Genomic DNA, 112,867 nt, shown 5'->3' with positions numbered 1-112,867 from the left:
GTTCATACTGCTTCTGTTAATCCCATAATGGCACCTCTGTTTAATGTGGACACTCTAGTGGAGCTCCAAGAATTCCAGTCCTGTTGGTCTAATTAGATTCAGCTTCAAGCCCAAGCGGTGCGGTAAGGGTCTGGGCCTATTAACTTAATTGTAATCCATTTTATTCGGGTGTTGGGTGTTTCAGTTTGAATGCCGCACCTCAAATTCTTGGTTTGTTTCCGTGGCAGTTGGCAGAGTGTAGAATATGATCCCAGAACCTTGCTAAAGCACTGGTCCTCATACTAAAGAAAGTTGCTGCAGTAATATACATACCAGTAGGGAGAGACACCCCCACCCCCCTAGATTTTGTGAGTTGCTTCAAGCTATTCCTACATGGTCAATTCCTACCACTTTGCCCATATGGGAATGTGACAGGAATCATTGCAGGGCTCTTGCATTCAATTACACCATATGGCTGCACAGTACCATTGTAGACGTGAAACGCCAGTGCTATTTTGAGCGAGTTCCAGCTTTCCGTAGCATGGCTTTGAAGACAAATTGCTCCAGCGTGCCCTATTTGGCAGCTCACTGAATGGGTACCTGAATGTGGCGCTGTGTCTTTAAGAGCGGTGACCCAGTTCTGGCTGGGCGGCTCGGAGTTACACAGCTGCAGCTGACTGGGGACTTGGAGGGGAGAGTGACTGCTGAGTGACTGCTCCGATGGCCGCCCCCGGCGTGCCCCCCGCGGCTGCAGGGCTTCTGTATGCGGCGTCTCGCGTATCAAGCACAGGTGTGGGGAGGGGTAACTCCACTAACAGGCGTCATACATACCACAATGCAGCCTGGCAGTGGCGCTGAGTCACACTCTGAAGGCATGGAGACCAGTGGCACTTTGGCTATGAGGTGCATGCAAGTCAAGCTGACTTGTTTTGGGCTGTTGGTATGTTTATGTGAAATTAATTCAAAGAAATGATGCTTTATTTGCCGTTTGCACGTAGGTACGGTTGAGAGTGAAGTCTGGGGTCCAAACACAGATGCTTTGAAGTACCTCAAGGGGTTTTAAAGGCCCTGGTCAAGGGTTGAAAAGAGATGAGTTTCCTGTCAAGGCTGGAAATGGTGACCTTCTGATTACAGGCACAGAGACCTAACCCACTGAGTCACAGCCCACCCCCACATGTACGTGAAACTGGCCTCTGTGATTCCGGACTTTGGCGGTAGGTGAGCACTCGCTCCTGGCAGGACGCCTCGTCCTGCGGCACGTAGGCATCACTCGCTCCGAGCTGTCGCTCCACACCTCCAGCTCTCCCAGCACAGTGTCTCCATGCGTGACGTGGCCGCGAGAAGCCGGCGTGGGCCTTGTCACATTGCCACACTTAATGCTGACCTGCACACTGGGATATACAGAGTTGAGTCATGCGTTTCCTGCATTGACTTCTGCCTCCTATAGACAGGCTACAAAGCATTTACTGCTGGTAGTAGTGGAGAGTGATGTTTACCACTGGGCCCTTGAGTAAGGTCCTTATCCTATGATTGCTCCAGGAGCTGCTTGCCCCCACTTTCCTAAATGTCTGCCGCCTTGGATAAAAGTCTGATAATTAAATGTTGAATGATTATTAAATCATTTGTATCTTAATAGGCAAGTAAAGAGCTAGTGATGTAAACTAGGATAATTCGTCTTTTAATTTTGCCTGTATAGATGAAGATGAATCTGCTGATGAATAAAGCACAGGGCTCCTGCAGCCCTGTATTAACTGGAGCACTTTAAGCTGGTCCCATTGGCTTACTGTAGCATTCAGACAGCTCCCTGCAACGGGGGGGGGCGTAACGGCTGATCACATGACTGCCTGGGACTAGCCGTAAGAATGAATTCAACAGACAAATACACAGACATGCACACTATAGGATGGAAGCCATTACCTGCTAGGAGAGGGGTCATTTCGCGTTTGCTGACTTTGCTCTCACTGGAGATTAGAGCAAATGGGAATTTTAAAAATGTATTGCATGAGATTGAGAATTGTCTGCTTTATAACAAACAGAAAAAATAAAAAAAGATGTGCAGCACTTCAAGACACTAAGCTGAAATATATGCTCATATTCTGCCATTTTCTGAGTGACTTGCCTAGGTGTCATTTTTAAAACTGCAGAGGAAAGACTTTGAAGGCTTTGGGCAATTTGCTGTAAAGCCCTGTGTGGCGATACTAATGGTGAAGTGAATTCTGGGTAATCTGCTGTGGGGCCGTGATGCCAAGTGAGGACAGTTCCATATAATCTGTGGATCTGGGAGGAGAAGTACTGTGGCGTTCTCCTCAGCAGTGGGTGTGGTCTCTGTGACGATAGAGCTAATCTTCTCAGACAGCTTACTGTGTGCTGTAAGGTAGCAGCCAGTCTATTGTACTCTGCCATCTGTCTGTGTGTTTTTAATAAACAAACATGGGCCACATCACACGCCTCAAAACCTCATGCCACAGATTAGCTAACAAAGACCTCTCAAACTGGGTCCCAAATACAAAACCATCTGCACAACGTAAAATTACCCAACATATCAAACAAGTATTATAGCAATAAAATAAATTATTCTGAAATTGTGAGTAAAAAATAAACTGCCACTGTTAAACACTTGTGTTTTGTATTCTCAGTCATGTCTGTTCTCATCAACATGTTGGTATGTATTTGGTACAGTAGATGGACCTGAATTTAATTTCAAGAATGGTAAACGCAGCTCTGGGAAAAAATGAAGAGACCACCATATTTTTAAATATTGCGTATTTTAAATCCTGCTTTAATCAGGGTTCTGCTGGCAGAAGTGGCTTCCAAGCTAATAGTTTGTAGGACAGCAGCAACTTTCTAATGTCAGAGATGACCGTTAACATCCAGCAGTGCCTCATAAATCGGAGGATGACCTCAAGTGACCTTCAAAAAGAATTATTAAGTGATGTGCACTGCTAGGACAGTTCGCATCAGGCTCCTAGAAGCAGGACTGAAGTCCCATAAAGCAAGGAAGAAGCCCTTCATCAATGAGAAAGAGGGAAGAGCCAGATTCCCATAAAGTTTCATAAACTGAAAATTTTGCTGTGGTCTCTTAATTTCTTCCATAGCTATAAGTCAATAGTGGGGAAAATATTGTCTTGTGACAGCATGTTGCAACAAGAACACACCCAGGATAGTCATGCCACTGTCTGAATCAATGCAGATGTGTCTATAGCTAAACTTCACTGAAAACACAGTGACTCATCGCAGGTGAAGAACGGCACACAGCGTGTCCTCTCCTTTTGCAGCAATAAGGTCCGTAAAGTCCCCCAAAACATGGCCAGATGCCCATTTTTACCTCGCAGCTCTGTTTGACTCTAAATCAATGGGTGGCTCAGTGATGCATGATCAAAAAAATATTCCAGTCTCAGCACATGATGTTAATTGGAGTGGCACAGTGGGAGCACTGAGGCAAAACAACTCCAAGATTGTAGATCCAGTTCTAAGCTTGGCTCCTTGAGTTAGGATGAATATGCAATCATCTGGATTTCATTCCCAACACATGGACTGTGGGTTTATTCCATAGTTCATAGACACACAGCTTTGATGGATTGGTGTGTATGTGTGTGTACTCTGTGATGGACAGGCATCCCATCTAGGGTGTACTGTAGTGTGTGTGCTGTGCTTCTTAGAATCGGATCCAGGCAAAAAAGGTCCTGCAAAATGGATGGATGCAAAAATCAAGCATTCATGAGCCTTCGCAGTCTTCAGGTACTGTGATGTTGTGGGTTCTGCTCTCAAGGTTCTTTCAAAAGATTTGGAGGGAATCAAGATAAAGAAGCAGCAAGACTTTGTCCTGCGTTCCTGTGCATGTTTATATATGTCTCTGCATGTGTTTATTTGTATTTATTTGTGTTTGTATGTCCTATGATTATTTAAGAAAGTGTGAGTAATATGTGGTTTTGCACGTTTTAGTGTTTATGTGTGTGCATGTCTGTATACACAAGATGGTTTACTGCTAATGACCAAGTATTCATTTAGACATTTATTTTTTAATGTTTTTTAAAGAAGTACATACACACTAAAGGGGGAAAAGCACTAAGGCTGAGCTTGCTATCCTGGCGAAGAAAGAATAATGAATATTCCCTGTCACCGGCTGACCTACTCCCACAGTTATAAGGCTCATTCTTGTGTTTCTAGGTGAAAGAGAAAATCTCAGTGCTTCAGGCCAGAGTGTCTGACAGCATTAAATGATTACCCGGTGGGGCTGCTCAATCAGATGGTTTCCCTGGTAACCAGACTTTCAGCCACATTGCGGAGCAGCTATGGGCTAAGGGGTAACAGTGAATACGAGATTCATTTCCATATTTACTCTCCAGTACAGAATCCTGTTTGCAGTTTGGAATTCTCAAAGATGGCCTGGCCATTGTGAACATATGGTGTTCATATTTCCATGGAGGAGTTGGGTAAGGAGTGGCTTATTCTGATGGGATGACTGCTTCAGGATTTCTGGCTGTACTAGAATAGCCCCCAAGCTATTTTTCTACTAGGTATGAGGCTGTAGCCAATCACAGATCCACCACAGCTGAGGTAAGGAGCATGCAGTGATTACAGTGCATAAGGAGCATGCAGTGATTACAGTGCGTAAGGAGCATGCACTGATTACAGCTAGTGCATCGCCACACCCACCACATCACCTCAGGGATGAGAACCTGAGTGCAGCCATGTGGCGGGTGATACCTCAGCACCACACTAGCCCAAATGAACCAGTGTAATGTTTTTCAGGAGAGCCACTAACTCCCAAGTTATTCCTTGTAAGTTGGAGGACCTCTTTATAAGGCTGGATGTAGATTAACATCATACTCAGGATGAAGCAATTGCAGGTTAAGGACTTCGCTCAAGGGCCCAACAGAGTAGACTCACTCTGGGCATTCATGGGATTTGAACCAGCAACCTTCCCACACACAGATCCGTAGCCCCAGAGCCTCCACTACGTCCCAGCTAAGCTATGCTAATTTACCCACGACTCTCTCCTGCTATTACACTGCTATTAATTGTGTAATATCCAGCGGTCAAGTTGTAAAAATATTTCAAGGGGGATGGTGGGGGTCAAGTTTTTGTGGGAGGGTCCCTGCAATAAAATTTCCCAGGGGGGGGGTCCCAAACAGATTGCTGAGGATACTATTTGCGGAGCAATCATGCTGTCTAGATTACGTTGTGTTTTGCCCAGAGGTCAGCTTCCATGATTACACTGGACCTTCTGCATGTACACCTGGACTAAACACAATTTTACGTTATACTGTACATCTGGACTTTGTTATTCCTGACTTCCTCTGCTGGCCCCTGGAGGATGGGCTCCCCCTTTGAGTCTGGTTAGGGTGGAGATAATATGACGTGAAGATGTGCTTTACAAAAATGAATTGAATTGAATTGAGTTGAAGTAGAGTTTTGGATTGGAGTCCACCCTGATATATTTGGTAGATGTACCTTCACATGAGTGAAATTACACAGAACGGTTTAGGGGGCTGGGGGCTGGGGGCTGGAGGGGGGGGATGATATGTTCTCAGTGGGGGTGGTTTTCATTTTCTTCCACAGGGGGATGACATGCATGTGCATAACCATAACTGCAGCCCTGGTAATATCTAATTCTTATGTTTGTGCAAATGCATCAGTGGAAAGGAATGAGAGCATTTGGTGTTTTTTAGTTACATATATAACAAAAACAATTGAACATACAGAAACAAAATGTATTATATGATTTTACTCGAATGTCTTCTGCAATTTGTATTGTAATGCTTCCTATAACTCATTTATAATGAAGAATTATAGTGTAGAAAATGGATTGTTATTCATTTTTAAAAATCACAGCAGAAGATCAATTTGGGGGGAATTGAAGTTACTTCAGCTTTGGTTCTGGGTTTTGCACAGCTCTAGTTAAGTTTTTAAATGGTCGCTAAGAGTCACAGAACTAAATGAACAGAAGACGAAAACGCATTATATGCAGTCTAATCAATTATCCATTCATTTTCCAGCTGCTTATCCAGTAGCCAGAGGAAAACCACACAACACGGGGAGAAAAAGCAAATTCTCACATGAACCCCAAGTCCTAGAAGTGTGAGGCAATGAGCCTGTTCCCCCTCTGAGCTGTGATGCTGCCCACTTGTATAAATTTACATCAGATATCATTCCTTAGCACAAACTGTCTGAACATTTAAGTGAAAATGTCATTGTGTTGGAGACTCAATCAATAATACATTTTTATTTAATTTTTTTTTTAATTAAACTGTGGATGAAATTAAAGTATCCGAGATAAACTGAAATTACTACGTCGGGACCCCTCAGAAGATGGAGCTCTAAGCGGCCGCCTATGTCGCCACTATGGCGGCACTGGTCTTAACCACAAAATCGAAGTTATCGTTACAAGTAACGAGTTTATAGTGTAGCATAAAGCGTCAGAGTGGTGCCCCCTAGCGGAAAGCAGTATGTGACATGTATGAATCGAAAGATTTTGTTTACAATAGGCACTACAACCACAGTTAGGCCTAAATACAACATTATCAGTTATATTTGTGCATTGTATTTCACAATTTAGAATGTAACGAGTGATATTGGTTCATATTTGCTTTATGATTATTGGATTAAAACGCAGTACTGTGAATAAAACATCATAGGAAAACTTATGTTATAATTCATAACATGTTTATTCCTTGCCTAAAGATAATCAAAGGCTGATCAACCGTTTTTAAGTGCACGAATATTGAGGTCATTAATGTATTTCGAAAATATTTTGAAACAAAGCTCGTTTGATAATTAACTTGAAGAAGCAAACTGCCCTTGTAATCTGATTCTTTCAAGGTCCAATGAGGGCGTTTGCTTTAGAACTGGAAAGAGGTTCATCCCGCAGTACTTATCCCGATCAACATTATGGCGATCTTCTCCACGCTTACGCCTGTGTTTCTGGCTGTTTTATGCATTCTGATAGCGATTATTTTTAAAAACTTTAAGAAGAGCGAAAAGAAACCAAAGACAGATTCTAAGCCTCCAGTACCTTCTAGACCGTGGGTGGATGAAGACCTTGAAGACGACACTGAAATCAACCCAGGTGAAGGTAAGCAGATAGTCTACAAAAGCTGCAGGTTTAACTACCAAAAGTTGAAAATGAACAAGTAATGAACACACATACATACGCGCGCGCACACACACACAAATGTGCATCTATTTGTGACTATGGCGTGACTGTATGTCGTGTGAAATCAGTGTCTCGTTCTGCTCGGGAAGTCGTTGAATATGTGCTTGAAACTAAGGTTTTAATAAAACCTTAGCCCATCATCCTATGAGTACAGTTTACATTCAGGTCATACTGTCCAAATTGTCGGTACATTTCCCAGGTCTCTTGCACATTGTGCTTATATTGCACATCTCAATAAATACAGCTCTGATTACAACAGATACGAAAGTGTTCAAATGTTTAGATACTTAGAAAGCCTGACATTCCTCCCTTGTTTTTGGTATTTTCGCGTCAGAAAATTATATGTAAAGCGACATGTATTATGCAAAATAATTTTTTGTTTTTTGTTGTACTGATACTTGATGCATCACATTAAGTTGTGTGTGTCAGACAGTGGGCAGGCTATTACTCCTGTCTTACCAACTTCTCTACATTTTCTCTAAAGTGGAGGAGTTGAACTGGTCGGTCGTTTTGCACTGTTCATCTGGAAAGGGCTCTCAGCTGAAGGAATCACTTGCCTCTTACCTGTGCCAGGTCGCTGCTCTCTTTTGTGCCATAATGAGTCAGCAGATGCCAAGATAGGGCACCTGGGCTAGAATAGGCTGCCAGCCCTCCCCCTCCTGTGAGGGACTCTCAGTATGACGACACTGGGCATCTGTTGCATGCACTTGGGCTTGCAGATAGTCCCGCTTGTAGAGAGATTAATTCTCTGTGCCAAGCAGAATATGTTGCTAGTTCTGATGTTGGCAGACACTGTTGACTGTATCCCGTATGCCCGCTGTGTAGTGTGTCAGCTTGGTCCAACAGGGTGGGATATATCTCGTATAGATATACAGACTAGATTAATTTTCCATATCAAATGCATTACATTCAGTTAGAGATCCAGATATGATCTTACATTTTTTTCTGTATAAGTATTTTATGATATATTATTATTGTTGAATTGGAGCTTCATGTAGTTCATATTCTTTGCAAATGTAAAAGGGCACTTCTTGTCACTGGAGTGAGCTTATTTGCAAAAAGCTGTATACAGTATAATATTGACTTTGGCTGTAGTTGGGCCTGATGTTATTCATCTGATTATGGACTTTATATTAAATCAGGAAAGGTCTCAGTGCCCCTAGGTCTTCCACTGCACTCTACAGTGACTCTTCAGTCACTGTAACACTGACATCACACTGTGTATGAGTGCCCATCATCCTATGAGTACAGTTTACATTCAGGTCATACTGTCCAAATTGTCGGTACATTTCCCAGGTCTCTTGCACATTGTGCTTATATTGCACATCTCAATCACTTTAACCTTATCAGTTATGCATAGATTATGTACATGTGAACATATTTAATGTATTTTTTATTTTATATTGTTATTGATATATTTTTTACTATTCTCTTATCATGCACAGCTGCTCGGAGTGACCAGGGTCACATTTCACTACATGTTGTATGTGTACAACTGTGTACATGATGAATAAACCTCTTGAATCTTGGATAGTGTGATATTTCTTGTCCACCACCTTAGATTCCTAATCTGCATTCTGATGTTTGTCCCTCAATCACAGGGAGGTTGATGTCACTTAGGATCTTCTATGTCACGCTAAAATCACTAGCCTTTTCACGTAATTTCGTGAGCTGGCTTTTGTGTTGTTCTGTTTCATTTCTGTGTTGAGCACCACCCAGAAATTTGTGTTGTCATGGCACTGATGCGTCTGACTGCTTTCTTGTCACGGTAAGATGATGAGGAGCTGGCGGAAAGCGAGGGGGATGTCTCCCATGTGCCTTTCTCGCTGCCACGGTACAGCGAGGCCGAGATGCTCCATCGCTCTCAGGAGTTCTATGCGCTGATGAACGGCAGGAGGTCGGTGCGCTTCATCAGCCCCGAGCCCGTGCCCAGGGATATCATCGAAAATGTTATCCGTGCTGCAGGTGTGTGCCGGTCCGTCGGTCAGAAGGTACACCAGTCTGAAGATGATCCATGGCACTGCTCATGAGTGACCAATGCCAATCTTTCCCAACAGGTACTGCCCCCAGTGGAGCCCACACAGAACCCTGGACTTTTGTGGTGGTGGCAGATGCTCAGACAAAGAGTGAAATCCGGCGGATTGTGGAGGAAGAGGAGGAGATCAACTACAAACTGAGGATGGGGGAAAAGTGGGTCACTGACCTGAAGAGGCTAAGGTGAGAGGTGTTTCAGATACATGAAGACATTCCTGAGTACTGTGGCTGGTACCGGGGGACATTTCTGGGCACAGTGAAGAAGGTATGGGAGGACATTTCGGGGTACAACAAGGAAAGTGAAGAAGGACATTTCAGAGAACAATGAGGAAAGTGAAGAAGGACATTTCAGGATATAGTGAATAAGATACGGGAGGACATTTCAGGGTACAGTAAATAAGGTACGAAATGACATTTCAGGGTACAGTAAATAAGGTACGAAATGACATTTCAGGGTACAATAAATAAGGTACGAAATGACATTTCAGGGTACAGTAAATAAGGTACGAAATGACATTTCAGGGTACAGTAAATAAGGTACGAAATGACATTTCAGGGTACAGTGAGGAAGGTGAAGAAGGACATTTCAGAGAACAGTGAGGAAAGTGAGGAAGGACATTTCAGGATATAGTGAATAACATACGGGAGGACATTTCAGGGTACAGTAAATAAGGTACGAAATGACATTTCAGGGTACAGTGAGGAAGGTGAAGAAGGACATTTCAGAGAACAGTGAGGAAAGTGAGGAAGGACATTTCAGGATATAGTGAATAACATACGGGAGGACATTTCAGGGTACAGTAAATAAGGTACGAAATGACATTTCAGGGTACAGTAAATAAGGTACGAAATGACATTTCAGGGTACAGTAAATAAGGTACGAAATGACATTTCAGGGTACAGTGAGGAAGGTGAAGAAGAACATTTCAGGGCTACAGTGAGGAAGGTAAAAGAAGACATTTCACGGTACAATGAGGAAGGTAGGGGAGAACATTCCAGGGTACAGTGAGGAAGGTACAGGAGAACATTTCAGAGTACAGTGAGGAACATATGGGAGGACATTTCCAAGAGCAGTGGCTCATATCAGAGGCATGTTTCCAGGTATGGTAATTTGCTGATGTTTACTTCTATCTTTAGAGCCCAATTTGTTCTCGTCTATGAGTTATTTTCTTGTAAATGTTGCCAGAATCAGCAGGCTGCGTTTTTTGCCAAGGACAGATGAACATGTGATCAGAAAATGACGAAGATGAGCTTGTGGTTCGCTCTGTTTTCTGTCGACAGGACCAACTGGGTGAAGGAGTACCTGGATACCGCCCCCTACCTCATCCTGATCTTCAAGCAGACGTATGGGATGCACCCTAGCGGGAAGAAGAGGACTCACTACTACAACGAGATCAGCGTCTCCATCTCATGTGGTATCCTTCTGGCTGCACTGCAGGTACAGTATGTGTGTATACATGTGTGTACGTGTGGGTTGGGTGGGTTATGTATGTATTACACTGTGAGACCGAATGTCATACAGTGTGGAAAAAAAACCTGCTATTTTGATCTTTTGGGGACATTTTTTCAGTTCCCACAAGGGGAAACTCAATTTTATAAAAATCTGTGACTGCAATCAAAAAACGAAAAATACTACACGTCTTGTGTTTTGTTTAGTTACTTATGGTTTTGGTCGTCATTGTTGCGATTAGGGTTTTGCCCATAGAAATGAATGGAGAGTCCCCATAAAGATATGAATACAGATGTGTGTGTGTGTGTGTGAGGTATTTTCATAATTCTGACCCCCATGACTAACTGTCACCTTAGCCCCCCCCCCCCCCAATTATATAATTGTGTGATTTTTATATACTCAAGGGCCCCTGTAAAGTGCTTGACCCCCTCGATCTTCTGAGGTATCCATGCCCCTTGTTTGCCCCTGGTCCATGGGCTGAGACCGTTTGCACGCTCAGGCTGTGTGTGCATGTTTCTCTGCGTGTAGAACGCAGGCCTGGTGACAGTGACCACCACCCCGCTGAACTGTGGCCCCCAGCTGCGCCAGCTGCTCCAGAGGCCCCTGAACGAGAAGCTCCTGATGCTGCTTCCCGTGGGCTTCCCCTCCGAGGACGCCACCGTGCCCCAGCTGAGCCGCAAGCCCCTGGATGACATCATGGTGTTCGTGTGACCCGGGCCCAGCGGATGTGACGGCATAACATTCTCTAAGAAAAATCGCAGTCAGTTCAGGGAGCACAGTGGTGACCCTGTGAACTGGCAGCACTCTGCTTTGTGACTCATCACAGACAGTAGCTGTGACAGACATGACCCGTGACAGCAGGGAGGGGGCACCATTAACAGCCTGGCCCAGGAATGGCTAAAAGTACCTCCTGCATTACAATAGGAAGATGATGAAATTCTGCTCTTAAATCCTAGTTTTAGCCCAGTGTGTAAATTGCTTTTTGTGCCTTTGGATATGTGCATCAAAACTTTTTAGGTACCTGTAACTACGGGATAGGCTCCAGAACGCTGCACATGTATGTATGTGTGTATGTATGCTGCCTAGTATAACTTAGAAAAATATAATTTTTTATGCAATGCAACTTTTTAGTGGCGTTTTAATCCAAAGTGATTTACTGGACTAATTCTGGTCAGCAGGACTACTGCAGAGCTGAGATCATGAACTGGTAACCTTCTGGTTGCAATTCAGACTGCTTTACTTTCTCATGATCAGAATCAGAATCAGCTTTATTGTCATTCAAACCACTTAACAGTTTCTCAGGTCTCGGTGTGCACAGCGTGGCTACTAAACAGTAAACAGATAAAATAATAATAAAATACTACAATAAAATATCTAAACTAGGTATAAAACAAAATAAACCAAGATAAAACCTCCGAAATAAAAAGTAATGCACAATACTGCACAATTGTATGGCAGAAGAGCAGCGACTTAAAGTGATCAGTGCAAGTTGCAAGAGTAACGGCAGCAAAGAAACATCAGCAGCAACATTTCACTGTGACATGTTGCAGCATCAAGGAATGTTATTACAGTGCAAAATGTTCAGTATTTGGGTGGTGGAGCAGTTTAACAGTCTGACTGAGGTTGGATAGAAGCTGTTTTTCAGTCTGGATGTTTTTTGCTCGGATGCAGCGCAGCCTCCTTCCCGGCAGCAGGGGGGTGAACAGGTCATGTGCAGGGTGGGTTCATGGGGTCATGAAGGATGCAGGTGGCTTTTCCCCTGCATCTAGTGGTGTATACATGCCCGATGGGTGGGAAGCTGCACCCGATGGTCCTCTGGGCAGATTTTTTATCACCCTCTGTAATGCACCTGGACTTAAAAATACTTCTTTTTGTGTTTTTAATACCATCCTTTTCTGTGATGCAGTGAGGAAGTAAATATTATAACCTGCCTTTCTGTGTTCCAGGTGAAGTGAGGCTTGATATTTATGACGATGATTCTAAACCCAGGACGAGACATAAGAACATAAGAAATGTACAAATGAGAGGAGGCCATTCGGCCCATCAAGCTCGTTTGGGGAGAACTTAACTAATAGCTCAGAGTTGTTAAAATCTTATCTAGCTCTAATTTAAAAGAACCCAAGGTTTTAGCTTCCACTACACTAGCAGGAAGACTATTCCATACTCTAACTACACGCTGAGTAAAGAAGTGCTTCCTCAAATTCATTTTAAAATGTTCTCCTGCTAATTTCCACTTATGGCCACGAGTTCTAGTATTTAAACTAATATTGAAGTAGCCATTGTTGAATAGGACAGTGTACCTCACAGGATCTGTTCATATCAGAGTATAATCTGCTTCCACTTCACCTTCTTTCTTGCCCTGAAGGACAAGCATTTGGTGATGATGGTTGTTACCCACCCAGTTGTTAGCTGTAAACCACTTCAAGGAATGTGTTTGTTTGAAATGAGAATTGCTTTTATGGGTGGACAGAAGCTAGGAGCATATCTACATGCGACGGATTTTTACGTCTTAAGCAGCCATCACTCTTGACTGTAGCGTGATCCTTGTTGCTAAGTGGCCTTACCTTCTTGGTGACAGCACCTCTTGAACATCATCTGCACCCCAGCCTCTGCAACGTCACGCGTAGAAATTTTGCGCAGCGTTGCTCCAATAGGTGTATTTCCGCCTCTGTGCACTAGATGGCAGTAATGTGCAGGAATGTTGTGACCACTGGGACTGCTTGACTTAAATATCTTGTTTCAGAAGAGGCTTATCAAGACTGTTTCATAGATTTTAGCGTCCTGCAATAAATGTGTTTCCCATTAGATACACTTCTGTTGATTGGCACAGTGGCCCAGTTGATAGCAGTGTGACTGCATGCATCCAGGGCTGTGGATCCGATTTATGCACCTAGTTCTGGTTCAGTCCTTGCTCTGTTCTGTCAGGCTGGTTCTGCTTTTCCACTGACCTCTCCTCTTATCCTGCAGTGACTCAGTGTCTACACATCATCATTGTTTACCTACTTAACAAGGCCCCTATGGGTCCTATAATGTGGACTGAATGCTTCCAGTCATTTTAGATTCCCATGCATTTTACTTTCACTTTCGCTTGTCATTATCGTGGAATAATTATACGTGTGTGATTTTTTGAAAAACTGAAGTATTGTCTACATTTTAATGCAGCTGAGAAATTGTCCTAGTTTAAAAAAAAAAATAAATAAAAAAATTGGAAAAGGAAATAGAAAACATCATTAACTTTATGTCCCGTAGTTAATTTGGCATACGGGGTACTTAGGTTTCTCCCTTGTTCTAACATGCTCTATCTTGCAGTCTGGTTCCAATGGATACTTTCATTACACCAAAAAGTTCTGGCTTCCATTGTGACTTAGATTTGGGCTTGAAAGGTGTTATAAATCACTTGTGTTGACATTATGATGAATGTGCTGATGGTTGTGATGGTGAGATCAATACACGGTGTTCAATCCCTACATCATTTGACAATGAAATATGAGATATGGGTGTTGCATTTGAATTTTGAAATATTGTGTAGATATGGCACCTTCACATGTGTGTGTACACAGTCAAGTCAATTTCCTTATGCAAATCCATATATTTTATCATGCTTCCAAGTGCTTATCTCACATAGGGTTACAGGGAGACCTGGAACTTACGCCAGACAGCCTAGGGCACGAGGTAGGGGAGCGTCCTGGATACGTCCATCACAGGGGACCCTCACCCTCATGCACGCAATGACAGCTATTCAGCGATACCAGGTCACCTGACTTCATGTTTTTGGTCAAAAATATCCAGAGAAAACCCACATCACATGGGGGAAACATGCAAACTTCATGCATACTGAGTGGTGCAGCCCTGCAGGTATGTGCTACTGTCCCACCATTTTAAATTTTAAAAATATTTTCTGTCTTCCACTAGAGGGCAACATTTACATAAATCGCTTCAGACCAAGTACTGCACACATTGTGTGACAAATAGATGCCTGGAGGTATTATTAGAAACATTTGATTGAAAAGTTAACAAAAGCATAAAACACTTTCTTCTGCCTACACATCTTTTTAGTGTCGCCTTTGAACTATTGAAACAAGTTTAACAAGTTAAAAACCACTAAATGGAAAATAATGGCAGATACTATGTGTAAATGGACCATTATGTTTTTGAATGTTTAACACAGCTGGGGAGGGCTGGGAGAGGAGCTTGTGTGACAGAAGCTATCAAACACTGAAACAAGTCACTTTGTCTGTATTGCATGTAAATGTATAGTAGCACCAACATGCACACAGATACATTCATTCAATGAAAACCAGATAAAACCTTGTTTTACAGTAAATATGCAATGGAGCTGTCAGCAGTAAATCAGCCATGTCTCACTGCCAGAAGCATCACATGACAGCTGTCAACCTTCACCGTCGTATGAGGAATATTAGGTAGGGTGGCTATTGACTGGTGGTGATTGGTGTGGACCAGCATGTACTAATTAACAGGGGATGATTGGTATAGACTAGTGTGATTCAACCAAAGGTTCTGAGTATCATTGTGGTGTGCTATGGACTACCTAAAAGTGGTAATGATTGGTATGGGCTGGTATGGATTAGCTGAGAATTGAAGCAGTAAGCGCTGACTGTGATGAATTAGTCAATAATTCTGGGGATACATGTAGACTGGTTCGGGTCAGCCGGGAGCGGCAGCGATCATTTATTTGATCCGTGCTGCGGGTAATCCCACACAGATGCATACCATCTGGTTCTGCGATGCACACCCTGAGCCGTTACCAAGGTGATAGTGGACACACCCTGCCATTTTGGTGTTGGCATGGTGACACGCTCCCACGCCCTAAGCCCACATGCTCCAGCACAGCCTTGGGGACGGAGTACTCCGATGCAGAGTGGGGGTGTACCCATATGCTGTGCTGTAATTCCTGGGGTGGAGGGCAAAACTGATAGGGAAGAGTGTGGGGGTACATGGAGGGGGGGGGATTATCTGACCCATGGCGGAATTCAGGAAATCAAGCCATGCATGAACAAGAGAGAAGAAAGGGGACATTGTTGTTGTGTGCATGAATGACTCTCGGGTCACAGAATGGAATCACTCCAGAGACTTCAGGAGAAAATGAGTTCGATGCACAGTCTAATAACACCTGCTGCTGGGTGAGTGAGTGAGTGAGTGAGTGAGTGCTTCTCATGACATCACAGCTTGTTCTTTGCACAATAACCCCCTTGATAAAATATGTGTCCTTAGGTCATTCATGTTTTCTAGCAGCCTGTGTAAAGCTTCATTGTTGACCCGACAGATGACACTGAGACGACTGGTAGACTAGATCTCAACTTTGCTTGAGTTGCGGCGAATGTAATTAGCACTTCTGATTCCAATACTGCCGAACGCCACAGCCATCGCTACCCCGGGCACTGTTGTGGTGATTATGAACTCCTCCTCTTCCCAGTTGCCATCCAGTGTCTATTGAGTTTGCGTATTGACAGATAATTTGCATGGTGGACGCAGACTCTTTCATATGTTGCCAGGGATTTTTTGGTAGTGATGGCGTTCGGGTACATTTGAGTGTGATATGATAAGATGGGTTCCTTGTGAAGGCTGATTTTACAGTGGGGGAGCAGAGTGCATGAGATCGGGTTTCAGTAAAATATGTGCAACCCAACTCCACTTTCAGCAATCCTGCGCTTGGGCTGGAGGACCTTTAAACACCCCTAGATTCCTTCAGGCCTCTTAAATCCGAATCGCTTTATTTGGGCTTGTAATTCCATACATTGTGTTGCTTCATCAATAGAAAGTCACTCTATGTTACCTAAACCAGTGTTTCTTACACCGATCCTCGGGAACCCCCCAGACAGTCCACGTTTCTGCTCCTTCTCAGCTCCTGGAATGGGGTAAAAATATGGACTGTCTGGCAGGAAGCTGGGAGGGGGTCCCTGAGCACCATGTGGAGGAAGACTGACCTAAACAACAGCATCACCTAAAAAGATACCTGTTGTTCTGTTTGGTCCTACTATTCTTAATGCATCTTGAATGCTTTCTACTGACAAATTTTACCAGGAAATTGACACCAAAGTAAAGACATATTGTAGCCAAAATGTTTATTGTTGGGAGGAATCCACTGTATCCTGGAACTGATCCTGAAACCATCCAGTGCCAGCAGTCCAAAGCAAAAGGCTTGTTAATCTGATTCAACATGTTTAACGCAGTGAGATATGTGGAGGCGTGTTCCTCAGCACTGTCCTGCCTCCCGAGGCTCTCACATGCTCCTTGGCTTCAGCTGCAGTTTGCTTTTCTGTCGTTTTTTTCCCATTTCCACCCCACGTGTCCCGGAGGCTGCTGCTCCATCCTGAGGACCATACGCCCAATTAACACGCGGCCTAATTGCACTACTAAGTTTGGCATTTACAGCCACTGCAGCATCCCCTCACTCTCAGCCAATCAGCGCCGCTTCCTCACTCTGTGCTTGGGGGGGGATCCTTGGAGAAATACCGAGATGAAGCAAACAGCGCCAGATCTGAAGCTCGAGAAAAAGGTCCAATGAAGGATGTCTGTCATCTGGAGGCAGAGGGGCTCATGTGGTAGAGAAGTCTGGTGCCTACAGCATCCAATGTGTGCAGCATCAGAACCCAAACAAGGCGGGAGACACTTCATGGTCAGCCTGACCTTACGCTTTTGTAGACTACCCTCTTCCCAGCAGATCTGCAGATAATCAAATTACACAAACCAAGCCCAGACACAAATATGTGCTCTTGTCTGTGAGTCAGCCTCCCTTGAGTAAGAGTCAGACTTATATTTAGGCTTAAAAACAAACATCAGTGTTACATGCTTTTCACAGTAGCGGTCACATTAAATCAGCATTTTCCAAGTGTTATTGCGCATGGTCAATAGCTATAGGGGAAGCACCTACATTCCTGCTTATCCACAATTATCACAAGATTAAAAAATCTGTTGGAGTTTTGTTACGACTTGTTCTTATCTGGACACTGACTGGGACCCCCGTGACCTTCTGGGCTGACCTGGGAATACCTGATGAAAGGAACCCTCTCCGCTCGTCCTCTCAGAGAGCAAAGCAATTAGGAGAAGTGAGGCAGACAGGCTGGAGCTGTGCAGTTTGCAGTGTTTGATTGTTCGACCCGTAGCTGGAGGGGAAACACGGAAGGTGTCGCGTATCACAAGGCCGTGATCGGGCTCATTCACAAACACCGGGGGTGATGATGGAGGCGGGGGCAGGTAAGGAGAGTCAAAGCAGTGTATAACTGATCGGGGAAGGGCGGGGCCACTGCAGCACCAACACCCCACACAACCGAGCCAAACAAAGCACCTATACAGGCTTTGAAACACTCATTAGCTGCTGTTGTTATTGACAGACTGGGCTACCTAGTACCTATCAGATTCTTATATTTGCACAGCTTTCTAGACAATGAGTTTTATCTGGGAGTCTTCTATTGACACTGTATTAAAGAATCAGCTTATATCTGTGGAATATTACAACCTTAAAACTAATCTATTATCTCTGTTTCCCTGTCAACAATTTCCCTCTAAATATACTCAACACATCAAAATAATTCTGCAAACATTTATTGTAAATATTTACAATGAATTCCATGAAACTTTTCATGATTTTTCATACTACTGCACATTTTTATATAATGATCATTGAACATAGTTTATTACTTTTTTCACTTTTGTGAGCTGTAAGTAAAACATCGACTGATTCATTGTCCAAATGACATGTTTTGGACATTGGGATTAATGGGTTAAAACATATTTTTTATCTTATTAAAATGCAAGAATTCTGTATAGGAAAATATATTTCCATAAAAGATTTCTGTAGCCTGCCTTGTCGCGGTTTGCAGGATACATGCAGGAAGGTGAGTAATATAACATGCAAATTAGACAGGCTATATACAGTTTGCTGAAAATTAATTACTGTGGACTGTGGTTTCCTCTGCCAGCCCCAAGACCTGCAAACTTAGGTTGTGCTGGCTGTCAAGTCTGAAACAGATATTTCTAGACGTTCACACGTCATCTCAACCTAGTGAGCGTCGGTATCTCTGTACGGTGTCACGGATGAACGGCAGACGAATGGTTGTCGTGGAGACATGGGTAAAAATTAAAGCAGTGTTCCGAATTAGCAGCTCAAGGTTAATGCACTACTATGGATAGCAAGCCCATGTTAAACTAATTATGAAGAAGCTGAAGGGCAGCATGGTGGTTAAGTGGTTAGCACTGTTGCCTCACACCTCTGGGCCCTGGGTTTGAGTCTCTGCCTGGCTTACATGTGTGTGGAGTTTGCATGTTCTCCCTGTGTCATTGTGGGGTTTCCTCTGGGTACTCCAATTCCCAAGTCCAAAGACATGCTGAGGCTGATTGGAGTTACTAAATTACCCATAGGGGTGTGTGTGTGTGTGTGTGTGTGTGTGTGTGTGTGTGTGTGTGTGTGTGTGTGTGTGTGTGTGTGTGTGTGTGTGTGTGAGAATGAGCCCTGCAATGCACTGGCCCCTATCCTGGGTTGTTCCCCACCTCATGCCTGCAGCACCAGAGCCTCCACAACCCAAAAGGATAAGCAGGTTGGAAAATGGATGGATGGATGGGTGGATGAATAAGATGGTGAATGGGTTAGGGGGAGCCAAAAGATCCACTTCAATGATAGATGACTTTGCTGGTTTTAACAGAGATGAGAAGTCAGGCCATATGTATGGTTTTATATTCCCCTGAGTCCCAAGGCACATCCAGAGTACTGAGGTTATTATCTTTGTGTGGAATGTATAGGTCTGTCAACTTAAATAGACCTTTTACTCTCTGCTGGCTGTAGTTAATGGCTGCATCAGAAACTCATTAGGAGAAATCTGAATCCAGACTACCCAGAAACCCCTTCCAGGTTATGCAGTGCAAAAAATCCATTTTGTGGTCTCATTCTGGCAAGCGGTAGACGGCCATGTGTGCATGACAGTCCTGCTCGCACAACCCAAAAGTTATGTGGAAGTCATCTGGTGTACAGGAGTGCTATAGATGAGCTGCAGCAGATATGCAGTACAGAAAGCTGGCACGCTCCACGTCTGGCAATATTTATGTCTCTCCAGATTTAGAAGACACAGGTTCATCAGTAGATGGGTAGATGGAATGAAATAGTCATACTTCATTCACCCGCATAGGGAATTTGGGCTTTCACCTACATCATCTCGCTCTCCATGAGACACACACAAGGAAGAGCAAGCTTGGGGGTCACAGCACAAGGTCAGCCAGCATCCAGCATCTCTGGAGCTACAGGGGATAGAGGCCCTGCTCAAGGACCCAATGGTGACATCACCAGCAACCTTCCAATCACATATTCCTAGCCCACAGTCACACCCCACACTGTCAGAGAAAAGGGTACAGTCATGGTGAAGTTTTGTTACCTAAGGTACAAGCAACATTAACATACTCCAAATGGCATGAAACTTTCTTCAGAGTCCATTTCTGTACCTTAAAAGGTATACAGGTTGTTATTGACTTACGACTGACCAATCGATTTGGTCATAAGTTGGCCCTTTATTTTATAGGCAAAAATTATGATATGTATAGTATATTGTATAATAAAATTGTGTCATCTTTAGGTCATATTGTTTGTTGTGTTTTTAACCTTTTTCTCACCATTTTCTCGTGGGGATGCTGGCACCGCCGGCAGTTGGGGCAGAAACTGTCACACTCACACGGGGCGACACTCGTGCTGTCGAACACGGCGCAGTCGTGCCCACATATCTGCGGTCTTGGAACGGTTGTAAAGTCCATCAGTCGTAAGTCGCATAGGTTGTAAGTTGATAACGACCTATATACCTCTGCATCTAGGGTACAACTGGCAGACCTTCGAGGGTACAACCCCAGTGACGAGTAATTGTACCCTCAAAGGTACAAACTGGTACTTTTTTCTGACAGTGTTAAGCACCAGTCACACTGTGTCCCAGAGTGTGGAGAAAGAGAGTGTGACCCTCTCAGGAGGGATAGTTGGCTGATTGTGGCTGTTTGCTTTTTCTACCTGTCCCCTGGTCACACCTTAAAAGTATAGAATGACATCTTTTGGCCCTTGGCTCCTGGTAAATCCAACATGACCCTGATGCCTGCCCTGACTCCCAATTTAGTTTTGACACACTTGCCTAAATTCAGGGCTTGTAAAACTTCAAAAAGGGAAAACCCATTACTCAATTAACCCATTCTATAATCTCCCTGTATCATATGGTTCTCTGTCCCATTTGAATTATCCTTGTTATATACCCATTATATCAATTAAGATATATACAATAATAAACATACTATGGCCAGAAGGTATATAATTGATACAAAGAAGTTAATAGGTCATTGTGTGGGGTGCCATGCTGGACTCAATCTGGTGCTGCAACTGGTAATAATGGGCTGACTGTGATGGAAATGCTGATATTGAATGGCCACAATTACACTGGTTTCAGAAGATCCTCAGATACAGCTTTCTGGAGTGTTCTTGCATAACTGTGGTGTAGTTACAGTAATAAATCATTTTAATAGTACATTTATGCAATCAGAAAACATGCCCTGGCAATGAACTTCAGTTGTTACACTGAAGGCATTTCATTGTGGCTCCCCCATTAATGCCTGCATAATTGCTCTCCAAATTTCATATTTATTCAAATGCATCAACATGAATTCAAATTGTATTTGCATTGTTTGAAGGGAGAAAGGTAAATCAGAGAATTAGAATGAATCCAAGTACTAATTAGTAAAATCAGAGAAAAAATCTTTGCATGCAGCTATGATTTAAGCTTTGAATTTGTCCATAAGGTCATAGGTTCAAACCTCGGTGAGATATTCCCCTGAGTAACGAACATAAGTGCAGCTGCTCTAATAACCAGCCAAATACTCAGATGTATTCTGATATTTATAGGTTACTACCTGTCTTAATGTCATGTCATTAATCAACTTGTAACATTTAGGAGTATCTACCTCTCAAGTCCTTAAAGATTTATCAGCAAATAGGCTTTAAACCTTTTAGTCTTTACTCACTACTACAAATTTTGTTTAACATGCTTTCAAAATTAAGAATAGGGCAGTAGAAAGCATAGTCGTTAATAATAATGGCCTTGTTCTTGCTTTGACAAGCAAGCCTATGCTTTACTGCTTATTTAATTAAATGATTTTGTCCAATTTAGTTTTTGAGAACTTCCTTCTATTGTTACATCAATGATTTTGATTTTTCAAGACACATGGGAACTGACGGTCTCAATGGACCAAACTTAATCCAAACCTACACATATAGAACACCTAACCGTTTATAATGTGCCAGCACATGACATGATTAACACAACAGACTTGAGGTCAAACCCTTAAAATATTAGTCTACCGGAGAACACTTTGTTTGGCTAGTAACGTGACACAAAACTGTAAACTATGCAAAAGTGGTAATGAAGACATTGCAGCACAGGAGCACGCAAAAATTTTCGAAAATTGTGCAAATAAGCAAGAGATTACCCTTCCCACAGAATAAATTCGTTTTTAGGAATTAGACATCAATAAATCTTGTGGTTTGTGGACCTGCAGGCAGAATATCAGAATTCCATATGCCATAAGCATGCTTGGGCTCGTGTACACTGGCATGGGACAGCGTGCGCACACAAACTAATCATTTAATTATGGTTTGCATTTTGGCACACAATTTATCAATATTATGTCTGAACATACACTAAACAAGACTGCATGACTGCCTGAAATGTCCCATTGACCTCTATGGCACACAAACTCCCTATCAGCATGAGCAGGAAAATATTTATAAGTGTTGGTATGGCACGATCAGAGAGGCCTACCTGCTCTTAAAAAGCATATGTTCGCAACAAAGAACTCCAAAAGGCAGCATGATGCCTATCTTCATGAAGAAGGAGATTATGTCCAGCTAGCAGCAGAATTCTTTGAAATCTGCAGTGGAGTCCTTGGTGAAGTGATGCAGCACCTTGTGGACATCACAGAAAACAAACCTCACTGCCCAAGCTACCCTGGGACCAAAGACTGGAAACGCTGCCCAGCTCCTCCTCAGTGATGTCACCACAGAATGTTGTTTTGAACTGGTTTTTCCCTCCGTTTCCCACCAGCAGTTAAAATAAAATTGAAGGAATTACCAGGGGACAGCAGGCTTTGCATCCTTTTTGAACACATATGCTGGTGTAAAAGGGGTGGCACAGTAACAGTGAGTCTCTGCTCTGCCTTTACATCTGAGGAGTCTGCATGTCATATGCATTATACACACGAGATACTTTTACAATACTGGTAGGGGTATGTCTCTACCATCCATACCCAAATCTATGCCCTTCTTCTGTATTTTTTGGGACAGGCTTTGGACCCTTACAACCCCAAACAGAACAAGTGGGTACAGGAGATGGATGGATGGAATTAAAGTAGACGTACCTAGAACAGCTGCTATCAAAAAACATCCAATCATCAATCAAACCTCTACAGAACCCAGTCAGGTGAGAAAGCGACCATACATGTCATCACGATTTGCTTGAAATTCTTCATTATTTGTATGTATTAGGCTTGTGCCTTTTAAGTGTGCGAAAGTATCTTGGGCCCTCTGTGTACTAATTTGTTCAGTTGGCAGACTGATTGCCAGAGTGATTCATCTTTCAGTTCCTCCATGATTGAGGCACCCTCTCTTTTGCCACCCTCTGGGGTAATGATGCACAGAATAGGGGTGTTGGACAGGAATGGATATCCTAGCAGATTCAGGGCCCCCCCCCACACTTTACAGGGGTCCTTAAATACACAAAATTATACATGCATGTAAGAGGCAGGTGCCCAGAATGTGTGCCCCTGTTAAAGAGTCAGTATGGATAATATAATTTAATTTTAAGCATAATACTTAGTGGAATAAGAAACACACACACACTGCTCAAAAAATTAATGGAACACTTTGGAAACATCAGATCTCAAAGGGAAAAAAAGTCATGCTAGATATCTATACTGATATGGACTGGGTAATGTGTTACGAACAAAGAGATGCCACATTGTTTGATGGAAATGAAAATTATCAGCCTACAGAGGGCTGAATTCAAAGACACCCCGAAAATCTAAGTGAAAAAATGATGCAGCAGGCTAGTCCTTTTTGCTGAAAATTCATTGCAGCAACTCAAAATCGTACTCAGTAGTTTGTATGGCCCCCACGTGCTTGTATGCATGCCTAACAATGTCAGGGCATCCTCCTAATGAGATGATGGATGGTGTCCTGGGGGATCTCCACCCAGATCTGGACCAGGGCATCACTGAGCTCCTGGACAGTCTGAGGTGCAACCTGGTGGCGTCGGATGGACCGAAACATAATGTCCCAGAGGTGTTCTATTGGATGTAGGTCATGCAAACGTGGGGACCCGTCAATGGTATCAATTCCTTCACGTTCCAGGAACTGCCTGCATACTCTCGCCACATGAGGCTGGGCATTGTCGTGCACCAGGAGGAACCCAGGACCCACTGCACCAGCATAGGGTCTGACAATGGGTCCAAGGATTTCATCCTGATACCTAATGGCAATGAAGGTGCTGTTGTCTGGCCTGTAGAGGTCTATATGTCCCTCCATGGATATGCCTCCCCAGACCATCACTGACCCCCCACCAAACCGGTCATGCTGAACAATGTTACAGGCAGCATAATGTTCTCCGCAGCTTCTCCAGACCTTTTCACTTCTGTCACATGTGCTCAGGGTGAACCTGCTCTCATCTGTGAAAGGCACAGGGCGCCAGTGACGGACCTGCCAATTCTGGTATTCTATGGCAAATGCCCATCGAGCTCCACGGTGCCGGGCAGTGAGCACAGGGCCCACTATAGGATGTCGGGCCCTCAGGCCACCCTCATGAAGTCTTTCTGATTGTTTGGTCAGAGACATTCACACCAGTGGCCTGCTGGAGGTCATTTTGTAGGGCTCTGGAAGTGCTCATCCTGTTCCTCCTTGCACAAAGGAGCAGATACCAATCCTGCTGATGGGTTAAGGACCTTCTATGGCAATGGTTCTTAACTTTGTTGGAGGCACTGACCCCACCAGTTTCATATGCGCGTTCACCGAACCCTTCTTAATTGGAAAAATAAAATGTGGGAAAAAATAATAGCAATTTTGGAAAAAAATGTTCACCTTTATTTCGAATAACCTCAGAAAGACGCCGATAAATAGATTTTATCAGGTCTCTTATACATAGGTGCACAAAATGAACAAAACCATTAAAGAACAAATCCATTAAGAACAAAGAACAAATCCATTAAAACATGATTTTCACACAAAAACAAAAACATAATAATGAATATTTACTGCATGTTGCTTGATCACCTGCAGCCAATGATGGACAAGCGGGGCGTGTCATCACGAATCATATGAGTCGGGTGTGTGTTTTGACCTCCGCCGAACCCGCGAGACTGACTCACCCAATCCCTGGGGTTCGATCGAACCCAGGTTAAGAACCACTGTTCTATGGCCATCTCTCCTAGAGTAACTGCCTGTCTCAGGGAATCTCCTCCACGCCCTTGAGATTGTGCTGGGAGACACAGCAAAACTTTTGGCAATGACACATCAATATGCGCCATCCTGGAGGAGTCGGACTGCCTGTGCAACCTCTGTAGGGTCCAGGTATCACCTCATGCTAGCAGTAGTGACACTGAACGTAGCCAAATGCAATACTAGTGAAAAAACAGTCAGAAGAGATTAGGACGGAAAAATGTCAGTGGCCCCCAGCTGTTAAACCATTCCTGTTTTGGGGTCGTCTCATTGTTGCCCATCTAGTGCACCTGTTGTTAATTTCATTAACACCAAAGCAGATGAAACTCATTAACAACCCCCTCTGCTACTTAACTCACCAGATGAATATCCAAGAAGTTTAGTTTACTTGATGCTATACTCTGATTAATAAGCGTTCCTTTAATTTTTTTGAGCAGTGTATAAACATATTTACATATACATATATAATTAAATGTTACACACAAACAAAATTACATTCTGTACGTAGTGTTTTAAGTAAAATTTGCGATACAATCAGCGTACCATCATGAGTTAAAAAAGAGCCATTTCGGGGTTGATGAAACTAATGGCATCAAATAGCACCAACAAAAAACACGGCGTTTCCACCCTCGGCGTGCTTATTTCAAGGGACACCTGACCCCCAAAAGATACAAATTGATCACAGTGGGAAGGGAACTAATTTCTTGTTTTAACAAACTCAAAAGAACTGATTCACTGAAATGAATCATCCATCTCTACGTAGATATCCAAAGACATTTTATATAATTACCACAAGTATGACATTAAAGTCACACTTTTAACGTCAGATCAAACTCTTCCTTGTTCCCACTACAGAAATCTACAGCATTTCATACAAAGATTCAGAAAGTGTTATGCCATTCCACAATTAGGCTGCATTGTGGAGCTTCACATTCTGGTTTTTACAGCCAGAGGTTTTTTAAAAGGCTCTGAACATTACACAAAAGGGTGGACACCGCAGATAAAAACAGGGAGGCCCTGGGGAGACAAGAGTCTACCATTTTGCACATTAGTAACGCTCCTCTACATCTTCTTATCGCTTTAAAGCATCGTCTAAATAGCTTCCTGTCAACTTTGTACAAGTATGATCACAGAACGGGAAACGCCGTGTTTTTTGTTGGTGCTATTTGATGCCATTAGTTTCATCAACCCCGAAATGGGTCTTTTTTAACTCATGATGGTACGCTGATTGTATCGCAAATCTTACTTAAAACTACGTACAGAAGCGCAGTTTTCCTCTCCTATATCCCTTTTTTTTTTTTGCAAAATGCCGCCTACACATTCCCACCTAGATTCTGCATGTCTTTCCATAAAAATATACCAGATACAAAATTATCATTTACCCTATGTCAGGTTTTTGTAACAACTAAAGAGTTTTGTGAATTTTAATTGAACACGGCTTCCAAAAAGTAACAACAATTTCAACCCGTTTCGAGAACTGACCATCTTTATCTAGCCCGTTCTAGATTTATTGCAGAATGGCGCAATAATTGCTTTTATAGCCCTCTAGCCACCACGAACACCTGGAAATAATTTCGCTCACCTAATTGAACGTTAATGTTAGCCGAAAGGCCTCCAAAATTGTTAAATTACTATTTTACTTTGAAACACGTTTCAATGTTATTTTTGAAACAAGTCTGACCACAATTAGACAGCAAGTGAAACGCTCCTTTTTGTACGAAACATTTACAGCGACCCCTCCGAAACCCCCGACTGCGGGGTTGCGCATGTCGGTACGCCTGGGTTCCCAGTACAAGGAGTGTTTGAACACTAGCGGAAAATAAATGATACATTCATCATATGGCGGTAAAGTGACCGCTCACTCCTGGCTGTCGTCCAGGCAGATTGAAAAGAGCGCTTTAAAGGTTGTTAAGGGGTGGGGGAGTGGTGTTGCCGGACAGGCACAGCGTCGATCCCCGGCTAGCCAGATGAAGAACACCTTCAGTCCGGGGTCGCTTAATTCTTTGAGGAGGCGATCTGCTTCGGTGCATCGACGCAAAACGCCTGGGAAGACGCGAGGTAAGAGCAAACCGTCCCGGCCAGAGGCGTCTCAATGCAGGACGTTTCTCGTCGCCTCCATCGCAGCCAACTTGGATCTTCTAAAGTTTCCCGAAAGCGATCTGGCTCCAAACTCACCCCAGGAGAGAAACGTCTTTACTTTATAATTTGCGCTTTGTTTTGCACCACTCTGGAGAGCTCGCCTTTCTTTACGTTTAGGCGACAAATGTAGGCTAATTATTGGAAGAAGAATGATAATCGCTGCTTTTTTCCTCTGGTTAAGGAGCCAATCGTTTGATGGCTGTATAAAAGCCCTGTAAACGGAACAGCTACGCTCAGTGTCATTTCTGTAAATTAAGTCTTTTGGCAGTAGCCTGTATTTACAAAACGTTAACTGGTCTGTCGTTAATATTCATTTCACTTAATCAAATTTTATTTTATATAATATTCCTTTATGGGACGCGTCATTTTATTAAAACGTTAATTACCACGAAAATGAGAAACATTACCGCCGTCATTCTGTCTTTTCCCAGTAGTTACTGCTTGGCTATTTAACTGGTTGTATGAAACTATCACTTCGTCGTATTTATTGATTTGCAGCAGTCCTGCTTTGTTAGTTATCGTGGCTCACATCGAAACAGTCTCAGTACCTGTAGATAACAGAGTGATTGAAGCTCGACAACCGCGCGTTACAAACCTCACGCCAATATTGCATTAGAGACACAGAAGAAGCGGGCAGAGAGACATTGATGACGCACGTTACCAGGATGTGTTACGATAGACTTTCATGGCATCGAGAAGATGAGGGTGTTAGGGTTTTTTTTTTAGTACCTAGACTAAAGCCCCCTCGAACCATTTCCAGATTATTTTAGATAAGTGTTGCTTAGGCTGGCATTTCACTTAACACGTTACGCCACAAAAAAAAAGAAAAGCTTTTAAAGTACACCAATGACAGGCTATTGTGTGTTTCTGCTACTTGGCAAAATAGATTTGATAAACTTGTAGCTTCACTTGAACGTGGTTAATGCATGATGTAGATGCCGGTTGGCAGGCAACGGCATCGTGACGCCTAGTTCTGCACCTGCGCCTTGGTTACGTGTGGATGGTACCCAAGTGACACAGGTGACGCACACATGCGTGGCGATGACGCCACACCGGGTGGGTCTTCTCTTACTGTATCCTCTCCCTCACCTGGAATCTGCTGAAGCTGTAGTGCTGTAGTTGGTGTCAAAAAGAATTATAGGTTTCTGTGTGAGCCAAAACTTCTGGTTTTATCTAAAGCTATTAAGTTTTTTTTTTCTTTGCACACTGAGGGCTGCTTTACTGGAACAATTTTAATTGCATGTTTATCTAATCCTACTCTCACATAAAGAACCCAGCTTCAGCCTTGAAGCTAATTATACTGTAAACCCCTATGTTGTTTTTTGCCGTAGTTTTAGCTCACTGTCAGCCTTGTATTTCTGGTTTGCACTAAAGAGGTTTAAAACAATACTGAATGCGGTTTATATAATATTATAGCACTGACAGAATGCAAAAGGAAAAGGCAAACCAGTTGTAAAATTGTTCATAACATAAATAATAAAACAACAATGAGTCCTCGCATGTTTTCTCTTCAAAATTGCCATCTTTGAGTATGTGGCATTTTGTGAAATGTTGTTCAAAGGTAAAGATTGAGTTACTTTTGAGTATTAATGCCTTTCCACTTTACAATACATTTTGTAAAGTAATGGCCAAGTTAAATTTGACCATCTAATGAATATCAAATTTTGCTAATGTATTATCTAGGCTGAAAAATAGCTGTTCTGTTAACATTTTGTTAAAATCGATTTGATTTCTAAAATCCCAAATTCAGATACCATCTGTAATTTTACTCCTAAATTAACGTAAATGCCTCCCTCTTACAAACAGTCCTTCAAAGGGAAATAGCTCCTCCATTACAGATGAATAACAACGCCCATGTGACACAGCCAAACCTTGATTGGAGGACATCTGCTGTTTTGTGGCTGGTTTCCTGTTTCTTTATTTAAACGGACCTCTTTCAGCCTTCATGGATGAAGACCACACGCCAGCAGAAAAGCATCAGAGTTTCCTGAAGCGGCCAGGTGTGAGGTCACATGACTACATAGCAGGGCGGAGCCAAATGGCCGTCCAGGGGGTCCGGATGGCTTTGGCGGTGACAGGCACAGGCCCGTGAGCCACATGCATATTTTTAGCTTTTGTTTGTGCTGGAGAATTTCCTCCCCCATCGCCCACATATTACCATGTGACTTCCTTTTAAAGGCAGATGGTTTTTAGGGACGTCAATTTGGAATGTTTGCAAGGAAATTACACTTGTAAATAAATAAAGCCCTCTTGGGTCACTTGGCTGACCAGTCCGCTGGATGGCAAGTGCAGTCACACAGGGTTGACATGTCTAAGTGGTTACAGAGGGTATAGACCTTTGACAAGTCTCCCTCTCTTATTCCCAGTAAAGTCAGATGTTCAGAGAAAGTACAGTTTTCAGTCCCGGTTCTGTCTGGTTAGTTAGTATACGGTCTAACATTTTTATTGCAGAATATGCATTATGTTAATAGATTTTAATGGCCCTATTGTGGTAAATGCTGATATTAGGTTATGTATAAGATTTTTGACATTGTGAAGCCATAAGTTCAGCTAAATGATGCTAGAACTAAGAATTTGACTGTATAGGATTAGCTGGTAGCTACTTGTGGCTGCTGTATCATTTTAATGTTTTTGTCTTCCTTATTTCTGCAAAAAGGTGATTGTATGCTCAAGCAGTGCACGGGCCTGCTCCACCTCTAATGTGAGAACGTCAAATTGCTGTACTGTAATGTTTAATTTTCAATCCTTGGGCGGTGTTACAAACCCATTTGAATGTTATATTAGACTGTTTGCTCAAAAGCATCATCAAAAATCAATAGCTGAAAATCTCTAGATACTAGCCTACTGTAAGGAAAGCAAAAATCTTCATAGCTACAAGCTAGTTTGTATTTCGGCGTTTCACCTTATCAATTTAATGTTTATCAGCAAAGCTTGAAAAATACAGAAGCGCTTTGCAATTAAAATAAAATCACAAATAGCCTTTATATAACTGTGAATGGATTGTGGATTTTATGCTTTCAGATGATTTCTGAATACAGGTCTGAATTTTCTGTGAAATGTAAATTGTGGGCATTTTAGCTGTATAGACATGAGTCCCATTTAAACGAATATCCAAATTACTCAGGGTGTCCCTGGTGACCGGAGTCTGGAAGGTTGTCCTTACATTAGTGGGCCTACATTCTCTCACTGCTTTCATACGTGCCCAGTTCCTGCAGCACAGCTGGCCTGAATTTCGTGTCGGTATATGTGACTGCATCCAAACGGCTTGCTGTTGAAGTTATCCTCCGCATACCAAGTCTACACACCTGACATCTCTGCATTACATATCCCCTTAGCATCTGGTATGCTGCCCTGTGAGGCCGAAAGGTCCCTCGCCATCACATTCATGCCCAAGTGATCCTTCCTTCTGTGCTACAGAAATCTGCTGGCATTGTGTGACTTAAAGCCCTGTCACCAGTTTCACTGAAGTATCTGTCAGCTGCGATTGGAAAAACCTATAAACTGCTTGCCTATTTTTGCTTTCAAAGTTGAAATATAACAATATTTAACCTTAAAATAACACCATTGTTTTAATCTGAATTTTTACAAGTATATGGTTTGATAATGACTTCATCTAACTAAATATAACCTTGAGCTTGGCTTTACTGAGCAGAAAAACTGTGAAGAGGATCTGGATCAATTACAAGCCAAGTGCACTCTCTAAGGATTTTATCGTGTACTTCTATATCTGTGCATTCATTTCTAAGCTAGCTTAGTCTGTATAGAAACTGGTTTTGCTCAAAGTACCTGCTCTTTCATGGTACTTGACCCAGAAGGTGGGGCTGAATCTGATCTGCTGTCTGTAGTGTGGTTTCTTGACACCAAGAAGGTCTCCAACTCCCATATACTCTACACTGACTAAATCTTTTAGTACCTCTTAGGTCACTGTTAAACAACTGAACCCCTGATACTCAAACAAGAGACATTCCTTGCATTATAAATTAATTTTTGGTTTAATGTTGCAGTATAATGCAGTATAATAGCAAGTACATGCCCTGTACTGTTCCTTGTGCCTTTTTGTTTTTTGGCATAAACTCCAGGTTACTAGACGTACTAGCATTTGAGAGATGGATGGATGGATGTTTCAATATGCTGAGGCTTACTGCTTTATTGACCATTCTTTACATGTCTAACCCCAAAGAACTTGTGTAAATTAGGTTTCTGCCACAAAATTAGAGCTGGAAAGAATCCGCTTCATCTCTAACGATAATGGGCCTGGTCTCTCATGGCTTGGTAGGGGTCATGTTGCTCACCTTCGACATTACAGGAACTTTTTTTTTTTTTCTTCATGTTTAGATTCAATGAAAGCCTGAAGAGGCAACACAAGCTGCAGCCTGGTGCTTATTAACATTACAGCCTGTATTTAAAGCTGTAGATTATAGCGTCGCTGACTAACCTGCAATTTGTCTTTATAACACCCCTCTGTGTCATGTACACTCCGCCACCACTTTCTACGAGATTCATAAACGTTCAGCCAACCTGCCGTGGTATGGAGAAGAAATGTGAGCAGCGTCTCACTTAACCGAAGCGTTTGTTTGAGGGTCTTGGGTCTTAACCAGGCTAATTTGTATCCTGGCATATAAATACTGGGTGGGGACCGCAAGACAATGTCGGACTTGGTGATCCTGATTGCTGATAGCCGCTCCTGGCAATATGCTGGAATTTCCCTCCATTTGAATTCCGGGACAGGCTGCTGGGTTGCTGTATGTGACATATGTTATAAAGTTTATAATGATTGGATAAGAAAAAAACTCCCCCCTCTGACTTCAGAGGGCGCAACATTCCAAGCCATGATGCTTAATTGCCATTAAAATGGAAACCAAGGCTGAGATAATAGCCGCTTATTTATTTAATTTTTTTAAGGTCTTTGTGTGCGGAATAAAAGCTGCCTGACTGGAGTTTCCGCAGATTTTGAGGATTTCGGGTAATGATGCAGCGTCGGCGCTGACACGCTAAGGAGCGTGCGCTTATTTTGATAAGTGAGGCTTACAGGAGGGACGTAACGTCTGCCCGCCAGCGAGTGAAGTTCGGCTCCCCGGTCGCACTCAGCCGCCTTGGCCGCCCGCCAAGTGATGGGCTCTTGGCACGCTCGCCGGAGGCCCTCTGGCAGGCACGGACCCAGGTCTCCCAGGGCGCTGCGGCATTGTGGGGCTCCCGTCCTGTCCTTCGAGAGGAATTCGAGTGCCCTCCCCATCAGCCATCTGAGTAGTGCCACGGCGTGCTGCGACTAGCCCGCGAGAGCGTCGCTGTCGCTCTCAATGAATGATCCACCTCCATTCACCGTGTGCCATGTTTAGCAATTAACTCGGGAGGTTTAGTACAAGCAGCACGCGGCTTTATTCCAGCCGCTCAATGGCCAGACCCATGGAAACCACCTCCGGGCGTGGAGGACCCCCCCTGTCACCCACGGGGCCTCCCCTGAAATGGATCCGCAGACGGTAATCCTAGTCCCCGCTAAAAACTATAGTAGCTATTCATACATCGTTGAGTATTACTGGTAGCATCAAGCCTTGTGAGAATAGAATCTTGCGGTTTTGGGAGATCTTTCCATGGAAAGACATGGAGGCGATCCAAGTCGCCCAGTTGTACAGAATTACCAAAGTCCTTTATCTTCTCTTGCGTATTCCGAAATATTCACATGGACGCGTTCTCATTTAACGGAGATGTTTGTTCCAAGTCAACTGTGGAACAGCTGTGGGAATGCTTCCCTGGCCTAGTTATACGCATCTGGATTCATATGCTATGACTGGTCTACTTAAAATGGCACAGAAAGGGCGACTTGTGAACCAGAAACAAGTGATGGAAACTATGTGCCTGCAGGGACCCTTTAGTTTAGTAAAAATGGGAAATGTATTGTTCTGTTCTAAATTTATCATTCAGTCCTTTAAGGCAGAGATGATATGTGAGTTTTTGTCCAGATTATTCAGCGAGATGCACACATTTTGGAGCCAGAGGGAGTGTAGAGTGAGACACTCAGCCGTGTAGCGTAGCCTAAGCGGTACGTGTAGCATCGGGAGTGGCGGTGGATCATTGTGATGCATCCAGGGGGATACAGACAGCAGTGGGCATTAGGGGTGGTGTATGTGTATTACCATGTCCTTGGGATGCAGATGGTCAGACTGGCATCGTAATGAAGTCCATCCAGTTACAGACACTGTCAGCTTCTGCTCATTTTCTATTCTCTTCCCACACCCTGCTGTTAGTTTATGTCTGCACTTCACAAATATTTATGATGACATGCGAGTAATGCACACTCTGCTGTTTTCAGTAGGCTTTTTTTTTTTTTTTTTTGGCCTGGTTTGAGCAAAATCGTACACTTCTGCTTTTTTAAAAGTTATGTTGCAGATTGCCCGTAAGCTAACATTCCACTTTCTCAGGCTGTAATGATATTACAGCTGTCTGGGTGTGGAGTGCCTTCACTGATAATAGGTAGGTCTCGTAAAGTGTTCCTGTGAAATGCCTTTGCGATGCCTTTCGCATGTTTGATGGGGAAAAGAATGAACCTTGTTGTGAGAATTTATCAGTAAGGGCTACCAACAAAATGACTGAGACAGTGCTGTGCAAAGGTCTTAGGCAATCAGAGAAAGTGTATAAAACTGTTTATCTGCGTAGGAAATGTGTATTTGTTTAGGAAAAAACACAATTTAACATTAGAACATATGAAAATATTAACAGTAACTCAAAAACTAACAAGAATTTTTCTTGTAGTTCAAAGCCTTCCTGATATCCTAGTAAGGCTAGATGAACCCCGCTTCTGTTCTCAAAGCTCTCTTCTGAGGCACCTCAGCCATTCCATGTTTAAGTCCATCTCTAGCACAATTAATTGCAAACCCACTTAATAGACATAGTATTATAGTGTTCATGATCATTTAAACATTTTATCTGACTTCCTAAAAAATTTTTTAATAGTACTGCACATCGAAAAAAGTTATTTAAATAAAACAATTAGAATTGGTCTTTGTTCTCAAATATATTTGAATATTTCAAATGTCGAGTAATTTTCTTAACTCTGGGGCATACCTTGTTGTAATTTATGGGATATTACTGAGACTTGAATGAGGAAGGAAAATAAGGTCATTCAATTTAGATTTGTGTCAGTTCTGGGCCTTTATAAGATGAGCTTATTTGTTGTTTTGGTTTGTCCCTAGTCCTTAGGACTGCTGGTGGTTCAAATGGGCTTCTGTTGCAGTTCAGAAGGACATACATGGAGTACAAGCCTTTGGCTAAGCAGAAGTGAGGAAGGGAGGGAGTCTAAAGGGATGAATGTATGCAGAAGATTCTGCTGTGAGCAAGAACAAAGCCCCTCACTGAAAGAGCTGCATGTTTCTGCTTTATATATCTGTATAATGTCACCAAGGAGCTGTTTAAACGCTTTCATGGGAAGACGCCCCATCTCGCTTGTTAATCGCACAAAGAAACTGGTCCCCTGATCGTGTTTGCGATGCTTGCGTTCACTGAAACATGACCACGATAGCTGTCAGACGTATCATCTTTCTTATGCAATAAATTTCATCTCATAAAGATTAAAGAAACCCAACACTGCGCAAACAGTTGAAAGTGTTTGCTTTCATTATAAAACCTTAGTGATTTTCTGAAGCCCAACGGCATGGTGGTGTCTTGTGCAGTATACGGCAGTGTGCATGCTAGAGACTAGAACTTTACAGGACTGTCAACACATGCTTATGTAATGTATGTGAGTGTGTGGTTCGTACTGAGTGGCAGTGGCCCCAGAATGAAGAGGTTCCTGCACAAAATATCAAGGTCTCCTTCTTTCAGAGTTGCAAATAGCTCATTTAATTCCAAATGCTTTAAGACGTAGTCAGCGATTTCACAGCTTTCGCAGTGTGGTTCACCGTCGTTCAACAGCCGAAAAACACTGACGGTAAACTTGCATTGTTTACATGTTAGTTTATAGCATCTAAATATTTTATCACTTCGAGAACTGAATGGGTCCCAACATTGAAGCTGCACATCGTGCGCCTGATAACGTACAATGCTCACCCAGCACCTGTCGCGAGCGTGACGTCTGCTTGGAAATGTGCCCATCTGGCACGTTTGGTTAGATTAAAACGAAGGTCCACCCGTCTGCATTCTATGCACACATTCAGTGTAAATGTGAGACTTCACAGCTACAATACGAGAGCTGAGTGTCAATGAGGCTTTATCATTTTTTGTTTACTTGTTGGAGGGCTGTACCGAATCGGGCTGGTCCGCTGGCAGACGGGGCGTCTTCTGTACTGTGAGCACATACTCCAGCCCGCTCTGGTCCGATGCTGCATCATAGCAAGAACAGTCACACTAATGTTAGGGTTAGTGTTCAGTTTTCTTTTAAGAAATGAAAAGTTCCATTGATCAAAGAGCAGATTTCTATAAGACTGTGAGACTGTAAAGTCTGTGAGTTTCGGAAATTTTTACATAAAATTAATGTTAATGTTTAATTAAAGTTCTTCATTGGATTACATGAGGACGGAGTGAGCTTTGGTTCCCAGTACTGTAACATAATGAGGAAACCTAACTTTAGCTCATTGGTGGTATAATCTCAAAAACAACAAAATGGGCTGAGTTTTGGAAATTTTGCCCTTTGATTCAATTTGCTTAGCTATGTATGTATAGCTAATTTTGTTTTGTTTATACAGTGGCATGCAAAAGTCTGTGCAGCCTTGCTTAAGATGTCTGTTACTGTGAATAGTCAAGTGAGCAGAAGATTGAACTGATCACCAAAAGGTAAACCTTAAAGATGACACATTTCTTTAATATATTAAGCAAGATTACATTTTCATTTCAATCTTTCAATTCTTGAGGGATTTTCGCCCATTTGTCCTTGCAAAAGGCTTCTAATTCTGCAAGATTCTTGGGCTGTCTTGCATGCACTGCTGGTTCTGTAATGCTTGGCACAGTGATCCTCCCTTGGTGTGGTCTGCCTTGGGGGACCAGAACCTTCACGACGTGTGTGGGTGCCCTCACGTGCCCATTGGTTCCAACATTGGCTGACTGACATCTGCATGCCCCACATGCCAGACAATTGTGCAACATTACCACCCAGCTTCATGCAAACCCACAATGCGAACCCTATCAAACTCTGTCAAGTGCTGGTAATGCTGTCTAATGCATCTAGGAGGCATCCTCTGTGTCTGGCTCCTTGCAAATCAAATCATTTACAAACCCATTGTTGGTCTGCACATGTACCACATTACATCCAAATTGGACTATGATTTCTGGGTACTTAGCTTTTTTTGTCAGAGTATATTTTGACTTCATCAGTCCTCAGGTCTTGTTTCCAAAATGCATCTGCCTTGTTTAGATGTTGCAAACTTCAGATGCTGAATTTTCTGGCTAGGATGCAGGAAATGTTTTCTTCTGCTGACTCTACCATGAAGGTTATATTTATTCAGGTGTTGCTACACAGCAGATTGGTGTACCACCACTCCAGAGTCTGCTAAATCTTCTTGGAGGTCTTTTGCAGTCAAACTGAGGTCTTATTTGCCATTCTAGCAATCCAATGGGCAGTTCTTTCCGAAAGTGTTCATGGTCTTCCAGACCTCAACTTCAGTGCCACCGTTTTTGTTAATTGCCATTTCTTATTAATAATACGAACTGAGGAAACGGCTACCTGGAAACACTTTGCTATCTTCTTGTTACCTTCTCCTGCTTTGTGAGCATCAGTTATTTTATGTTTCAGAATGCTAGGCAGCTGCTTAGAGGAGCCCATGGCTTCTGATTGTCTGGACAAGGTTTGAGGAGTGAGAGAATTTATACTGCTGTGCAATTTCACCTGGGTTTTCCAACGATGACTGTGAACAAGTCTTAGTCCTAATGAGCTAATGAAGGACTGGGACCTTGATAAACCATATCTGAGACCTCATATGTTGGGGTGCCCAAAGTTTTGCTTCAGGCCTTTTTCATTTTTTTTTTCTTTTGATATTCTGTATCCGTGATTGATGGAAATAAAAATGAATTGTTGCTTTGAAATATTCAAGAAATGTGTCACCTTTAACTTTATGCCTTTTGATGATCAATTATGCTCACTTAACTATTCACATTAGCAGCCATTTTAAGCACGGGTGCCCAGACTTCTGCATGTCACTGTATGTGGCTGCGGTTTGGCTGCCTGTACATTAAAAGGCTGCTATGCCGTCCCTTGGATCCTCCTGTGCCAGTAAGCACTGCATTACAGCTGGGTCACTGCATTACAGCTAGGTCACTGGATTACAGGTGGGTCACTGCATTACCGCGGGGTCACTGCATCACAGTCCTAGGCATGGCAGTTCGGAAGCCTGTAATATAAACCTGTTTGAGCGGCTGCTGCAGGGGATCCCGGCTTCCAGCGTGCTTCCTAAGAGACGTCGTTTTGTGTGTGTGCCTTTTAAAACTTTTTTATTTTTGTGGAAGTGTCTGCTCAATAAATGTAAAAACATGTATATTAGCTGTAAAAAGTCGTGGCTGAATGGTCCTGTTGGTATCTCATCGCTTTATAGCATGCAGTCATATTAGAACAAAAGTGAAATGTGTGCAAATTATATGGAATACATATACTGAACAAAACCTCTTTCACGGCATCATTACCATTCCGGCGCAGTAAGGTCCGCTATGCCAACCTTTTCTTTTTCCTAGTCTGTCTGCTGCTGAATGTATGGGTGGGACTGGAAGCCTCGTGTGATCCTGTCTTTAGTCCTGTCCCAGTCACTGCTTGATTCTGTTGTACGCTTCTGTTTCCACAGTTCACTGGATTGGATTGGAATGGATTAACTTGAACAGAAACAGGTTGGCCATTTCTAGACCCTGTTAGCGTGACTAGGTTCTGATTAGCATTGGGCCGTTGAAGGACTGTGTCTTGTCATTGGGGCATTGTTGTACCCCCCCCACCCCACCATTAGGACATCAAGCTGGAAAATGAGAATGGAGATGCAGAGCTGTGGACTGATGTGAGACAAAGGAAGTGTGAGGATGGTCATTAAATTTCTTATACTTCATTTCCAAATTTGGAAATACGCTTGCTGTCATCGCGATAAGTTGGTTAGTTTTCTGGCTGTTAGGCTGTTTTTTTTTTTTTTTTTTATTGCACTGTCAGCTATCAATTTTCATAATCTTGCTTTTACTCTGATAAAATCCTCTTTAAAGCAGCATCCACACCTTGTGTAAAACAAGTCAGTGCTCTCTTCGCTTAGTACTAGGATTCCGATTTGGTCCCCACAACCATTCTGTGTATCCCTGTTAGTCACCTGTGGGCTTCTTAATGTAGATGTTTCTGCTGGTCTAATAGAATTATTGTAATTGCATTGTTTTCTGCATACGTTTCAAAGTCTTTGCTTGCAGTGTTGATGTACAGTGTTGATTGAATTCCTGTGGTTAAAATACTCCACCTTCTGATTTTGTAGTAAGGGAGGTCACCTGCATGTACTGATGGCTAATTGTGCAAACTCAACCTGTGTGTGTGTGTGTGTGTGTGTGTGTGTGTGTGTGTGTGTCCACCCACATGAACGTCTGAACATTACTCGGTTCCGGCCTTTGTGGTTCCGTGTCACACCCCATGTGCCCTGAATAAAAAGGCATGTAACTAACATGAAGAAAAGTGTGTGTGTGTGTGATTGTAGAATGTGCCGGTACACAGCTTTACACGCTGCTGTTCTACTACAGGCCGTGGGATCATCTGCAGTTTGATTCGAGACACTTTCCCACTTCACCACGCGATGCCTAGACCTTCTGGAAAAGCATCTGACTTTGATGACCTCCTGCCAATGGCAGTTATGAAGGATAATGGCAGCTGCTAGTGCTGCGGATATGCTTTTGGATTCAGGATTAAACCAGTAATTAATATGAGAGCAGATTTTAGTGTGCAGATGGGCAATGCGCAGATGGGCAATGCGCAGATGGGCAATGCGCAGATGGGCAATGCGCAGATGGGCAATGTGCATGTACACACTGTTCAGTGTGACTTTTATGAATGTGTGTTTTCGACAGTGTGATACTAGTAAAGGTTAATTGGTATGATTTCTTGGACCTGAGAATTTATTGGACTGCCAGTATATATATATTTTTATACGAGTAATTTGATGCTGCTGGTCTTAATTACCTTTCTCATGTCACAAAATGCTGAATGTCATCACCTTGCTTTCCATAATCAACATTCAGGTTCCTTATAAGTGAGGCCGATTTTTAAACACTAAACTCTTGGTACCAAGAGCATTTTGACAGTCAGGAAGACCTTTTTAGAATGGCTTCCAATCTGTCTTCACTTATTTAACGATTTAAAAAGATCTTGCTTGGGGGGTCTCTGATCTGTAGCTGCCCCGTTTCAGAGGTGAATATTCCAGCGTCGTCATTTATTCAGTAAGCAGGTTATCGTCAGTTCAAAACCTAGATGAAGCTCTTATAGAATTGAGGTCTAAGAATCCCACCCTTTAGAGCACATCTAAAAATAAAGCTCTTTTTTTGGGCCACCTTGGCACTGAATGTCCAGCAGGGATTGGTGCTTGGAGACCCAGAAGTAGGCCAGAACCAAGCTTCTGGTTTAGCTGGTAGAACTGTCTGTTGTGACCGTCATTCATCTCGTCACACTGCCTGTTAATACTGTACACAGTACTCATCTATCAGTGTTGGCCATTAATACCTCGTAGCATCCTTCTTGACCACATGATCAGTTAAAAAAAACACTGTACTAAACAAGGGCGCAATTCAGGCCACAGCTACTGTAGATCTTTCCTCTCTGTTTCCATCCTCTGTTTGTTTCTCAAAATAGTCTTTACATCACAAACGGTGGCTGAAAGCAGCCATGTTTAATGAGACCTAATTACAGCTGCTCCCTGCCTGAACAAATATCCTGTATCTTCAAGCCCCGGTTTCTCAAATCGCGTTACATAAAGGGGACAGGAATTTCTTTTAGGTTTCAGTTTGGAGGGGGGCGGGAGTGTGATTCTGTTGGTCCCTTTATTTTTCAGGTCGTTTGTTCCGCATTACTTTCTGCCTTTTTCTCGTTTTCTGTGCTATAATGTTAGAACTTATTGTGCAAATCGGTAGCGATTTCCATTATCTGACTGATGCATTTCCTTTGACTCAAGCAGTAGCCATAAAGGAAATGGATAATTAGATCACGGTGATGGCCGTCATGCAAATTATCCCAGACCATTAGCCAATGTCCGATAAAGCTGACAGACGCCGGAGCCGTAGTGCGTTTGACCCAGAATGCCGTTCCCAATATAAGTCTTCCTGCTTCCTACTTAAGACTTCTGCTGCAGACGTGCCCCAGTTCTTGTTCCTTTACTGCGCTTTTGGGACGGTGATGGTGCACCATTGCTGGCGTTGCAGCTCTCTGACTTGTCCTATATTAGTGGCACAGTTCCTTTTTGTTTAGAAACTTTTCTGTAAGCTGGCCCCGTGGGGGAGTCGGTGTAGGGCCCGAGGGGGGGTGAACTGACGTGGTGCACAATGTAGGGGTGCTTGTATGAGCACAACTATAGGATAACACCCCAACGAAACAGGATTATCAAGTGAGCAATGCTGCTTGATGTAATATGGTGATCTCTAGTGCTTTGTTTCTAGAACTTAAAGCAAATGTTCTGAATAGCTAGCTGTCTTCATTCAGATTCTTTGTGTCCGTCTGTCCAACACCATATCACAATATGTTGTGTTACTGCAAATGGGAGGAACACTGAGGAAAAGCTACATGTCGTGCCAGTTTCTGAGGGAGGCCTGTAGGTTTCGTTTGTATGTTTAGGAAGTGCTTGTTTGGAGTCTATGGGAAACGGTTCACAGGGAGCTCAATGCCCAGGCGCTCTGTGTACACTGGACGATGGAATTGAGTTTCCAACATCTGTATCTTATTAAGAAAGTGTGTAAAACTCTGAAAGTGGACTGTAAAGACTAGTTTTATGTCTGCAGATAACCTCTTATTAAAGAGGCATGTGCTCTCATGTTCTGAGGTTTGCTCATCCAGCCAAAGCAGTGAGCTTGTCTGGCAGAATATGGCATCATGTACATCCTAAGTGTGTGGCAGGTTCTTCTGATGAAGTTTTGTGCAAAAGCCAGATGCTCAGAATCTAGGGAGATTGTCTCCAAGAGTCGCTTTGATTGCAGTGCCACTGCCTCTGCAGTGTTCCCAGCATCCCGTGGTGTTGGCATGACTCAGAGGATCGTCTGGTCAACGCAGGATCAGCCCACCGCTGTAGGCTCTCGTCTGCCAGAGGGCCGCTCTGACCGGAGAGGCCCTCAGCTGCTCTGCTGAGCTCTGCTTTCTGCTGCTTCCTCTAAATAAGTCTTATTTGGTTTGGAAGCCCTTGAAAGCCCTTTTGTTGAACATCACATTGTTCCCATAAGACCTGGACAGAATAGCAAGTTTTGGACAGAAAGGCAAGGTCTTTTTGTATGGGAAAGTTCTCCTTATGAATTACATGTATTTTAAATGTTTTGAAAATGTTTTCAAAATGCCAAAGGAACTTCTTTGCAAGTCTTCTTCAGCTGCACACAACTTGAAAGATTTTCAGATACAACTTGAAAGATTTTCAGATACAGCTTTTATCTTGTGTTTCACTTACCACACCCATCTCATTGGACAGGAAAGTGGTCACTGCCTTCCCATGTTTCACGTGATTAACTAGTCACCTCCTGGTTCATTGATTTTGATCTTCAAACACTAGTCTGATTTGTTTTAGGTGTGGTATTTAAATGAATCATATGCTTAGAAATGATGTCATTTCTTGTTAATGTAATACTTACACAATTAAAGTGATTGCTTGTTTAGCGTGATGGTTTTGGCAATGATACTTTCACTTCGTACTATTCATATATATATATATATATATATATATATATATATATATATATATATATATATATATATATATATATATATATATATATATTTTTTTTTAGTAAACATAGCTGATCTGTTTTTAATGTAAAACAAATGTACACTAGTAACTTTCCACATTATATCAAATTCAAAGCACTTAATCTTTTACGGAAGTACTGTAGGATTTTGAATTTGGGAAGCATTGATTTGTGCAGCTTCAGAAATCGTCTGTGTTTTTCCCTCTTAGCAGTACAAATGTCCATAATTAGTCTGGAGACAACTGAATTATTCTCCATGTAAAGCCTCTTCAGTTTATGTGGTTTAGTTGACTTCTGTATGTCACTAGCTATGCTATTAGCTAGCCACATTAGCTCCGCTGATATTGATATTGTGAATATTAGCCTGGATTACCCGGCTCTGAAAGGCCTGCCATGTAAATGCCGGCTTTGACACTTGAACACTAACCTGCTACACGGTTTTTTCTCGTTATGGTGTACGGTCCTCACTTCAGCCGATGGTTAAACTTATGTATTCTGTTAAACATTAAATAAGAGCCATCGAATATGTAACTAGTCTCCCTGTACATGTACAGATGCAGAGGAAGAGATGCGCTCCACTGAAAATAATCTTGCCTGCCGATTTTTTTCAGTTTTGAAATGGTTTCACATTCTTGGGGCGTTTTGTTGAAATTTCCCTTTGTTACATGTAAAATATTCAAATACAGGAAGAGTTAGTCAGATGGTGGAACACATTTGGGACTTTCCTTTCGACTCTCGCTGATGTAATGCTGGTTTGCTCTTAAACAATGTGAGCAGGTCTGTAAACATTGTCTAATCTCGAACAAAGGAATCGCAGTGGATACGTTTCATACATTCATTCAGGGAACGGTTTCCTTGATTCCAGCCGCATTTGCCCAGTATGACCTTTTAAAAGAAAGATGAATCAATGTTTCCCATTTGATAGCTCGTATTATCTATGGGTGTCCCGTTGGGTCCGTCGCTCCAGACGTTTGGACTCGTCAGTTTGTCTCGTCAGTTTTGCTGAGGCTTCAGTGTGTCGATCTTGTAGAGTCTTGATCGATAGCTAAGTTTCCATCTATTATTAACCACCTCCCCCATGTTGAAAACGTGACCTAGTTGTATGAGCTGTAGAAGTAGCTCTGTGTCCTTGAGCTCGCACTTCTCCGCTAACCGCAGATAGCGATCCCATTGGTTCAAGTGGAGCAATGCAGCTTGCAGAAGTGTCTGTGGGGAGAGTTTATCTCTCAGCTTGTATCACAGCTTTCCATGTGTCCATGCTGCTGCCATTTTTATCCCTCCGGTTATGTTAGCAGGAAGTACGTAATTCACGCTGATTTGATTTTATTCAAAGTGATGTACGTTTGAGAAATTCAGGGTCAGGTGGTCCCTGGAACAGTTCGGGGTTAAGGGCCATGCTCAGGGACCCAATGGTAACATCGCTCTGCTGACCCTAGCATTTGAAACCGTGACCTTGAAATCATTAGCATAGCATCCTAACTCACTGAGCCACACTCCTACTATCGGCAGGCAAGACTATTTCCCTATTTTGTCTGCAGTGTGGTCTATGTTGCCTGCAGTGTTGGTGGATGTCCAGCTTTGCTGTGCTCATCACTGTATGAGCACTGAGCTCATCTCTGTGTCCTGATATCGACAGTCGCGGTGGAGGGTCTGTACTCCACATCCTGAGCATCCCGGGGCTTTTGGGGGAGTCTTACCCTTGGGGAAAGTTACAGAGCCCAGCTGATATGACTAGTCCTCACTTACAAATCCCATTCCTACTGTGCCCTTTCTGTGATATACCCAGAATTCCTTGCTGTCAGCAGTACCACTCTGAGTAAAGTACACGAAATGTAGGGCATCTAGTTTGGTTGATGCTGTTGCATTTAGTCCTTGATTGTAGACGCTGTCCCCAATTGCCGTGTTCTAAAATCAGGCTAGCAGGGAAAAAAAAAATCCAGTTTAGCAAGAGGTTAATCGCAGCCTTACTGTTCCGTATAATCAAGCAGAGAGCTGTTATTTCCAGCGCTTGAGCAACGTTTCTCTGGTATGGTCAACATGTGTGTCGTCATGTGCTAGCTGTGTGGAGGGAAAGATCTCGCACTTATGAAAACATGATGTGGCAGCTGTATGCTTTGGTTATGAGTAAGGTCTTGGAGAGAATCTTACCTGGGGGGTCAGATGAAGACGAGGCTTCTCTGGAATAGTTCTAAAGCTTAGAGTGATTATTATTTTTTTTTTTCTTCAAATTTATTTAATTTTTTTCCTAACTTCCTGTTTGATTTTCCTAACTAAGTCTTACAAATGGAGACAAAGTTAAAGCTACTACAGTCATGAAGAGTCCAGCCAAGCGCCTGCTTGACCTATGAAAGCCAGTGATTGGAGATGAATGTGTTTACACTCCATCAGACTGTCTCCCCCCCATTTTTATTCACTGGAGGGGGGGGGTCTACTTTTCACAGCGTGCCTTTATTTCTCTTCCTGTTGGCTGTCCATCCCGCATTTTAATCTGCGTCTAAACATGGCTTTCCTCCGCTGTCTGGCGGCCAGATTCTCCGGGTTCCGTCGCCAAGCTGCCGCTCTCGTTCCGCTCGCTTGGCAGCTCTCTCTGCCCGCATCTGAGCTCAGGCGCCCTGTCCGAGGCACCTGATTCTCCTAAATCAGACCTCGACAGCTCCGTCTTACGATGGCTTAGGAATGCGGGATGAGCCTCCGCCGGCACTTAGTCTGTGCTGGTTGAGAAAACAAGTCACTCCAGCCCATCAGAGCTGATTATGGCGCCTTCACATCAGGGCCCAGCTTCCAGCCGCACTGTCTGGGGCTTCTTGCAGCAGTTGGCAGGGATGGGCCGTGCATAGGTTTGGGGGCACAGAAAGGTGGACGTGTAGCCTTTGTGGGTGGGGTCAGGTAGTGCGTATCGCCGGGCCTGCTGGGCAAAGGACCTGCAGCTTGGGAATCAGTGTGCACACCTGTGTATCATGTGATGGGGACCATGAGGCTGGCTGTAGTAAAATGGGGATCACTGCAGCTGCATTGTTCCTCCACAACCGAATAGATGAAAGAATAAATGTTTTTTGTTTCTTTTTTACTCCAAAAATGTTTTGTCTCCCACTGCACTGGCCCTGTTAAAAACGCAGTGCACTGCACTGACTGGAGCTAGCTCCATGCACCATGTCTGGGTCAGCTGCCGAAGCGGGGCATATAACTGGGCACATCTTGGTTTTGTTGTCACAGGCTGCTACAATATGTGTTTCTACAGGTCCCCAAAAAAGCGGGGTACATCTTGATTGCCCGGGGGGGAGGGGGCAGCCAAAACAATCACTGTGTGTTTAGGAAACCAACTGTAATTATGGCCAGCCCTCTGCATGGTGACTGTGTCCCCCCTAGGAGGACCTCACATAATATGCCCTTCCGGTGATGATACACAGGGCAACTTTTTGAGCAGTGTTGCTGGGCAATGTTCCTGACGAATGTTGCTCTCCTGACAAATGTTGCTCAGTCACTTTCCTATTGATATTAGGCATCAAATTTCTATTTGGAAAAACTTTGATCAGCAATGGGCAACTTTATGTGATCATCCAGATCTGGGTGAGTTGCCCTTTGTCTCTCCTGGTTGGCAATTGCCCAGCAACATTGCTCAAAAAAGTTGCCCTGTGTCACCTTTAGGGTCTGTCCTGGAAGTCTAACTCTAATGGTCTGCATTTTCTGTACTCTGCATGATGGTATTTTGTAAAAATGTTTTTGTCTACTTTGTAAGAAATGTTTCGAGCTTGAGTTGAGTCAGTTGGTGAGGTTCTGCACTCCTAGGTGGTGAATATCCAGGAGCATGTTTGACTTGCAGAGCCGTGAGTCTGAGTTGGCAGCTTTCTTTTAAGCTTGCACTGAGCTATTGTTCATTTTCTTTCTCTGGCAGTGGGGGCTGTGAAGGGCCGTTGCTATAGTGACTGCAGTGCTACAGCCCTGGTCATTTTGGTGACCCACCCCCCATGCAAGCAATTGGAGGATCTCATTAGGGGTCTGTGTCAACCAAACATCTTCCATCATGCTCTCAAAATGGACCCCATAAAACCGCTCAAAGTGTCTCTCGCTGAGCCCCTACTAAACAATGTCCCTTACTAAACCCATAAAACATTCCCCGCTGACCACAGGTCAGCTGCAGTTGGGGAACACTGGGCCTCTTCCTGGATCCACATCTTGGTTAGTTTTCACTCAAAATGAAAACGCTGTCCATCCTAGTGTGGCGCTGGGCCGCTGGGTGCCTTTGATTTGGCCGAGGGTACAACCTCCATGGAGACGGAGCAGGCAGGACGTCCTGTGAACGGCGTTTCAGGAAGGACGAGGAGGGGCCTGGCTGAGACGTGTCGGATTTGAGAAGCGTGGGCTTTTCTTCCTTACGAGTGCAGTGTGACGGACAATCTCTGTGCGAAACGTGTGGAAATGAAGAATACCAGCGTTATGGATCTGAAATCCAGAGCTTTGAGGGAAGGCCGCTGGTGAGGTCAGGCCCAGTGTGGGGTTTACCTGAGGATCAGCATGATCAGAAGGGTTAAACACAAACTACCTCTCTGACCTGCTTCATGATCAGAGGCTCATATGGCGGGAGGAAATGGTTGTTGCTCTACTCTTCGTTTTGCTTTCTAGTCTTGTTTTTGTACCAGATTCTTCGAGGAGATGGTGTTTGTAGGAAATTAATACATATTTTGTCTGCCTCTGAAACACAATCCCGACCAGATTTTATAAATGTTGATTCCCACGTCCAGGCTGTTAAGTGTATCAGTTCTGAAGAGACGGCAGCTGGTTTGGCGTTAGCCGCACGTTATAGCTTTAGGGAACATAGATGTGATTCTGTTGATAATAACTTAGCCAGGACAGCCACAGAGAAAATTTTAAGGCTTCCCAGGTTTTTGCAATTACATAGAGGGAGGGGTGTGGCTTGGAGAGGGGGTGTGGTCTGTGGCAATGGGGCTGGACCAGTGAGTGATCAGTGGGCTGGATGTGGGCGGAGTCAGCAGACAGTCAGCCTGTCAGTGCCGCTCCAGAAGCTGCAGTGGAGCTGAGTGAGCATTCAAGCCCAGAGGGGGGAGTAGACACAGACACGGATCCCCCAGCGCCGTGTGTGTGAGAACAAGAGAGAGAGATTTGTGAACAGAAGAAATGGCCAAGCAGCACTGAATGTGAAGAGCTCGCCGGGCTTGCGGACACTTGCGCTTGGAATCCAGGTGCCCTGGGATATGTGACGATTTTGGAGTTTATCACCGGCTTCAGGAAGGGACAATGCCAACTGGTGAGCAGCTTTTTAAAATTCTTTTCTAAACTTTTTTTTACATCCCTCATTCAAGTCCGGTGGTAAGACGGTTATTGTTGTTCCCAGAAGTGTGCAGAATGTAACCAAGGGAAGTCAAACTTAAAGCCCAAAGCTGCTCTAAATAGTCATTGGGGGTATTTAGCGAAAGTACAGCCCACTGCAGGTGAGCGTAGCGTAAGGATGGGTTTGTGCAGAATGCGCTGTGTTGTTGCCGTCATCAGTTAAGCTGTTTTCGGTTTTGGTTTCAGGCAAAGTTTCATCGGATTTCGATGAGATCCGTCTAAGCTCTTGTATTAACAGGACTTTCTCTGCTTCTCCTTCTCTGTCAGATTCCTATTATGTTTTCCTGCTTCACTGGTCTGTGGGGGATGAATGTTAAAATGCCTTCTACGGCCTGTGACCCAAATTGCTGCCCCCGGGGTCCATAATTACGCTCCAGTGCCACTGAGACATTGTCTCTCTCTGGGACATCTGCTGTGTGTGTGTGTGTGTGTGTCGGGGTGTGGTAGGAGGTGCGGGGTTTGGAAGTGGGGGGTCAATCCGTTTTAAGAACTCCAGTTTCTTCCCCTGGCAGCGGCCGCCGTATCGGGTCAGGATCTCGTCCAGCCTGGCAAAACAGAGGAACTATTTCGGGAAGGGCTTGGATTTCGGTTCTCCGCTTTGGAAGGTGTAACCTAATCGCCGAGGGGTTCTGCCCCGTGAGTGGACGCCCGTGCGGCTCAGTACCTATGGCAGGCTCAATCTGCCCCCACACTGATGTGCTGGTGTGGGTCAATACCGTGCAACGGAAGGCAGATGTGAAGATCCCAAAGTAAACAGGAGGGTACTCCTAGGAGACGACCTCTGACCTCTGCCAGTCACTCAGATCGCTGTCAGCTGTCCCACTGCTTTCTCCATGAGACGGCATTTCATGTCAGTATAGGTTATGGAATTCAATAGTTTGGGATTTTTTTGCAAGACCGATATGATGGGTATTTACGTTCTGGACACGCTTCCCCTGGTAGAGTATCGCTTATCCATGGCTGGAGATAAAGAGCAAAGTTCCGTGCTCTTTATTTTTATCTCTTGTATCTGCAGCCTTGTTACACTTTTTGATTTATTATGAATTGAATGGAAACCTATTTGCAAACTCCACGGCTTGTGAGTCCTTTGTCAGGTTCCACACTGCTGTGGAATCCTGTTGACGGTGGCCGCCAGCTATCAGTGAAAGATAGCGTGAAACTACTTGATGTTGGTGTTTTCGCTTTAACCCCATGAGTTTTAATTGCTGCGCATGAAGCGTGCTATCGCAGCTTATCTGGATTCCCTGGAACTCAGGCACCAGATGGATCGAAAATAAGGCAAGTTCAGTGGTTTGTTTTACCTCTTAAATTAGACAACACTTAACGAAGAGGAAATCTCAAACGAGCTGAGATGGGAATTGGCATGAAAGTATGCTGATGCCCACTGAGGTCTGTCCTTCTCCTTGTCTGAGATTCGTCTCCTGCTGGCCCCACAGTTCATACAGTATGCTTTCACAGTCTTACATTCGGTCGCCTCGTATTTATTTACCCAGTTGGGGTCTGGCTGTATGATCTCCATACCTTTTCCACCCTGATGAGCTTGGATGACGTGGTGTCATCAGTTCAGGGGTCTAAGGCCTTGCTATGTATAACTCACACAGTGATGTGTTTGTTTGTGCTCTCTAGGACATTTTGTAGCTTGTAGTCTATGAGTCGGCTGAATCTCTTGAGGTACGTTATTTTGGAAAAGAACTGTTGACCGTGCATTCTGTTCCATTTTAAAAGTATTAAAAGTACACTAGTTTATGGTTCACTGCATTTTCCTTGCGTGCATATTCAGAGTGTATATCCCAAAGGCTATAATAGTTTTAATGAAGGGTGCGGTGACCTTTCCGTCACAGCGTCTGCAGCTAGCCCAATATCGTACAGCTGGCAGTAAACTTGTTGACCCCTACACGGCTCCTGTGACGACGGAGGCATATACCCCTTAACCAGTGCTGGGGAGGGGTTGAATCTGGGAGGGAATGTTGGAGTGGGGGGGTGGTGGTATCAGGCTCCTGGTGTAACAGTGTTTAAGGCCTGCGGTCTTTGGGGTGTTTGCTGTATAGGTCAGCTTCCCCGTTCTGACTGTCGCGTGCAGCCATTGGCTGGAGGTAGGTGGGGAGGCGGGGTTTCTGCTGTACCTCTGCTGAACTGCCCATTTGCTGTGTGCAGTGCCCTACTGCCGCTGCTGCTTTATGGCCCCACTGGCTGGTATGACACCAGGCCCTACCTTTTGTTGTGGTGACTCCTGCACTGTTACACTGCGACTGTTTCTGTGTACTTGTGCTTCTGCTGTTTTGTTCCTATATGGCACTTTGGCCCCTAAACACAACAGCCTACCTCCATTTCTGCTTCTGTACTTTTTAACTCTGTCTGGTACACTTCATGTTACTATAGTGTGTGTGTGTGTGTGTGTGTGTGTGTGTGTGTGTGTGTGTGTGTGTGTGTGTTAAACCTACCCACAGCTTGGGCTATTGTGCTGTGTGAATTGAATGATGTCATGACCGACTGTGGGTCTCTGTGGCAGCACTTGGATCCCCCCCCCCCCACACCGCACCCTGTTGGATGGGAGGGGGGGGGGGGTTAATACTGGCCAATCGGGTTGGCTTTCTTTGTATTTTCGGGGATTTGCTGGATAAAAGCTGACTCATGGAGCGGCAGCCGGTCCGTAGCCCATATGCCGGGGGGGGGGGGCTCTGCTGTCTCTCATATGTGCCCCCCCACCATGTACCTACACCATTCATGGCCCTCCTGTCTGATTTTTGCTGTCTCAGGTCCGTTTCGAGTGGGAATTTCTGTATGTTGGCATTAAGCAGAACTCTTGTTCTGTGTTTTTCGGTATTTGTCCCATTTGGTAGAATTTAGCTGTAATCCAGCCTGTTACACACTATAGAACTGTGGCTTTGTTCCAGCCTCAAATTGCATACTCTCGATGTTATTCTCCAGTTTTGAGAATGTAGCGTACGTGTATGTACACATGAATTTTCCACAGTGTAGTATGACCTGGATAGTATATACTAAATTCACCATGTCAAATCAAGTAAGCTTTTCCAGGAATTGTTTGCTAGTCAGCACGACATTTATGGTGCAGTGTACGTGGGATAAATATTAACGTGTAAAGTAAGCTAGCAAATGGTATAGACCTGTCTCTTTTTTTAGAAACTTGGAGATTTTTGGCTTGTATGTTTGGTGTGGCGTTACACTTCCTGCAAGTGCAAAACAGTTTAGTAAGGAAATTTATACATGTAAATTGTATTCGGATTTCAACAGTATGCATATGAGAGCTTGGTAATCAGCATATATTAATCACGAGTATGAAGTATACACTTTGACAGGGGTATGACTGGTCCTCTTGAAGAATTCAAAAATGACTAGATGATAAAGTATCTTTTCATTTTGTTTGTTCATCATGATGTTTGGAGGCTGGCTGTGTTTACAGAAATGCTTTGGATGCAACTCCATTGTTTAGTCTTGTTTTACCCCAGATGTTAACCTATTCAACGGTTATGTCATTTTCATATAAATGTACGCATTATGAATAAATAAGCCATTGTCTTTGTTTATAACAAGTGTAATAGTGATCCAAGAAATGGGGGGGGGGGTGACTGAAATGCTGCCTGTTTCTCTGCCAGAAAAGTAGGAGCAGCGGGGGTTTAACCCTCCTAAGCCGGTCCCATTCGCGTCTTCTGGTTTGGGGGGCTAGTGTGACGCTGGGGCAACTGGCTGGCTGAGTCATGTCCGACACCAGAGACTCAAAGCAGTGCAGTGCCGACTGGCATAATCCCAGCGCAAAGTGCAGTTAAACATGCTGGCTTATGTGTGTTATCAGGGGACATTAAAGAGATCAGGTTGAACATAATCTAGGCTAAAGGTAAACCTCCCCATTGTGGCGTCTACCATTACCTCAGCACTCCACAGTTCAGCTTCTCTTTTGATACCGAAGCCAGGATTCTGGGCTACAGGCCGCGAACCTGCCGAGGGAGTGTCCATGCCAGAGCCACGATCTTACCCACCTTTTGGCGTCGTCGCTTTACCTGCCACGGACCAGTAGAGCGTTTTCCCACCTAGCATGTAGGATCTGGCTTCCATTTTGGTGCATTTTGCAGTGAATGAAGAAAGCAACCGGATGAGAAACCTTCTGTATAATCCAGAATGAGCTTGTGTTTCTGAAAAAGGAATTACATACTCTGCCAATGTGTGCGCTTTCTTTTTGGTGGTTTTGTTGAACTTTGTCTGTTAGCATTTTAGCATTTGAACAAAGGAATTCACACATGCACGCTTGCCTCTTGTATGACCCCTGCTTTAAATCTTAAATCTTTTTCTTTTTTCTTTAGTATTTTGTGACTTGTGGGCTAAGCTCCCTGACCAGCATCGCATGTGCACTGCTGCTTTTACAGCTGGCTTTTTACAGCAGCAGGGCAGGCTAGGAGCACATCTCGAGCGTGTTGTCAATTTGTAACCTTGTCGTGAGTCCTGCGCCCTAACTGTACCCCCTGGTGCCAAGTATGCACCTCTGGTTCTCCCCTTGGGCTGTACTGTCACACTCGTTACTCAGTGGGGCCCCATGTAGCTCTTTATAGTGATGGCCTGGCTCCTTCATGGATCCGACCACCCAAAACAAACGGCTGAGCCGAGCAGTGTCATGTTGCTCTGTTGGTAGCGTAGCTGTGAATGTGTTGAGGGATCCTTGTCCACACCGGTCATGTGTGAACAGCACTCCCAGAAGGCTTCCTGCTGGGGGCGGGGCCCCACAGGACAGAGTTGGTGGTTTAAGATTTGGTCGTCTTGGATGTGACCATGGAGTCACCATGGAAATGATATCATCTTCTGGTACCCCGTTAGCCAAGGTGGGTACCCCTCGGAAATCAGCCCCTTCCTGTGGAAGCAGGCCATCAGACACCATGCCAGCTGGGATCCTGGTCCAAAGGGGCACAGCCTTCCTTCCTCTGTTTTGTGAAGTCATCAGTTGCTCAAGTGTCTGTTCTGCAGGAAGGACTCGCTGCGGAGCGTGTTCCTTGTGCTGTAAAATGGACACCATCTCTTCCTTTGTGAAAGTATGGAAATGGATGGGTGGGGGGGGTTTCATAAGTACTGAAATAGACCATCATTATCTTGCATATCTCTGGGGGAAGCAGGTGTCCAGGACTAGGAGTACAGTTGGATTCATTTGGGTTCCTTGTTTTATTGTGTCCTTCCTTACAGAGTTGCCCTGAAGTGCTTATCAGATGTAACACATTTTAGAATAACATGGAGCCATTGCTGTTAACATCCTTACTGTTGCAGCGCTTTACTTGACGTAATCGCAGTTGTTTTTTCCACTGACACCAATAGCTATCCAATTATGGGAATCACTTTGGATAGAAGCATTTAGTACGTATCTCCTCCCTATAAGTACATCAGTTAGATTTGAACCTACGTAGCTGTGAGCCAATTCCAAAAATACATTTGAATTAGGTTAAAAATGTGTTTGAAATATTTGCCCTCTACAAAAGTTCTATTATCTAAGTTGAACTGTTGGAAATACTTTTGGGAACAAGCACACTTGTCAGTGAAACAGGGACAAACCCCCCCCCCCCCCCCCCCCCACACAATGCCTTTGATAGAGTCTAAGCTGAAAATGCTCCTTTTCCTCTTTCCAGGACAGTGCCTCTTGGAATGTGGAACTCCATCCTTGTGTGGATAGATCTCGGAGACCACAGGGGTTTTCATGACTGCGTCGGTTTTGGGCAGGGAGGTCCGGGAGCCGCAAAAGCGGGCGTCTGTCTCTCAGACGACGTCTCGATGGCACCAGGCTGCCTGGAATAGAGGGCCTCTGTCGAGCTGGCCGGCGTTGGTGACGAGCTCGCCGCCGGGCACAAAACGCCCATTCATCCTTCCATATCTGAAAAAGCAAATACCCTTGTCATTACATAGTTAATGTGCTTATTGAAGCTTCCTTTTGTGCCCTTGGCGTGTCTCGCCGTGGTGGATGAAGCGCTTTTCCAAGGAGGGTGGGTCAGTCCAGGGCATCGCCGGCAACCTCTGCGGCAGCCCGGGCAATGATGCGTTGGTGTCTCATGTCGGACTTGAAGAGATCCTCTTTTGTAGGTGCAAACAAGTCTGCAGATGTTCCCAGATCCTCCCGTGGGGTTTCACCTTTCCACCAGTGAAGGTGTAGCTGTGTTTCTGTTCTTTGTTGTGGCTTGGCCGCTGCCTCTGGAGCCTCAGGCACTGTCATTTGACCGTAGGTTAAAGACCCTGGATCGGCGTTACCCTGTAGGTGGTTGGTGGTTTGCCCATTAGGCGAACCTTGTGTTTTAAGGTACGCTGAAGCCACCGTCACACTGAGCCTCCGCCCCCTCTCTCTCCCTCTTGTCTCCTCCCTACCAGACGACTCCGCCCTCCCCTTGGACACCCGTCCGTCCCTTCCAGAGACCCCCATGGAGACCCCTGACAGCGAGCGGCCTGTCAGCTATAGCTCCACCTCCTCCTCTGCCTCCTCCCGTGACAGCCACTGCTCCTCGCTGGCCCCAGCTTTCCGAGCCTCTTCGGAGGCCGATCCGCAGGCTGGCGCCATCCGGCTCGAGCTGGTGCCGGCTCGGCAGCTAGAATGTGTCGACCCGCAGCTGGAACGGAGTCAGGAGGCCATGCATGGGCACACGCAGGCCACCATGACACCAGTCACGTCGGAACCCATGGCGGAACCTGCAGCGGAACCCGCAGCGGAACCCACGGGGCCCAAACTGCAGTACGTGGACAGAGTGGTCCAGGAGATCTTGGACACAGAGCGAACTTACGTGCAGGATCTCCGAAGCATTGTGCAGGTGAGAGACCAGCTTGGTTTTTCACTTAACTTAACGCTTTTATCCAAACTGACATACATTCAAGAAAGCAGGGTCATCCAGTCCCTGGAGCAATTTGGAGTTAAGGGCCTTGATCAAGAGCCCAATAGTGACATCACTCTGCCAGGCATGGGAATGGAACTGGCGACCTTCCAATTAATCAGTCTTGACCCACAGCAATGTGTGTACCAGTATATATGAGCCACCTGCTCCCCCTGTTGCACTCTTTCACTGTAATCTTTAACCGCATAAATTACATACTCACATCAAATCTGTACATTCATCTGTTTTAGCCCATTGCATTAAAAACAATGATGCATTGGAATGCATGCACATCCCCCACATGTGAGAGCTGAGGAAATCGGGAGGATTAGCTTCTTGTAGCAGGAGCTACCCCTGACTGACCAGAGAGCACTCTGGGCAAAGTGCTCGCAATAACCATTCACATGCATGCAAACATGCACAGAAAAATGTGACAGGGGCTCTGTGGCCTTGGGATTAGCGGTTCGCATACTTGCCCATACAGTAGGAAGAAAATTTGTCATGTCTAATCGGGCTGCTTTTCTGGGACTGATTTTGTGAGTAAATACTGGCGTGGGGTTAAGGCATTGCCTGCTTCAGCTGGAGGTTGAATGCCTGCGGCTGCGAGGGCTGCGGGACACGCGGAATGGCTGCGAGGGCTGCGGCATATACTGCGAGGCTGAGAGGGGCACGGGACATACGGCACGGTGCAGCTGAGAGGGGTGGATAGACGTGAGTTTGGCTCTGTCCTCTTGTCTGCTCCCCCCGCCCCCCCTAGCAGGAAGCCCCTGGCTTCAGGGAAGCATGGGCCTCCAGTGTAGCAGGGAAATGTCCCGCTTCCTCATGGAAAGACCCTAAGGCCAGATAAATCGGGGAGGGGGAATGAAGCCAAAGTGAAGTGGAAGTGTGCTAGCGGGGGCAGCAGGATGTGGAGGATGACAGGGGTCAGCCGAGCGAGCGCTGGGGCTTCCACTAGGAGGAAGCGAGCCTCCTTACTGCTGCACTCCCCGTGGGCAGCGGCGCTCGGGGCCTTGAATGGCCGAGGCTCAGCGAGGTGTCCGGCTACAGCTCTTATAAAGAGGAGCTGTCGTGGGGGAGTGCACTGTGATTAGGTCATTCAACGTGAACCCAGTGTGCTTAAACATCAGGGGATTATGGGAATGTCTTCCAGGAAACATTTTTAAGGATTCAGGTTTGTTTTGAAGAGCGGTATTTTTTTCAGAAAAAAATTCAGCGCCACTTAACCTGATAGGAGTGTGTGTGTGTGTTTGTGTGAGCGGGTTTACCTATCCTTATGGGGACATAATGTCCCCATAACGTGATAAATATCCATTTTTTTTCCCTTATGGGGACCGGTTTCCTGGTCCTCATAAGGGAAAACTCTATTTTATAAAAATCGGTGACTGCTATGAAAAAACTAAAAATGCAAAAACTCTTGTATTTTTGTTAGGTTACTTATGGTTATGGTTAGGGCAGGGTAGGGGTTAAGGTTGTCATAGTTAGCGTTAGCATTTTTCCCATTGAAATGCATGAGTGGTCCCCCAAAAGGATATGTTTACCCTACGTGTGTGTGTGTGTGTGTGTGTGTGTGTGTGTGTGTGTGTGTGTGTGTGTGTGTGTGTGTGTGTGTATTATATGTAATATTAGGGGAGGGGGGGAAAAAAAATAATATGGTGCTTAACTACATCTAGGTATTGAACTGGGTGTGCTAATCTGGGGGATACAGCTCACTCCCCTATGAAGCCTGCCTTCTCTCTCTCTCTCTCTTTTATGAGTATCAGGCTCATCTGCTTCACAGAGTAAGACAGGCTGTGTTTGGCCCACATTTCAGCCAGAACACCCTCCCTGATCATAGATCATACCCTTCACAGCACATCTTCAAAGTCCCTCAGGTTCTGGAGTGATTTCAGATCCCCTAGCATATGAACATCATCTCCACAACTCTAGAGTGGGACAGATTATAGCCAATGGATAGGGAATACAAAGCATTCAAACATTTTGCTGCGCTTATTTGGATCATGGGTTGTACTCTGTGATGATATCTTCTAATAATGTTGATTTCAAATCGCTTGCGTACCTCAGTGTGTGTCTCATGGAGGCGATCAATCCCATTGACCAAAATTACAGGCAAGTTATTTTTCAGCAAATCGCAAATATGTGCTACAAACTCGTACAGTATTTCTGTACGTGGTATTAACTGTGGATGGTCTTGTGGTGATGAAGTAAAGGCTTGTTGAATGTTTACAGTAATGCCGTGTAGCATATCAAACAAACGATTACCAGAGGAGGAAGTGTCTAATGTATAATCCGGTGTTCGTGTTCTGAGCCTTTATGTCGGAAAGTCCAGCCCAAGGCTGGCTGGATGTAAGTGACTGTAACATGCTGCCTCGCTTCCTGTGCTCAGCATGTGAGATGCTGCTCTCTCGGTGCTACAGTATCCGCACCACCTGGGGTGGTTTGGGAAGACTGTTTCGTTTCTGGGCCGCGGGCTGAGTGCTCCGTCCCCGCCGAGTTCACCTGAAGGTCGAGAGGTTCCTTGCCATCCCGCCGCTTAGGGTTAGCATGGCTGAGGCTGATGGCTAGCTGGTGCCACGTGAGGACAGCGGCGAACATGGCTTCTGGGATCCGGAGGTACTTCAGTCCACGCGGAGCTCTGAATGACGCGGGGAATAAAAGCCGCTTAATCCCCCGTGAAACTGAACGCCGATGCCAGACACCTAAGTGGTGCTTGGCCTCTGTCTCGGGTGCCTTTCCTATCAGATCCAGTGCACTGCTGGAGGGAGAAACGCGGCTATGAAAGCCGTGGCGGGTGGAGTTACTCAATGCTGTCAAAGCACGCCCTGGTTTAACCCAATGGGCACCAAAAGTCAGCAGTTACCTGACAGTGTGGGATAATCCTCCCAGCTGTGTGTCTCAAAGCCTCATCTCTCCACCGAACTTGGCTGTTGGGGTGGCTGGAGCTGCCTGCTACCATGGTACTCAAATAAACCTCCCAAGCAGCGCTGTTAAACTTGGCTCCATTCCCATTGGGAGATTAATATATTGCTATGGGGAAAAGAGCTAATTTAACTGGATGGACAGTTTTTAGTTCATGTCCCTCCAGACAGCACCACATGGGAGGCTTATTTGAGGCCAATGTCACCCTGATCATGCTCCTAATGTTCATGTTGCCTCCTAACATCTCCACAGGACTACCTGGGCTGCTCCGCCAGCCAGGCCCAGCTGGCCCTGGGGCCAGAGGAGAAGAGAGCCCTCTTCGGGAACATTCGAGATATTTACCGCTTCAACAGGTAACCACGCAGCCGTCGAGTTCATCTCTACAGCAGGGGAACATAAAGATGGTGGGTCAGTCAACCACCTCAGCTGGAAGACTTACGGGGGGGAAGTCCATCTCATTCTCATGACCATGAGTGACCCCACCCAACATGAGGGCATCCAAACTCCCACGCAGGCCAGGTGCAGGAAAACCTATCTGGGCTGACATCAGCATGGATACTCGGGTTAAATCAGGCCAAAATAACTAACCGTTCCATTTTTCCCGAGGGGGGCGGGGGCGTGTAAATGTTAATCCGCCGCTGGGCACGGGATTCGAATGGCAACAATGGAGGTGCGAGATGACTGTGCTCCCCACCGTGCCGTCATGCCACCCATATCGTAAAAAGGGCCAAAATAAAATCAGGTTTACATCGCTATTCTAAAATGAAGCCGAAATCTCTGGAAGTCTTGTGTATACAGTGTGGACAGAGTTTATATTGTGAGTTTGAAGGGGGGGGATTCTGGCTTGATAATGACAGCACTTAGCTGCTGAAATGAACACCGCAGTCTCCGCTTCACCCCCCCGGTCATGTACCTATTGTACACCATGATGGTTCCCATGGTCACTATTTAAAAAAACAAATAAATAAATAAATCAGAATTGAATGCTCTGAATACATGGAAGTCATTTCTTTTGTGTTGTCAGTTGAATTAAATGTATTAATAGCAAATATGGAGTATGTCACTGCCAAGGATTGCTGGAGAGCATTTTAATGCGTCTGAAAGCCTCAACATGGTACTGGAGTGCAAGCCAACAGCAAGGCGACTAGAACAAAAAAAAAATAAGCCCCAAAGTAATGGACTCCCTTTGTGTTCCAGTGAGCTGCTGCAGGAGCTGGAGAAGTGCCAGGCTGACCCAGTTGCTATAGCGGAGCGCTTTGTGGCCAAGGTAAGCAGCCTCGCACAGCCGTCAGCGGGCTGAAGGGGCAGGCAGTGCACCCCCTGCTGGTCGCTGACTGCGCATGCTGCTGCCTGGACGTTTGGCACGCGGACGCGCGCGACAGCACCTCGACAGTCTGTGTTGTTTGTCTTTAGGATCGTAGTTATTGTTCAGTTTGTATTGTTTTTCTCAGGATACGTGATTCAGATACCAGGAAAACAGAATAGCAGTATTTGGGTATTGCTTTTGTTAAGTTATGTATCTTCTGGCCATAAAAATGACAGTGGGGAAAAAAAATGACAGAATGTAAGGTCAACGGTGGTCATTTCCTCCCACTCCTGTCTAGGTTATTGAGTTCAGATGCTTTCTGGAAGTCCTTTCAGCTCTTACGAAGCATAAACTCAATTGTTTTGAGGGATGTGCAGCAAAGAGGAAGACAAAGAAGGTGGAGATATCTTGAATGCGTTGTACTAGTAAAAGCAGAGAAGGCCTCTTCACGATTGATTCCATTGTGTAAGTTTGGTTGGTGTTCTGCTCGGCTAAGCGAATTGACACAATAGTGTTTGAAGTGGTGGCGTTTTACGTCATACAGACCCAATCTAGTGTGTGCAGGTTTATTGGGCTGCTTCTGTGAATCATAAGGACACAATTGTGAGAGTGACATAGGCCTTGTGGTACCATGTGGGTCAAGCGACAGGGGTCAGAGGTCAGGTGAATGTGGTCACCTCGGAAACATCAGCAGTATGCCTACCATAATCCAGCCCCTGCTGTTGAAGGGCCAGCTGTGAACAGGACGGCTAATTAAAGGGAGCCTTCAGCTCGCGCTCAAAGTGCTCCACTGGGGCTGTAAATCTGCAAAAGCCTCTTCCAACAAAAGATAATTGGATTTTTGTCCTTGCTAATGGTGTTCCTCTCCCAGCTGAAATCTGATGAGTAGGCATGCTGAGCTTTGTCCCGAGATGAGACCAAGGGAGTGGAACAGAGTTAACATCATTAGCAGACGGAGTTCCTTGTGCCGATTCCACCATTGGACTGTCATCGCTATAGTGCTGGCAGCCTAAGCAAGTAAAAGCTCAGTGTGATGTCAGCACTGAGCAGAACGTAGTTAGCTTCAGGAGTATTAGCAACAGTGGACTGTTAGCATTATTTTGGGTTAAAACAGAGGGAATAGAATAAAACTCGTCATTGGTTTAGCATCATTGACAGTCAAAGCCCAGTTGAGTGCCTTCACCCCGAAGCCTTTCCGAACTGGGCCTGAACTGCTTGGATGCTTGTAAAATGTACCATATAATTTATCGACCCAGTTTGCCAATTGAAACATCTGCTCCTGCTTTGCTGGTGTGCCGCCGCGGGCTGCGGAGGGCGGGCTGGAGCCGGCGTCAATGCCGGGCCGCTCACACGCAGCCGTCCGCTCTTGGCTGCAGCCCAAAAGCTGAGATCTGTAGGATGTCCTGTTCATCCTTCTGCTGCATCTATACTTAAGTTTCCTGCCAGCTTAGAATGTGATTATGTCCCCCCCCCCCCCCACTTCCTCACGGGTGCTGCCTGATGGTGAGCTTACACCATGTATGAAGATGAGCCCTTCCTGCTCCATGTCCCTATATGTCCTAATGCCTGTAAAATATGCAGACATATCTTCTCATGCATCTTAATACACTTACAATTGAAGTTCAAATTTTTTAATTTACTTTGAAATAAAAATAATAAAATTTTAATGTCATTTTAAAATTTAATTTAATTTCTTGGGACATGAGTTATAACACTTCTCACCATTTTCTCTTTTTCCTTTCTAGAGTGAAGAATTCCACATTTACACTCAGTACTGTACCAATTACCCAAGGTAATTTTGATATATTTTTTTAATTCATATTCTGAACTAATTGCGCTGGACTCTTGCATTTGACTGGCCAGCGTGTGCAGGCGCACTCGCTTGTGTTCACGTTCTGCCTGTTAGCAACTTCAGCTCTGAATTCCCTGGTAAAATTTAGACAGGAGCTGTGTGGCTGAAACATCTGGATGGGCCAGTTTTTAGCCCTAGTAAACAAAACCTCTGTATATATGCAGGCATGTGTGTGTCCATATGCGTTTCCTCAGTCAACCTCTGGAGCTACATCGTTTTTAAAGTTGGCCCCCAGGCTTGTGTGGGCATAGCTATACTTAGATATACGTACAGTATTACCGTGTTTCCCAAGTATGTATGCAAAATGCTGCAGCGCTAGCATGCTGATACTTACAGCTGTCTATAGCTGTTTTTGGGGGTATGGCCACACGTGTCCTCAATGATTAACGGCCGTCTCATCGCAGTCGCGATTCTCTCTGATTTCAAAAGGGCTGATGCTCGGAGCATTCCGGAAAAACCAGTGCAGCGTCTCCTCTCTGCTTTAGCTGGCAGCACTTTAAAAACTCTGCAGAACAGTCACTGTCTTTCATGGAGTGTAATCTATCAGCTCGCTGTAGTACTGAAACTGCCCCTCAGTGCAGTACATGATCTTCTCATTAGGAAAGGTGCATGAACTCATGGAGCTGGTGCAATTGATCACTATTTTAATGGCCTGTCTGGAAACTAGATAACTTTACTGTCTTTAAGAAATAGCCATTTAATTACTAAAGCTATTCTGTAGACATCTATAATATTTATTACTTGGTGTGATGCAGTGGGTGTCGCTTAATGATTAAAATTGGACCATTTTGATAAGTGGAAGACGAAAGGCTGTCATGTATTTTCTTATTGAAGGGAACCACAATTAATATTTGGACCAGATCCAGACATGTAGGCATTTCTTTTGGTTGATTTTGTGTAATTGCTTATTAAGATGTACACGTTTTTTGATCGTTTAATACTTAATTGCCAAAAGTTAATTCATGTTGCATGCTGGCTTGTAAGATTAACTCTTAATTTGAATACATGTATATATAATCAAGCAGTTGAGTGTCTGTTGACCTGAGAGCACAGTCATTCTTCCTCAGATCCCAGACACACTCACTCACCATATGCTGCCTGAGTGAGTGAGTATGTCGTGACTAGTTCACGCACACAAACACGCCCATGTACTCGCAACGTTCCTGGCGTCAGGGTGTATGGCTTCAGGCCCAGCCCACGGCGCCGGGCCGGGCCAGACTCTAGGACAGCACTGAGGCTGGGTCCAGACACTAACAAGTCTCCACATCCTGACAGGTCAGTAGCAGTTCTCACAGAGTGCATGAGGAACAAGGCTCTGGCGAAGTTCTTCAGGGAGCGGCAAGAGTCACTGAATCATTCCCTCCCTCTGGGATCCTACCTGCTGAAGCCGGTGCAGAGAATCCTGAAATACCACCTGCTCCTCCATGTCAGTACTGCCTCCTGCTAGCATCGCATGCCCGCTAGCCACAACTCTGATGGTTTTTGAAGGTCATGAATTATTAGCATGCTATAGTACTAATTGTGTCACTAGTTAATACAGTGTGCTTTACTGTACATTAATTATTAAGCAGCAATTCAAGCAAAAACAACTGCAGGATGCAACATGACGGCTAAAAATATGCACCAGCACTGGGCGCTTACTGTGTAAATGGCTGTAAGATCAGCTTAATAAAACCACATGTGACACAGTGCTCCAAAAATGTTTATTGACGTTTCATGTACAGTGGTACATAAACATGGGCCAATGCAGAGGACCACTGATGGTGAAATATCCACATCACACTAAGTAGTCCTTAACTGGCTAACAGTTTATCATCTTTTTGGAGGGTCTGAATGCATAGAAATTTTCCTTTGTCTTGGAATACCGATAAATAAAATACGTACAGTGTGCAAATTCTACAAAATACAATTTGTGCACCTGCAATGAGTTTGATAACAATTTTGAGAGTCATTTTGAGATGTGTTTCTTTCAGAGCTGTTTTAATAAACCATCTCTTGGGGTTTGTGGGCTTTAGGAGATCGCAAACCACCTGGACAAGCAGACCGACCGCTATGAGGTGGTGCAGGATGCCATTGACACCATGCAAAGAGTGGCCTGGCACATCAATGACATGAAAAGGAAGCACGAGCACGCGGTGCGACTGCAGGTAGGCTCCGCCTTCAGCTGTGATTGGCCGCTGTCACTGTTGGTCTGATGTGATTGGTGGAGGTTCGGAGCTGGTGGAGAATGCTACTTGCAGACATGAATAGCATGTACGTTTGCAGTGAAGGATCAATCATCCTCACGTAAACTTTCTTGGGTGGTTCGATATTTTACCTGTATTCTAGAAGCTTACCAGAGGCAACAGTGAGGTTATAAGAGATTAACATGCCCTTGCCACTACTAGGAGATCCAGAGTCTGCTGATGAACTGGAAGGGCCCTGATTTGATTGGCTATGGGGAGCTGGTTCTAGAGGGCACGTTCCGGATCCAGCGAGCCAAAAACGAGCGGACCTTGTTTCTGTTAGAGAAGCTGCTGCTCATCACAAAGAAAAGGGAGGAATCTTACACCTATAAGGCTCACATAATGGTAAGTACTGATCCCCGATGTCATTGATAAATCATAATGTACATAAGACTATGGCTTTTCCGCCCCCCTCCCCCATTTCAGCATCCATACTGGAACACCTTGGACTGACTGGCTGTTTTTCTCCATTTTCAGTGCTGTAACCTGATGTTGGTTGAAGTCATCCCCAAAGAACCTCTGAGCTTCAGCGTGTTCCATTACAAAAACCCCAAGCTTCAGCACACTGTGCAGGTAAGCGGCGACCTAAGCTCTCTATAGCGGCTCTGCTCTGCCATTCTACAGATCCTCACCACACCTCTCTCTCTGGTCCTTCTACTTTCCTCTCTGGAGGAAATGGCAACGACCAGGAAAAACATAGAGTGATCCCTCACTGAGGAATAAACATGTAAACGGAGCCACAATATTGTAAATTGCATCCTTAAGCAGACACATTGCAAAGATAGCAGAACTGGATCCTTCAGATTATGATCAGAATGTCTTCAGTGCCTCTATTCAGATGAAATTCGTACACTTAGGCTCTCCCTGTACCACTGAAGGCCAGTACATTTGGGCAGCTACATTAGACATGCACTGCTGTAGGCTGATGTGTGCATGAAATGGAAATTTCTGTTTTCCTGTATTTGCAATTGTAAGATGAACTCTGCGTATTGGTTTCCAATAGGCGAAATCCCAGCAGGACAAGCGCACATGGATCCTCCATCTAAAAAGACTCATACTTGAAAACCATCCTGCGAAAATTCCCGCCAAGGTCAGTACATATGCTCCTTATCGCCAACACAAAGGGGGCAGCTTCTCCTGTTTTATAGCTCAGTCGTACAGTTCTGTCATTTAGACCCTGGGAACTTAAATTTTCTGGGAATTTTCACTTGCAGCAATTAAAAATAAATAAATAAAATAAAATTGCAGGTTACCTTATAGTCTATAATAGGGTTGGTGGTGTTATTTTATTTTTTAATAAAGGCGTTCATCCTAAAACAAATAAACCTGGTCTATCCCAGGGACGTGGTTTCAGATGATCTGCTTACCCAACCCTAGCCCCTGATTTTGAGCACTTCCACTCACCATGCCCCGCCCCCCTGTCAGATTTGTTCTGGCGTCCACACTGGTCTATAATTACCTCTCTAATAAATAGGAATTGAAACATATTGCATTTCATGTCTCTACCCATTATATGATTAATGCCTGACGGCCTTTTTTTTTGGCCTGCAGGCTAAACAGGCTATATTGGACATGGATGCAGTGGGTGAGTATCTATACAGTGACTGTAATGTGACCTGCACAATGTCTACTGGACATGGAAGCCTGAAGGTGCAAGTGACACGGAGGTAGTACAAAGCCGCTATCTCCATTCGGTGTTCCAGATTCCACCGGACTGAGTTGCAGTCCCCATTGGGACAGGAAAACCCAGGCGAAGGATGGGCCCACCCCGCGACGAGTCAGGAGGAAGACTGGTAAGTTACCGGAGACTGTGACTCGCCCCTCTCGCGCAGGATTAGTGCAGGATTAGGAGCATGCATGTCGGTGTCTCCCTGTTGTAACAGTGATGGAATAAGGGGTATGTTCAATGGCACGCTATTGGCTGATGAATCCTGGAAGAATGGTATTTGATTTAGTCATGGTCTGTTTGATTTTCCATGACCTGTAGTTAATCCAGTTTTCTATCCTTTTTCAGAGCCATTATCAAGATTGCTGAAAAACGCAAAGCAAAGTGGTGAGTTCCGGGCATGTTAGAACCCGTTCTATGTTGACCATGGAAAAGAGCTCGATGTAATAACTCCCTTTTCTCTCTTTTGCCTAAATTTCTCAGGCACTAATCCCGAGCCACAAAAGGTAAGCCTCTCTATTATATTTCTGCCTCACCTTGAGCTGTTCTTAAACTAGTTGATGACTTGACCACAAATGAAATGCTAAACAGAGGCTAGGTATGGATTACTTATGGTCTAAAAATTTATTTGTTTTCCACAGCGGGGAAGTCTAGGAGTGGCCCTTCTGTCACCTATGTCCCACCTCAGCCCCAGAGAGGGGCTGCTGGCCTCAATTGGCCGAACCAGGAGTTTGGTCAGCCAATCACAGGAGTCTCTGGACCCAGCAGAGCCTAGCGACTGTGATGACAACCCACACCTTCCAGAAGCAGAAAATGATGCTGGACCAGGCTTGGTGAGCTGCCATGATGTTGGGCTTAGCGATATAATAAATTACGATATCTATACCAGCAATGTCATTGGCGTAATCACATAATCAAAATGTTCCTTTGTGCGTCGGCCAGAATTGCAGTTTTATTCTTTGTTAGATTTGGCATAGAAACAGCTTGGTAAATTTTTGTCTGCAGGTTAAAGGGAAGAAGTCAAAAGGTCAAGGGAAAGGAACCATGAAGAGACTCAACCCACAAGCTTCAGTTGACTGCATTGACAGATGGCGTGATTGTAATATCGGGGTGCAGGACTTGCAGGTACCTAGATTAATCCCACCAATTACAGGTCTAGTGTAAAGTTCACATTGGCGAATCACCAATGTGACTTTTTCCAATTAGTAAATATACTATGGTGATATTTTGCATACCTTTGTCTGAACTTTATAGTATCATTGTTTTTGTCCCACAGGCTGTTAAAGATTCTCTTCAGATGGACCCCAGCATGTCCCGTCAAACTGAGGGCCTCTTGGCTCGTCCTCAAAGCCCCAACCTTGCTGCCATGATCTCTGGTGGTCACATAGCTCGAAACATCTGGACGGATCACAAGATTCGACGTGCTATGTTCCCAACCCGGCAGCAGACCGTCCAGGGAGAGGATGAAGAGGACCTCTACCAGATGTTTATGCCGTCAGAGCCATCTGATCCAGACCTAGTGGCCTCCCAAGAAGAGGAAGGTAGTCGTGGATCTGGCCGCCCCTGTAGCTGGCACATGGAGCAAACGCAGGTACCAGTGTACACTGAAGCACCATCCAGCAGCAAGAAAGTCCTGCGGCGTGCCAGCAGTGTTGGGGAGAAAAACAGCAAGGCTCCAGATCCAGGGGAGAAACTTGCCGGTCCCCGGGACAGCTTGCAGATAGACTCCTCCAGCAGTGTTTCAGGCTCTGCGGAGCACCTCACCATTGACGATATTGAAAATGTGTATGATAACATCAGCTATGAGGACCTGAAGTCTATGGGGTTAATTTGCAGAGAACCAGAGAGCACCCATTATCCTCAGGTGACCAAGGAGGAGAAGCAGGCAGAGAGCAAAAAGGCAGAACAAACTGTCGCGTCTACAGGAATGACTGAATCCAGAAATTCGTCTGATGTTTATGTTTCCCCATCCAAGGATAGTGTTCCTTTTGGGACATGTGAACTGAAAATTGTGGAGGAAAACATCTATGACACCATAGGTTTCGTGGACCAGCCTCCAGAACCGTTGCACAGTCCAGCTGTGGCCGAACAGGACACCATGTTTCTCCAGCCGATTTCAACTGGCAGCAATGGTTTGGACAGGTTTCTCTCTGAGGACAGTCTGCAGAGCTATGAAGACGAACGCCAGGTCTCTGTGGAGATGGACTCTTCCTCCAATTCAGATTCCCTCGTACACAGGTCACCTGCTGGCACTATGTCAGAGAAGGTGGATGAGATCTGGAATGACCTGGAAAACTACATCAAGAAGAATGAGAAGAAGCAGGAGAGGCTTACGGCTGCATTCCCAGTGAATGGCGAGGAGAGCCCTGTGAAGATGGCAAAGCAGGAGAGCCCTGTGAAATCCTCAAAGCAGGAGAGCCCCCTCAAGGTAGCAAAGCAGGGGAGCCCTCTGAAATCCTCAAAGCAGGAGAGCCCCATCAAGACCACAAAGAAGGAGAGCCCAGTGAAATCCTCAAAGCAGGAGAGCCCCCTCAAGGCAGCAAAGCAGGGCAGCCCTCTGAAATCTTCAAAGCAGGAGAGCCCCATCAAGACCACAAAGCAGGAGAGCCAAGTGAAATCCTCAAAGCAGGAGAGCCCCCTCAAAGTGGCCAAGCAGGAGAGCATGCTGAAATCCTCAAAGCAGGAGAGCCCCATCAAGACCGCAAAACAGGAGAGCCCCATCAGGACTACAAAGCAAGAGAGCCCACTGAAATCCTCCAAGCAGGAGAGCCCTATCAAGGCAGCAAAGCAGGAGAGCTCGCTAAAATCCTCAAAGCAGGAGAGCCCCATCAAGACCACAAAGCAGGAGAGCCCCATCAAGACCACAAAGCAGGAGAGCCCCATCAAGACCACAAAGCAGGAGAGCCCCATCAAGACTACAAAGCAGGAGAGCCCACTGAAATCCTCAAAGCTTGGTAGTCCTGTCAAGATGACAAAGCAGGAGAGCCCAGTGAAATCCTTGAAGCAAGGGAGACTAGCACAAGGCACCTCTGGGCGACGGGGTCCAGGGCTTTTTAGAGAAGAGGCCATTGAGATTCTGGAGCCCCCAGTGACCCCTTCTGTTGTTGTAGAGAACTTCGGGAGCACCAAGACTATTAAGAGCAAGCTAGCTAGATTCAGCAGCGGTAGCTTTAGAATGGATGAGCCAGATACCCTGAGAGAGAAGGGAGAAACGCCAAGAGAGAGAGCCTTGCTTGGCCTTGGCGGTGGTCTGTTCCCCAGAGACTTTGTCAGCTTTGACAACACCTTGGATTCCTCCAGTAGCATCTTCTCAGATGCCATGGATTTCTCCCTGGACTTCGGAGACAAAACCAAGAATAGGGTGTATCTGATGGCAAGGCAGTATAGCCAGAAGATCAAGAAAGCTAATCAACTGCTGAAGACAAAGAGTTCAGACCAGGAACATACTTTTAGCCGGCTGAAGTCAAAGCAGAAGGATTTGGCAGATATTTTGGAAGAAAAGAAGCAAGGAGGCACTGCAATTGGTAAAGCTCTGTTTTATGCATTTCCAACATGTGTGTGTTAGAATGTTTGTTTTTTAAATGTATTTATGTGGATGTGACTAATTAGGAAGCTCTTTGCTTTCATAGGAAAGCAGCTGTGCACAGGGAATCTCCATTTCCTTTATGAATGAAGTTTTCCTTCTTTTCTCAGGTGCAAAAATTGCAGAGTACTCTCAGCTGTACGAGCAGATCCCATTCAAAGATATGCCCCCTGGCAAGCTGAACGATCCAGAGAATGCCACCCTGGAGCCTCCATGTCTGCATTCTTCCCCTTCACTGGCCCCACCTCAGGGCAGCTCTGAAAGCCATGCCAGTGACTCTTGTGTGGATGAGGACTGGCTCAATTCCACATACAGTAATGGGGAGCTGGTGAACTTTGTCTCCTGTGTAAATGAAGCTGCCCTTCAGAGGGAGGGTTTGGGATCTTCTCCTGAGAAACAGTTGAGCCTGGTGTACCCGATCCCTACCATCAAATACTCCTCTCCTCCACAGTCTCCCACCCAGAGGTGGAGTGCTTGCATGGCTCAGCCCAACAAAGAGAACTTGAGCCATCAGCAAGTTTATAACTCTCTGGACCGACAAACCCATTCTGCCAAAGCACTTCCTTATAACAGATGTCAGTCCTCTTCCTCCATAGCTGCAAGTGGCAAGAATGGAGATCATTTGGGAGGGGACAGCATTGCAGGTCCTGGCATTAGCCTGATGGGCGTGGGAAACCGGGGATCTGCGTTCGCCAGGCTTGGGTACTCAGGGCGGCAGTCCAGTCTTCCCGAGCGTTACTCTGACTTGACCCTCCAGGACTCGCAGCAGGTTGTGGTGGTGAGCAAAAGTCCCTCGTCCAATGCTCTCCGGGCCACTCAGAACTACCACGCCAACTTCAAGGACAATGATGACGACGACGACGATTACGTGGAGATCAAGTCTGACGACGAAGAGCTCGGGGACGGAACGCAGCACAAGGAGCCGCTGGCCATATCGACACCTTGTGTGACCCGAGCTGAGCGTGCGGGCCAAGGGCCCTCCATCAGCCTCCCCTGCACACCCATCAGAACCAGCCCCCGCATCCCGCCCCCTGCATTCCCCGACCAGGACAGCCTGGCCCACTACCTGTGGAGCGAGCCACAAGTCTCCCAGCAGAACCTTGTGCAGTCCCTGAGGGAGAAATTCCACTGCCTGAGTTCCAGCAGTTTTGCATGAGGCTCGTCATCCGCTGTCGTGCACCGTTACTGCACGCCGATGTAAAGAGGCTCTGCGTGACATGGTCTGGTGTCTACTTTGATCTAGTTCTGAGAGATTCCCTAACAGTAACTTAGATCTTCCGTACTTGGTAAAAGTTTAAAAACACTATGTATGTATATTTAAGAAATGTAATTAATGTAATTAGATTCATCATGGTTTACATAGCAATGAAGATATTTTAATTACTCTGAAAGTAACACATTGATCAGATTATAGGGTTAAGTTTCCAAAGGGATTATATTTTTAGAAGCTGTGGGCAATTTAATGCAACTTGTATGTAGCTGGTGTTTCTGTGGGCTTCAGCAAACTGTGGACATAGAAAAATCAGAATTACTGAGTAACTTTCACCATATAGTATTACTGTGCCATATAAATCAAAACTTTTTTTGATACTTTCGTGGGAGGGGGGGGCAGGATATCTCCTTATACCCCCCCAACCCCACCCCATGATTTACACAAATGCAAGGACTGACTGGGGCTAAAATTCAGAATTGTGATTATCAGTGTTAACTGACAAAAACTAAATTGGAGAAAAACCAACTTGTTTTTATGTAGCAAAGCAAAAGTTTTAATTATTAGTTTTAGTTGTATCTGATACTGCTTTAGTGCTTGTTTTGGTTTTGATTTAATTAGCAAATGCTAAGCCTGTCCAAAAACCTCCATCCTTATTTTAGTCTATTTTAACTGTGCACATCAGCTGTCACTTGAGAATGTATGACACTTACCAGACTTTACTTTGTTATATGCTAACTTAATGTACTTAGCAAGTATACTGTATTTAATTCTCAGGAGCTTTGCCTACAAACCAGCTAATAATGGCAGTTAAATATCCAGTGAGAGGCTGTATGCATGCTTTGTATGCCTGAAATATCCATATATAGTCGTACAATTGCAAATGTAGTTTTTAAAATAAGACTATAAGGGTTTGCAGCAATATCCAAGTTAAAGGATCATGCTTTGAGGTTTGCTAACGTACCAACCTAATGAACAAGGGATCTTGCTTTAATGGGCTTTCTTGAACTCACTTGGTATCAGAAGTACATATTTATTGCAAACTGTACGAAATGTTGGTAATTTTTAGCTCGCTGTATTTCTTGTCTTACTGTAGCAGAGCATCATGCATTTTAAGAGCCTAAAATACTAAAACCTAAAAATCTGGGACCATGGAAGAAAGTTAAAACAGTACTGTACTTGTATATTTTCACATTGAGTTAATTTCTCTCTTTTGCCAGTGCACACATTGACACTACTGATTACATGTTTAACATTCACCATTTGTGGTCTGTTTGGGGTCCATCCTTTGTCCGTCCTTGGAATGGAAATGTATACAATTTAGTTCTGTCAGGATTTTTGTTTAACTCAGATTAACCCCAGGTTTTTCTAAATGATGAGAATTTATGTTGACAATGATGTCGACTTAACATCAAATGTTTCCTATCGTTCAACAATATACTGGGCATCAGTTGTATGTGTACAGATAACGTCACATTTTTTTGTTTTTTTCTTTTTGCAATATGTGGTTTCCCTAATATTTCATTTAAGAGCAAATTAGTTCCCCTCAAACTGTTAATAATTACAGCCAGTTCAGAGATAAAATGATGAATATTTATTTATTTAAGGTTTTTTTTTGGGTAATTTTGGGATATTTTGGCAATGGGTAATTTTGTTCAAAAGGATACTGTGAATGTTATTTATAAAAGGTTGGTCTTAAAGCACTGTTGAATTATCCTTTCTGAAATACAACTAAATGTTCTAATGCACAATCAAGGCCTTTTATCAATGTAAATACACCAAACAATGTAGAAAATACAAATGCAGTGTGTACTCATGTGACATTGTGTTTTGTTTTTATGTTTTTGCTTCTTATTTTGGGGATTGTCAAACTTTTTTGTTCATTGAAACTGACCTTTTTGCACTTTTTGCTTTTTTTACATTTGATTTGTAAACATTTTGTAAAGATGTAAGTATATTTTAGGAAACCTAATTGTACGCTATAGGTATGCTATCACTATATTGTAAGTTTTTAACTGGTTAGTTGTCCTTCTGTAGGGAAAAAGTTATTGGAGGAAATAAAGTATAATTAAAATGTCAAATAAATCTCTCGTATTTTTGAAGTGGGGAGATACTGGGGGTAAAGGGGGAGACTACGAGACAAGTACTAGTTAAAGGAACCATTTCTCTTACCAGAGATCAACAGGAGTGAGAGATTGTGGGATCTGTTTCAAATGGATAGAAAGTTGAGGGATAGAGGATTATGGTTAAAGGAAAGCAAGTTACACTTCAGAGCTTGTCATATTTCGCCCCCTAGTGGCACATGCAGGAAGAGCATTCGGGGAGAATAATTTTTTTCTCCAAAGATAAGCCTACACATATCTAACTATACAGTATTGTGCAAAAGTTTTAGGCAATCAACGGAAATGTTTTAAGCTGTTTATCTGGGTTGTAAATATATATTTGCTGGATGAACACCACTTCTGCTCCCAAACAGCTCCTCAGGGCCACCCCAGACATTACATGTATTTGTTACATTTCAAATAAAATCGATTAATTGGTTTTAAAAAGTCAATGAGGTATTGATTAGCTATACAAGGCGTACTAGTGGTCGAGGCAAGAAACACACGCCACATGCATCAGATTTGGCAACCCTGCTATCGCACGATACATTTACAGTTTTTTACACTTGGTAAATGCGTTTGTGTCCGTCTTTTCCATTAAATATACATTAATTACGTGTCCATCGAGGTTATGAATTTGGTGCTTCATGACAACAAAACCACATGAAACATTATACATATAATGAACAAAACATGCATAAAAAAAGATTAGCGGCTTAAGCCTCACTAGCCCGACTGTGGCGCCGCCGAGATCCGTAAGTTAATACAAGTACAGAGAAATGATTATCATTATTGGAACCATATTAAAGAAATATTACATTTAAAATACTTAATATTTTAAATAGGGTGGTGCAGGGACCCAGTGAGTAGCACTGTGGTTTCGATACGCTAGACTTGGGCTGTTCAATCCTGCCTGGTCTCTGACGAAAGGCTGTATATGGATGAAAGGTTGGCTGGTTTTATGTCTTTAATATTTGTGTTGTTAATAAGTGTATATTGGTTTTGTTATTTCAACGATAAATTTTAATTATGTAGCAGGGCAGGTTAATTGGACCTTTGTGATCAGAAGGATTCTGATTCATATACTTTGTCCAGGTGAGTGATTTCACAGTTGGGCACTAAATCAAGTCCCTTATCTCCAATTAGACCCTGCTTTCTAAATGTACACTATATAGAGAAAAGTATTGGGACACACCTCTTATTCATCAAAGTCAGGTGTTTTATTCAGACCCATAGCCACAGTGCATAAAATCAAGCACCTATTTATGCAGTCAGGTTTACAAACATTTGTGAAAAGAACGGGTCATTCTGAAGAGCGTGGTACTGCCATAAGACGCCACCTTTGTAATAAGTCAGCTTGTGAAATTTCTTCCCTGCTAGATATTCCATGGTCAGCTGTAAGTGGTATTATTGCAAAGTGGAAGCATTTAGGAACAACAGAAACTCAGCCATGAAGTGGCCGACCACATAAGGTGACATAGCGGGGTCGCTGAGTGCTGAGCTGCATAGTGCGTAGAAGTTGCTAGTGCTCTGAGTTCCACATAACTGCATTAACTCCAGCACAATAACTGTGCGCCGGGAGCTTCATGGAATGGGCTTCCATGGCCGAGCAGCTGCATGCAAACCTCACATCACCAAGCACAATGCCAAGCATCTGATGGAGTGGTGTAAAGCACACTGTCACTGGACTCTGGAGCAGTGGAAACATGTTCTATGGAGTGACGAATCACGCTTCTCTGTCTGGCAGTCTGATGGACGAGTCTGGGTTTGGCGGATGCCAAGAATATGTTACTTACCTGACTGCATTGTGCCAACTGTACAGTTTGGGGGAAGATAATGGTAAGGGGTTGTTTTTCAGAAGTTGGGCTGGGCCCTTTAGTTCCAGTGAAGGGAAGAATAAGAGCAAACCAAGACATTTTGGACAATTCTATGGTTTTAACTTTGTGGGAACAGTTTGGTGAAGGCCCTTTTCTGTTCCAGCATGACTGTGCTCCAATGCACAAAGTAAGGTCCATAAAGACATGATTGAATGAGTTTGGTGTGGAAGAACTTGACTGGCCCGCACAGAGCTCTGACCTCAACCTGATCAAACAGCTTTGGGATGAGCTAGAACAGAGATCCTGAGCCAGAGCTTCACGTCCAACTTCAGTGCCTCACCTCACAAATGCTCTTCTGGATGAATGGGCAAAAATTCCCACAGACACACTCCATAATCTTGTGGAAATCCTTCCCAGAAGAGTGGCAGCTGTTATAGCTGCAAGGGGGGGACCAACTCCATATTGATGCCTATGGATTTCAGAAGAAGGGGGAGGCACCCATAGCTTCCAGGATACGTTCCAGACCCCCCCAGAACTCTAAATAGGACAAGCAGTTTCAGAAAATGGATGGATGGATTTAGAATGGGATGTCATAAAAGTTCCTGTAGGTGTAATGGCCAGGTGTCCCAATACTTTTGTCCATATAGCATATGTCACAAAATCATTTGCTTAATATACACTCACCTAAAGGATTATTAGGAACACCTGTTCAATTTCTCATTAATGCAATTATCTAATCAACCAATCACATGGCAGTTGCTTCAATGCATTTAGGGGTGTGGTCCTGGTCAAGACAATCTCCTGAACTCCAAACTGAATGTCAGAATGGGAAAGAAAGGTGATTTAAGCAATTTTGAGCGTGGCATGGTTGTTGGTGCCAGACCGGCCGGTCTGAGTATTTCACAATCTGCTCAGTTACTGGGATTTTCATGCACAACCATTTCTAGGGTTTACAAAGAATGGTGTGCAAAGGGAAAAACATCCAGTATGCGGCAGTCCTGTGGGCGAAAATGCCTTGTTGATGCTAGAGGTCAGAGGAGACTGATTCAAGCTGATAGAAGAGCAACTTTGACTGAAATAACCACTCGTTACAACCGAGGTATGCAGCAAAGCATTTGTGAAGCCACAACACGCACAACCTTGAGGCGGATGGACTACAACAGCAGAAGACCCCACCGGGTACCACTCATCTCCACTACAAATAGGGAAAAGAGGCTACAATTTGCACGAGCTCACCAAAATTGGACAGTTGAAGACTGGAAAAATGTTGCCTGGTCTGATGAGTCTTGATTTCTGTTGAGACATTCAAATGGTAGAGTCAGAATTTGGCGTAAACAGAATGAGAACATGGATCCATCATGCCTTGTTACCACTGTGCAGGCTGGTGGTGGTGGTGTAATGGTGTGGGGGATGTTTTCTTGGCACACTTTAGGCCCCTTAGTGCCAATTGGGCATCGTTTAAATGCCACGGCCTACCTGAGCATTGTTTCTGACCATGTCCATCCCTTTATGACCACCATGTACCCATCCTCTGATGGCTACTTACAGCAGGATAATGCACCATGTCATGCTCGAATCATTTCAAATTGGTTTCTTGAACATGACAATGAGTTCACTGTACTAAAATGGCCCCCACAGTCACCAGATCTCAACCCAATAGAGCATCTTTGGGATGTGGTGGAACGGGAGCTTCGTGCCCTGGATGTGCATCCCACAAATCTCCATCAACTGCAAGATGCTATCCTATCAATATGGGCCAACATTTCTAAAGAATGCTTTCAGCACCTTGCTGAATCAATGCCACGTAGAATTAAGGCAGTTCTGAAGGCGAAAGGGGGTCAAACACCGTATTAGTATGGTGTTCCTAATAATCCTTTAGGTGAGTGTATAAATACAATGTCAATGTAATTATTTTAATGTGTAGCCAATATGGGACAGACTTTTACTGTGTGAACTGTATGTACTGTATCAAAATCATGGATTAATTTAATTGTTTATTAAATAACGTGGTATAGCTGGAAAAATATGCAATATTAGACTTCTTACTTAATACCTGCACCCATTAGGGTAATGTTGGTTTTTTATTTGGTTCTTTGTGTTTCATATGCATGTCTAGCACTTGCTTCTGTATCCTACATATAGTTAAATGATTTTTTAAGGCTTGTGGTAAGAGTGGCAGGCATATTTTACAGAAACATAATAAAGTTCTACGCTTTTCCATCGACTCCCCAGAGGTATTATTTGCATGTCAGACAATGAAATTTCCTGTCTTGCACCATAACCAAGACCGATTAGAATGAGAGAGCAGTTCCCAGTTTGACATAGCATTCCATACTTGCATACTCATGTATATATTTATTTTGGGACGGTTTTCAGAAGAATTTTTAAAGCAAAATCATTTAACCTTAAGCATTTAGATTGAGTGGAGATTCATCCAGTCAAACCTAAAATCCTCAGTCTGAAGTTAAAATGATAGCTAATACAGGAGGGCTTGTGCTGGAGCTTCTTACTTACATTGAAGTTGTTTTGCTCCGTTTATCTGATGGTTGAGTATTATGCAATGAAGCTGGCTAGTGTAACTAGTCATTTTAAATTCAGTGCGGTTTGAACATATTCAACCTTGATTCTATTTGGAATCATAAAAACAGAACATTAGGTCCTTGGAAACATTTAAAATGTGCTTTTAAGCAGACTTTGTAATAAATAATTGCAATAAATTAGTAGAAAACTCTTGGCAACTTTAAAAATGTAACCTGGTCAGTGACAAACTGATTGAGAAGATAAGCCATAAATGATTAAGTTAGTGGTTCTGCCTGAAGAAAGTGTCAGATATCTGCAGTTATTCTGAGAAGTGCTGGTGCATTTAATAATGTAATTGTTTATTTTTCTGGATTAATGTCAGAAAGTCATAACTGAACAGGTGTAACAACATATAAACAAGTTGAGCATTTGCATGTTGCAGCGCAAAGCAGTGCAGGAAATAAATGGGACATCTGAAATCCTTGACTCAGGTTTGCTGATAGTCATTGTATACCACTTTTGTATCACAATAAAATATTTTGCCAAATTATATGTGTCAATTATCTGCATATTTAATAATATTTAAAATGACTAATAAAATATTAACAAATATATGATTTTCCAAATGCAGTCTGGATGTTGGTGATGCATATCCCCAAAAGCAGCATTCCCATCATTTTGTGGTTAAGTGGGTTAAGACTCACTTAGTGATCAGAAAATCACTGGTTTAAGCCCTGGCCTCAGCAAAACTTATCTCACCCTGCACTACACCACGCTCTCTCCGATCCTCCAGCACCGCTCCATTGGTCCCACCGTCTCTATGGGTGCAAGGAAGACATGCATTGAGACTCTTCCCTGTTTTGGCACCTACGTGGTGGAATGAACTTCCCCTAGATGTCCGAACAGCTGAGTCAATGAGTGCCTTCAAACTACAACTAAAAACCTGGGCTTTTGGAAGTACTTGGGTTAGCACCTTCGGGATTATACTCTTATTATAAAAAAAATGTATTAGTTTTTTAGAGTAATAGTATTGGGTTCTATCGAACTAGTATCAGAATGTGTTCACTGATGAGACTTCTAAGCACTTATGTAGCCGCTCTGACTAAGGGCATCTGCCAAATGCCGTAAATGTAAATGCAAAACAATCACAAGTCTTTCAGACCCTTGAGTAAAGCCCTTTCCCCCCAGCTCCAGGGCCGCTGATCATGCACTCCAGCGTTTTCAGACCCCCAAGCGTACTCTCACCTGCCTCTGCGTCTTATGGAGAGCAAGATGGGATGGGCAAAAAGAGAATTACCCCACAAGAATGAGCAAAGTAGCACTATTCTATAAATAGCATGCTTTATGAACTTTTGAAGGAAAGTCTTTCCGTTAGTTTTGCTGAGTCACAAGTCATCAAACTGACTTGAGTCCGAGTAGAGTCGCGAGTCAGTGACTTGAGTCCCCACCTCCCCTGGACAAGAGCACACACAACGTCATGTATGAAACTGAGCCAAACGGTAGCTCACGAAATTCAGAAATGCACCTTAACACAGGGAAAATGTTACACAAGCTGTTCAGTAAGTGCCATTTTAAAAGAACAATATAGAATCATATGAAATACTTTAGAAATTAAATTGCATCACCTTGTTAAAAGACATTTGTGAATGGGACGTAGGGGCCCAGGGGACATGGACAAAATACCCATATCGTTCATTCCAGCCAGCTCCAAAGCATTACAAAGGAAACTGTAATCCCGAATGTGGAGCTCTTAGGGCATAGGGCACGATTTGGGACAAGCAATCTTAACCTTAAAAGGAAAAGGAAACAAGCCATTCCTGTTTCATGGGAAATGTAGTACACAGAAAAATACTGTCATAATAAATGATAACTAAAATTGCCATAGGAAATATGAAAAACAGTAAGAATGTACCAGTTACAAATATATAAGTGAACATTAAATTCAAAATATTTCATAGTTACAGTGAAATATTCTGGAACATTCCAGACAGCGCCAGTGTTTACCCAGAATTCCGCGCGCCCGCCCCGTTACCCACAGTGCTTAAGCGGCTTCTTTCTTGTCTTTGGAAGTAGCGGATAACGATGTCTATACTGGAGGGTCCGCTTAACGTCCTCGGTCAGAGGACGACCGGGGAGTCGGTTCGCACTCAAAACGGTGAGGTTAACTACCTACTCGAGCGGAAAGTTTTTAGGTGTAAGTTTTGGAGCGCAGGACATTTGTAGATGCGGCCCGGCTGGCGCCTTGGTGCTCCACCTCAGACACGTGTGATATACTTCCTTAGGCTAGCTAGCTAACATACTCCATCGCTCATTTTCATATTTTTTAAAACCATTTTGTGTCCATATTAAGAATTAGTATAATGTACAAACGTTACGCCATAGCCGTTTTTTGTGTTTAGCGAGTTAGATCGAGGGGCGGATTGTTCTTCCCTTTCAATGGCTATGTTAGCCTAGCAGCTCCGTTCATTCTGCTGGCATTGTGAGTGCCGGGCGTCATTTATTCTCTCGCGTAAAGGGCCGATTGTGCACCATGCATGCATGCATCCACCCCTCCATTCATCGTGCATTGCATAATTAGGGCTGGATTCCCTTATCCCTCTTTTTAAATAATCTTTGTTCTGTACGTTCTCTTTATGTCTGTCACACTTAAGTCGCTTCCTTAAGGGGGGCAGGATGCACAGTTGAGCATTGAGATGGTCCTCTAATGATAGCGTTTGTTCACTTTTCCAGTCATGGCGGCATCCTCCATCGCCAACATCGTCAAAAGTTCCCTCGGTCCAGTCGGCCTGGATAAAATGTTGGTGGATGACATAGGAGTAAGTACACTTAGGCGCTGGGTGATATTGAGTTGTGATTTTACAGACATGTAGAGTAGATTAGGTTTTTGTGTGTAAGGGGGACGGATGAGCAGGTCTACAAAACATGCATTTTAATGTAATTTATTGCCATGTAATTTTTTGAGAATTGTTTTTTATCGTGTGCTCAACCATAAAATGAGGTTAGTCACCATGCAACTGTAATCTCTTATACTTATTAAATGATACTAGATCAAAGATAGTCTAGAGAACATATATACTTGTCAGTCTGAGCGCAAATGATGTATGATGAGCAGAAGTGGACATTTCAGGTCCAGAAAATAAAAATCCAGTCCAAGATTGTGATTTAACCAACTAGTTGAGAAATCTTTGGCTCTGACTCTTTATACTTGGTTGGTTGAAACAAAATCTTGTTCTGGATTTTTACTTTCTGGACCTGAACTATCCACCTCTGATAATGCGTATCAGTGACAGTGTTGTGCTGTGTGCAGGATGTGACCATCACCAACGACGGTGCCACCATCCTGAAGCTGCTTGAGGTTGAGCACCCAGCCGCAAAGGTTCTGTGTGAGCTGGCAGACCTCCAGGACAAGGAGGTCGGCGATGGGACCACGTCAGTGGTGAGCCTTCCAGTGCCTTCCCGACTCCTCCCATCCGAGCTGCCTTTGTGAATGCCTACCCTGGGTCCCATTTTAGTACCAATCATTCCAGTTTCCCACGAATGACTGGCTATGCAAATGGGACAGAGCATCTCTGCCATTGTCTGAAGGAGAGGTCTGCACTGCCTGCCTCTTCTATATGTAGTGACAGCACATCCCATGGTCTCTTGTGGATAAACTGCCGCTGTGGTCTAGGTCTGGTCAGCTGAATTAAATTAGACGGCCCCATATAGGCTGTAGAAGCTGAATTTTAGCAAATTTTAGGTGTTTTGATTTAGTGCTGATGATTATAAAGAAAACGTATATCTCTGGTCACCTTGTAGGTGATCATTGCCGCTGAGCTGCTAAAGAGTGCTGACGAGCTGGTGAAACAGAAGATCCACCCCACGTCTATCATCAGTGGATATCGCCTGGCTTGCAAGTCAGTATCCGTGCACTGCTTGCAGTGTTATAATAAAAAGACAAAACAGGCGCTTCCCCGAGGTCGGTGAAGGGTGCCGGTATTTCGGTGCTGAGTCCTGCGGTGTCTCTCTCTGCAGGGAGGCCGTGCGCTACATCAATGAGAACCTCACCATCGGCACGGAGGACCTCGGCAGGGAGTGCCTCGTTAATGCCGCCAAAACCTCCATGTCGTCTAAAATCATCGGCGTGTATCCTGTCACGCGCGACCTGCGGATCGCGCTCCGTTATTAATGATGATGCTTAAGTTTGCCTTTCTTCGTTTTGATTTTAACTAAGGGTTCCCTAGTGATTTCAGACGGGGGACGTTGTCAGGAGACAATTAACCACCCCACAAAACAACACCAATTTAGACATGCAGGGAAATTGCTTTATGCAAGGGTAAATAAGGAGATTTTGCTTCATCGCAGCACTTTATTCTTATGTAAGGGGGCACTGACATATATTTAGAACTCGGAGACAGAGAACAGTAACCTATGTTATAGTAAGGGTCTCTTCTCCCCCTCAGAAATGTTGCCCCTTTGTGGTTGTTTGCTGGTGGACCTTGACAGGAACTCCCAGTGATGCAGACTTCTTCGCAAACATGGTGGTGGATGCGGCGATGGCGGTGAAGTTTGTGGACAGCAAGGGCGTGGCCCGCTATCCCATCAACTCCGTGAACGTGCTGAAGGCCCACGGCCGGAGCCAGAAGGAGAGCTTCCTGGTCAATGGCTATGCCCTCAACTGTACCGTGGGCTCGCAAGGTGGGGGCCGGCTTCGGTGGCGGGGCCGGGGGTGCGGTTCTCCCATTCTGTTTGCTGCTGTGCTTGTGTGGTGGCACAGGGAGCTATACGCGTGGGAGAGAGCAGCCAGCCCAGAGTGCGAGGGGCAGCCTGCAGGTTGCTGCTTCACATCCTCTGCGACTGAACAATGTGTTTACGTGTATATCCTGATGGGGGGGAATTAATATTATACATCAGGGTTTCCCAGTCCGGTCCTCGGGGACCCGCAGCCGGTCCACGTTTTTGTCCCTCCCCACTCCCAAGCAAAAATGTGGACTGTCTGTGGGTCCCCATTGGGAAACACTGCTGTACATTTAAGCTTTTTGAAAGTCCACCCAGCTTTGCATGGCTGTGAATATATGCAGCTGTTTTGTGAGGGTGTTTTTATGTTAATCTACAACATCTGCACTTTTACGGCAGGGATTTCTGCTGGAGAGTTTTTTTCTCTCTATACTGACGTGTGGGCAATTCTATCCCTTGCATATCAGTATGAAGTCATCTATAGTGAGATAGTAATACCAAAGTAGCAGTTTTATATTACACTGTTTGATTGGTATATTGTATGTATGTATGTAAGGGCCATTCACCTACTAATTCAGCAAGTTTTCCTATGTATTTGTGATGCTAGGTGTCTTAGCAGGGGATTGCTGTAGTCTTGATTTTATGGTTAGTGCCAGCACAGTTGTCCAGCCCCATAATGGTGGTCAGTGTGGGCATGAGTGACGTCATGCCCCCAGATGAACATCGATGCGTCCCTCAGGTATGGTGAAGCGTGTGACCAGTGCCAAGGTGGCCTGTCTGGACTTCAGTCTGCAGAAGACAAAGATGAAACTGGGCGTCCAAGTCGTCATCAGTGACCCAGAGAAACTCGATCAGATCCGGCAGAGGTGAGCAATAACGGGGACGGTCCCCCTGCCAGTGCATGTAATCAGTCTCACTATTTGCATTCCCATTTACATTGCTGCCACACTGGCCTGTAGTGTGAGTAGTTATACGCGTGGGGAATATCAACCGTAGCCTGAGGTCTTTCTTACCAAAATGCACAATTTTGGGAATCATTTTGGGCTCGACAGCTGATTATTATACTGGCAAAATCATTTAACCTTGAATGTTTCTAAATCCATTTTCTGGTCCTTTTCTATTGGCATATAATGAGTATCATGATCATTATGCTGTGCATCAGTGTGGTGAAGGTATTTCTGAATGGGTTCTTTCAGGGAGTCGGATATCACAAAGGAGCGTATCCAGAAGATTCTGGCTGTGGGGGCTAATGTCATCCTTACCACTCAAGGCATTGATGACATGTGTCTTAAGTACTTTGTGGATGCTGGCGCCATGGCAGTGCGCAGAGTCCTGAAGAGAGATTTGAAGCGCATCGCCAAGGCAACAGGAGGTGATTGGGGACATGCCTGCCAATCAGATGCATGCTGAAGAACTTTAAGGGTTTCATGGCGTTTATCCAATCCATTTGTGTTTCAGCCACTATCTGCTCGTCCCTGTCTAACTTGGAGGGGGAGGAGACGTTTGAGGCATCTCTTCTTGGCCAGGCAGAGGAGGTGGTCCAGGAAAGAGTGTGTGACGATGAGCTCATTCTCGTCAAAAAGTGAGGCTCTTCTTCCAGATCCCTGTTTGAGAGAATTGAAATGTAGTGGAGTGAGAGAGTCATGTCCCCATATGCAATGTAATGTGACAGTAATGTCCCCCCCCCCCCCCCCATGTCATGTTTGTGTCCCTCCTTCATACCCTCAGCACCAAGGCCCGCACTTCAGCCTCGATCATCCTACGTGGAGCCAACGACTTCATGTGTGACGAGATGGAGCGCTCGCTACACGATGCGCTCTGCGTGGTCAAGCGTGTCCTGGAGTCCAAGTCTGTGGTGCCAGGAGGAGGCGCTGTAGAGGCAGCCCTGTCCATCTACCTGGAAAACTACGCGACAAGCATGGTAATGACTGGGGGGTAGCATGGTAATGACTGGGGGGTAGCATGGTATTGCGTGTTGCGGATGTCATTTGGCTTCTTCTGACCTGGCTATGCACCTGCAGGGATCACGGGAGCAGCTGGCTATTGCAGAGTTCGCCCGTTCCCTGCTGGTGATCCCAAAGACCCTTGCAGTGAATGCGGCGCAGGATTCCACCGATTTGGTCGCCAAGCTGAGAGCTTTCCACAATGAGGCTCAAGTCAACCCCGAGCGCAAGAACCTCAAATGGTCAGTGATGGGATATTAATCTACATTTGCTGCATGCTTTACCTCTGATTCTCCATTTTCTAAGAGCAACATTAGTCCTTTTTCCAAATTCTGTAGATGTGCTAATGGGTTTTAACTTTCTGTTCATTTAAAATTGAAGGTTGTGCACTGGAAACGAGGGTTTCAGTTCTTGTAATGGCTGCCATTTTTTGGTTTGGACAGGATCGGTCTCGACCTGGTCAATGGCAAGCCCAGAGATAATAAGCAGGCGGGCGTCTATGAGCCAACCATGGTCAAGACCAAGAGCCTCAAGTTTGCCACTGAGGCAGCTATCACCATTCTCCGTATCGATGACCTCATCAAGCTGTTCCCAGAGCAGAAGGAAGGTGGGCCATCCTACCAGGATGCTGTGCAGTCCGGTTCTCTGGAGGACTAGAGGCTGTTCGCTGTCGGCACTTTGGAGGTTTCTGATCCCTATTTATACATAGCTTCCTGTTCTGTGTCATATAGGATGTAGGCCTTGCACTTGCACCAAGCCGCTCTCAAACATGGATTTACTGTGTTGGACACTTAATAAATAGGTCTCAATGGCCTGTGTTTCCTGTTTTATATTCATTGTGTGTTTGTTTCTCAGCTGGTATCAGAAATTGCCAAGTGGCAATAATGGCAAACTTCCTCCCCAATAAAAATAATTTGGGAGCTGTAATCCTTCAGGATAGGATGCATCAAAATTGTTTTGTTTTTTTTAAGCAGTGCTGATCGTTTTTTGTCTATGGAAATTAAGGATTGGGGGGCTGGATTAATTGATTTAAAATCATGTTGTGGACTGTCAAATGGTCTATAGCAGTGGTTCACACAATTTACCCCATATACAACTTACACCATGTACCAACAATTTACACTGGGTAAGAGCTGTTCTTCTCTCTCTCTGCTAATTTGCAGTATGGTGGGTTGCTGAGTGCTGATGGTGGCAATTTTCGTGGAAATATTTTAGTTTTTAGACGTTTACTTGCATGGAGTTGTTTTCGTACCACCTCTTGATATTTTTAGAGCACAGTTAAGTCTTTGTTTTGTTTTCTGTTATTAATTTTAAAGCACTTTTACACCAGACATTTCATGGGTCCATTTATTTTGCTTGTTAATATCACAGATACATTATCACGTGGTGTCGGTTATAGGCATCGGCGATAAGTACGAGTACATGAGCACTGTGTTGGACGCGGTATCAGTACTCCTTTAGCGTGATGGTATTCATTGTGTGGCGATCCCTCCTCACACAAAGCCCTCTGACGTTAGCTATCATTGCAAAAGACTGGAGTAGATTTCTTAAATTTTTTTAGATCAGGAATACAATACAGTCACAAAATAGCACAAAGTAGGACATCTTATGGGGTAAACAGACTAATGACAGTGATTTAATGTGGTTTGTACCACAGGCAGCTGGAAATTAACCTGCCCACACTGGTAAGTGTCCATCTGAACATTACAGCACTCACCATAGGTCCATGACATTTTATTGCTAATGGTGTACACAGCAATACAGTGAAAGCATTATAGCGTGTGTGTGTGTGTGTGTATGAATATATATAACAAATTATTCCTAACCACCATCAATCTGGCTAATCTTTACATGCAGTTAGTAATTTCTCATCATATTAACTGAACCCCATTTGTACAGCTGGTGGTTGCTGTAACTACATCACAGGCTTGTGATATACTGTAAACAATTCCAGTTCTTTCACACTATTTCACATTAGACTTCAGAGCCTCCCTATACATTCCACAACTTTCTGTAATAAGGTGCGTGTGGTTTTTTTTGGCACTATTTACGGAAGACTAACTCGGTAACTACTGTGATACCGAATGACTGGCGGAATGTCTTAAGCTGTCTAGCAGTGGAACAGGGTATCCTCAGGCTCTCTCCACACACATGGCCACGCCCATCCCCCCTCCCACGCAGAGTGCGGCCACACCCCTCCGGCCACCAGTCCTTTGCAGAGCGTGCAGGAGCGTCACCAGGATGCGGCACCCTGACATGCCCAGGGGGTGGCCCAGTGAGATGGCACCGCCACTGATGTTCACCTGCAGAGGGAACCAGTGAGCAAGTTAGCTTCTCCAAGCTGGGATTAGGTTGGCACAAATACGTGGGATCCATGCTGGGAATGCAGTCTGTGTGTAGGTCCAAGGAAGAGTTATTGCTATGGGATCCAGAAAAAACATTATGGCTGGACAGCACTACCTTGTCCTGGCTTAGGCCAAGCTCCCGGACTACAGCGACCGACTGTGCTGCAAAGGCTTCGTTGATCTCAAACAGGTCCACCTGATCCAGCTGCCATCCGGCCTTCTCAACCTGGAACACAGACAAAGCCCCTTCTCTGCTTTCACCAGGCATGCAAAGAGAAATTCAATCACTGAATATGTATGAAACAAAGAATGCGACGGTAGAGGGTGTGATTCAGAGCCTCCCTTACCGCCTTCTTAATGGCAGCAATGGGACCAGTACCCATAATCGCTGGGTCGAGGCCGACCTGAGCCCAGGACATGATCTTGGCCATTGGCTTCAATCCCCTACGGTTGGCCTCAGAAAGAGACATGAGTACCGTTGCAGCAGCACCATCATTGATCCCTGTGAGACAGCGGCAGAAAGCGTCATGGGAGAGGGGTGGAACAGGGCTTTGTGGGTTATAGGTGCATGAGTACACCCGTGGGTAACAGACAGTTTTAGGTCGGTATGATGTCATTAGTAACTGCTTTAGGTCAGTATGATGTCATCAGCAACTACTGCACTCTCAAAAGATGTTGGCAGGTCCTGTCGACCGACCTGATGCATTTCCAGCTGTCACAGTCCCTGTTCCATCCTTCACGAAGTATGGCTTCAGTTTGGACATGGCGTCTAGGTTGCTGCCATGCCGGGGAAATTCGTCTATTTTCACCTCAACTGGTCCTACATAAAGAGTCATACCTTCATGACCTTTGCCAGCAGCACACACATTGTAAGCGCTCAAGTCAGTCACTGTTGTCGGAGCAGACAAGCAAACCTTACCTTTTCTGGATGGAACGGTTACCGGTACGATTTCCTGGTCAAAATGCCCGGCTTTCTGGGCAGCCTCTGTTCGATTCTGGGAGGAGATGGCGAACTGGTCCTGATCCTCACGGGTCACAGCCCACTGCTTGGCCACATTCTCCGCTGTGGCAGGAGCACATGCAAGAACATAAGCACAGTAAACAAAAACGTACAGCATCCAGAGGCCATGTGGGGAGACTGACCTGTGATCCCCATGTGGCAGCTGTGGAACGCGTCGGTCAGCCCATCGGAGACGATGGAGTCCTGCAGGTTGGCATCACCCATTTTCACTCCAGCTCGCATGTGGACTAAGTGCGGGGCCTGCAGGTCAAAGGGAGGCATTATCTACTCGGCCATTAATGATATCACAATACACAGCTGCTGATATTGGGATCTGGAAGCTCAAACACTGATTTAAAGACAGCTGGACTCAACAGTCACATAAAGGCATGACTAACTTACTAATTGCTATGGATACTTTATTGATCCCTTAGGGAAATTGTCTTTACGCCTCCCTCAACTTGCTCTTTGAGTAAGCTGTCCACAAAGGGCTGCCACTACTGTAGTAGATTTGAAGTGGCAGGGTATATCATAGGGTGCAGCACTAAGAGTTAGGATGCTATGCATATAATCAGAAGGTTGTTGGTTCAAATCCCATAAACGGCAGAGTGGTTTCATGTTGGGCTCTTAATCCTAAATTGAATGACCTTGATGTCCTTTTGAATAAAACTGTTGGCTAAATAAAACACAATTGTTCACTAGGGCTTAATTTTAGCCTGAAACATTTCTAAGCATCAGAGGTTATGTCTCAACAAATCTGGAAAAAAAAAGGGGTATTCCTGTCCTCTACTTACAGAGAACACTCCTTTACACTGTGAGACTAGTCTTTTTATTGGCATGTGTTCTGAGTTACAGGTGCATGGGGGACAATAGGACTAACAATAAAGGACAAGAGTCTTGGACCCTATGCTTATTTTTTCAGTGGCAGTACAGGCAGAGACCTGTAGGATGCTTGTATATACAGGAGTCCCTTTGGAAAATGCTGAATGTTGACGTTAGCAGTCTATACAGTACAGTAGAGCTCAGACCGAACAGCGTTTGATGCTGGCCTACCCTGCTCATGCTCTCCATGCCCCCAGCCACCACCACCGTCGCGTCCCCAGTGAGAATCGCCTGGGCTCCCAGCCACACGGCCTTGAGGCCCGAACCACACACCATCTGGCAGCTCCAGGCAGGGATGGCATATGGGACGCCCGCCCCCACGCTGGCCTGGCGTGCTGGGTTCTGGCCCAGGCCTGAGGACAGAACCGGCAAGAAACGGGGGAGCGCGTTCAGCAACGCACGCTAACAAAAGCGACTCTGACGGCCAAACAGCCTGCAGGAACCACACATTCCATGTGGAGTGAAAGGCAATGGAAAGAGAAAAAGCCATTTTACGCACAGTTGTGAGAAAAACGTTGCGAAAAGTTTGCGTATTTCCTTGCTCAGACATACCTACTACACCAGATAATTAGCTCATTAATGTGTGTTTGAGCAGCAAAATCTGCAAACTGTGTTTGATTCTGGCATCCAGGACCGGAACTGGAGATCCCTGCTTTGGTTTTATCTGGGCTTCCAGATAAGTGGCTCCTAAAATATGGTCTTATCTTCATCAAAGTGATAACAATAAAGATTAATTTCATAGGTCAGGTCAGGTTTATTCGTAAATTTGGTTTGCAACATGTTACATTGTATTATCTTTATCGGACAAGTGAAACTATTAAGGTCACTAACAGAAATATGTGAACCGTTATAATTAGAAAGCAGTGGAACCACATTAATTGGTAATAACCTGAGACCCACTGAACATGGAGCAGGAGTTTTGGTACATGTCTATACAATACTGTTACAGTTCATACATATTTTGGAAAGAGTTGCCTGATAGGCCTCCTTTTTGGACAATCTAAAGAATAATATGCAATATTTTAATTTTAAAAAACTGGAATCAATGATAGATAATAGAATCACCCCCCCCCCCCCCCATTGTTTATTAGTCTCTGTGGAAATTGACTGATCAGCAGAATCCAGATCTAATTATGATTTACCAACATGCCATGCATTTAAATGAATTTAAAACAAACTTTAAACATTCTGTTTAAAAAAGATTTTTTTTCCTTTAAATACCTAATATAGAAGGCTGAACTGAAAGCCAATATGTAAATCTCCCTTATTGTGCTTTGTGTGTAGCCCGATGAAGGCAATAATCACCAGTCACGTTAGACATCGACATGTCTGTTATTGTCCATTACAAATATCATCAAATCACACAAGCCGAGATAATTCAGACTCAGCCCTTATAAGATACAGTATTTGTTCTCTTACAGCATCTTTTATGCTAAGATAACAGATACCGCGATATTCCGCCGTAAAATTTCCTGGTACCGCTTGGGTATTCATTGGTGCCTCAGTGATTCCAAGCCTTTTAGGCCCTGAGGGAGCGAAGCAGCCCCACAACATAAAACCCCCTCCCTCATGCTTCACAGCTGGGGGGGACATATTGGTTTGGTTATTCTGTATTTTATTTTCTGTAAAAATAATGCACAATCAAAAGATGTCCTGTACATGTCCATAGAACGTTATTCTAGCAGTGCGGTGGAACGTGCAGGTGGCTGACTGGTAGTGATGTTTCTTTGGGAAGAGTGGAGGTTCACTCCATGTAACCTCCCCAGCCTGCGGCTCCGGATCAGGGTTTATCTTAAAGCTGACACATAAATACAGGTATCAAATGCAAGCAATACCTGCAGACAGCCGTCACCCTTCAATCCGCTGCTGTTGCACGGTCAGAAGGCGAGGGGCTGAATTTCTTCTACCTGTAAACTATCCGCCTGACTGTGGACTGATGAAGCCCGGGTCTATAGAAATCCTTTTGTAAGAAGTCTTCCATTGAGGTCCTCTGAAATCTCATCTCATCAGACCATATTGGACTAAGATGTCTGTTGTGAAGTACAGGTAGCCAGCATTGTTTGTTTGTGTGTGCGTGCTCCCGCGTGCGTGTGTGTGCGCGTGTGTGTTTTTTTTTAATGTGGCAGGGCAAGTACAATGCTGTCTGGAACACCTTTCTTCAATTATCGATTTTTCAAGATGGTGTTGTGTTTGTCTGTTGAAATCATTTGTTCAATAAACATATGGAATTGTAAATTTTTGAGTGTGCCATTTGTAAAATGAGATTGTGGTTATGTATTATTAAAACTTTGGTGCCGATCCGATTACATCTTGGGTATCATTAATACTGAAATTATTTAAATGAGTTCCTGAACCATATGAAAGTGAAAAGTGTCTTATATCATAGTGTTCTGCCAATTATCACAAGTTAATAAACACAGAGACAAACAGACCCTTCTGATTACTGTGTCATCATGGTGCCGGTCATGTTTGAGGTTCACCTGCAGTCAGAACGTGTCCCATGACGACCTCGGACACGTCATCGGGTTTCACCGAGGTTCGTTGCAGGACCTCCCTGATCACAGCAGCACCCAGGTCCGACAGAGGTACGCTCGAAAGAACACCGTTGAAGGACCCTGTCCACATTTAGAAAACATAAGGAATTCCCATAATGGCTGAAGTGCAACATACCTAACCACAGTAAAAACAACTAACAAATTACGACACCTCCAAAACACATAAGAAATGTTAATGTTGCAATGCTGTCATAGTATAACGAAACAAACAATGACTCGTTTCGGTATATCACGTTGATTTCGACAGCGCTTGCCCTCGTGTCAGTGTCAGCCGAAGCTACACTCCTATGACAAACGGTTATTGGTTTAATCGGGGAGGAACTTTACTGTCATTCCCCTTCTACAGCCAATAGGATATCATCGACCTATCGTCCTACGACGGGTTACCAGCCAATCACAACCTCAGACGTCTGGACTGGGTCTGGGGCAACCAATAAGTCCTATCCCTGAACAGCGATCAAGGAAGAGCCTAGCATCCTAACAGAATTAAAAAGCAACAATAGAGCGATGAGATAAGTCTATACTGTTTACATATCTTCTTGGCAGCTAATTTACCAGCTGTCACGTCATAGTGTTAATAAAGTATACCTTTGAAGTAAATCGGATTTAAATCAAGTTGTTTCTTATCATTTATAGCTGTTTTTCTGATCGTAATTGCTATTCAATATTTAGGAAAATCGGCAAGAACCTCACATTATTATACGTAACACGTTCAAGTACCCTTATAAAATGTAATTTATAACATTCGTAAAATACCAAATCAATTACCGAAATATATTTAAAACCCAAATTCCTTTGCAAAACATTTAATGCAGAAAATGAAGGAAATTCTGTTTTACCAATTGGGGTCCTTGCCGCAGAAACGATAACAACTGAATCGGCGTTCATTCTCCTTGATTCTCCTTGGCGTTTGAGGGAACCTTGCACAGCAGCAGAAACCTGTATATCTGAATATCTCACAGACCAACGTGCCACCTAACCATAGTGAGGTGACCCGGGCTTATTTGCATGTAGCTGTAGATCGGCGTATTTCCCAAGAGATACACAACTTTCCCTCCGTGGGGGTATTCAGCGTTTTGGGGAGGCCGTAACTTAGAAAGTGAATGGTCCTCCTTGTTTGTTTAAACTTACAACAAGGCAAACGTTTGCAATTCTATTGAGCATTCAGATCGCAAAATGCAATTTATAGTAAAATGTAAATATACGGAAGTTAAAAATCAACTGCAACCAAGAAAGGCATATCCTCACGAAGAGATCTTATATACGCATGCGCAACATCACGCCACCTCATTGGCAGCATCTTACGTATTTCGGGAGCTACTTATGTATAATTACCGCTGGATACAAAATATTCTTCCTAATATATACGTAATTTAGCCAAATAATCTGTCATTCAGTGTAGATACAATCATAGCTAAAAATTAAAATGATCCAGTTTGTGTACCTCTAATTTAAAAACAAGATTCGTGTTTGTCGATTCCCATAGACCTAAACGTCTCCCATCTAAACGTCTCCTATCTACTGGAAACAACGTCAACATACAATATGATCGATTCCACATCTAATAGTCCGCATAAATATCAGAACATCAGACTTCCTTCCTTTAGGAAGTGCACTCCGCGAAACTCCCTGATGCACGAGTATGTTCTAGTTTTAAGGCAGACAGATATTTCAATCTCTCGGACTTATCCACGTATATTCGCGGTGTAGTCGGGGAGAGAGAAATGCGGTACTTCTCAACATATATTATACTATTCATCAGAAAATCTTTACTTTATTCTATTAATTATTCATTGAAATCCACGATGCCGCCCGCTTTGAGTAGAAACGTTATTAGTTTGTTAAGCTAAACGTAACACCGCCACCTCCTACTCAGGGAAGCCATGTGAGTACAGTGTAGCATTAAGCGGCTGAGGAGAGCAACCTTAAGCAATTTTCCCTACGCTACTCGGGGCTAAGTCGGCTGAATAAATTTTCCCAAATGCTTGTACCAAAGAAGGCTCATGTAAAGTCTAAGAATTTCAGTAAATTCATAACGAAACCACTTGCGTAGAAATACAAAATGTATGAATATTAATACGTCTTCTAAATATGCACAATAGCCTGACCCTTAAGCATTAAGACCAGGCCCTGTCGTGACCTTGAACAAGGCACATAGTTTGCATAATTCCAGTAAATTTTTTCTTTTCTGCGGCACAATTGGTTAAGAAAAACAATAAAAGAAATATATGTGTAATTTTTGGGTAACTCCACAGTTTAAGGCAACACAAACACAAATTTAATTGTTGTGCATAATCATATGGACATCTGCGGCTTATGTTTCACCTTCTGAGTGCATGATAGTAATGAGGGAAATTAAGCACGTTTCCTCTGGAAAAGTTATTCACATACATGTCAGTCCAACAATCAGACATCAAGAAATACAATTAATACTAACAAAGCCTGCCACTTGCGAATACTTTTATTGAGTTATGCATGCCCACAGAATTCACGTGCAAGCCTGGTTAAATGCAATAATGACGTCACACACAGACATACTTTCAGTTGTTTATTCCCAAACCCTGTAACACCAATGTACTACACAGCTACTAAGCTATGGTTCAGGCTTTGACATTAAACAGATCCCATTACAATTTGAATTGTGTATGAAGTCTGATAGGAAAAAAAAACATGGCATTACAAAAATAAGTTAGAACACATCTTAACATCACGACTACATTGAAAGTCCGTTCTTTCTAAAGCTCGCCCATTTTACACGGTGTACGTGTTGATTATAAACCTGTTGCTCATATTGTTGTGAGTACAGTAAGAAACATCGAGCTGCATAACAGACATGAGAGCAGAAAATGGTTTCGAATCTGCAGCTTCCAGAGCACCGTAACCAAGGGGACCATCCTTCTGCGTGAGTAAGGTTGCTGCATCGAACTGACTTTTAAATATGGCCAGTTTAGCTGACACCGACAGGACGTGGACAACTCAACAACCGGGACTATCGGAATCAAATGTACATGCCAGGCGAATAGCCCCGCTGCATGTGAAACAAATATGGGGAGAAATTAGAGAGCCATATTATTAAATTTTTTTATTGATATTTGGTCAGTACATGAAAAGGGCTGAATCAGAATAATAGGAATTTCACATGGTATATGCAGAACTACACACAAGTCAAACAGAGGTCTGCCTAGAATGGGAACAAAATAAAAATGAAGTTTAACACCAAGAAACTAAGGACACCCTGAACATTGGCAATGCTATTTAAAATAACTAGACAGAACCTGTGGTGTCATTATTTTGTTGGCCATAGCTGAAATTGCTAGATGCAAAAAAAAAAAAAAAAAAGTTCTAATCAGGATTCTTAGTACACAAGGGCTGCACTGAACCAGGCATGTTCAAACGCTTTCAAAGCACTGAAGTGTTCAGTTAAACGGTTTAAAAAAAAAAAAACCCCTCAAATCTACATTAATCCACTGCTTTTACTGTTCTCATTTAGCAACGTAATTAAAAGTTTCAACTGCGGCAGAGATACCACGAGAAGCGAAGAAAAAATACAAAGGAAAAAAAAAAAAAAAAAGATGAGTCCCAGCAACTGTGGACAGTATCCTCAGCCAAAACGTTTAATGACACTATTTGTTGGATATAAAAAGCTGATGTGTAAAGAATGTTACAAAACCGTGCTGTGTGAGCTCGCGCTGGAGTCCAGGCCATTCTGGGCATGGCGGGAACCCCCAGTTCTAACCTTGCCACCGGCCGCCTTATCCTCCTGGGGGTCGGTAGTGGAGTCTGTGTCGTTCGAGTGTTGCGTGAGAGACGCGTCGCTCCCCGTGGGCGAGTCCACGCTCTCGTAGCCTCCACTCAGCTGGTTCATATAGCCGGCCCCCTGCCCCGGCTGCTCCTCAGAGTGGTTGGTCAGCTTGGCCTGGCCACCCGGTGAGGCTGGCGAGTCATCTTCGATGCTGCTGACCTCCCCGTAGAGTGGGGGACTGCCGCCCGCGGGTCCATTGGCCACTCTCCCGCAGTCTTTGGCCGGCACGTCAGATGGGCCGGGGGTGTAGCACGATGACACCTGGCCCTGCTGGGACAGCTGCTGACGCGTCTCCTTGAGCTGCTGCTGCAAGACCAGGATGGTGCTCTGCATGCCCTCCACCTCCTCGTCCAGCTGGATGATGAAGTCGTTCAGCTCTGGGGAGAGAAGTGATGGGAGAGTGGAGTGGTCACCCAACAAGCTCACGGCTTGTGGATAAAGACTCGGCGCACTGGGAGCAGAGGTGCCACTCACCGTCCTGACTGCTCTTCAGCTCCTCGCTGTACTTCTTCTGCAGGGCGAGTTCGGCCTCCAGCTGGGCAATGCGGCCCTGTGAGAGCTGCCTGCCCAGCTCCTGGTTCTCCTGAATGAGCATCCGGCATTTCGCCATCAACTTTTTGCCTGTTTGGCTGTAAAGGAGAGGAGCCTGCCATCACACAATGAACCCATCTCCCCACAAAGAAGGTAAACACCACACCTGCACCAGACGAGCGGCCGTGGGCGAAGGCACAAACATCCATATGTTCAAAATGAGTTACCTTTAGGATGCTGCCTGCTCAACTCACCAGACAGCTGTATATCTGTATTACTACATAACATACTGTACCTTTACCTTCAGTACACAACTCAGCATAGCAGACATAAGGCAACGTCACACATCTAGAATATGTGAGACAGCAATTAAAAATCAACCCATGCAACAAGGAAAATTGTTGGATGAAAACACCATCCTGGATCGAACCATTTCAATGGGGGAGCAGCACTGGGGTGTAGCTCTTACAGCATCAAACTGCGTGCACAGATATCCATCATGTATGTGGGGAGCAAAACACCCACATGGTCAAGTCTATCAACCACTAAAATCCTCCAATCACATCCTCTGCCATTGCAGTTGGGCAGACTAGAATGTGAGTAAATACAGCATTTGCCATTTTGCAAATAAGTGATCAGATGGGCTTCTCTTCCTGCTACGGGGACACAGGACTGGAGGTCATAATTGGGTGCATAACATCACAAACCACTGTTTAAATTTGCCATTGCAACCATGAAGTTGTACATTTAACAAAAGGGCAGGATATAATCTATGAAATTGCTCATACAATAATCAGCATATAAATCGGAAAAATCGGAAATAACCATAAGCATCATAAAATTCACATAAAACTACTTTGACTGGCAGGATTTAAGCCACCATGTAACACTCTGCAAATGGATCACATCCTTTTTACCAGTCAGAAAAACTGAAGTTAAAGTCCTGGCTCATGAAGAAGCTTTATATTATTAAATAGTAGGTTAAATCATTCTGTTAGTAACCACAAGGAATATGGAACATTATGTCTGATTGAGACTAAACATTAAAATTATACAGAAATATAGCCAGGTATTACAGGAAAAATGAACAAGTCTTTAAAACCAGTGTGCTCACTTCCGTGTTCAAGGATAGTCTAAGCAAAAACACATTTTAAATGTTGGCAAGAAACTGGTAATTTCTCAGGCCCGCCAAAACACAGCCAAATTATGACCAGATTCCATAACATTGTTTCAGCAAAGTTTTCAGCACTGATAAAAAAAACATTCATGCATTTTGAGGCCGATACTCGCTTTACCCAATTGTCAGTGAAGACATTGAAAAATACCCATTTACTTACCAGGAAGGATGAAAGTGAAATCATACCACACTTTCAAAAACGCACATTTGTCACCTCTAAACCGCTCAGGGCAAATCACCGGAGCAAATTTTCCCCACATGCTTTTAACATAAGGCCCATATAATGTCTAAGAATTTCAGCAAATGCACAGTGAAGTAACTAGCTTAGATTTGCAAATGCGATGAATGTTTTAACAATGCATGTTTTCTAAATATGCACAATGAGAATCATAGCCTTCCTATAGTACAACTTACATTGCAACAGGAATTGAAAGTATCCGAAAGGCGTGTGGGCAGAGAAAGTCTTTCGCAATGTAAAGAACTGATACGAGCAGCAACGCATTTAAAATTGTCCCCCTTTGGAGCTGCACAACAGTAGACACATTCTCACCTGCACGGGAGCCAATCAGCTCACATCTGTACACACTGGCATTGACACAACCTTGGGGCTCAGACAGAAGTTCGCACGGCAGCTCGTCACGGACCCCGACCATGGCGGCTGGTGTTTCATTCAGTCACTTCCCAGATAACACTGGATGAGCACATTTGTTTTTTTTTTTTTGGTTGGTTGAACAAGACTCCCTTTTTTGCACACTGCTGTCAATGCAACGCATTTGAAGGAAATTAAAAACAAAATGTAAAAAATAAAATTAAAAAAAAAAAAACCAACAACAAAAAGAGTAACTCTACGCGTCTCAGGATAACATGCTCTCTGAGATTATCAAGTCACTTCTTAGAGTCTGACTGGCTTCGGATGACACAGACCTCGAAGGAAGCCAACAGTCTTACGATACTGACTCCCGCGTGCCTTGGATGGTGCAGCTAGTGCAGGGCTCCACTGTAACTTTACTGGAATACTTTACTTGTTCAACTGGGGGAGGAGGGGTTAAAACTAGGCTCTTTCCTCCATTACTCAGTCTGCAGACAGATCACAGACCCCAAACTGGAGTCTACCCCCCACCTCTCCATCACACTCGGTAACATTCTAGGGGGGGGGGAGCATTTGGAGCAGGATGCGACCGCCTCTTCGAACAGTCCCGATTCCTTCAGCTCTCTGAACGAGGGGAGAGAAAGCTGCAAATAGAAGGTGCACCTGACAAATCGGTATGTTACGCGTTATAAGCAGGACAGTACAAAAATGTGGCTTTTTTTGGCTTTAAAGTCTGAGTCTCGTGGTGAACAGAGCATTTCTGCTTTCCCACCATTCCTGCAGAGGGAGAGTCAGGAAGGTCTTGACTGGGAGTATTTGGGTTGTTTACCTATCAGGTGTAAACTTCCAGGCACTCAGTTCATTTTGGGCTTGCTCCAGTTTGTCTTTAGTCTGTTCCAGTTCACTCTTCATTTTAAGGAAAAACAAGTTGATGGCCGGATCCACCATGGAGGACCTCAGCTGGGCGGCGCGGGGCTGCTGCACTTGCTTCAGATACTGGATCTGGGTCTGCAGGAGGCGAGGAAACCAATGAGCAGACAAATTCTTCTCCGGGGGCTAAGCTAACCAACACACCAAAACATCTCATGGAGCAACACCAGGAGATACAATATAATAGAAACAGCTTGACTGCTAGATTGGGGAACAAACTTTTGCTAATTATTTCCCTGCCACATCCATGTGTAATACTCCAGGCCAGTGTTTTCCAATCCAGTGCTTGGGGACCTGCAGACAGCCCTCTTTTCTGTGGGAGCTGGGAGGGAGCAACAATGAGGACTGTCTGGCAGGGAGACATGAAGCAGCAACAACGTGGACCATCCGTGGGTCCCCAAGGACCGGGTTGGGAAACACTGCAGTCTACAGTACCCATTTCACACAAAAAAATAACTATTACAGAAAAAAGTTGAAAAAAGCTCCTCAAGGAAACCTTAGCAGAACTTCTCCGTCTTCATCCCTGTTCAAGGTACTGAATAGTAGCAGTGGATATTAAAGTGTCAACTGTTCCACAGAGAGATGTACCACTTGAGTCTATCAGGGGTGGCTATGCCAAAGTTCTCAAATGGGGCATCTTACTCCCAGTGATTAATCCACACCCCTCTGTTAATGATCACCAGCCCTGGTCTGCAAGAATAGTGGCTCCACAGTCAAAATCAAGAGCTACAATTACAGTGCAATTCAGAAACAAAATATTATCCTTACACTGTGTATATTTGTGCTGCATTAGGTGCTGGAAGGAGGCAACATCAAGTGCTTCAGTTCCAAATGGCGTTGACGGAAGGGCTGAAGCCTTCACTTACCGTGCACTCCTGCATCTCCTGCTCCTTGGTGGCGAGCCGCATGACCAGGATGTTCTCCCTTCTTGCCGACTCCTGCTGCTGCTGCTTCAGCTTCTCCTCTGACTCCTTCAGACCAGTCAGGTCATTGGCTGCAGCAGCGCCACACGGAAAGGAGACAAACATCTAACTATACCATCTGCGAGAGATGTGCCCATCATTTTTCAGTGCCCCGGAAGATGCCCAATAGCGGGGAAACACTAAGGAACAGCACACTACAGGAGCGACACTGTGCATACAAGCAGGAAGCATCTTAGATACACAAAAGTAATTACATGATACGTCAGAAAATGTCAGAAAAACAGCAAATAATTAACTAGAATGTCTTGCGACACCTATTTATGTGATGCATATTTAAGATGAAACACTTCCCCAGCTCCCAAAATCACTTCTGAAAATGAGCTTACAATTCAGATCTGCATATTTCGCCTCTAGCAACTGGACATAGGCTTCATGCTGCTTCCACCTAAAGGTTAAAAATAAAAATCAATCAAAAATTCAAACAGCCAAACAATTAGTGAAAACTTCACTGTGAAGCTAACTTGTCACAGAATAAAAGTAACCAGAGAATGCCAATTACCATCCCAGTCTCAAATATCCCGAACTGATGTTGCACACAGCTCAGTACTGATAAGTGTGTGAGATCAATATGAACTTAAAATCCAAATCTACATTTTAGCCCATTTAACTTGTCAACAAACTTACATGCAAAGCATCAACCATGAGAACATAATACTGTCAAGTTACTGATATTGAATACATTAGCAAGTTGACTGTGGACAGAAATCAAAACGGTTTTAAAAAAAAGGAATTCGGCTTTTTAAAACAACCACCCAATTCACTTCCTTATATGGAATTTATAAAGTGAAACCCAGTCTTAAGTGCGGTGGAACTCTGTTCTGTATGGAAAACACACATCTGTTGATGGCCAAAATATGTATAAGCAGAAAGGTGAAAACAACTATAAACTGCACCAGAACAAAAGATACCCCATTTACCTGGCACACAGCTCCTCCCTGGTGAGTGTCTTCAGGTCAGACTCACTAAGGCGAACCTAAACAAACACGCAAGAGAAATCAATGAGGCCACTTAAAGCAGAAAGGAAACATCAAGTAAGCAAAGATATTAAACACTTAAAGAACTGTAATTACCTTCTTTGGTAGAGGTTCCTCATTAGTCATTCTGAACTCTGAAGGGGCACGACTAAAGAAACAAGAGGGGCATTTTAAGACCAATGCATCATTTAAAACGTTTTAGACTATTTGTGAGCCCGTCAGCGCGTGAACGTCATCTAGCTGCCCCCCGATTATATAAAACACACCTCCTTCACATGGATGATTCCCCTGCAAAGGTCATTACCCAGCAAAATTACCTAATGGAGAAACTTTAAAAGTAAAATCGGTGATGACTGGCATCTGAAGTAAACGCGAGGTATAAAACCCAGCTTAATAAAGAAATGAATGTCCCACAAGAAATGATAAATCATGGTGCAAATGCACGTATGCCGCAATGAGCAATTAATTACAAAATTCCCGGAAGTGGACAGTAATTCAGCTGGACATATACATGTACGGCCAGCTATTTTGAAAGTGCTGCGGTACCGTTAATTTCAAAATTAACTATACACAAGAATGTTTCGAAACGAAATATAGCATAAATAACTAGCTACGCAATAAAAGTATTCATTTTTATTTTCGGATCTCACATTACTGCGGAACACCTATCTGGCCTGGTGCCTTCTTGCTTTAGCGCCTGTTATTTTTCTTCACTAGTGCAGCACATTAGCTAACCGATGCTTCGTCCGAAATTGCATAAATGGGTCGGGGGGGCGCAACTATTAAAGCTTACTAAAAAGGCTCGGATTGCGGCGATTTGGCCGCAATGGAGGCGGCTTATAACGCGCTACACCACGGAGCAAAACGGCGCCGCTTCTGTAATCTGGGTGCCGGATGATACAAGACATCACGCCGTATGAGCACGCCAGTTACCCCCCGACCCGACCAGAAAAACAAACGCGAAAAACGCACTTTCCCCGCCGCTTATACGGCCAGGCAGCCGGACGCACACACGGACGGCGACGCGCTTCTGGCCACTTAAGTCGGCCGCGAGTTTCAGCTTTTTAAAACTTGCGATGGGCCAAGCCACGTACCTGCCGGTTTCTTATATGTTTGTGGCTTCTCGCTGCTACAAAATGGCGGAGAAGGAAGAGACTCTCCCACGACCGAGGAGAGACGCTCTTTCCTCCCTAGCCTGCCTAGCGACACCACGATACCAGCCGAGCGCACTTACCGAGTTCGCTTTAGGTCAGAAAACCGTGTAGCCCGACACTAAATTAAATAATTGCTCAGAGATATGAGTCTTGCCGAGTGTATTTTTTTTTATCGCATTTTGTCCTACGCCTGTTCGTACGGGATCGTCAGAGGCGCCATCGTCAATGAGGAGGGGACTGCGCCGCAAAGCATCATGGCAGGGGTGCTGGGCAAGGGAGGCGCGGAACCGCCTGGCCGGCTCGCGCAGCACGCGCGCGATTTCCTGCATTTTGTGCTATACCTACGGTTATTGCTTGTTTTACCATCTGTTAAATGTAGATGAAGTGCACCAGATTAATGTAATATAATGTAATGTAATTTTTTTCTAAATAAAGGCTTTCAACAGTATACAGCATTTGCCAAAATATTTATCACCCAACCACATTCCATTTTAAAACTTTAAGCTAAAGAATAGGACTATGTAACTTATCAACATAATGTCGTGATGCACAATAGTTTTTGTTCCGGATTGCACTGTCAACATCGAGTTCTGATATGCTACGTATTGCCGACATTTAAAAAGTAAAACATATTTGAAAAGGAAAATGATACGCAGTGCGACTTAAAACATTATCAAGCGCGCTAGGCCCGAGGCTTTTCGTCCCAATGTTGAGTTCAACAAAATGGAGTGGGCTAAACCATAATGATATAGAGGGGGTGCCCGGTGACAAATAAGTTGACATCTTATAAATATCGACAAATGAATTAAGGAATTCTGAAAAAAAAATCAGATAGTCTTAAAATCTCTATTTTGTACTGACACCTCATGTGTAATGTGTCTTATAAGATTACCACATTAGTTATCGTACGTTGAAATGGTACCGTCGCAAGCAAGTTTAAATTGGAATTTCAAGGGCAACTAGCTCAGCGCGGATAAGGCCGCTGTCGGGCTATCGCTGTGTCACAGCTATCGGACTGTCTCCGTTAATCATGCTGCGCAGGTAAAAAAGAAAGAAAGAAAGAAAGAAAAAAACAAAAGGGAAACAATCGAAAGTGCGCTGCACTTAATAATAAATGCTGGATGGTGGACTCTTACGTTACCTTACTGGGTATATCCCCGGTAATGTCCTATTGCTAATCAACCATAGTTCTGGTAAATGGACGTAAAACCGATGATTAGCGAGCTGCGTAATTAGTTCCGTTCATTATCTGAAACCGCAAAATAGGTAGTAAATTCAGTATTTACAGTTTAACGTCTGTTATCTAAGCACCTCACCGGACAGTAGCGGTCACCACTTTCAGTTTTTTAATAACTGACAATACGTGCGACTACTTCATATTTTAACAGCTAGTGATTTGCATAGAAAGATTCCCAGACTAGCGAAACCGTGGTCAGTGTCTCAATTTTCAATCGAATACTGATAATCTCTCCTAATATTTACCGGTGTGATCTGAAACTCCGATAAAGCGCCTGGCTTTACACGTAATAAAAACGCGCTATTAAAAGGTGGGACTAGTTAAGATGTCCCGGCGACAGTTCGACAAGGGTGCTGAAGAGGAAATCCTTCGACCGACAGCTCGGTTAAAGACTGGTACAACGCTGCTTCTTTACTAAAATCTCATGAACGGCTTAACTCAACGTTTATCCAAAGCCATTGCTACACGCTGGGCATAAACAAGTGCGAAAGGCGAACACCGTTCTTCCTTAGTATCTGTCGATTTAAAGTGCCTCTGTTTTTGTTTCTGGTGAACTTTAACAAATTATTTGATATATCTTCGTATGTAAAATACGTGAAATATTCTTTTGTACTTCTGTAGGAATCTTTCTCTGCAGGGGGGTAACCTGAATAAATGGATCTTATAAATGTTTAAATTACAGGTATTCCTTCTGTCTGCGACCTGCCCTGAGCTACCTGGCATCTAGGCAGAAGCACTCGCTCCCCGATCTTACCTATGATTATGGGGCCCTGGAGCCCCACATCAGTGCTGAGATCATGCAGCTGCACCACAGCAAACACCACGCCACTTACGTCAACAACCTCAACATCGCCGAGGAGAAGTACAAGGAGGCGCTAGCCAAGGGTAAACACTGACTGAAGGGATCCTGCAGATTGAGCTTGACTTCACATTCTTGTGATTTTTGTTTAGGCAGAAAACAGGATAATTTTGGAAAAGTTATTTGAATGTAGCCCAAGGAAACTTGTTTCAGTGGTTTTTAATGTAATTTCTAAGTATTAATCTGTCTTCCGACCTCTTAACAATGGCAGGGTGGGGTGAGGCCAGCAGCCTGTCCCGAGCCATTTTGGGCACAAGTCAGGGTAGCAGTCTCGATGGGATGCCAGTCTATCAGAGGGCACACTCATGTACCCACTCCTGTATAAAATATGTTATTGGCAATTTAGTGAATCAGTTGACTACAGTATTATTTTTTGATCAGAAAATGAGAAACGTTCCTATCCTATGTAAATGCCCCACTTTTCCAGAAATGATTTAAACATGCCTTGAGTTCATGTGACCAGAAACAAACAAGCGAAGAGAGTTAAGTAGGAAGCTCACTGGAACAGTCCCAGCATCCAGAGAGGGTTCTTGACTTGGGTTGGGAGGCACTTTACAGCATTGCCTTTGTTTCAGGTGACATAACGACCCAGGTGGCTTTGCAGTCCGCCTTAAAGTTTAATGGCGGCGGGCACATCAATCACACCATCTTCTGGACGAACCTTTCCCCAAACGGTGGGGGGGAGCCACAAGGTGAGCTGAGGACCTGCAGGGAAAATCGGCCCTATGGTTCATGTATGGAAATAGTAAATGGTTTTGCGTGAATTAGACCAGTGTTTCCCAATCCGGTCCTCAGGCGCCCACAGCCGGTCCACGTTTTTGCTGTCTGCCAATCAGTTAACATTTTTGCTCCCTCCCAGCTGGGAGCAAAAACATGGTCTGTCTGTGGGTCCCCGAGGATCAATAGGGGAAACACCGAGTTAGACTGTTGCTGATTTTTCTTCCGTTAAGCTTAATCTCTTGGGTGGGCAGAGACTGACTTGGTTGGTAACGTGCTTCTCTCACAGGGGAGCTGTTGGAAGCCATAAAGCGGGATTTTGGCTCCTTTGAGAAGATGAAGGAGAAGATGTCTGTAGCTTCAGTTGCTGTGCAGGGCTCCGGATGGGGATGGCTGGGCTTTGATAAGGAGAGCGGCCGCTTGCGGATTGCAGCCTGCGCCAACCAGGACCCCCTGCATGGCACTACAGGTTAGTCAGACCCTGTTAGGACTTTCATGCCTAACCGTTTTAAGGATTTTAAAGTCATCCGTACATCTACGTTACTTAAAATAACATCTGCCACAAAAACTATTTTATATTTTTGCTTGATCTGTATCTCTCCCAGTGAGATTAACAAAATTTGAACCAATATAATGTGTTAATGCAAGGCATGCGCTCTCTTCTGGAATGACCCACCCCCCGAATGATGCTGGAGGAAAATAACGGCCTCTGGTGGCCAAGCAGGGTCCTGCAGCAGCTTGCCTGGTTTCTCAGACATCCTCTGTCTGAAGTAGACCAGTGGAAGTGGGTGGAGCTGGATTGATAGGTCATACTCTGAGGCAGGCGGTGCCCTGTACCTGAAGGCAGGCTTCAGATATGGTCTGGAACCTGATTTTGTAAAATATGTGAATGAGAATTGCAATATTTATAAAAGAAAAAAGTTGAACATTTACCCAGGGGTGGCCAGTCTAATCCAGAAAGGGCCGTTGTGTATGCAGGTGTTTGCTGCAAGTCCCTAATTGGATTACTAATTAGAGGACTGATTGGCTGTTCAAACCCTCACACCTGGGTTTGAACAACTGACCTAAAGGTCACTCCAAAGACCTGCGTACACAATGGCCCTTTGCGCATAAGATTGGCCATCGCTGCCCAAAATTAAACACAGCCAAATAAAACTTATCAACCAATAGAGTCATAAGTTGGTGGTGTTGTTTTGACTTGTGTTGAGACAAATCAATGCAGATAAATCATTTGCTTTGGCTAATATCGTCTTTATGGAATCCAGAATATTTTTGTACAATGGAAGATGAATATGTTTAGGTGATCAGTTCTTGTTCATGTTTCTGCTCCTCAGTTTTTGTTAAATTGCTCACAAATGTGCCGACCTGTCTGAGTAGTGTCAAAAGCAAGGACGAGAATGATTATCAGTGTTTCCCCTAAGTTTACAGCTTTTTTTTTGGGGGGGGGGGGGGGGTAGATGGACACCGACAGGATTCATGGTGTTCATGTTTCTTTTAATGATAGCAGTGGCGATTTGACCCATAATACACTGCGGTTATAGCGAGTGTGACGTCAGCTGACAAAGTCCGATTGCGGGTGTTTGTCTTGACCTGCAAATATATTAACTGTTAGGCTTTAAAAGTGATAGCTAATAGCTTAAAATTGTGATAGTTTAAAGCAGAAAATCCCATTGTGAAACCGAAACGTATTTATTACCCTGTTCATGGTTGAGATGTCCCTCTCACAGTTTACAGTTTAAAAAACGCAGATATTTTTGTCTGCTTTTCAGGTGGTTTACACGACATATTTTCTGACGCGCGCTCTCTGTCCGCTGGTGGGAGTGTGCTCACCTTTGTGTGCGTGCACGTGTCTGCAAGCAGAGAATTATAAAGGCCTGACCGTGTAGAAACAAAAATGACAAACTGTTGTGTAAATAGAATAAATGACATAAGGCTATTTAGTTTGTTTAATAAAAGGACAATGTATAGACCTGTTCTATAGGAAAGATAACCTTAAATGACTTCTGTTGTGATCTAGCGCTATATAGAAAATAAAATTAACTTAACCTTCAAGGGGGGGGCGGGAGGTGCCATTGGGGGGCCGGGGCGCCCCCCTAATATAATGGTAGGGGAAACGCTAATTATGATTGACATGGAGAGCGCACGCAGGGCTCATTCAAAAACCATAGCAGTAAACTTGGCACTGATTTTTAAAAACATACTAGATAATCTTAAATGCTAACAATCATTGAAATTGCAGACCTTGCTATGTTTTTTTTCCTGTGTCAGAGGAGAAATGTTTTAGCATAACTTACTGATGGGTCAACCCAGCTGACTATTGTCATCCTTGTGATGCGATGGTTTCATACATGCATCATACAATGTAAATACTAACACTGCACACTGTGCAGCCTCTGATGCAGAAAACATATCTTTTATAAGTAATATGAGATTTTTTTCCTTTTATGGAAAAGGAATAATACAAAATGCTATGTAAACACAGTGTATTATAGCAAAAATAGATTTTTACAGTTCAATCTTCTGTGTAAAAGCAGTTATATTTTCCCATGGTCATTGTCACAGTAGTGAGGCTTTTTCCACTAGATGTGTGAACTGGAAGACCATAAAACCCTGTGCTTCATAACAGATTGACAGATAAAGAGAGAAATATGACATGTCATTTATTGGCAGTTCCTTGCTGTGTATTTTAACATTCACTGTAGTTCCTAACTTCCCAAAACCTAGTCATTGCAGATTTGCGGATTTGAAGTTTCTTGTGGGTGGAGTTACTGTGCTTCACTTTGGGCTGAACCAGTCGCTTTTTAACAGCACAGTAATCCCGTCTGCAGTAGGTTTAATAGCTTGCTTTCTATGCCAAGCCTCCCAACTGAAACATTTAGTATCCAGTGCCAAAACCTAACCCATTTCTTTTGTTCTGTTTGGGAGCTTTTGACACTGGTAGTTTCAGAGTAACATAGACGGTTGCTGAAATGCGAAAGCGTTTTTCATTGGGTGTAACTTATATATTCCCACCAGGCCTGATTCCGCTGCTTGGCATCGATGTATGGGAGCATGCCTACTATCTGCAGTACAAGAACGTGAGACCAGACTACGTGAAAGCCATCTGGAACGTGGTGAACTGGGAGAACGTGAGCGATAGGCTCCAGGCAGCAAAGAAATGACTGTTATCCATCAAAAGAGCAACGCTGCAGGCTGAGCAATCCACTGTAGAGCACCATGATCTTCCCTGACCCATCTGAAGACCGGTCCTCCCTGAACCTCCATGACCCAACGTAATCCATCCAGTGTAATTCGCATGAGAGAACAACGGCATCAGCTGCTTGGCTGAATATGATTCTGGAGTGCTTTTTGTCAGTCTGACAAGCAGCAGCAACTGACAAAGGTTTCGTTTTTGTTCGTTTGTGTAATTAAAATGATTTGAAATTGACTTGTTTTGCTTCTTGTGTGCGTGTTTCTAGTAATTCAAACCATACTTCTAAATCTACAGTCAGGATGTATGGTCAGACGCCATGACGGTGGCCCTGGAGAGACTCTTAATAGGGAAAACGTGTCTGGGTATACTGGGTTGGTTTTTTTTGTCTTTTTGATTCGCTGATTTGTCCAGTAGCCTTCACCGCAGGTGAGAAAGAAAACCCTTCAGAATGGTCTGCCATAAAGCACATTTAATCAATACTCCAATTTGGAATCATTTTAATTTGCTCTCTAGTAGGTTTATGCCCTGTAGTTTCAATGAATGTATGACTTGGCTTCTGAAGTTATCCTGTGATTGATACTCACTGGCATGGACGCGCAAGCGGAAACTGGATATATCACTGAAACAAATTTAATCGAGGCCATGCGCACTCATTCTGTGGCTCCAGTTGTCCTCATGTTTTTTTGCTATGTTGCCACTGTGTGTGTACGCATCAGTCAAAATTCATTGGTGCGTGACCATAATTTTCCCCGGTGACTGACAGGAATTATGGTGTTTTATCTGGCTTCTTCAGAAATTCTGTATATTCATATGCATGAGGGTTAGGGTACAATAATGACACATCATGGCTCTTTCATGCGTAATTTGTGTTAAAACTGTCAGGACCTGCTGACTTCCTAGGCAGCACAGTAGATGGTGCCATTTACAAACTTTTTTTAAAGCTGCTGTCTTATGCTCCTGAATGATAGCACTATGGACGGCCGTTTTGCACCTTTAATTTCCAGGTTTGTTTAAACTTACAGATGTATGTTGAGGCTTAGCAATAACAAATTGGCCCACGTAATGGAAATAGGTATCATAGGGTTTGCACCTTTTCCTTGGCGTGATTCTGCACAGGAGGGTGGAGCTCTCAAGTGCTTTTTTTTTCTCTACTGCTGTTCAACTTAACCTTCAATGGTAATTGATTTGCACCAGACGTGGTGACTTATTTATACAAATATTGGTTTCCAACAATTAAGAAGTGCCATTGAGTGAAAACCAACAAGACCTGTCACTGAGAGATGGAGCTTCTTAACCTTACTAGGAAAACGTGCTGTATATTGCCAGTTTAAGTTTCAGGACTTTGTCATGTGCACAGTAAACAGTCGATTCCACTATGCAATGAAAATCTTGTGTGATGGTTGTAAGGAGCAAAGGTAGCAGAACGTCCTGTGCTCTTTCCACTGTTGATCAGGGCTCCATATGTGTCAGGCTGGGACTTCCTGCCCAAATGCTTCTGGTCCACTGGAAATAAACCATTTTCCCCAGCAGAAATGTTTCCAGTAAAAACAACAGTTTGACAATAAATATAAGGAGCAAACTTTGTGCGCTCCGGACTGTGATGTTTGGCTTCTTGGCTAGCCTGGCTTTCCTGCGGACCCATAAATCTGTGCCGTGGATGTATGAAGGAAGGGGTGTGTGAGGCTGGCTCTCAGCAAGGTCTCCTTCATGACTTGGTAGGACAACATCCGGGGAGACCTGGGCGGCCTTTCGGCAGCACAGTGACTGGGGGGAGTTCTTACTAGAGTTATATTTCAGTAATGCGTCTTCAAGGGTCTGACATTCTTCTGTGATGCTTTCAGATTGATTCTGTTGTTATTCTGTGACAAATTGTTGTGTCGGATGGCCCCAGCCACGGTTCGTTGAATTTCCTACAGATGCTGAGCCGGTTGTCTTCCAGATACTTTGAGAGGAAAAACACATACTGCACACCTCGGAATACCTGGATTTGGTTCTCAGTGCCCGGTGGCAAGCCAGCTTAAAAACAAACAGACATTCTGACTGTCTCACTGGGCTTTCTGGGTTCTGCTAGGACTGGTAGGTGTAGCCTACCCAACCGAGAAGTAGGTCATCTCTGTTTACCAATGTATGATTGTTGTTTTTAAAATGATTTTGCCTAACAGGGGCAACAAAATAATAAACCGTTAAACCTAAGATCTTTAGATTTAAACAATTTATAGAAGTTTTTGTCCTGTTAAAAATAAGAACAGATCTCTGTGTACTTTTCCTCTCTTAAATCTTTGCTGTGCCAGAAATCATTTCCTGCTACCCCAACATATAAAGTTGAGCTGGCCATTATGATACTGTTTCTGTAACCTCTGGCAGGAGGGAAGGAAAATACCTCAGGTCTCAAGCTTCTCTCTCCCTCTTCCCCCAGTTCATGTCTCTTTCTCTCTCTTCGCCCTCCCTTTTCTCTCTCTCTCTCTTTCTCTCTCTCTCTCCCCACTCTCCCCTTCTTTCTCTCTCCCCTTCTTTCTTTCTCTCTCTCACCGTCTCTCTCTTGCTCTCCTCTCTCTTTTTTTTCTCTTTTTCTCTCTCCCCCACTCTCCTCTCTCACTCTTCCCCTCTCTCTCTCTCTCTCTCTCTCTCTCTCACTCTTCATCTCTCTCTCACTCTTCCCCTCTCTCTCTCTCCCCCTCTTTCCCTCTACTGTTTGCTCACCTATTTCCCTCACGTAGATGGGCAAGCAGCCAGAGATGGGCAGAGACCACTAGCCAGACAAAACATCTGCCACGGACGCGGGTCCCTTGGGGCGTTCCTGCTTCGTGTGAGAGGGCAGCGAGCTGTCGGCGAGTGATCTTTCCTTGCGAGGGCTGAACATCCATGTCTCACAGTGATGGTAATGTCAGAAGAGGAAAATATGGGGATGTGTATGAACATAAAAGACAATAACAGAGACCGTGCCTTACCCTTCCCTGCACACACATTTGCTTAGGAAGCACCAAAGATAAATACATGAGAAATCCCATAATTTATTATCACAGGTGGTACTGTGGCTCAGTGGGCTACACTGTTACCTCACCCCTCTACCTTCGGGAGTTTGAGTCCTGCTCCCAGTCTCTCTATGTAGACTTTCTTTTTGCTATGTTGTACTGGCTCCTCCACGTCCCTCCATGTCCACAGACACACTGTTTGAGTCGTCCTTCGTATCTGTGCCCTGGGACAGATTGACATCCCATCCAGCGCAACCCCTCTCTTCTCCTTTATGCTTCCTGGCATGGTCTCCCTCTACTCAGCCTACTGGATAAGCAGTTGGAATTCAGTTGGGTGATTTACTATCCTCTGGAGAGGGAAAGTGTACAAAAGGTTGCAGAGTTAGGTCCCGGTAAAGGCCCTATTGTTGAAAAGTACTATATTGCTTCAGTACAACAGCCAGCTGCATAAACTGATAAGACTGTCTGTTTAAATAAAAAAAAACTACCACAAAGTAGCAAAATAATGGCAGCCATTGGCATAAAATGTCACCAGCTGTATTTTAGTGAAAAGAATGAATGAGGATTATCAGCTATTGACTTCTGTAGGAAGGTATTTCAGAATGCATTATTTATAAAGCTGTAGGGCTTGCAAACACCACTGTTATCTCCCCGGTTAGTGCACAGATGGGACCAGTCAGGCATTTCTAAGTATGATACTCAAGGTTTCAGGTCTAGAGCCTCTATGGTCAGTTGATGCACAATTAAGAAATAAATGTTCCCTTGAGTGATTAGGATTGGTCTTTAGTTTAACAGCCTGCATATGTTCTGCTTCTTCCAGGCATTCTGTAATCTCCTGCAGAGGAAAGACAGCCAGGTAACTTGGCGTCTTTAAATCGCCTGTTGTGTTTGCATGCACTCTGATGGCCTGGCCTCCTGACCAGGCTGTTCTCCTGCCCTGCGCTTTATGCTGCCAGGAATGGACTCCATTACCATGACCTTATTAAGGTCCGTACCATGACCTTAATGAGTGCTAGAAGATGGACGTGTTACAGGCGGTGCTGTGTGGCTCACAGGGCTACTCCTCTGTGCCCGTGATCGGATTGCTGCTGGTTCAAGCCCTGGCCCCAACAGGCTCATTACATCTGCACTGGTCTCTTGAGCAAGGCTCCTCCAGTGTTCCCCAGGGGTGCTGGATAAATGGCCTGACTCTGCACTCAGGCCCCAAGGTTCACTCTCAGCAGTGTGCATGTGTTGCATCTCAAAGGAAAGCAAGATGATGTATACATGCAGAAGCATTCCAATGTATCTCTGGGTGCGCAAATGGCAAATAAAAGATCGTTTAATTTATAGAGTATCTTAATGAATCTAGAGCACATACGCATTATGAAGAACAAACTGGACTCTTGTTTTCTTGAGTCAACAAGTTAACCCAGTTGTAACGGCAAATGAACCAAGCAGCAGCCTTGTAGGGTATCACCAATTCTGTTTTCCATAGTCTCTTCTGCATCTGTCCCTGATGATGTCTTCAAAGACTGCTAGAGACCTTCATCGTCTGTTAAAGACTCTCCTGACATCGTCGCTGGCTCTCTCTAAGTCTGAGGGAGCATGTTGTGCACGCATGATGGTGAAGCAGGAGCGCAGCATGACTGCACTGTGGGCAGAACTCCTCTGTGCCGATGCTCAGCCTCCACTCGCACAAACCACAGTCTCATTACACTGTCCGGACCTTTAATGTGAAACCATACTGTTTAATTTCTTTTTCTGGATGCTATGCTGTGAAAACACATGTGAGACGCATTCTTCGCTACCGATTTAAGATATTTATGTTACAAAGTGCTTTAAGTGGGTCTTGACCAATGTAAAACATGTGGTTTTAGTTCAAAGGAGCTTGTTTGCAGAATAAATAGGAGAAAGTGTGAAAGAAACGACTTTGGAGAGAAAATCAGAAGGGCAGATACTTTTGTAACAGAAAATGGCTGGCAGAACTGGAACGGTGCTATAGTTTGCAGCATCTTTCCACTGGGCTTGTTTTGGCAAGGAAAACAGACACAGTTTGGCCTCTATATCTTCAGGGGAGAAAACATGCTGAGGTGCTGAGTGAAAAGCTAGAAAGAACCTGAATCGTCACTTTGATAGAAGATCTCATGTTAAGCCTAGTTTTTTCTCAACAATTTGTTTTTTTTTTGTCTTTTGTTAATACTCCACTTTGCTGACCATTGTTCTCCTTAAATATTCCTTTCTTCTACAGTTAAATGCTAAATAAAATATGAAATCTTCTGTTGAATAGCGCATTAAACATTTATTTACAGTAAAAAAAAAAATACAGCTTATATTACATCCCACATAATTAACCTTTTTGCATTCCTTGACATTCCTTAACTGAAAAGCAGCACCCACATATTTTGCTGCAAATGATAATATTAATTCTTTATAAATAATCTGTCCTGGGGTACACTCAGTATGCTTCCATCTGGATCCATCGCTGGATGAAGATGGGTTGCTGTTGGTGACAGTTATTGCACCTGAGTGCATCAGTGCACAGCAGGAATCTTTAGAAAATACACATCTGTCTAAACTAAAAAGAACTTCAGAAAGGCTGTACACTCTGTCACTTGACTATCAAAAATGGGTGGGCATGTAGTGCTGCAGAATGTGACAGATACAGGGGAATTCGATTTGATAAATAGGGGCAGTCTTGGCATTTCATGGAGAGAAACATAATGAATTTAGCAGCTGATACGAAAGCAAAAAGATGGCCAACAGATGCTACTCCCAGAGTTTCTCCAGAAGGGTGAGCAGAGTGTGGTTACGGAGTGCCATGTAATGGAAGTGTGGATGAACAAAAGTCAAGGTATAGGCAGTATGTGGATAGATATTGGTAGATAGTGCCAATATGTGCACCAACAACGGTAGATAATGATTGATAGTTGCAATAAGTGCATTGACAGAGATAGATGATGATTGATAGTGACTGTTTGTCGATAGTGAGCAGTAAATAGTGGTAGACAGTAGCAATATTTGGATAATAAGAGGCAGATAGTTGTAGACTGTAAATATACAGATGGATAGCAATAAATAATAACAGTATTTAAATTGATATTGTTGATGCCCCACTGCACAACAACAAAATGTGTCCCCTGCATTTAACTCATATGCAACATAGCAGGGGGCAGCTAATTCAGCACCTGGGGAGCAGTGCTTGGGTGGGGGGAGGGGGTACCTTGCTGGTCAGGGATTCAAACCAATCTTTCAGTCACAAGTGTGCTTTCCTAACCATTAGCCACCACTGCCCCCCCAAAAAATACAGAACGCTTCACGAATTTGTGAGTCATCCAGTACGCAGATAGGCTGATAGTGGGTGACAGTGGCAATATATGGATAGACAGAGATGTATAGTAATAGATAATGCCAATATGTTGATTAACAGTGGGAGACAATGATTGATATGGACGGATAGACAGTGGTAGACAGTGTAAATATGCAGATAGACAGAGGTAGATAAAGTAGAATGTGGATTAATAAATTAAATTAGGTGCTGATGAGAAGTGCCGTTTAGTGTTGCTTACTGTTTAATATAAATCGTTTTAAAAAATCCTGTTGTATAAATGGAAGCCGTAATGTTTTGCGATACCATTGATAGAACCTTTTAATAATTCATTTACTAAGAGATTTTCCTCTGGATTCCTTCCACAGCACAAAGACCGGCAATTAAGAAGAATTGATGCCTTTAATTTGTTGTGCCCTGTGATGGACTGGCAGTCCCATGCGGGGTGTCCCTTTGCCTTGTGCCTTATACTGCCTGGGATAGACTTTGAGCTTCATTATGACCCTGTACAGGACAGAGAGGTGGAAGATGGATGGATGGATGGATTTAATAGAGGGCTTAAAAGGATAGATGGATGTAATCAGGGCCAGATAGACAGAAAAAGGTGACGCAGCGCTGAACTAATCTTAAGTCAAGAGGTGTAGTTACAGTGTAGAGCCCAGGGACGCATTGATCTTGGAGTCTTGGAGAGGATGAACATCAGCTAACAGAGTCCAGGTGTCCAGATGGAGATATTACTGAGATGTCCAGGTCCAAACAAAGAAAGCCCTGAGAAAAGGCATATAGATCCTTCAGAGATAATCTCTTGGGGTCAGAACTGTGGGCTTCTCTACTGTGTCCACATATGGCCAGTTCATCAGGAAGACTGGGGATTGTATTGGGGAAGTTTAAATGAAATCAATCATTTTTATTTACGTTATACAAAGGGAAAAAAGTGCAGATACTATGAAAAATTATCTTTGAAGCCAAGAACCAGAAAAAACTTGGCTAATAATCTAGTTGTATTGTTTTTGCACACAGACTCTGCTGATGTTTGGAAAGATTGTGTCATTTCCTATTGCGTCCATATTTCCTATTACATTACATTGTTATCTGGGATTAAACAATATTTTATTTGGGCTGCTGTTGTTACTTCTAAAAAGTTTGTTGACAATGCTGTCAAATACTGTAAGGCATTGAAAGTAAAACAATACCCAAGCACTTGGCCACAGTCGTCTATTTCCTATTTTTACTGTATATTCTTACAGTCTGCAGAGTACATATGTGCTTAACTCTCATGTACAACAAAGAGAATTGGGGGTATAATTTTATCCTAATCTCTGCATCTTTAAATACTTTGCCTTTGGTCTTGGCAGTTTATGTATATCATTATCACTCACAGAAACAAACTGTACACAGAGATCAGACAGCAAAATAGATGTGTTGATTCCTTTCTGTTCAGTAGAGGAAATTTTGGAGTAATTGCAAACATTCGACATAAACAGGAAAAAACACTCGTGCTTGGTTTAAGAGAGAAATTGTATTTTAATTCA

At 44.1% G+C, this 112,867-nt stretch overlaps 6 protein-coding genes, 1 long non-coding RNA gene and 1 other non-coding gene across 14 annotated transcripts; 6 read left to right on the top strand and 2 right to left on the bottom strand.

The window, feature by feature from the left end:
* The first annotated feature begins 6,238 nt into the window (after positions 1-6,238).
* iyd (iodotyrosine deiodinase) lies at positions 6,239-11,742 on the top strand. Its single transcript, XM_023806654.2, has 5 exons — positions 6,239-7,054; positions 8,909-9,100; positions 9,193-9,352; positions 10,451-10,607; positions 11,148-11,742. Exons 1-5 carry the CDS (start codon positions 6,871-6,873, stop codon positions 11,328-11,330), a joined length of 876 nt encoding a protein of 291 aa, XP_023662422.1. The 5' UTR covers positions 6,239-6,870; the 3' UTR covers positions 11,331-11,742.
* Positions 11,743-26,744: 15,002 nt separating this feature from the next.
* LOC111841182 (pleckstrin homology domain-containing family G member 1) lies at positions 26,745-71,115 on the top strand. Of its 2 annotated transcripts, none has more exons than XM_072703121.1 (18): positions 26,745-27,138; positions 53,779-54,212; positions 57,441-57,541; positions 58,386-58,455; positions 60,240-60,286; positions 61,622-61,772; positions 62,362-62,493; positions 62,734-62,916; positions 63,049-63,144; positions 63,575-63,661; positions 64,123-64,156; positions 64,275-64,364; positions 64,586-64,624; positions 64,721-64,743; positions 64,879-65,070; positions 65,243-65,362; positions 65,514-67,761; positions 67,931-71,115. In XM_072703121.1, the coding sequence occupies exons 1-18, from the start codon at positions 26,904-26,906 to the stop codon at positions 68,974-68,976; spliced, it is 5,328 nt and encodes a 1,775-aa protein (XP_072559222.1). In that variant the 5' UTR covers positions 26,745-26,903; the 3' UTR covers positions 68,977-71,115. The 2 variants fall into 2 exon arrangements, with proteins under 2 accessions (XP_072559222.1, XP_072559224.1); XM_072703123.1 differs by lacking the exon at positions 26,745-27,138 and adding an exon at positions 47,100-47,344.
* Positions 71,116-77,478: 6,363 nt separating this feature from the next.
* Positions 77,479-82,958, top strand: tcp1 (t-complex 1). The gene is made up of 12 exons (XM_023806754.2): positions 77,479-77,624; positions 78,200-78,285; positions 78,777-78,905; positions 79,268-79,365; positions 79,484-79,594; positions 79,965-80,146; positions 80,925-81,051; positions 81,382-81,557; positions 81,644-81,767; positions 81,914-82,106; positions 82,207-82,370; positions 82,572-82,958. The coding sequence occupies exons 1-12, from the start codon at positions 77,552-77,554 to the stop codon at positions 82,783-82,785; spliced, it is 1,677 nt and encodes a 558-aa protein (XP_023662522.1). The 5' UTR covers positions 77,479-77,551; the 3' UTR covers positions 82,786-82,958.
* On the top strand, positions 78,969-79,106 carry LOC111841216 (small nucleolar RNA SNORA29). The gene has a single exon (XR_002837616.2). It is a non-coding gene; the product is annotated as a small nucleolar RNA SNORA29 (small nucleolar RNA).
* A 503-nt stretch (positions 82,959-83,461) lies between the features above and the next one.
* acat2 (acetyl-CoA acetyltransferase 2) lies at positions 83,462-90,187 on the bottom strand. 2 transcript variants are annotated; one of them, XM_023806755.2, is made up of 9 exons: positions 89,750-90,187; positions 88,836-88,970; positions 86,527-86,708; positions 85,617-85,734; positions 85,393-85,536; positions 85,171-85,293; positions 84,821-84,975; positions 84,589-84,699; positions 83,462-84,431 (listed from the first exon to the last, which is right to left on the bottom strand). In XM_023806755.2, exons 1-9 carry the CDS (start codon positions 89,796-89,798, stop codon positions 84,261-84,263), a joined length of 1,188 nt encoding a protein of 395 aa, XP_023662523.2. In that variant the 5' UTR covers positions 89,799-90,187; the 3' UTR covers positions 83,462-84,260. The 2 variants fall into 2 exon arrangements, with proteins under 2 accessions (XP_023662523.2, XP_023662525.2); XM_023806757.2 differs by lacking the exon at positions 89,750-90,187 and adding an exon at positions 89,144-89,657.
* A 1,258-nt stretch (positions 90,188-91,445) lies between these two features.
* Positions 91,446-100,558, bottom strand: wtap (WT1 associated protein). 4 transcript variants are annotated; one of them, XM_023806675.2, is made up of 8 exons: positions 100,533-100,558; positions 97,993-98,044; positions 97,840-97,895; positions 97,249-97,307; positions 96,806-96,933; positions 95,839-96,017; positions 93,187-93,341; positions 91,446-93,089 (listed from the first exon to the last, which is right to left on the bottom strand). In XM_023806675.2, exons 2-8 carry the CDS (start codon positions 98,020-98,022, stop codon positions 92,572-92,574), a joined length of 1,125 nt encoding a protein of 374 aa, XP_023662443.1. In that variant the 5' UTR covers positions 98,023-98,044; positions 100,533-100,558; the 3' UTR covers positions 91,446-92,571. The 4 variants fall into 4 exon arrangements, with proteins under 4 accessions (XP_023662443.1, XP_023662440.1, XP_023662441.1 ...); XM_023806672.2 differs by lacking the exon at positions 100,533-100,558 and adding an exon at positions 99,131-99,746; XM_023806673.2 differs by lacking the exon at positions 100,533-100,558 and adding an exon at positions 98,991-99,104.
* On the top strand, positions 99,962-105,290 carry sod2 (superoxide dismutase 2, mitochondrial). Of its 2 annotated transcripts, none has more exons than XM_023806678.2 (5): positions 99,962-100,091; positions 100,970-101,172; positions 101,722-101,838; positions 102,153-102,332; positions 104,879-105,290. In XM_023806678.2, the coding sequence occupies exons 1-5, from the start codon at positions 100,081-100,083 to the stop codon at positions 105,022-105,024; spliced, it is 657 nt and encodes a 218-aa protein (XP_023662446.1). In that variant the 5' UTR covers positions 99,962-100,080; the 3' UTR covers positions 105,025-105,290. The 2 variants fall into 2 exon arrangements, with proteins under 2 accessions (XP_023662446.1, XP_023662447.1); XM_023806679.2 differs by lacking the exon at positions 99,962-100,091 and adding an exon at positions 100,550-100,682.
* Positions 105,291-106,651: 1,361 nt separating this feature from the next.
* On the top strand, positions 106,652-112,579 carry LOC111841154 (uncharacterized). Its single transcript, XR_002837609.2, has 4 exons — positions 106,652-106,771; positions 106,973-107,158; positions 107,774-107,934; positions 108,849-112,579. It is a non-coding gene; the product is annotated as an uncharacterized lncRNA (long non-coding RNA).
* Positions 112,580-112,867: the final 288 nt, after the last annotated feature.

The sequence above is a fragment of the Paramormyrops kingsleyae genome, chromosome 19, assembly GCF_048594095.1.
Source record: "Paramormyrops kingsleyae isolate MSU_618 chromosome 19, PKINGS_0.4, whole genome shotgun sequence".
NCBI lineage: Eukaryota > Metazoa > Chordata > Actinopteri > Osteoglossiformes > Mormyridae > Paramormyrops > Paramormyrops kingsleyae.
The sequence above is the reverse complement of the archived record's forward strand: the minus strand, read 5'-3'. Positions and strand labels throughout refer to the sequence as shown.

Bases quoted from the DNA above. Each gene is read 5' to 3' on its own strand.
- iyd (XM_023806654.2), top strand. From the start codon at position 6,871: ATGGCGATCTTCTCCACGCTTACGCCTGTGTTTCTGGCTGTTTTATGC. The intron at 9,101-9,192 runs GTGTGTGCCGGT...CTTTCCCAACAG, and splicing joins AAATGTTATCCGTGCTGCAG to GTACTGCCCCCAGTGGAGCC. The intron at 9,353-10,450 runs GTGAGAGGTGTT...TTCTGTCGACAG, and splicing joins ACTGACCTGAAGAGGCTAAG to GACCAACTGGGTGAAGGAGT.
- LOC111841182 (XM_072703121.1), top strand. From the start codon at position 26,904: ATGATACATTCATCATATGGCGGTAAAGTGACCGCTCACTCCTGGCTG. The intron at 62,494-62,733 runs GTAGGCTCCGCC...TGCCACTACTAG, and splicing joins AGCACGCGGTGCGACTGCAG to GAGATCCAGAGTCTGCTGAT. The intron at 63,662-64,122 runs GTCAGTACATAT...TTTGGCCTGCAG, and splicing joins CTGCGAAAATTCCCGCCAAG to GCTAAACAGGCTATATTGGA.
- tcp1 (XM_023806754.2), top strand. From the start codon at position 77,552: ATGTCTATACTGGAGGGTCCGCTTAACGTCCTCGGTCAGAGGACGACC. The intron at 78,906-79,267 runs GTGAGCCTTCCA...GTCACCTTGTAG, and splicing joins GCGATGGGACCACGTCAGTG to GTGATCATTGCCGCTGAGCT. The intron at 79,366-79,483 runs GTCAGTATCCGT...CTCTCTCTGCAG, and splicing joins GGATATCGCCTGGCTTGCAA to GGAGGCCGTGCGCTACATCA.
- acat2 (XM_023806755.2), bottom strand. From the start codon at position 89,798: ATGAACGCCGATTCAGTTGTTATCGTTTCTGCGGCAAGGACCCCAATT. The intron at 86,709-88,835 runs GTGAACCTCAAA...TTCTGTCCTCAG, and splicing joins GGGACACGTTCTGACTGCAG to GCCTGGGCCAGAACCCAGCA. The intron at 85,537-85,616 runs GTCAGTCTCCCC...CTCCTGCCACAG, and splicing joins CTGCCACATGGGGATCACAG to CGGAGAATGTGGCCAAGCAG.
- wtap (XM_023806675.2), bottom strand. From the start codon at position 98,022: ATGACTAATGAGGAACCTCTACCAAAGAAG. The intron at 97,308-97,839 runs GTAAATGGGGTA...TTTAACCTTTAG, and splicing joins AGGGAGGAGCTGTGTGCCAG to GTGGAAGCAGCATGAAGCCT. The intron at 93,090-93,186 runs GTGAGTGGCACC...TTCTCTCCCCAG, and splicing joins GCTGAAGAGCAGTCAGGACG to AGCTGAACGACTTCATCATC.
- sod2 (XM_023806678.2), top strand. The intron at 101,173-101,721 runs GTAAACACTGAC...CCTTTGTTTCAG, and splicing joins CAAGGAGGCGCTAGCCAAGG to GTGACATAACGACCCAGGTG. The intron at 102,333-104,878 runs GTTAGTCAGACC...TATTCCCACCAG, and splicing joins CCCCCTGCATGGCACTACAG to GCCTGATTCCGCTGCTTGGC.